This window comes from Coregonus lavaretus, assembly GCF_964263955.1.
Source record: "Coregonus lavaretus genome assembly, chromosome: 10".
Classification (NCBI taxonomy): Eukaryota; Metazoa; Chordata; class Actinopteri; order Salmoniformes; family Salmonidae; genus Coregonus; species Coregonus lavaretus.
In genome coordinates this window covers 28,720,627-28,864,805 of record NC_139997.1, presented here as the reverse complement: position 1 = coordinate 28,864,805, position 144,179 = coordinate 28,720,627, and the positions used below count along the sequence as shown (strand labels likewise).

The following is a 144,179-nucleotide window of genomic DNA, read 5'->3' as shown; positions in this document are numbered from 1 at the left end:
GATGATGCCGTACGCCGTAATGAAATATGTCACGATGTGTACGTGGCATTAGGTGGATGAGCAAAATTAGTGGTCAATCTTCGTGTAAAGATAATAATAATTTTAAGACAATCATGGTACCAATAATTGCTTCTCAAACACCAGATGTATGTCCTTGAAACGATTATTTAAAATATGTATATATATATTTTTTTTTAAACGCACACAAAGTTAAGTCCCCTGTAGCTCAGTTGGTAGAGCATGGCGCTTGCAACACCAGGGTTGTGGGTTCGTTTCCCACATGAAAATGTATGCACCAGTATGAAAATGTATGCACTCACTAACTGTAAGTCGCTCTGGATAAGAGCGTCTGCTAAATGACGTAAATGTAAATAATTGAGTTGCTAATGGCACCTGCAGTACCCCCCTGTTGGCCTTTAACTTCAGTTACTCAATGAGAGGAGGCAGCACTGAGCTAGCCTGCAACGCCACTTCTTGTAGCTCAAACTGCGCATGTTATGTCTCCATGAGAAGCCATCTGAACCAACTTAATTTGGCTTCAATGCGCTATTGAGTCTTTACATAGGCATGAATGGCGTTATGTGATCGATGGCTTTGTCCATTCATATATACAGTCATTGATTGAGACAATGTTCACTTTAATATAGATAGATAGGGGTGTTAATGAAGCACTATCTTTTCTTACTATCAGTGACGGGTCAGACTCCAGTGTAAAGAACACCTCTCCTCCAGGTGACCCAGTGGCTACTACAGTACCCACCTCTCCGAGGGCTCGTACACCCCGCTGTCACCCGCCACCGACTCATCAGACACTGCTGACGTCACACCCATCTTCTTAGACCCAGCCCCTGCCGTCCCTCGGACCTGCGCTACGCCATCTATGTGAAAATGGGGTTGGAAAGAGGAGGATAGGAAAAGAGGAGTGTAGAGAAAGACAACACCTTGTCACAACCTTTCCCCCGTTGCAGCCATGGGAACCGGTGTTGAGTTGCATAGCTGGAGTAGGTTCACTTTACAACACCACCACACAGGTAACGGTGGGCCAGAAAGTATTTGATCCCCTGCTGATTTTGTACGTTTGCCCACTGACAAAGACATGATCAGTCTATAATTTTAATGGTAGGTTTATTTGAACAGTGAGAGACAGAATAACAACCAAAAAATCCAGAAAAACGCATGTCATAAATGTTATAAATTGATTTGCATTTTAATGAGGGAAATACGTATTTGACCCCTCTGCAAAACATGACTTAGTACTTGGTGGCAAAACCCTTGTTGGCAATCACAGAGGTCAGACGTTTCTTGTAGTTGGCCACCAGGTTTGCACACATCTCAGGAGGGATTTTGTTCCACTCCTCTTTGCAGATCTTCTCCAAGTCATTAAGGTTTCGAGCCTGACGTTTGGCAACTCGAACCTTCAGCTCCCTCCACAGATTGTCAATGGGATTAAGGTCTGGAGACTGGCTAGGCCACTCCAGGACCTTAATGTGCTTCTTCTTGAGCCACTCCTTTGTTGCCTTGGCCGTGTGTTTTGGGTCATTGTCATGCTGGAATACCCATCCACGACCCATTTTCAATGCCCTGGCTGAGGGAAAGAGGTTCTCACCCAAGATTTGACGGTACATGGCCCCGTCCATCGTCCCTTTGATGCGGTGAAGTTGTCCTGTCCCCTTAGCAGAAAAACACCCCCAAAGCATAATGTTTCCACCTCCATGTTTGACGGTGGGGATGGTGTTCTTGGGGGTCATAGGCAGCATTCCTCCTCCTCCAAACACGGCGAGTTGAGTTGATGCCAAAGAGCTCGATTTTGGTCTCATCTGACCACAACACTTTCACCCAGTTCTCCTCTGAATCATTCAGATGTTCATTGGCAAACTTTAGACGGCCCTGTATATGTGCTTTCTTGAGCAGGGGGACCTTGCGGGCGCTGCAGGATTTCAGTCCTTCACGGCGTAGTGTGTTACCAATTGTTTTCTTGGTGACTAAGGTCCCAGCTGCCTTGAGATCATTGACAAGATCCTCCCGTGTATTTCTGGGGTGATTCCTCACCGTTCTCATGATCATTGCAACTCCACGAGGTGAGATCTTGCATGGAGCCCCAGGCCGAGGGAGATTGACAGTCCTTTGTGTTTCTTCCATTTGCAAATAATCGCACCAACTGTTGTCACCTTCTCACCAAGCTGCTTGGCGATGGTCTTGTAGCCCATTCCAGCCTTGTGTAGGTCTACAATCTTGTCCCTGACATCCTTGGAGAGCTCTTTGGTCTTGGCCATGGTGGAGAGTTTGGAATCTGATTGATTGATTGCTTCTGTGGACAGGTGTCTTTTATACAGGTAACAAACTGAGATTAGGAGCACTCCTTTTAAGAGTGTGCTCCTAATCTCAGCTCGTTACCTGTTAAAAGACACCTGGGAGCCAGAAATCTTTCTGATTGAGAGGGGGTCAAATACTTATTTCCCCTATTAAAATGCAAATCAATTTATAACATTTTTGACTAGCGTTTTTTTTCTGGATTTTTTTGTTGTTATTCTGTCTCTCACTGTTCAAATAAACCTACCATTAAAATTATAGACTGATCATTTCTTTGTCAGTGGGCAAATGTACAAAATCAGCAGGGGATCAAATACTTTTTTCCCTCACTGTGTGTGTGTGTGTGTGTGTGTGTGTGTGTGTGTGTATATATATTCACATTAATATTTTTCTTAATGTGTTGCTGACACTGCCATTGCTCTGATTTGTAATGTGTTGTGTGGATCTCAAACTGTTGCAAATTATTTAAATAATTCAAACATTCATTCTTTATGGATCACAATGGAGATTACTATATACTCCACTACACCCCACCTCATAGTAACACAAGTGGTGGTGTAAAGTACTCAAGTAAAACACTTGAAAGTACTACTTAAGTAGTTTTTTGGGGTATCTGTACTTTACTTTAATATTTATATTTTTGACAACTTACTTCACTACATTCCTAAAGAAAAGTATGTACTTTTTACTCCATAAATTTTCCCTGACAACCAAAAGTACTCATAACATTTTAAATGCTTAGCAGGACAGGAAATTTGTCTAATTCACACACATATCAAGAGAAGATCCCTAGTCATCCCTACTGCCTCTTATCTGGGGGACTCACTAAACACATGCTTCGTTTGTAAATGCTGTCTGAGTGTTGAAACATGCCCCTGGCTATCCGTAAATAAAAAATAGTAAATGATGCCGTAAGGAATTTGAAATTATTTATACTTTTACTTTTGATACTTAAGTATATTTAAATCCAAATACTTTTACTCAAGTGGTATTTTACTGGGTGACTTTCACTTGAGTCATTTTCTATTAAGGTATCTTTACTTTTTCTCAAGTATGAAAATTGGGTACTTTTTCCACCACTGCACAGTCGCAGTTCATACAATGACTCTTCTGACAATGCTGTACCAATGTCAGATAATAGACAGTGACTGTACCTTTAAGCACCTCTCCAGTCATGGCCTGCTTGGTGTCCATCTCCACCCCTCCACCTTCACGGTGCTGCTGCTCCTCCCTGTCCAACCCCAGCTCTGTCAGCCTGCTATGCAGCTCCACGTCCAGCCCCCCCAGGCCCCCCCCCACTGCAAACCCCTCCCCTGAGAGGAATGTGGAGTCCGTGACCAGGGGCGAGCAGGGTGGCGAGAGCGACGACAACGAAGACCTCGGCGACAGCGAGCTCATGGACCTCGGCGTCTCTGAAAGTCTCAGCGCCTGTAGCCTGGTGCCGGCCTCCGCTCCCCCGCCGACAACACCCCCCGTGTCCCCCCAGGTCCCGGCATCGACTACGGGGACCACCTCGTGCTCGTGGATGGTGGTGATGGAGCTGGAGGGCCGGTAGCTGATCCCCGGGCCGCCCTCCTGCAGTAGGGTTTCCAGTTTGTTCTGGAAGTCGAGGTCTCCCAGCTCGGGCTGCTCCAGGTAGATGTCGGTAAAGCTCAGGGAGGAGGTGGAGCCCAGGGAGGATGTGGTGGCCAAAGAGCCCCGGCTGGAGGTCAACGAGCCACGGCTGCTGCCTGACGAACACGACAGCGTGCTGGCCGACAGACTGTAGGGAGAGAGGGAAGAGAGGGTTGGATGGGGATAAGGAGGGAAGAGAGAATGAGACAGAAAGAAGGCATAGAGAAGAGAAGAGAGAGGGGATGGGTGTAGATGGGGAGAAAGAGAGAGGCAGAGAGGAGAGGATTGGAGGGGGAGAAGGAAGGAGGGACATAATGAGACAGAAAGAGGGCAGAGAGGAGGGAGAGAGAGAGAGAGAAAATTGGGGCCAGAAAGAAAAGGAGAGCGGGAGAGAGAAAAACAGAGGGAATGGGTGATAAAGCGAACGAGGGACCAAGCGACAGAGATAAAGAGAGGGAGAGAAGACCACAGTGTTAGAAGCGCTAGGAGCACACTCCAGGCAGACCTATGCCTTCCGTAGCCATTCCCCTGTCTTTGTGGGCACTGGAAACCCTATTTTCCTCCCCTCTTTTAGCCCTCCGTGACTTCAAATGCAGTTTCTGCTCTACAGCAAACACCCTAATTATGGCTTGGCAAGCGCATAAGGAATGACACAGGGGAGTTTCTCTGCATTTCAGCCCTTTGATGTACTGTATATCAGCCAGAAACAGAGGATGAATTAGGCATGATAGGAGAACAAAAACACAGAGACAGACACAGAGAGAGAGAATCGCTATTATTACAGTTTGTGCCGTGAAAAAGTATTTGCCCCCTTTCTGATTTTCTTTATTTTTGCATATTTTTGATACTGAATGTTATCTGATCTTCAACCTAAACCTAATACAGCGCATTCGGAAAGTATTCAGACCCCTTGACTTTTTCCACATTGTTACGTTACAGCCTTATTCTAAAATGGATTATATTCATTTTTTTCCTCATCAATCTCCACACAGTAACCCATAATGACAAATCAAAAACAAGTTAAGAATGTTTGCAAATGTATTAAAAATAAAACAGAAATACCTTATTTACATAAGTATTCAGACCCTTTGCTATGACACTCGAAATTGAGCTCAGATGCATCCTGTTTCCATTGATCATCCTTCAGATGTTTCTACAACTTGATTGGAGTCCACCTGTGGTAAATTCAATTGATTGGACATGATTTGGAAAGGCACACACCTGTCTATATAAGGTCCCACAGTTGAAAGTGCATGTCGATCAAAAACTAAGCCATGAGGTCGAAGGAACTGTCCATAGAGCTCCGATACAGGATTGTGTCAAGGCACAGATCTGGGGAAGGGTACCAAAAACATTCTGCAGCATTGAAGGTCCCCAAGAACACAGTGGCTTCCATCAATTTGAAATGGAAGAAGTTTGGAACCACCAAGACTCTTCCTAGTGCTGGCCGCCCGGCCAAACTGAGCAATCGGGGGAGAAGGGCCTTGGTCAGGGAGGTGACCAAGAGCTCCAGAGTTCCTCTGTGGAGATGGGAGAACCTTCCAGAAGGACAACAATCTCTGCAGCACTCCACCAATAAGGCCTTTATGGTAGAGTAGCTAGACAGAAGCCACTCCTCAGTAAAAGGCACATGACAGCCCGCTTGGACCTTGCCAAAAGGCACCTAAAGGACTCTCAGACCATGAGAAACAAGATTCTCTGGTCTAATGAAACCAAGATTGAACTCTTTGGCCTGAATTCCAAGCGTCACGTCTGGAGGAAACCTGGCATCCTCCCTACGGTGAAGCATGGTGGTTGCAGCATCATGCTGGGGGGGATGTTTTTCAGCGGCAGGGACTGGGAGACTAGTCAGGATCGAGGGAAAGATGAACGGAGCAAAGTACAGAGAGATCTTTGATGAAAACCTGCTCCAGAACACTCAGGACCTCAGACTGGGGCGAAGGTTCACCTTCCAACAGGACAACAACCCTAAGCACACAGCCAAGACAACGCAGGAGTGGCTTCGGGACAAGTCTCTGAATGTCCTTGAGTGGCCCAGCCAGAGCCCGGACTTGAACCCGATTAAACATCTCCTGGAGAGACCTGAAAATAGCTGTGCAGTGACGCTCCCCATCCAACCTGACAGAGCTTGAGAGGATCTGCAGAGAAGAATGGGAGAAACTCCCCAAATACAGGTGTGCCAAGCTTGTAGAGTCATACCCAAGAAGACTCAAGGCTGTAATCCCTGCCAAAGGTGCTTCAACAAAATACTGAGTAAAGGGTCTGAATACTTATGTAAATGTCATATTTCTGTTTTCTATTTGTAATACTTTTGCACAAATTTCAAAAACCTGTTTTTGCTTTGTCATTATGGGGTATTGTGTGTAGATTGAGGATGAAAATAAACAATTTCATCCATTTTAGAATAAGGCTGTAACGTAACAAAATGTGGAAAAAGTCAAGGGGTCTGAATATTTTCCAAATGCACTGTATTAGATAAAGGGAATCTGAGTTTACAAATAACAACAAAAATTTATACTTATTTTATTTATTTAATTAACAAAGTTATGTAACACCCAATCCCCCTGTGTGAAAAAGTAATTGCCCCCTTACACTCAATAACTGGTTGTGCCACCTTTAACTACAATGACCGCAACCAAATGCTTCCTGTAGTTGTTGATCAGTCTTTCACATCGCTGTGGAGGAATTTTGGCCCAGTCTTGCATGCAGAACTGTTTTAGCTTAGCGACATTTGTGGGTTTTCAAGTATGAACTGTTCCTTCTATTAAGGCAAGTCGTCCAGATACTGAGGCCGCAAAGCATCCCCAAACCATCACACTACCACCACCATGCTTGACTGTTGATTTGAGGGTCTGACTATGGAACGCAGTGTTTGGTTTTCGCCAGGCATAATGGGACCCATCTCGTCCAAAAAGCTGACTCAAGTTTGGCAAAAAGCACCTGGAAGCACCTGGATGAGCATCAAGACAGATGGACAGATGAGTCAAAAGTATAACGTTTTGGATGACATGGGTCCCATTATGCCTGGCTAAAACCAAACACTGCATTCCACAGTAAGAACCTCATACCAACGGTCAAGCATGGTGGTAGCAATGTGATGGTTTGGGGATGCTTTGCTGCCTCAGGACCCAGACAACTTGCCTTAATAGAAGGAACCATGAATTCTGCTCTGTATCAGATAATTATACAGGAAAATGTCAGGCCATCCGTCTGTGAGCTGAAGCTGAAGCACAGCTGGGTGATGCAGCAAGACAATGATCCAAAACACACAATCAAGTCTACATGAAAATGGCACAAAAAAAAAGAACAAATCTGAAGTTTTGTGAAGTTTTGGAAAGTCCAGACCTAATCCCAATTGAGATGTTGTGGCAGGACTTGAAACGAGCAGAGCATGCTCGAAAAGCCACAAATGTCACTGAGTTAAAGTAGTTCTGCATGGAAGTGGGCCAAAATTCCTCCACAGCGATGTGAAAGACTGATCAACAACTACATTAAGCATTTGGTTGCAGTCATTGCAGCTAAAGGTGGCACAACCAGTTGAGTGTTAGGGGGCAATTACTTTTTCACACAAGGGCATTGGGTGTTGCAGAACTTTGTTTATGAAATAAATGAACTGTCATTGTTGTGTTATTTGTTCACTCAGGTTCCCTTTATCTAATATTAGGTTTTGGTTGAAAATCTGCTAACATTCAGTATAAAAAATATGCAAAAGTAGCAAAAATTAGAAAGGGGGCAAATACTTTTTCACAGCACTGTACTTGTTTGATTATCACTGTTTACCTATTAAAAGAGCTTGAATACAGTATAGGGCGTTCCTTCACTGCTCTAGAATGTAGTGAAATACGGGTAAATTCAAGAGGGTGCTACTAAATTAACGTCTAAACCTAGTTTTCATTATGAATCACATACTATGAATCATTAGATTGTTCTCTACAATATTACAACCTTAATATGCTTGTACTTAACAGTGTTGATTAAATAAGAACGTTAGTTTGTTGTGAACGTTGCTAATTTAGACCGCGCAGCTCTTGGTATCTTTTCCATATTTCTGCGTTGGGAGGTGGTAACATTAGGAGGCGTTTCAGCGCTTTGGACCAATCAAAATGAACTTGATACCCTCGTCATTTTAATCTACAGATCTGTGGCTCTCTATTCCTCTAACCCCGGTCAATCAATGTTAAGAGGGGCCGTTTCTATGGCAATTTAAAAGGGGGAGACTCAGAAATCCATCATGAAAATTGGAACAGATTTTTTTTCAGGGAGTGATTTCATTTAGAAAAAGCCCATGTTATCACACACGAACCTGCAGCCACTACCTACCTTATCAGTTGATGATTGAAGTTAGCACCGTTCTGCCCATGGAGCACTGACAGTTCTATTGAGCAGCGACCACTTTTTGGCCATAGCCATAATGACATTCTATTCACTCTAATCACGCTAAATTCTCAGAGTAAATAGTCTGTAACTTTTGAACTATATATGGTAGAGACATGTTGTTTTTCTGATGAAATTCTATTGAATTAATATTTTCATAAACATTGAATTAAATAATAATTGTATGTGTGAACACCCTATACAGTATACGGCTCTTACAGAGACTTTGCATCATCTTATAAAACACAGCTTCAGTTTCACAGTGAACACATTTCTGAACTGCTAATTTGTGTTTGCGAGCTTAAATTCAAATTGACAAGACTATGTGACTGAAGTGAGGAGGAACCACTAGCGGTTGAAGATAACAGGAGAGCTACCCTCTGAGGCACCTTTCATCTTGAGCTTTTAGAGAACATTTTAAATACTCTTTGTCCTATCCCTCCCTCATACTCTTTTAAGACCAACACTCCCTCATAGAACTGAATGAACCATACAAGCCACTCAGAAGATAAAATACCGTAGTCTAGAACAGACCTCGTGAATTTACGGGGTTCAAGAAATGAAAGATAAAATCCTTTCAGGTGAATGAGGGGAATGTGATCTTCACCATTCCCCAGCTCCCCTGTAGACCTTGGATTAAAGTTTCACTCTTTCCCATCAAAGGGTAGCGAGTAGGCTTAGGGGACCAGGCAAGGCCGGGTTGTGATGTTTATTAAAATACCTGATGAAACAGCTTGCAACTCTACAGTTGCCTCAGAGGGAAAATGGGTTTGTTGGATGAAAGTGTTGAATGTTCAGAAGCACTAAGCCCATTTTGAGATGTGAGAGGTTAGATAGGAGAAGAGACTGTGCTCAGAAGTGTGTAGTGATTAGTGAACAACTTTAGAGCAGAGAGTACAGTAGTAGTGTACCATTACACCTTGGTGACTGTAACCTCACCTGACCAAGACCTCCATGGTTAAAAGGTTGCCATGTCTCCATGTAGACAATAAAATGATGTCTTAATCGGTTTTCATTTTGAATGTGCACATTGAGTTGTGCAATAGGAGTTTAAATGCTTAGTAGATACATTTAAGTGAGTGTGCCTCCTGAACTGACAGTGTGGTAGTGTTGGGAGACAGTAGCTGAATGTGTTGTATAGACGGGTGAGTGTGTGTACCTCTTGAGCTGAGTGTGTAGTGATGAGGCCAGGCGAACCATCTCCTCCAGCTCTCTCACCAGCTTGTTTCTCTTACAGTGCAATCTCAATCTGATAGAAAACAAAACATGTTAGGTCACAGCCTGATTGAAAAGATATACAGCATTATAGACACAGTTATAAGAACAAAAGACAGACACTTCTGTCTCATAAAATACATCTTATTATCCAGTTCTTTATTTATTGGGGGAGTGTGTCAGTGTGATGAGGCTTTAATGGAAACAGGCCATAACATCGTAACTGAGTCTTTTGATCATCTTCCAGGCCGCGGTTACAGAACCAGCAGTTAGAAAAAGGCATCTTTTGTGTCCAACCTACATCCCCGGTTTGTGCCGCTCAGGTTACAGGAAGGGAGAAAGCAGAGAGGGAACTCAATGCAGTTACAGTATTGAGCACAGAGAACAAGGTAGCTGTTTAGGAAGGCTAGAGGGGGAATATGAATATGAGAGAGAGAGAGAGAGAGAGAGAGAGAAGGGAATGTGTGTGTGTGTGTGAGAGAGAGAGAGAGAGAGAGAGAGGAATACGAGAGAGTGTGCCGCAGCCACAAGGCCCAATTGTTGTAGTCCCCTTGGTTACTTGATCCAGTGCAGGTGTCCAATCACTAAAGGGTAAAAATGCACCTTACAGAGGGCCAGTGATGGGTAAAAGGCTAGGGGGGAGGGGGGAAGGGGTTCTACACTACAGTACATACACTATCCACGTCTACAGTCTGTGATCCAATTACAACCATGAGCCATGAATGTCATGAAAAAAGGTTATGCGGATCGAAGCATCCAACACAACAAAAGGTGCACAGGTGTGTTGTGTGTCTGGGAGTAACTCTTACAGGGTCAACATACACAATGTTAGGTTAACATAGAGAGCACAGTGTTGATGCTTTTCAACCTGTTTGACAGTGTTTTCTTGAACCCAGTTGGAGACGTCGGTCTGTTTTCCAAAGCTAGTGTTCAGTCTAGTTTCTATTTGTTACAGAGCCACGGGCCCAGTCCATCACCAGGTCCACATCAGGGAGTAGACCTTTTGTGTTTATGTAACAGTCATATCAGGTGCTGCACCTGAGGCACTTGCACAATGTCTTTTCACTACCTATCTATTCCCCATCTGTGAGTATACTGCAGCCTAGTTCCAGTGGGATTCCAATGGCCCCCTCTCTCCTTCACACATCAGACGCGCCGACCCGTTGTCTGGCTAGCTTTGAAATGTGATGTATAAATGAATAAAAAATGCACTCTTTTGGTGAGGTGCTGACTAAAGGAAATATAACTAACGCCAAAAAGTGGCAATAAAAGTTTCCTGCGAAGACAGAAGAGTGGATTACTTTAATTTAAATCTCCTGTATCATTGTATGTGACCATGATGCTTTCCTGGTGTGCAGCTCTAGTCCCCCTCTGTTATCCCTCCTTCCCTGACCGTGACCTTACCCAGGGATGGAGTGATGGCCATCCCTCAATATGTCTGTGAGCCGTAGGCTGACCAATGTTTCCCCCACCATTACTTAGTTGGAGATAAACGAAAGAGGGCACATCACTCCCATCACCTCCCCTGCTCACCTCTCAGTCAGGGCCTTGCTCTGGTTGTCCCTGGCAGCCTGCAGGTCTCTCTCAAGCATCTTCTTCTCAGTCTCAATCTTCTGCTGGTCATTGGGCGCTCTCTTGCAGGGCTTGATGTACTGCAGCTCCTTGAGTAGCTCCTCCTTCTCATTGATGAGGATCAGGCGGTCGCGCTCTGGGTCTAGAAGCCCCGGCCAAGCCTCACTGTCCAGTTTGGCTATCTGCACCTCGATGGTGGCAATCCTGGGGGTGGAGGGAGGAGAGCATAGATATCATATAATTCATGTTATTTTATGTTGTATTTAATTGTGTGAAGGAGAGAAGGTTTAGAAGAGATATAATATGGCTTTCAATATGTTATATAAGTCATTATAAGGGCTCATGAATGCTCATAGCAAGTTATAAAGTCACTAGACTGAAACTTGATGATGGGTTGTGTTGGGAATGAGTAATCTGGGTCAGGGGTTTTCTTTTTTGGGAATAATATTTTAAAGGTTGTTTTTATGTGAAAAATAATTATTTTATAAATATAGCTGCTGCAACAGAATACCATCATGGATACCATTTTAATGTCTCTGTGTCCAGTATGAAGGAAGTAAGAGGTAGTTTCACCAGCCAATGCTAACTAGCGTTAGCGCAATGACGAAGTCTACATGAACAGTTAGCAGGCTAGCTGTTCCTGTTCATCCGACTCTGGGGAAGTAGATAAATGGCTTCATTGCCAGTCATCGGAGCTAATTAAATGGGGGGTTTTATGTATAGAAAATTCTTAGGCGGGCCATCTGTTTCAATATAGAAAAACTGTTTCTGTGTCAACTTAAAATGACTAGAACCAGATAGAAAGCATGCCAAAAAGATATTGAACTAACTATCTACAGTGAGGGAAAAAAGTATTTGATCCCCTGCTGATTTTGTACATTTGCCCACTGACAAAGACATGATCAGTCTATAATTTTAATGGTAGGTTTATTTGAACAATGAGAGACAGAATAACACAAAAACGCATGTCAAAAATGTTATAAATTGATTTGCATTTTAATGAGGGAAATAAGTATTTGACCCCTCTGCAAAACATGACTTAGTACTTGGTGCCAAACCCTTGTTGGCAATCACAGAGGTCAGACGTTTCTTGTAGTTGGCCACTAGGTTTGCACACATCTAAGGAGGGATTTTGTCCCACTCCTCTTTGCAGATCTTCTCCAAGTCATTAAGGTTTCAAGCCTGACGTTTGGCAACTCGAACCTTCAGCTCCCTCCACAGATTTTCTATGGGATTAAGGTCTGGAGACTGGCTAGGCCACTCCAGGACCTTAATGTGCTTCTTCTTGAGCCACTCCTTTGTTGCCTTGGCCGTGTGTTTTGGGTCATTGTCATGCTGGAATACCCATCCACGACCCATTTTCAATGCCCTGGCTGAGGGATTCCTCACCGTTCTCATGATCATTGCAACTCCACGAGGTGAGATCTTGCATGGAGCCCCAGGCCGAGGGAGATTGACAGTTCTTTTGTGTTTCTTCCATTTGCAAATAATCGCACCAACTGTTGTCACCTTCTTACCAAGCTGCTTGGCGATGGTCTTGTAGCCCATTCCAGCCTTGTGTAGGTCTACAATCTTGTCCCTAACATCCTTGGAGAGCTCTTTGGTCTTGGCCATGGTGGAGAGTTTGGAATCTGATTGATTGATTGCTTCTGTGGACAGGTGTCTTTTATACAGGTAACAAGCTGAGATTAGGAGCACTCCCTTTAAGAGTGTGCTCCTAATCTCAGCTCGTTACCTGTATAAAAGACACCTGGGAGCCAGAAATCTTTCTGATTGAGAGGGGGTCAAATACTTATTTCCCTCATTAAAATGCAAATCAATTTATAACATTTTTGACATGCGTTTTTATACCATCTTTGAGAACTAACAATCAAATAAAAGCTAGAAAGTCAAGGAGAATTACATTCCAAATACCGGGCATTCAGGGCACATGTCCATTGATTTTGTTATTATGTTTGAGCAGAGGAACACAGCATTATCCATGGCAAAATGCATAGAATTGCATTGGAGGAAGCGCTTCCTAAGGTTACGTTTTTAATATGCTAGGTAGGCTACACCGGTTGTAAAGCGGATTAATGTGCTTAATTTTAAGAATTGAGCAATAGCAGCACAATAAAGCTGGCATCCTCTTTTAAATAGTGGCCTGTCAAAACTCTGTTTTCACACGCGACTGCGCAATTACTGGGCTTATAAGAACGTTTCACTAGGCTCTGTAGGCCATGGGCTCTCCAACCCTGTTCCAGGCATCCTAGGCCTATATGCTACGCTTGGAGTGATTTGGCCATTTTAGTTGTGATACGAACCATATGGGAAAAAGTAGCACCAAAAAAATGTATACGCTCTTTCTTGCCTTAGACTGCATCATTCACATGTGATAATATTCTCACCCATCAGACTATTCTCAATTTAATCTGGTCTTTACATGTACTAAATATTATGTGTGAAATTAGTTTTGATTTAGAAATGGGCCATTATCATGCACCTGTCGGAACAGGGGCGGGGTAAAATGACTTCATCCGTATGCTCTTGAATAGGGAATGGTGTACGCTCTTCCTCAGTTCATTTTCATGCCAGCCTGGTAGGCTACTCCGGTTGTAAAGCGAAGCAATGTACTTAATATTAGGAAAGTTGATGAATAAATATAGTAGACCTAGCCTATAGAAAGTTAATGGGATCTTCCTCTTTTTAATAGAGGCCATCAAAAGTCTGTTTTCCCACGCAATTGCATATCCTATGGAAATGTTGCGCAACATGGGCTTATAGGAACACATTTCATTCCATGCATCAACCAGCTATGAGGAGCTGGCTCTCACTGCGCAACAGGTGATCCTATTCCGCTCAAACTCTGAATGTCAGGGCTCTCATGAGCACTAACAATGAGCACACAGCCACACAATCTCCATTGACAAACATTGGCAGTAGAATGGCCTTACTAAAGAGCTCAGTGACTTTCAACGTGGCACGGTCATAGGATGCCACCTTTCCAACAAGTCAGTTCGTCAAATTTCTGCCCTGCTAGAGCTGCCCCAGTCAACTGTAAGTGCTGTTATTGTGAAGTGAAAAAGTATAGGCGCAACAACGGTTCAGCCGCGAAGTGGTAGGCCACACAAGCTCACAGAACGGGACAGGCGGGTGCTGAAGCGCGTAAAAATAATCTGTACTCGGTTGCAACACTCACTACCGAGTTCCAAATTGCCTCTGGTAGCAACGTCAGCACAATAACTATACGTCGGGAGCTTAATGAAATGGGTTTCCATGGCCGAGCAGCCGCACACAAGCCTAAAATCACCATGCGCAATGCCAAGCATCGACTGGAGTGGTGTAAAGCTCGCCGCCATTGGACTCTGGAGCAGTGGAAACACATTCTCTGTAGTGATGAATCACGCTTCAACATCTGGCAGTACGACGGGCGAATCTGGGTATGGTGGATGCCAGGAGAACGCTACCTGCCCCAATGCATAGTGCCAACTGTAAAGTTTGGTGGAGGAGGAATAATGGTCTGGGGCGGTTTTTCATGCTTCGGGCTAGGCCCCTTAGTTCCAGTGAAGGGAAATCTTAACACTACAGCATACAATGACATTCTAGATGATTCTGTGCTTCCAACTTTGTGACAACAGTTTGGGGAAGGCCTTTTCCTGTTTCAGCATGACAATGCCCCCGTGCACAAAGCGAGGTCCATACAGAAATGGTTTGTCGAGATCGGTGTGGAATGACTGGCCTGCACAGAGTCCTGACCTCAACCCCATCGAACACCTTTGGGATGAATTGGAACGGCGACTGCGAGCCAGGCCTAATTGCCCAACATCAGTGCCCGACCTCACTAATGCTTGTGGCTGAAAGGAAGCAAGTCCCCACAGCAATGTTCCAACATCTAGTGGAAAGCCTTCCCAGAAGAGTGGAGGCTGTTATAGCAGCAAAAGGGGGACCAACTCCATATTAATACCCATGATTTTGGAATGAGATGTTCGACGAGCAGTTGTCCACATACTTTTGGTCATGTAGTGTCCCTTTCTAGCTAATAGACTATTATTAGAGTTTACACTTCCTCTTCCAATGAACTGTGGGGCAGTCAAAACAATGAAACTGTCTACCAATTCTATTCATTTTAAAATGTTAATTACTTCTACTTGCAAATATCATTCACCTGATGAGAAGACAAAATGTTTCTTCTTTTTTTTTATGTGCTAACATATGATGGGGTTCCCTGGGTCGCCGGTTGGCCTGGTCAAGAAAAGTTTGAAAACCCCTGATCTGGGTTACACAAGTTACCTTCTTTTTGCTTCTTCATACTTCAGGCTCAGTCGAACCTTCTCTGCCAACTTGTTGGTGTTGGTCCCAAACTGGATCAAACAAAAGAATAACAGAAATGAAGGCGTGGTGTGACAAAGCTACATTCTGATCAATTAGTGATGCAACCAGTATTTGTGTATCATTCCATGGCACGCTTCCAAAGGTTACACCTGGGTCCTGCTCATTAGGGCACACCAAAGCAAAACATTTTAAAACAGAAAACAAAAACAAGTGTTTCTTATTGGACAAGTCCAGGTAGTGCCTCCCAATTTCAGTAAATTTTCTTCCATTTGGTGCCAACTGAACACAACCCCCTCTCACCTCAGCAGGTATGTCTGTCTGGGAGCTGGTGTCGGAGTAGAGGCGAGGGATGGACAGCTCAGAGTTGGCTAGGGAGGGGCTGCTGCCCCACAGGTCAGACTGAGAACCCACTGAGTCCAGCTGGAAGCCATCCTTAAGCACCGCTAGTTTCTACAGGGAGAGGAGACAGACACATACAGGCTTGACAAATCAGAGAGGAGTCACGGATAGTATTTTTTAAATATATTTTGCTGTGTGTCTTGCATTCACAAAGCTCCTGTCCTATGGTTTAAATCTATAACACAGACCATAGTCGTGTTCATATAGATAGAGGAGTCCAGTACATTGCATAAAGATGTGTTTTTGCAACAGTGGACAAACATGGTAACCTACTTAAATCAATGATAAAATCAGTGCAGTCAGTGATAAAATCAGTCCTGATCTTCAAGGTTGTTGATAAATATACATGGCTCAGCACTGAAGCCCAGAGTGGAATTAACCTTATCTTTAATATTGAAGTACACAATTCAAGTAAAAACAGCAAAGAGAAGACTGGCAACCGAGGCTCTCGCTGGACACAATGCTGATGGAGTAGGACAGGCTTCATACACTGCAGTCAGACAGACACTACAAATCCCACACACATACAACTGAACTGTCAGCTGCAGAAGGCTGGGGAGGGGAGGCAGCCCGGTAGAGAGAGAGAGAGAGAGAGAGAGAGAGAGAGAGAGAGGGAGGCTCTGCATTATTAAACACAACCCAGCCCCTACTAACAAAAACACAGTGTTTGTTGTTTTCTACTGCTGCTGCCACCAAGATTGAAACTGGGGCACTTTTGATGTGCGTGCGTGTGTGCATGTGTGCGTGCATGAGCGCACGTGTGTGTCCCAATCCCTCAGTCAGAGCAGAGGAAGCCTGAAGAAGGTAGGCGACTACCAACCCCTCCTCCGTCTCAGCTTCTAAAAGACTTAGCCTGCTGATGAATCATTGATTGAGCAGCAATGTCATGGCAGGAATATGCATGAGTCTGCAGTACCATGCTGTCTTGTCTGTCTGTCTGCTACTCAGCCCAGAGGCGCTGGGACAGGAGAAGGGAGACGGAGTGGTTGCAGGGGACAGAGGTAGCGAGGGAGACGCACCAGCAGAGAGAAAACACTGTGCCGTGTGAGACGAAGAGGAACACGAGACCGAGACGACTCTGCAGTGCCTGTCTACCACCTTCCTTTCCTCTTTCCCTTTCTTCTTCGCTCTCTCTTCCCCTGCCTGACCATCAGCCCATCTCTTACCATCTCCCTCCCTCTCTGCTCCTTTCCCTCCTTCCCTCTCTCCTGCCTTTCCCTGACAGTCGGCCCAGACCAAAACAGCCACCCTTCCCCCCCCCCACTCCCGCATCCCCTGATCGTCTCATGTGAAGCTGACAGGCTGTCATCTACCCATAGCACTACAACAACACCTGACCCCCATCCCATTCCACCCCTCCACCACCCTCTCCCGCTTACCTGCATGAGCTCCTGTTTCTCCTTCTCCCCGGAGCTGATGGCGTCCCTGATGGACTTGACCTCGTTCAGGATGGCCTGCGCCTCGTGGAGCTTGAAGCCGTACGGCGCGCTGGACACCTTGTGGTCGATCCTGGAGGGAGGGGAGGAAGAGGGAGAAGGTGAGAGAGGGATAAGGTGGGAGAGGGATAAGGTGGGAGAGGGATAAGGTGGGAGGGGGATAAGGTGGGAGGGGGATAAGGTGGGAGGGGGATAAGGTGGGAGGGGGATAAGGTGGGAGAGGGATAAGGTGGGAGAGGGATAAGGTGGGAGAGGGATAAGGTGGGAGAGGGATAAGGTGGGAGGGGGATAAGGTGGGAGGGGGATAAGGTGGGAGGGGGATAAGGTGGGAGGGGGATAAGGTGGGAGAGGGAGAGAAAGTGAGGGAGAAAGAGTGAAAGAGAGATGTTGGAAACAGATCAGACAGTGATATAGGTTATGAAACTGTGAATCAGTGATTAGGGCTAAATACTACATAGATAGCACTATCAGACGTACATTTTTGCTCTCAGATTATTAATCTTTAGTTTGGTGTTTGTTAAAGATGTATGTTGTTTAAAAAAAACATGTTTCATTTTCACTACGATAATACTACAGTGACACTTTTAAACCATCCAGATCTAATCTAGACAGGGGTGAACAATAACAAAACTAAGGATCCAGGATGGGAACCAAACTGGATTTTAAGGGCCACAGGTGTCGAGAGAGGAAAGAGCCTGAAGCCCAGACAGTCAGCTACACAGAGAGAGACCGTCCGTGGCAGCAGCATCAAATATGTAAAGTCAGTCATCAACAAGTCATGCATGCAGTGGAATAACAGGTCTTTCCACATTCTTCAGAGAGCAAAGGAGGGAGGGAGGGAGGGAGGAAAGGAGGGAGGGGGCAACACTCCTCCACTGCAGGCCAAGGAGAACTAGAACAAGTGAAGCATATCCAAGCCTTTTCCACCTCAGTATAAATGGATGCCGTTAGAATAGATACTCTCCTTCTAGTTCGGTCTTTTGTTATAAAGACCCTGAAGTATTTTCTCTGGGAATGGAGAGCTTAGGACAGACAGAGGATGTTGCTGTGTTCGATTATTAGTACGGTTTCATGATTGTTGGTAAATGTTTGATAGCAAATGAAGGTTTGAAATTTGATAGCAAAATGAAGGTCACGGAAGAACGGTTGGAATCCAGTCGAACAACTATGTAGCTTGTTATTCGTAAAAAAAATAAAAAAAACTCACTGAACTGAGCCAGGGCCCATCTGTCTTTTTCCACAACACAGATTCAAGAGGCGGCACTCCAGGCACTCAAAGAGAAATGTGTATCACAGACAAAAATAGTGATATTTGACCATTTTGAAGGTCATCATCAAATTCACTGTCAGTAAGTGAATGTCAGCGAGCTGCCTTTTCGACTATAGTGAGAGATGAGGGCCTCGAGTGTGTTGATGTGTTGACAATGGGAATCTTTTTTACGGCTGTATCGAAAAAAAGCAGAAGCATATTACTACTAGTAAGTGTAATTGTGATTGTGTAACGAGGTCGGGTTGCACTTACTCTTTCAGCGTTTCAAAACCCTGCTCTTTGTGCTGCAACTCCTGTTTCATGCAGGCTAGGTCCCTCTTCAGCTTATTCACCTGAGAGAAAACACACAGGAAGAGTTATTTCACTGAAATTAAAATTCCCCAGTTGTAATACTATTGATTACGGAAGATATGATTATCCGGCTATATTTGGGAACAGCTGATCCAAGTAGAACCGATTGTGTTTGTTTCGTGCAGAAAAATAATTTGGACATGCAGTACCAGTCAAAAGTTTTAGAACACCTACTCATTCAAGGGTCTTTCATTATTTTGACTATTTTCTACATTGTAGAATAATAGTGAAGACATCAAAACTATTAAATAACACATATGGAATCACCCTTTGCCTTGATGACAGCTTTGCACACTATTGGCATTCTATCAACCAGCTTCATGAGGTAGTCATCTGGAATGCATTTCAATTAACTGGTGTGCCTTGTTAAAAGTTAATTTGTGGAATTTATTTCCTGCTTAATGCATTTGAGCCAATAAGTTGTGTTGTGACAAGGTAGTGGGGTATACAGAAGATAGCCCTTTTGGTAAAAGACCAAGTCCATATTATGGCAAGAACAGCTCAAATAAGCAAAGAGAAACAACAGTCTATCATTACTTTAAGACATGAAGGTCAGTCAATACAGAACATTTCAAGAACTTTTAAAGTTTCTTTAAGTGCAGTCGCAAAAACCATCAAGCGCTATGATGAAACTGGCTCTCATGAGGATCGCCACAGGAATGGAAGACCCAGAGTTACCTCTGCTGCAGAGGATAAGTCCATTTGAGTTACCAGCCTCAGAAATTGCAGCCCAAATAAATGCTTCAGAGAGTTCAAGTAACAGACACATCAACATCAACTGTTCAGAGGAGACTGTGTGAATCAGGCCATCATGGTCGAATTGCTGCAAAGAAACCACTACTAAAGGACACCAATAAGAAGAAGAGACTTGCTTGGGCCAAGAAACACGAGCAATGGACATTAGGCCCCTGGAAATTTCTCCTTTGGTCTGGAGTCCAAATTTGAGATTTTTTGGTTCCAACCGCCGTGTCTTTGTGAGACGCGGTGTGGGTGAACGGATGATCTCCGCATGTGTACTTCCCACCGTAAAGCATGGAGGAGGTGGTGTTATGGTGTGGGGGTGCTTTGCTGGTGACACTGTCTGTGATTTATTTAGAATTCAAGGCACACTTAACCAGCATGGCTACCACAGCACTCTGCAGCGATACGCCATCCCATCTGGTTTGGGCTTAGTGGGACTATCATTTGTTTTTCAACAGGACAATGACCCAACACACCTCCAGGCTGTGTAAGGGCTATTTTACCAAGGAGAGTGATGGAGTGCTGCATCAGATGACCTGGCCTCCACAATCACCCGACCTCAACTAAATTGAGATGGTTTGGGATGAGTCGGACCGCAGAGTGAAGGAAAAGCAGCCAACAAGTGCTCAGCATATGTGGGAACACCTTCAAGACTGTTGGAAAAGCATTCCAGGTGAAGCTGGCTGAGAGAATGCCAAGAGTGTGCAAAGCTGTCATCAAGGCAAAGGGTGGCTATTTGAAGAATCTCAAATATATTTTGATTTGTTTAACACTTTTTTGGTTACTACATGTTTCCATATGTGTTATTTCATAGTTTTGATGTCTTCACTATTATTCTACAATGTAGAAAATAGTAAAAATAAAGAAAATAACTCTTGAATGAGTAGGTGTTCTAAAACTTTTGACCGGTAGTGTAACTCACTATTGCCTGATCGCAAATATGATTACATATTATTAAAGCAAAACATTTGCTTATTGTTTTTTTAATGAAATGTGAAGTAAAGAGGGGGGAAACATCCACAAATAATCCAACAGAATGTGTTACTGTTGCACAACACCAACCGGCAGCTCTGGGATTTGTCCCAAATGGCACCCTATGTAGAACACTATATAGGGAATGAGGTGCAATTTGGGACCCAGCCCTGGGTGCAGGTCTCAGACAAAGATGTCACTTACACACATTCCTCCTTTACAATGAGAAAGAGAGTTGGACACTCAGTCACTTAGCAACAGTCCATTGGACTAAGCCTTTTTTATGCACTAATGTCTGCAAATCTTAGGGATGAGAATTAAGCCAAAACAGGAGACTTAAGGACACATATGGGTATACACATCCATTCCTAATGATTACTGAACACAAGTAATGCAGGCCATAGATGGAGTACGGAGATGGTGTAAAAAATAGCGGTTTCTTACCCTACTTTTGGAAGTGACTATCTCGGCTTTGAGGATTTCTGGGTCATATTTACTGCTGGAGGACGATCTGGAATTCACTGTGGGAGATAAGAGCCAGGGTGTTATCTAATCATCTACATCGCGCTATTCAACTTCAAGGCCCTTCTCATCAATCCCCTGTGTGTTATCAAACTACTGTAAATCACCACTTCAAGTCTGAGCAACGGCAGAGGATTCCTCTTAGGAATGAAGTCAAGTTAAATTAGTAGGGAGTAGCTTTACTTCCCCAAAAAGTTTAATAACTGACAACTTGAGTGAACTATGATGTGCTGTAATCCTGTGATCAAATTGATGTGCACCTCCCCAACAGAGGTGTCAAAAGTGTTGCATCAGTCAGAAGAATAATAAAAGATTACCAATCATTCTAGTTCTCTCCTCCTTTGCCGCCTAGTCTCTTTGGTTCCTTGCCCCCCGTTTACGTACAGCCCTTCAAGCTTCCTGGCTTCTCTGCCCCATTTTGACCCTCATCACCCTGGCTACCTGCACACCTGTTCCTTCTGCCACCCCCCCCTCCTTCCCGGCTGGTCCTTACAGCTGGTCTGAGAGGTGGACTTGTCCCTCCAGGCGTCGTTGAGCTGGCGGTACTCCTGCTGGGCCAGGCGAAGCCGCTGCTCCTTCACCTGGTAGATCTCTTTCTGGGCGCTCAGCGAGTCCTTGGCCACGTCCAGGTACTCCCGCAGCATGACCTCCTGCTCCCGCTGCCACTGGGCCCGCGGGTCCTCCAGCTGAGTGCTCTCTGATGGGGGAGAGGGGGATGAGGAAAGAGAGAGATCAAGGGGAGAGGAAAGGGAGACAGAACATAAGAAACAAGAAAGAACGAGAGAAGAAATGTTGAAATAATTTTGGATCTTGATTTTAACATGTGTTTCTTCACAAATGTGTGATGAATATTGGTGCCGGAAGTTAACGTTATGGAGAATTGGACTCACTTGTGTTATGGTCCACATAGTAGGCCCCGACATTGGGGTCGTAGGCCTCCTCCCAACCCACTGGCAGTTCATCTCCAATGCAGTCAGCAAAAGTCAGAGGTTTAGTCTGCCTGAAAATCACACACACGAAACAGTCAACTGATGGTAAGAATTAGCAGTGTCACAGCAAGAGTAAATCAGGATGACCATGACAAGATAGTGGGCCATCCAGGGTCCATGCAAAGATAGATCATTTGGTTGTCACAGAGACTTTTGCTCAGAGTGAAACTGAACGGGTTCCTTTTTCACTTTATGAATAATGAAAAAGGCCTGTTCTAAATGTATCTCTCAGAGGAAAAGGCTTTGTGGAGAAAAAACACAAATTCCCAAAAAGCTGGCAGCTGGTGCCGGGTCCTTTGAGCGACAGTGTGCGCATTATCCCATTATTTGATTCATTCCACTGTCGCTGTCCTCTCACCCCTGCAAATCCAGTTCCCTAATCACTCGGAGCTGAAGGCCGAACTCATCATTACCCTCCGAATAGCGCGGACTCGCTGTCTCACTAGGCCAATCAGAGGGCTTTAAATAGGCCCAGAGCTTAGCATGAGGCACTCACTGGCTGTGCATTGGCATGCAAGACGTCTTCCAGTCTGTCTGGAGTGGACACCAGGCTAGACATCTCTTAACCTCTTCAGACAGTGATGAGTCTTCAATAACTCATTTGGGTAGTGCGTGAGTGATCCCCCCTAAGGCTTCTATAATTGTATTTTGTGAACCGCATGATAAAACAAATCCTGTTTCTTTCCAGCCTTTTCCATAAGCTGTGTGATCCAGGAAATACCAGGCATGACCCACCCTTAGGAAAGCACTTCCCTGGAGGATAGAGTTTTTTCAAGATTCTGTTTCTGTTGAATCTATGTAAACCCATAAACTACTAGACCTACTGTATGGGCAGTATGTGTGAGTTGCTTACAAATACAAGCATTAGTTGGTTTCGCCTAACTAATGCTTCACTGTCATCAAGAAGCTTAGCTAGCTAACTTGCTATCAAACAAGCTAGCTATGTTTTGACTCAAAGTAAGGGGATGGTGTTTGGAGTTGGCAGGCTCGTTGAAGTTGTTGAAGTTTTTAGCCGTTTTCTCCAGTGGTTAGCGTCAATGTGGACTATTCTGGACAGACTTGCAGTGTGCTTTTCTGGTGCCTTCGCAGCTGTCGTGGCTTTACCCAGGTGGGTGCTACACATCGGTAGTGGGGAAGTCTGACTTCAGAGATTACTACTGAGAAGCGCTGCTTCAGAAACGGCAAGGGCCACGGTGCCCTGATGAAAGGCTCTGGACCAGTCTGAAACCTCCTGATGTGCCCCCCTCAGCTTCATCTCCGAACTGCTTCTACTCTACTTTTCCTCCTGGCGTTGACTGCTCAAGCCATGAATGAACTACCCTGCCTGCCCCTGCCATGATCATTCACCCATTGACTTTGGGGGGGGGGGTTTCTTCAAAATTGAATTTATTTTTTTGTTTTTTTTGCTTAAAGTGCTTTGGATTGTAATGAAAAGCGCTATAAAAGTTGTATAAATTATTCTCATTATTAATACTCCATGCAAACCGAGTAGGCCTTTATAGCGAGAGTGGCTTTCTGAGTCCCTAGTTTTTGATTTTACAGGTTTAACATTTAGCTAGGTGTTTCACACAAAGACAGGGGGTCTGGCATTTCCTGGGGCCTCATTTATCAAAAAGGTGCGTGCGCACAAAAAAAACAACCTTGCAGTTTTCCCTCAAATGTTGGTATTTATCCATTTTGAACTTGACGGGAAAGTGTGTGCGCATCTCCACGCAAATCTCAGACCATGAATACGCACAACTTCTAGTGGTTGATCAACTGTATTGCAAGCAAATAGTTATTTTTGGGGAAATAGAGGTGTTTGATTCACAGAAATTCTAATAATGGTAAACTAATAAAAAACATTAAAACGTAGGCCTAATGATAAAACAGATGCATTTGCAGTTGGTGAGAAGATTGCATAGCAGCATGTCGCTTAAGATAGTGTATTTATCTTACCTTTATTAAATAGACCCAAATCAATCATATTGCAGGGCATTCCTTTTCTGACGACTGGTTTATTTCCGCTAAACAACAATAATAGGCTACCATTTATCCATCACTCATTCAATAGCCAACCATGCTCGAAAGTAAATAGACGTGTAGCCTATGACAGTATGGGTAGGCTACAGTATTGCTGTGCAATAGCCAGGAGTGCAACATAGTAGCCTATTTAATCTCAGAACCTATACTTAGGCAGGAGATAAAAACACAATCATGTATTGATAAACAAAATATTGAACAACTCATCTTTTGTGGGCTATATGCAGCATTTACTTTTAAATTGTTCAATAGACAATCAATCTTACAGAATGTGCAGCCAGTGTTTGGCACTCGCTATAGCCGGCATGCATTTTTTGTTTTAAAAAGTCACTGCAAAAGATAAAACATACTGCCCACACCTCTACAGAAAAATGATCAAATTTGCCATTGCACTTTAGAAACTGTCATGATCCAGTTCCAACATCTCCAAATCATACAGCAAATGAGGGCGTTTTTGTACCATCATCAAAAAGAGACCATCGCACTCTCACAGAAGTTTGGTTGGTGCGTAAAACCCATGAATTCAGATAAATAAAAAGTAATAATGGGTCCGCATCCAAAAATGTCACATCCAAAAATGTTGCATAAAGCTTTCCTCATTATTATTTTTTTCTCACTACATCAGGGACAGGGTACACAGACGTTTCGGCTTTGCAGCCTTGTTCAATGTGTAGGTGCAAATCTTTTACATTCAAAACAGCATTTGTAGGGAACACAGGTGAACATCTGATGAGTAGCAGGTGCTTCTAATCAGTTTTTGTTACCATAAACAGTGAATGGAGGGCATTTTCCAGGCTGGGTTGTAATGCTCGTTCGCGAGCGCAGAAATATAGTATGGCTCTGATTTATCAATGAAAAGATGCGTATATGTTGCGTGTGACAGTTTGAAATCCCAATAGTTTGTTACGTACGCAAATCCTAGAATCTCCACGTACGCCAACATTTTTATTTAGGCATGGGTTGATAAATGAGGCCCTAGGTGAGCTGCAGCATTACTAGTTAGTCGAGTGTCAGTGTAAAAAACACTAGGCAGGTTTGCATACAAAGTCAAACACAGGTGATAATGCTCTAATGCAACGCGACAAAGCATGCAGCGGAGTGCAAACATGGGCAGCATAACTGAATGATGAGTCAGACTTTCATTCATCGCACTATAAATTCCTCAAGTCAGATTTATGAGGCTCCAACCTACATTTCATAGCACTCAAGGTCCAACAATAAAATAGAGCTGCTAGCTGCTTCAGCTCCCCTCCTGCAACGGCTCGGTATCTGGGAGATAACATTCCATTCAACTGACAGAATGCGTTGGGTCCGTGCGTCACCATGAGGGTGGATAAACAATATGTCTGGCTGAGGTATGCGAATGCAGCCCAGATACATACTGACAGGGCAGGGGCCCACAAGATGTATGCATGGTATGAATGTTGGGCTGAGTCCTCCAGTTACCATCTCCATTAAGCCTAACAGGCTTCATTCTTGAGCTTAAAGGATAACATTCCTCAGGTATGATTGGCTAAGGGGACCAAAGAGCAAAAGTTTTCATGATTACATGGTCAGATTGCCATGCTACAATACCTTTGGGATATCTTGTAGTATTTTAAAATGTTATAGGCCTGTAATAGCTGTAGAATGTATAATACCTGTATAATAGAACTTTGGTCACACTTAGCTGGTACGTTCTTTGGTTCCACAGTGAGAGGTGTTTGTGGAAGCACATTTTCCACCAATAGGAGACCAGTCTAATGGGAATTCATTATCATCATCAGTAGGCCTCCTAATCATAACTCATTTACATTTTTACATTTTTAGTCATTTAGCAGACGCTCTTATCCAGAGCGACTTACAGTTAGTGAATACATTTTTTATTTTTTTATACTGGCCCCCCGTGGGAAACGAACCCACAACCCTGTCATTGCAAACGCCATGCTCTATCAACTGAGCTACATCCCTGCCGGCCATTCCCTCCCCTACCCTGGACGACGCTGGGCCAATTGTGCGCCGCCCATGAGTCTCCCGGTCGCGGCCGGCTGCGACAGAGCCTGGATTCGAACCAGGATCTCTAGTGGCACAGTTAGCGCTGCGATGCAGTGCCTTAGACCACTGCGCCACTCCTCATCTGCTGTTGCTCAGCACGGCCAAATAAATGTCCCAGTGCTAAACAGCTATAGAAAGATATGTAAAAGTCCAACAACAGTTTTGGGCCAGTCTGGTCTGGTTATTTCAGTCTGAGTTCACTACTTTGAGAATGGCTGCGTCTCATCTCAGACTTAGTACTCTGGGCTGGCTTCATGTTCTACTGTGCCCCCCAACAGATCAGTGAACAGCATAGGAGACATGGTCCTGTATGGCACAGTTGGTAGAGCATGGCACTATTGATGCCAGGGTTGTGAGTTTGATTCCCATGCCCACCCATATATAAAATGTATGCACGCGTGACTAGTCGCTGTGGATAAAAGTGTCTGCTAAATGGCCTATATCATATATTAGGAGACTGGCCTATGATTTACGGAAGGCAGACCCTTTACAGTAGGCTATGTTCCTCACTTGGCTCAACCCCTCTCCTCTTGACCGCAACTCTTTCCCAAGTTGTGATGTTGTACTTTGACCCTGTGCACATTGGCAAGCAGTGAAAATGATTTTAAATGAATCAGTCTTTATTTTACAGCCTCTGTGCTCAGCCCTCCTCAGCTGTGCATTTTAGGAATGTGTGTTGAGGTCTTTGTTTACAAAGTTCTGCCATCTTGGTCTTGCTGCTACCAAGCCAACTAGTGGCAATTCACCAGGGAGGTGGGGAGGTCTGTGGCGTTGCTTCTGTCATGTTATTGGGCTTTTAATGATGGTTCTGTGTGCTGACTGCAACAATGACAGCCACCAAGGGAAACAGGACTGACTTTTGACACAAAGCCTATTTTCAAAATCTTGCAATATGAAGGCCTATCCTTATCCAAAACCAAGGCTGAATTTTAAAAAAATCTCCCATAATCTCAAACATTCCAGAACTAAGCTATTAAAGAGTTTTTGTGTCAAAGTCTGAGGGGATTTAAGTAACTGGTAAAACGAAATTAGTTCCACAGTATGGTTGACAGTGAGTTTCTGTACAAATGAGATCCTGGCTGTCCTGACCGCGTTCTAAGTATTGTAAGCCTATTACACTAAAAGTTTACAAGGGGAAAAAACTAACTCAAACCTCGAGGGATAATTTCTAATTAGAGGAATGCAAATGAATGACGCGTTGACCATGAGCAACATTCCAGAGGAAAATCTTCATGTTTTTTTCCATCAACACCCACTAGCCCGGGCAGCCGCTATGGATCTCCACTATTATCTGGGCTTAATGTGCCAAGCCAGTAATAATACACTTGTCCTCCGGCGATCGGTTCGTACATTTACATTTTAGTCATTTAGCAGACGCTCTTATCCAGAGCGATTTACAGTTAGTGAGTGCATACATTTTTCATACTAACACATCCTCCTTAATTACCTTTAATGGCGTGCCGCCTGGAAAAAACGGGGAAAGTATGCATACTGTAATTAAACACCATTTACCACCACCATTTTCGGACTTCATGCGGGGCGCAACATCAGGAAGTAGCATTAGCCACTCTAGCATGATGATGGAAAATTTTGTTTTATTAAGACAATACGCGAAATGTCTTTAAAGCTAGTTAGCGGAAACCGATGCCCGTGCAGCCTGAATGGAGATTGTTTTATGTACGAACCGGTCATCGGGGTAAACTAGTTTATTACCGGCTGGGCACATCAAACTCAGACGATAGTGGAGATCCATAGCGCCCACTCGCTGCTGTCCAGGCTAGATTTATAGCATACTTTGTTACATTGTGTGTGACACCTAAGAAAATGTGATGTAAACTCACAAAGATTGCATTTGAGTCCATTCATGAAGTGCCAAGTGAATCATTAGATTATGATGGATGCTGTCTGTTGTTGATAGCACATATCATCAATCTATCAGCAAGACTGAACTGCTTTTAGGGTCACTGCAATGTCATACCATACCTGTCTCTTGGATCAATCCAACTAGTGGCGTGGTTGATGTGGTCGATGTAGTAGACTTTCCCGTCAAAATCCCGGGATTCTTCCCAACCCTCTGGTAGTGGTAACTCCTTCCTTGGCATGTCAGACGAGTCTCCATGTAATATGCTCTGCAAGTCCTCTAAATTCTATCGAAGGTAAACCATGTCTTGTTGTGTGAGGTATTTTAAAATCCCAAATGTGAAAACCATCACTCGTTTCCATCAATTCAAAATTCTGGCCTGTGTTGGATTACGTTTTAATCCATAACGTCTCGCCGTGAATGTTCCCAGAGTACGAGTAGAAAAGGTTAGCCAAACAGTGGGTGTTTTCACAACGAAGCAATGTGATACAATTTCCTCAATTAAACAATGTTTCCAGCACTGATGCGTAAATGATTTCTCTAAGGAATACAAGTTATTTTGTAGCCGTTTAGCTCAGCAGTAGGCTAGCAATATTACAACCATGCTCACATTGGAATTGAGAGTGAGTGATGTTCCACGAGATAAATCCCTAATGCGCATTTGAAATCCTCGTTGTTCAATGCTAATTTGTTCGTCTATGTACAATACATTGTAGAACATAACGAAAATGAACAACTTAATTATAACTTTTCAAGCGGGTTGTCCAGGGATTGTGTCGGGACAGCTCGACTCCTTTCTGGCTATTCAGATGAACCGAAAAGTGTATTTGAAGTCTGCAAAGCCAGCCAAGGTTTGGCGTACGAGTAGAAAGGTTACAACAATGTCTCACCATCCAACAAGAAGCTTTTCTTAAATATTTTAGAGCCCTTTTCGCTCACTGGCCACCATGTTTAGCTAGCGAGAACTATGCTAACCAGTCAGCTAGCAAGTAACCCTCTCGTGCTCTATCAAATCTTCCCTTATTCCACAGAATTAAGCGGCATTTATCTCCACATTCACGGTAAATGTTCCTACAAAATTCCGGTAAATCCACATTGAAGTTGTCTACTTAGCTATCTATCTATAATCGTTAGTTAAAATGTTTCATTTTCTCCTTAAAGGGGCAGTAGCAAGTCGCCTTCCAGAGGACTGTTTCTGTTGGTCGCTATTCGCACCCGTGTGAAGCTAGCCACAATAAGGATTAGCCACAATAGTGGCGTTTGCGGTTTTCCTTCAGAATAAAAGTCCCAATTGAAAGTGATTCAAACGAATACAAATAGTGGAATCGTGCCATATTTGGACCATGTTAAACAAGGTCGGAATGTTGTTATATAAATTCAGCAAAAGACAATAATGAGTTTATGTGGCTCATTTTGCACTGGTTTTTAGAGTCCCACAATAAGAGCTAAGATGCTAATATTTGTGTAAACTTTACATAGTTGTGTTCTGTGGGTGTCACCGAGTAGGCTGATACCCCCATTTCATGGGTGCACAATCCATAGGTTAGGCTGTACAGTACTATATGAATGTCCAATACACACAATAGACTGACTGACTGGAAAGGTGATTTCCCACAGTCAAAGTCCTGCAATAAGAGCGAAGACGCTAATATTTGTTTAAACTCTACACAGTTGTGGTCTGTGAGTGTCACTGAGTAGGCTGATACCCCATTTCATGGGTGCAACATTCATAGGTTAGGCTGTAAGTATGCCCCCAATGCAATTATAAAGTCTAATACATAGGCTACACAAAATTAAATCAAATCAAATATTATTGGTCACATACACGTGTTTAGCAGATGTTATTGCGGGTGTAGCGAAATGCTTGTGTTTCTAGCTCCGACAGTGCAGTAATATCTAACAAGTAATATCTAACAATTTCACAACATATACCCAATACACACAAATCTAAGTAAAGCAATGGAATTAAGAACATTTAAATTAATATATGGACGAGCGGCATAGACTAAGATACAGTATATACAATTTAGTCATTTAGCAGACGCTCTTATCCAGAGCGACTTACAGTTAGTGAGTGCATACATTTTCATACTGGCCCCCCTGGTCCCCTGTGGAAATCGAACCCACAACCCTGGTGTTGCAAGCGCCATGCTCTACCAACTGAGCTACACGGGGCCACGAGATGAGTAAACATTATTAAAGTGACTAGTGTTCCATTTATTAAAGTGGCCAGTGATTTCTAATCTATGTAAATAGGCAGCAGCCTCTAATGTGCTACTGAAGGCTATTTAACAGTCTGACGGCCTTGAGATAGAAGCTGTTTTTCAGTCTCTCGGTCCCAGCTTTGATGCACCTGTACTGACCTCACCTTCTGGATGACAGTGCGATTTCAACAGATTTGTACTATTTGGTGTAAAATTAACTAATTATTGTCTTTTGTTGAATTTATATAACAACGTCGTTCAGCATTATCTAGGCCAAATTTGGCATGATTCCACTTTTTGTGTTTCAATCTTTCAATTGAGGACTTTTATTTTGAAGGCAAACAGTAAATCCTCTATTGTGGCTAATCCTTATTGTGGCTAGCTTCACACAGGTGTGATTCGCCACCGCTCAAGGCTCGCGATGCTGTTGAATGACGTCATACAGGTGCTTCTCTGCACTGGGGGCTAATTTATATTTCTAATTTTTGCCTAAATTTCACATAAAATATATGCATGTGCCATTTCTGAAAAGACTGCGTACGTCATTTTTTTTTTTAGATTCATACACTTGGCGCACACCACTTAAGGGCACATCGACAGATTTTTCACCTAGTCGGCTCGGGGATTAGAACCAGCGACCTTTCAGTTACTGGAACAACGCTCTTACCCACTAAGCTACCTCCCGTTATAAAATCAGACCTGTTGTAAACTGTGCGTATCATGAACAAGCGTTATAATTCTGCCGGAAATCACCCACAGCCATAAAGTCAAAATTGGCTATATCGTAAAAATTTTAGGACGTTAACAGGGCACACTTCATCTTAACTTCTCCACATTTACTGGATTGGTTGAACAATGCAGAAGAGAACGTCCCACGACAGTTTTTTTTCTTCTTCTTGTCAAGACCAGTGTGCAGGGAATCTAGTTTCAGGCGTTTGTTTTATGACTGTTCTGTTAGGTTATGGTGACAATATCGCCCTTATTAGATGTGCGCTTGCTGAAGGCAAAGCACAACTCTAGATTTCTTACATACTCTTATTAATGAGACTTGTGACAGCAAAAGTCCCAGTTTAAATCTTCATCATACTGTACTTCTGACTTTTTAATGTCCACACTTTAGCAACTGCACAAATTATTTCTGACATACTTATTGTGTGGCTTGCGAAAGCAGCCACAATTCAATATTGTAACAATTATTTCCAACTTATTATTGTTATTTTGAACACTTCTCATCTTACAACGTTTAAGGTAGAAACGCCATTCAAACTTTAAAACGTGTAGATTAGGTTGCTTGCATACAACCTTTTGACCTTTTTTCCCTCCATCCACTTGCATGGGATTTCCTCAACATTCTAAAGCTCCCCAGTGTGACATCATCACTTCCATCTTCCATTAACTGTAAATGCAACTTTTGACACAAATTAGCTACTTTGACCACTTTTACTTACCAAAAGTAATGCCCACTACTGGCTACAACTACTCACCACAACTACTGAAGCACACAACTACTGACCACAATCACACAATTACTGATCACACAACTACTGACCACAATCACTGCTCACACAACTACTGACCACAACCACACAACTACTGAACCACAAAACTAATGACCACAATCACACAACTACTGAGCAAAACCACAAAATTACTGACCACAAGTACTGACCACTACAGACCACAACTACTGACCACAACCACACAACTCCTGACCACAACCACACAACTCCTGAACACAACTCCTGACCACAACTAATGACCACCAGTGGTGTAAAGTACTTAATTCGTTTTTTGGGGTATCTGTACTTTATTTTACTATTTATATTTTTTACAACTTTTAATTTTACTCCACTACATTCCTAAAGAAAAGTATGTACTTTTTACTCCATACATTTTCCCTGACACCCCAAGGTACTCGTTACATTTTTAATGCTTAGCAGGACAGAACAATTGTCCAATTCACGCACATATCAAGAGAATATCCCTGGTCATCCCTACTGCATCTGATCTGGCGGACTCACTAAACACAAATGCTTCGTTTGTAAATTATGTGTTGGAGTGTGCCCCTGGCTATCCGTAAATAAATAAAAAACAAGAAAACTGTTCAGTCTGGTTACTTAATATAGGCATTTGAAATGATTTACCACACAGCTACTGACCACAACTACTGACCACAACCACACAACTACTGACCACAACCACACAACTACTGAACCATACAATTGCTGACCACAACCAAACAGCTACTGACCACAACTACTGACCACAACCACACAACTACTGACAACAACTACTGACAAAAACCACACAACTACTGACCACAGGCACACAATTAATGACCACACAACTACTGACCACTAATGACCACAACTGACCACTACTGACCACAACCACACAATTACTGGCTAAAAGTAATGACCACAATCACTGACCACAATCACTGACCAAAACCACACAACTACTTATGACAACCACACAGCGAGTGACCACACAACTACTGAACCATACAACTACTGACCACAACCTCACAACTACTGACCACAACTACTGACCACAGTTACTGACCACAACCACACAAATACTGACCACAACTACTGACCACAGCTACTGCACACAACTCCTGACCACAACAACTGACCACAACCACACAACTACTGACCTCAACTACTGACCACAACCACAAAACTACTGACCAGATCCAAACAACTACTGACCACAACACAACTACAGACCACAACTCCTGACCACAACCACACAACTCCTGACCACAAGTACTGACCACAACCACACAACTACTGACCACAACCACTAAACTACTGACTACAACTACTGAACCACACAACTACTGACAACAACCATTGACCACAACCACACAATTACTGACCACATAACTACTGACCACAACAACTGACCACTGCTGACCACAACTACACAATTACTGGCCAATCAACTACTGACCACAACTGCTGACCACAACCACTAACCAAAACTACTGACCACAGAACTACTGAACCACACAACTACTGACAACAACTACTGACAACAACCACACAACTACTGACCACAACCACACAATTACTGACCAAACAACTACTGACCACAACCACAGAAGTACTGACCACAACTACTGACCACACAATTACTGAACCACACAACTAATGACCACAACCACACAATTACTGACCACAAATACTGACCACTACAGACCACACCTATTGACCACAGCTACTGACCACAACCACTGACCACAGCTACTGAACTACACACCTACTGACCACAACTACTGACCACACAACTACTGAACCATGCATCGAATGACCACAACCACACAACTACAGACGACAACCACAAAACTACTGACCACTACAGACTACAACTACTGACCACAACCGCGAAACTACTGACTACAACTACTGACCACTACTACATACCACAACTACTGAACCACACAACTACTGATCAAAGCTTCTGACCACAACTACTGATCACAACCACTCAACTAGTGACCACAACAACATAACTCCTGACCACAACTACTGACCACAACCCCACAACTACTGCGAGCTGTTTTATTAACCCATCAACTGCTCTCTTTCTAGATGCAGTAAGTCATGTCAGAAGCTAGCAGATTCATTACTTACCAACAGCAGCTGCAAATTCCAATAAAACTAGATCACGTTTTGAAGTTCACTTTCTTTGCTTTGTCTAACAACACTATCATGAATCTAGAAAATACGTTTTGTGGGTTAGCGTGCAGTATTTCTTTAGTTTTATAGAAAAACATTTGTGGTTAGCATGTTTCTCAAACTGGCTTTAGCCATAAGGGAGCAGTGTTGCCAAGGCTACTTTTGCCTAGCAAAGCTTGATTCGGATGGAGAGAACATCTTTTTTTTTTTTTTTTTATTATTGTTTATCTATTTATTTATTTATTATTATTTATTTTTTATTTTTATTATTATTATTTATTTTTTTCATCTTCATAGCTCGACAAATTCCCATGATTTGCAAATCTGTTTTGGACCAACAGCTAGCTCTAAGATTTCAAATGCTTCCCCGGTCTGGACTACCTGGAATGATAAAGAGAATATTTCTAATGCTCACTAGCTTCATCCTCTTTCTCAGGATCACGCTCCCTGCTCTAAATAACTCAACTGGCTAGTTTGCCTGTCTGTGAAGAGAAGGGTGGGCTGTACCCCTCTGATTGGATAGAACGGATTACGAAAAGCTTCTACCAATAAAAAGTTACAGCTGTTTGATGGAGTTTAGAGTGACAAAAAGTGGCTAGCTAATGTCAGCTAACAGCTCTAGGTGCAACCATTGAGCAGCCCAAACGAAGCCGTTGCTATGGATACTCACAGACTCAGAGGGCAGAAATGATGACGAGGGTGAAGAGAGTGACCACAATTACTGACCACAACCACAACGAATGACCACAACCACACAACTACTGACAACAACTAATGACCACAGCTAATGACCAAAACTACTAACCACAATTAATGACCACAACCACACAACTACTGGTCACACAACTACTAACCAAATAATTACTGACCAATGTTCTCTCTAAGCTAGGCGCAACACCCCCGGGACTGCTGTGCAGAAGAAATATCAGCCCGTGCAGAGTAGCACGAGATTGAGCTTCACTCTAGTTTTCCCCATTAGTTAACACTATCAATGTTTTCCTTTACTGTGGGAATTGTGATCAAATCAACGCAATATTAGCCACTTTCAATGCAACATACCAAAACAAAACAAACTATGCAAGAGATTTTGTTGTAGGCAGAATTCTATTGCATTGACACGCACGACTCTGCCCATACTCTACACAGACTGGTGTGGCATAACCAATCAGTGCTGCAGTAGGCCTATATGCAAATAGACCATTGCGATATACAGTGGGGAAAAAAAGTATTTAGTCAGCCACCAATTGTGCAAATTCTCCCACTTAAAAAGATGAGAGAGGCCTGTAATTTTCATCATAGGTACACGTCAACTATGACAGACAAAATGAGAGAAAAAATTTCCAGAAAATCACATTGTAGGATTTCTAATGAATTTATTTGCAAATTATGGTGGAAAATAAGTATTTGGTCAATAACAAAAGTTTCTCAATACTTTGTTATATACCCTTTGTTGGCAATGACACAGGTCAAACGTTTTCTGTAAGTCTTCACAAGGTTTTCACACACTGTTGCTGGTATTTTGGCCCATTCCTCCATGCATATCTCCTCTAGAGCAGTGATGTTTTGGGGCTGTCGCTGGGCAACACGGACTTTCAACTCCCTCCAAAGATTTTCTATGGGGTTGAGATCTGGAGACTGGCTAGGCCACTCCAGGACCTTGAAATGCTTCTTACGAAGCCACTCCTTCGTTGCCCGTGCGGTGTGTTTGGGATCATTGTCATGCTGAAAGACCCAGCCACGTTTCATCTTCAATGCCCTTGCTGATGGAAGGAGGTTTTCACTCAAAATCTCACGATACATGGCCCCATTCATTCTTTCCTTTACACGGATCAGTCGTCCTGGTCCCTTTGCAGAAAAACAGCCCCAAAGCATGATGTTTCCACCCCCATGCTTCACAGTAGGTATGGTGTTCTTTGGATGCAACTCAGCATTCTTTGTCCTCCAAACACGACGAGTTGAGTTTTTACCAAAAAGTTATATTTTGGTTTCATCTGACCATATGACATTCTCCCAATCCTCTTCTGGATCATCCAAATGCACTCTAGCAAACTTCAGACGGGCCTGGACATGTACTGGCTTAAGCAAGGGGACACGTCTGGCACTGCAGGATTTGAGTCCCTGGTGGCGTAGTGTGTTACTGATGGTAGGCTTTGTTACTTTTGTCCCAGCTCTCTGCAGGTCATTCACTAGGTCCCCCCGTGTGGTTCTGGAATTTTTGCTCACCGTTCTTGTGATCATTTTGACCCCGCGGGGTGAGATCTTGCGTGGAGCCCCAGATCGAGGGAGATTATCAGTGGTCTTGTATGTCTTCCATTTCCTAATAATTGCTCCCACAGTTGATTTCTTCAAACCAAGCTGCTTACCTATTGCAGATTCAGTCTTCCCAGCCTGGTGCAGGTCTACAATTTTGTTTCTGGTGTCCTTTGACAGCTCTTTGGTCTTGGCCATAGTGGAGTTTGGAGTGTGACTGTTTGAGGTTGTGGACAGGTGTCTTTTATACTGATAACAAGTTCAAACAGGTGCCATTAATACAGGTAACGAGTGGAGGGCAGAGGAGCCTCTTAAAGAAGAAGTTACAGGTCTGTGAGAGCCAGAAATCTTGCTTGTTTGTAGGTGACCAAATACTTGTTTTCCACCATCATTTGCAAATAAATTCATTAAAAATCCTACAATGTGATTTTCTGGAGAGAAAAAAATCTCAATTTGTCTGTCATAGTTGACGTGTACCCATGATGAAAATTACAGGCCTCTCTCATCTTTTTAAGTGGGAGAACTTGCACAATTGGTGGCTGACTAAATACTTTTTTTCCCCACTGTATGGATCTGTGCCATTCACTTTGAACTGGACTGGGTTTTTACAGCATGAGCGGTCTTGAGTAGATGCACTTGTTTTGAGATCAAAGCGTGTGCACATTTGTTCAAATCCTTTGCTAGTTAGTGAGTTATTAGCCCAGTTATAGATCATTTGTAGTCAGCAATGGGGGAGTGATTGCTTCCTACAAGAGCACAAAACATGTACATTTATAGACATCTTTTTTTTCATAAAGGGGCAGTGTTGTATTTTGAGAGGGTCTTGAATAAGCTAAGTAGCCAATAGGCAGAGGGTAGCATGATTGTCTGATTCTCTGTAATAATGGTATGGGAATAATAATGCCTTTGTGACCCCTTTCAAGAAACGAGGTGTATGTCGCACGTCACTACTTCACAGGAGAGGCATTTAAAAAAGTGTTTTATTTTTATTTTTATCAAAATACGTTTTTTGGCAGAAATGCCTTCTGGAACATGAGAACATTCATGTGCCTTAATAACAAACTTGTATGCCATCTGAAAATACGAATAAAAATGTTCAATAACGAGCCTAGTTGGTTTAGCCACAGAAAAATACAGGAACCTTCCCGCTAGCCATGATTGGCTGAGATAATGGATGGGCTGGACATGCCGAGAGATGAGTTCGGATTGGTCTGCCATGTAGTATGCTTCTGTCTATAACATGAGCTGCTAATTATGTGTGGATAATCCTGTCTACCATTGCTTTAAAAAAAAAGATATCATGAAGAACTGAACAAGTTTTCCTACTGCTCTCAATATTGCTGCCCTGAAGTTAATAGCGCTATTGATGGACAACTTTCTGGAGAATGATCTTGCCATGCTGACTCTCTCTGGCTCTGAAAATTAATCAGACAATGAGGAAATCCCTGATTTAGGTAAAAGCACTTTCATTGAACTAGACATTGTAGAGTCTTCTGATGACAATGGTGGGGAAGAAATGGTGTCGTTGTCATGGAAGAAGTTGACAGGGTTTTGAAATCAGTGGAATGCCCGGTGGAAGCAGAGAGATGATTGCCAAATAAGGAGAGAGTCCAAAAAGAGAACACAGAAATAAGGCTGTTGTATAAAACACCTGTCCCCGGATTACATCTTCAAACTAAGGGCATCCATGCCATTCATGACAGAAGGAGAAGCGTTCATCCATGTATACGGGTAAGAGTCTAGCTACACTTTCAGATATTATGCATTTCTAATTTTGTCAGAAAGTCATTTTCATTGCGAGTTAAAGTGTACTGTTTGCTAGCTAACATTAGCTGGCTGGCTCGCTAGCTAACATTACGTGTATGATCTGTGTAGGAGCTCTGGAAAGAGGCCCGAGTTCCCGAGTTGGAATTCCGAGTTGAATGACAATTCAAATCAATTTTTCCCAGTCAAAGTTATTTTTTTTCAGAGTTCCCAATTGTTTTGAACGCGCCATTAGAGTTGGGGTTATGGTTCATTGTTTAGCTAGCTAGCTACATGTCTAAACAAAAAACTCAACTATGCAAGTAACCATTTCACTGTACCGTTTATACCTTCTGTATCCTGTGCATGTGACAAATAAACTTAGATTTTATTTGATATAGTGTGTGTTTAACAGAGACGGTAATGTGAAGAACAACATGACCTGCACCAAAGTCAGATTAGGATATAGGCCAAGGACTAGATAAAGTTTAGTTTTACTATTACTTTTTGCTACTACTTTCACCACTTTTCGTCTTGAAATCTTTGGTTGTTTACTACACTGTGGGTCCTTAAAGAGATGGGTGGGGCTAAGGCTTAAGAGGGTGTGAACGATGCTTAATGGGTGTAGACAAAGAAGAGCTTGTAGGTGTACCAAAACATTCAAGGACTATTTTCTCAAAATTTGGGTTACAAGTTTATCAACTTTTAAAGCAGAATTACTTTCTCATTGTTCCTCAACTGCAGTGTATGATATACAATTTTCTAGCTCGGAGTCTCTACATTTATCCAACTAAAAACATTTCAGATTTTTCTACATAAGACCAAATCGAGCTGGTCAGTGACATTTTTGTTTTGTAAAGTGGTTTCTTGCATCAAACACAACAACATGTTCAGTCATCTCCTTGCCTGATGAACAAGTGGATAAACAGGTTAATGTCAAGCCATGCATGTTTTTATAAAAGTCCCATGGAATGTACACCTACATTGAACACCACACATTGGCTGCTACTGGGCTGAATGATATAACAGCTATTTCCATGTTATAATGTTATGGGATGCATTTTCTCCATTGTTTTCGATGGAAGGCCACTCTGGTAGGCCTACATTATGATCAAATAGCCACAGTAGCCTACTTGACCACTGTCTGAAACTGTAACTTAAAGCAGATACAGCCTCAGTGTTCACAGTAAATGCGCGCTGGAAGTTGCACAGAATTTTCACAATATTCAAGTTTGCGCTCAGCAGACCTGAAATTTGCTAAGTGCCGAAAAACATTAGAGGGAACATTGCTACTGACCACAACCACACAACTACTGACCACACAACTACTGACCACACAACTCCTAACCACAACCACACAACTACTGACCTCAACTTCTGACTTCAACCACTGACCACAACCACACAAATATTGACCACAACCACTGACCACACAATTACTGACCACCCAACTACTGACCATAACCACACAACATCTGACTACAACCACACAACTACTGACCACAACCACACAACTACTGACCACAACTACTAACCACAACCACACAACTTCTGAACACAACCGCACAACTGCTGACCACATCTAGTGACCACAACCACACAACTTCTGACCACACAACTACTGACCACACATCTAATCACCATAACTACTGACCACGACAACTACTGACCACACCACACAACTACCAACCTCAACCACAAAACTACTGACCACATCTACTGACTACTACTGAAGACAACTACTGACCACAACTACTGGCCACAAATACTGAACCACACAACTACTGTCCACAACCACTGACCACACAACTACTAACCACAGATACTGATCACAACCACACAACTACTGACCACAACTACAAAACTACAACTACTGGACGCAACCATACAACTACTGACCACAACTACTGAACCACACAACTACTTACCAAAACGACTAACCATAATTACTGACCACAACCACAACTAATGAACCACAAAACGACTTACCAAAACGACTAACCACCACTACTGACTACAACCACACTACTACTGATCACAAAACTACTGAACCACACAACTAATGAGCACAACAACACAACTGCTGACCACAATTACTGACCACAACTACACAACTACTGACCACAAGTACTGGCCATGTCCATACTGTAGGGCCCAAAGGACCTGCAACACAACTACACATCTACTGACCACAACTACTGCTCGGGTCTGTACTAGCTCTGGTCCTGGGCGTAGCTAGCTAGCTCTGGTTCGCACTAGCTCTGGTCTGCACTATAAATTACAGCGACTTAAATAAGCAATAATTAACATATAATACCCACCAACAATAATTGTAACAAAAGATAGACGTGTAACTTTTGAACCGTTCAAGTTAGATACACCAACTTTCATATGTTCAGGCTATCCTATCATATCAACCAACCAATCAGTCAATCTTTTGATTTTCCTACTTTTTCCACTATAACCAGTAACCACCATTACTACTTCAGACACTCTCATCAACATTCACATGTTCAGGCTATCCTAACTTCAAATTCGTTCAAACTTTTATTAACTATAAATATATCCATTTGCATACAGTTCCATAAAATAACCCACCAACAGTAACTTTTGAACCGTTCAAGCTAGATACACCAAACTAACTTTCATATGTTCAGGCTATCCTAACTTTTCATCTACCTACTTTTTAAACTATAACCAGTCACCACCATTACTATTGCAGACACTACCACTACTATAACCACCCGAGTGGCGCAGTGGTCTAAGGCACTGCATCGCAGTGCTAGCTGTGCCACTAGAGATCCTGGTTCGAATCCAGCTCGCCAATGGGGCGGCGCACAATTGGCCCAGCGTCGTCCAGGGTAGGGGAGGGAATGGCCGGCATGGATGTAGAGCATGGCGTCTGCTAAATGACGTAAATGTATTTCAAAACCATACATACTTTAAAACAAGCTAGAAAACACACCACATTTTCTTCAGGAAATGTACTTTTAGCCTAAAGAGTTGTTATATTAGATAGAACTACAGCTAGCTATCAGTAGGGCTACATACAAACCTATTCTACATAGTTCTTCAACTACCACAAAAATAATTTTAAAGAGCTGTCATTACTTCTCTCCCCAAATAATTGCCAACAACTTTCTAATAATTACATAATCATTCAACTCCAATCAAACTTCATTCACACTGAACATTTTACAAATGTAAATCGTGCATCTATTTATCTGAAACCCACAGCATGATTGATTCAGAGTTGCTTTGCTTTCTTAAGAGTGTTGTCCACATGATCCTGCTTTTTATTCCCATCTTCTGATAGATCGCTTTCTTCTTTTAGTTTTCACACGCAACTGTAGTCGTGGAAATTCAACACCAGGGACACCTGAAGTCAATATTAAATCAACCATTCTTTATTATCAGCAAACTGGAGAGGTTCCAACAAACTTAATGCACCATAGTACACGTCGGTTGTGAGCTCCGTCGGGGCAGTCCTGTAAGTTCTCTAAAATACTGCTTCCACAGACAAGTTATATTTGCATGATTTAGCTTATTAATTATTCATCATTAATGTTTGGTTCATGCATGTGACCGACCAATACCTGTTCTCTCCAGGCAATATGGGTATATGTCCACTGCACACTTCTTAGGTCTGTAATTGACATGAGCAAGGAGCTATTGAAATTCAAAACTATGAGAAATGTACGTAATACAGTGTGAGATTACAGTACACAAACAAGAGTGTGCAATATATAAGGCTAGTCCGTAGACAATCTGAAGTTTGTTTGAGGTCAGTAGGTCACATGACCAGAGGTATTGAAATTTAAAATTGTGAAATTCTTGTAAAATCACCTGAGATGAAAATGGACAAACAAAAGGGTGTGCAATATATACGTCTTGTCAGTGGATATTCTGACAGCAGTTTGAGGGTTGTAAGTCACATGACCAGAGAGCTATTGAAAAACATAGAACAATTCATGTAAAATCACCTGAGATGAAAATGGACAAACAAAAGGGTGTGCAATATATAACGCTAGTGAGTGGATGTTCTGAAAGTGTTTTGAGGGTTGTAGGTCACATGACCATGGAGGTATTGACATTTAAAATGTTGAAAAATTCAAGTAAAATCACCTGAGATGAAAATGGACAAACAAAATAGTGTGCAATGTATAAGGCTACTCAGTGGATATTCTGAAAGTAGTTTGAGGATTGTAGGTCATATGACTAAGGAGGTATTGAAATTTGAAACTCTCATGAGATGCAAATGGCCAAACAAAAGGGTGTGCAATGTGTAGGCCCACTGAGTGTACATTATGAATCTTGTTTGAGGTGTGTGGGTGACATGACCAAGGCGCTATTGAATTTCAAAAATAAATAATTTAAAATAGTGCAAGATGTAAATCGACAAAAGAAAGTGTGTGCAATATGTGTGTCTCTGCCATCGGGTTAGCTAGAACTGTCACACCCTGATCTGTTTCACCTGTCTTTGTGATTGCCTCTACCCCCCTCCAGGTGTCGCCCATCTTCCCCATTATCCCCAGTGTATTTATACCTGTGTTCTCTGTTTGTCTGTTGCCAGTTCGTTTTGTTCTTCAAGCTTACCAGCGTTTTCCCCTTGCTCCTGTCTTTTCTAAAGTTCCTGTTCTCTAGTTTTCCCGGTTTTGACCATTCTGCCAGCCCTGACCCTGAGCCTGTCTGCCGTCCTGTACCTTGTCCCACCACACTGGATTATTGACCTCTGCCTGCCCTTGACCTGTCGTTTTGCCTGCCCCCTGTTCTAGTAATAAACTTTTGTTACTTCGACACTGTCTGCATCTGGGTCTTCCATAAAACGTGATAAGAACCAGTTTTGAACGTTTTAGGAGTAATGGTTAAAGAGCTATTGAAATGTGAAAAATTAGTCACTATGTTGATGGTCCCTAACTGCTGTTGGTGGATGTAAGGAAAACTACAGGCGAATACTTTACCTCGGTTGGAAATAAAATAGTCAGGAAATAGATTTTTAAAATGTTTTATTGCATAGATCAAATATATATATATATATAGTTTTGCTCTTCCCACTAAGGGCAAATGATTAAATCTTGTTGTATTTTCCTATGTTGGGTTTTTTATGAATAAGCGTGTATCCCCTATTTGCACAAAATACCACTGCAATTAAATACTTCAAACAACCAGAAATAGTATGCTCACATGGTCTAACGTTTGCTAGAATTTAAGCACATTCTCTGGTCAAGTATTTTTTTAAATAAATGCTAACTTTTGCGTGAAGACTGGCGCATGTATGTTTTGGGGTATATTTTGTACTTATGTGTGTATAAATGAGGACCCTGTGCCCTAAATTTTATTCCACCATATTTTTCCTAGAATATTAATGTTTGGTTTGGTTTTAAATGTGGAACTCTTACGTTATAACATGACCGACACACATGAGCCAATTAAATAATTGGCTTGGTGAAAAATCCATGTTGCTCTGTGTTGTGTGAGAAGTGCATGACGCCCTTCAATGGTCAGTTTTTATTGAAGGTGTTCCTCATTTTATTGACCATGATTTCACTGTTCACTCTAGGTTACTTTAGTGTGGTTTACAAATGTTTTCAATATTTACAAATTTCACAACTGGAAGTGACCTAATTATCGCCCATAATGATGAGGTTATAAACTCCAGTCCCCCAAAAAACAGGACATCTGTGATAGTAAATTGCACTGTAGGGTAAATATTTAGGCCCTATTATATAGCAAATCTTGTTTATTTCAAGGGAACTGACATGCCCTTTTTAAATTACGTTCAAAGTTAACTCAGAGGCTTCTTCCACATAAGTACAGTCAGTGGCTGTTGTTGCGCAGCCCATACCTTCTGCTGTCGTCACGAATCGAACCGACTGAAGGGTACAAGGAGGATGCTGGCGGGGCTCTTTTCAACACAAACAAAGCGGAGAGATCAGGTGCATTGTCCACAGTGGAAATCATTAGATAATTTCATCGTTGGCTCTTAGCTGTTGTGTCCTGGAACGCAACGTTCTCCGGGGTTCCAGAAGTGCCACATGGTTCTGCTTCGGCACATATCCATCGCCCTAACTGCAGCGGTGGCTGCCTTCGGGTCCGCGCTGTTTATCGCCTTAAATTATTTCTACAGAAGGCGAATATGGTCCCCCGAAGCGGATTATTACATGATAGAAGAGGTAAGCTCTTATCTTTGCCATGTAGGACAGTCGGCATAAGTTTATGGCTCTGTAACTGTTGCAATCGGGGGACAGACGCACAGTTTTCACGGTTTATCCCTGGATTCTTTACGTGCCAGAGCAGTGAAAGTTCTGTAGGGGCGCCAGTGGCATCGAACGCATGCAGGCATAGACGAATTAACGAATCACTTATGTCTCGACATGGGGCCTTCCAGCCCAGACAATGCATATGACATGAATGATAAGCGTTCATCTCAGACCATGTTGATAACAAACTGATCATCTGACTTCATGATGATAATGATGAAGGGTTTTGACAAAGATTGATGCACATAATGAGAATCATACAGGTTTACGGTCCAAGAAAGCTACAAGAAAATACAAACTAATAGTCTAATGTTAAAGGAGAAAATGCAAATAATTCCCAGTCATAATAATAATTGCCTGTAGAATTATTTTTCTTTGACTATAGCCTATATGGACATAGGCCTATTACCTGAAATGAACTAATATGATTTTCAGGAGCTCAAATGGTCTTGATTCAAACAAAGAGGCCAGATTAGGCTATAGTTAATGTAATCAAGGGAGAATTTCACATATTAACTCCTCAAATTTGTCATTTGCCTATAGTGTGCCACTCACAAACCAATGAGATGGTATAGAGCTGATGTAACTAACATCCGTGCCATAACAACATTACATAGTGGTCAAAGTGCAAATGCAGTTATTGTAGACCAAGTAAACAGCTATTGGTGGTTCAGTTAAATGCAGCAGCTACTCCTCCTGTGGTCCACATAAAACATACAAATACATGACCAAGTACAGAACAGTAAAAGACAAGAACAACATAATATATTACATTAAATTCAAAATAAAAATAAGAGTTATATATAGGAAAGACACAGAGAGACAACAAAAATGCTATTTACACACTATTCACATACACATTTATTCTTATTTTCAGTACAGTTAAATGAGATCTTTAGAAAGAGGAGATGCGCTTTGATACAATATGTTTTTCATCTGTTTTTTAAAGCTAAACTTGCTTTTTGCCTGAGTAACCTCTGGTGGCAGAGCATTCCACAATGACATGGCTCTATACATAAGTGAGCGATGCATTAAATCTGTTTTTGGTTTGGGTACCGTGGGGTCACAACAACAGAGGCTGCTGCCTGCTTTGCACACAAAAATGCAAGTGATTGTGAAATACTGCAGCATTATCTATACTTTACTGGTAATCATACAGGGACAGATAGTGAAAAATGCTGATGTATGTAAGCAAATCATATTGCTGGTCTGCACTTTACAGGAATAACAATGATCTATATATCTGTATCTTTGAGAAGAAAGGAAATGGGATAAGATAACTTAATCTTACTGTTGTGAGAGAACAGGTGTTCTGATGGCTGTGTGTGTGTTGAGCAGGAGCAGGAGGAGGGTGTACAGCGCCAGGTGCTAGTCCTTGGCCTAGACGGAGCTGGGAAGAGCAGTATGCTGCAGGGGCTGACAGCCACAGATGGAGACAAGAGAGGGCACTGCCGTCCCACCAGGGGCTTCAACTTTATGAGCCTCAGTGCCCCTGCCTGTCAGCTGAATTTCCTAGAAAGTAAGCTATGCAGTTTACACCAGATTTCAGCATATGCTTGCAGGGCAATTCAACCGGCCTGTAAGACTCCATGCAAGAGTGCTTTAAGCCTTCTCTATGACCTTTAAATTTGTCACATGGATTTTAAACTATCAGTTTGGCCCTGAAAATGCCAGTGGCTTTACCAAAAGCATTATAATCATGTGCCTTTGCTTAGACTCACTCATACGTTTGGACAACAACATGCATCATTTACCTTTTCTTGAGTGGAATAATTCATTTAGCCTTCTTGTAATGTGTCAAACAAATAAGAAAGTAAAAAACAAGTTCATACATCTTCCTTATTGCCTATCAACACTTCTCAAGTAACCCACCTACTCTGTCTACTGTCTTACAGTTGGAGGGGGTGAGGATTTGCGGATGTACTGGGCAGAGTACCTGGGGAAGACACATGTCCTGGTGTACGTGGTTGACTCCTCTGACAGAAGACGTCTCCCACAGGCCAAGGCTGAGCTGCATCGCCTCCTCAGACTGCACTCACAACTTCCTGTGGTGGTCCTGGGGAACAAACAGGTGACCTTGACTATTATACTGTCTTATACTATCCGTGGGTGGATTTCCATTGGAGATAGAAACACCTATAGAATGGAAACTTTTTCAATTTCTATAGAAACACATTTGTTGATCTTACTGTGGGCAATATGAGTGTCTCGGATATGGATACACGTATACTGGATACATGTATGCTCTCCAGTGAGTACATACTGTTAGTAACCCTTCACTTGAGCAGTGTTATAAAGAATTTGTAATACTGTTATAAGCATGATGTTACACCTGTCATGACCAGTGTTGTGATACATCCATGCATTGCTGTTTAGATTGTCAAACTGTTTTAAATACAATCTAGTCATTTTAACAGATGCTCATCATACCCAGTGTGACTTGACAGTAAACTTCACTGTCCGTCTTGTGTGTCCTCTCCCCTCTAGGACAAGCCCAACGCCTTGAGTGTGTCGGAGCTCCATGAGGCCCTGTCTCTGGGGGCGGTGGCAGACGAGAGGAGGCTGTTCCTACTGGCTGCCCAGCTAGGCTCAGATGGCCTGATTTGCTCCCGTAATCTGCAGGCCTTCCAGGACTTGCTCCTACAGCTCGTCTGATGCCCCAGGACAGGAGTAGTGAGCGGGGGGTTGACCAGGAAGGTGGGATGGGGAGAGAGGTCCATGGATGTGCCCGTGTGGTAAGGACGAGTGGCAAATGGCCATTACTGTGTGTGAATACTTTTGAACCCTTCAGTGGCAGGGACCAAAAATAGTCAGGGTTCGATATACAGTCAGGTCCATAATTATTGGCACCCTTGATAAAGATGAGCAAAAAATACTGTATAAAATAAATACAAATAATGTATATTTTATACAAATACAATTGCTCAGAGAAAGAGATTGTTTAACAAGTAATACAAAAAATCTAGAAAAGATAGGGGACAAAATGATTGGCACCCCTGTTTTTAGTACCCATGTGAAGATAACGACATTGAGCCTCTTTAAAAGTATTTTATGAGATTGGAGAACACATTAGGAGGGATCTTAGACCATTCCTCTTTACATAATCTTTCCAGATCCTTGATATCCTTAGTCTGCGTTTATGGACTACCCTCTTCAATTAAAATAATGCTTCCGTATGCTTCCATTTTTCAACGCCAAACTCACCACTGGTGTGCGTGGCCAAAGAGCTCTATTTTCATGTCATCTGACCATAGCACCGCCTGGAGTTTGATAAACTGGATTGGCATTTGGATTGGAACCGGTGCTATGGTCAGATGACATGAAAATATAGCTCTTTGGCCACGCAGACCAGTGGTGGGTTTGGCATTTAAAAACAGAAGCATATGCAGAAAAGTACCTCATACCTAAGGTAAAATATGGTGGTGGATCATTGATATTATGGGGCTATTTTGCTTCCACTGGTCCTGGGTCTCTTGTTAAAGGGATACTTCAGGATTTTGGCAATGAGGCACTTTATCTACTTCCCCAGAGTCAGATGAACTCGTGGATAAAAATGTTATATGTCTGCGTGCAGTTTGAAGGAAGTTGCTAATTAGCGCTAGCGCAATTGCTAACTAGCATTAACGCAGTGCTAGCAGATACCCATAGACTTCCAGTCATTGCGCTAGCGCCAGTTAGCATTGTCTCGCGAAACTACCTCTTAACTGCCTTCATACTGGACACAGAGACATAAATCCATGAGTTCGGAAAGTTGCACTCACAGGTCCAAACCAAAAGTGGTCCCCGAAAATTGCATACATATACTATATATATACAAAAGTATGCGGACACCCCTTCGGCTATTTCAGCCACACCCGTTGCTGACAGGTGTATAAAATCAAGCATACAGCCATGCAATCTCCATAGACAAACATTGGCACCAGAATGGCCCGTACTGAGGAGCTCAGTGACTTTCAACACGGCACGGTCATAGGATGCCACCTTTCCAACGAGTCAGTTCATCAAATTTCTGCCTTGTTAAAGCTGCCCCGGTCAACTGTAAATGCTGTTATTGTGAAGTGGAAATGTCTAGTAGCAACAATGGCTCAGCTGCGAAGTGGTAGGCCACACAAGCTCACAGAACGGGACCGCCGAGTGCTGAAGCGCGTAGCGCGTAAAAATCGCCTATCCTCGGTTCCAAACTGCCTCTGGAAACAAATTAAGCACAATAACTGTTCGTCGGGAGCTTCATGAAATGGGTTTACATGACCGAGCAGCCGCACACAAGCCAAAGATCACCATGCGCAATGCCAAGTGTCGGCTGGAGTGGTGTAAAGCTCGCCGCCATTGGACTCTGGAGCAGTGGAAACACATTCTCTGGAGTGATGAATTATGCTTCACCATCTAGCAGTCCGACAGACAAACCTGGGTTTGGCGGATGCCAGAAGAACGCTACCTGCCCCAATGCATAGTGCCAACTGGAAAGTTTGGTGGAGGAGGAATAATGTTCTGGGGCGGTTTTTCATGGTTCGGGCTAGGCCCCTTAGTTCCAGTGAAGGGAAATCTTAACGCTACAGCATACAATGACATTCTAGACGATTCTGTGCTTCCAACTTGGTGGCAGCAGTTTGGGGAAGGCCCTTTCCTGTTTCAGCATAAAAATGCCCCCGTGCACAAAGCGAGGTCCATACCGAAATGGTTTGTCGAGATCGGTGTGGAAGAACTTGACTGGCCTGCACAAGTCCTAACCTCAACCCCATCGAACACCTTTGGGATGAATTGGAATGCTGACTGCGAGCCAGGCCTAATCGCCCAACATCCGTGCCCGACCTCACTAATGCTCGTGGCTGAATGGAAGCAAGTCCCCTCAGCAATGTTCCAACATCTAGTGGAAAGCCTTTCTAGAAGAGTGGAGGCTGTTATAGCAGGAAATGGGGGACCAACTCCATATTAATACCCATGATTTTGGAATGAGGAGATGTTCGACGAGCAGGTGTTCACATACTTTTGGTCATGTAGTGCACCACGTCATTGCTCTCTCTCTCACTCTGCTGTGGGTGCATCATGTGCATCTTGCTAGCTGTCATTCATATGGCGAGGGGCTGAAGCTCATTGGTTTAACTCAAATTGCTAGGGGGCTGGCCCACTTGGGGGGAAATGGCGCTGCACAGCTTCCAGAAAAATAGTCGCTTTCAAACTAGGGATTTCGTGGCTAATTGAGGTAAGACAGTAATTCTGCATGTATGAACTACATTTTGACACATCCAGCCCATAGCGGAAGGATTAAAAAATAGTCATCAACTTTTGACTAAATGTAATACACTACAAGTAGTCCCCTGTAGCTCAGTTGGTAGAGCATGGCGCTTGCAACGCCAGGGTTGTGGGTTCGTTTCCCACGGGGGCCCAGTACGAAAAATGTATGCACTCACTAACTGTAAGTCGCTCTGGATAAGAGCGTCTGCTAAATGACTAACAATGTTTTAAAAAATGTGAATTTGGCCAAATACTAATGACACCTTCAAATGGAGAGTGGGGGAGTAGATACATAAAGTGCTTTCATTTCTAAACGGTATAACAAATATGTATGAACATACCCTCAAATAGGTGGTGACATTCTGTACTGTCGCCTCATAAAACATTTGATCTCAAATCCCAAATGCTGGAGTAATAGAGCCAAATTAAAAGTTTTAGCTTCACTGTCCAAATAAATACATAGGGGAGTGTCGTTACCAAGCATGAAGCTTGTTACATTTCAATTGTAGCAAAAGTATCTGGCTTCAATGCTCATCATTGTGACAATGTCATGTATCAGCTTGGTTCAATGCAGTCGTTAATAACATCATGCATTTTATAATCTCAAAAGGAGACATTTGATTGTGAGTGTTACGTTTTATTCTCTTAAATATAGTTGATGTAAGTTAAGTACATGTAAATGGATGTAAGGTTAAGTAAGATTAATATAAATAGGTGTATTAACTTTTTGTTGTTGAGAAATTCATGCTCTGTTTGAATTGTTATTAAATATTTGCATGTTTTAACTTTTAGGAGGCAGTTGTTTTGCAGCCAGCTTTTATTCAAACATAAACTACCGTTCAAAAGTTTGGAGTCACTTAGAAATGTCCTTGTTTTCGAAAGAAAAGCAATTTTTTTGTCAATTAAAATAACATCAAATTGATCAGAAATACAGTGTAGACATTGTTAATGTTGTAAATGGCTATTGTAGCTGGAAACAGCTGATTTTTTTATGGAATATCTACATAGGCGTACAGAGGCCCATTATCAGCAACCATCAGTCCTGTGTTCCAATGGCATGTTGTGTTTGCTAATCCAAGTGTATCATTTTAAAAGGCAAATTGATCATTAGAAAACCCTTTTGCAATTATGTTAGCACAGCTGAAAACTGTTGTGCTGATTAAAGAAGCAATAAAACTGGCCTTCTTGAGACTAGTTAAGTATCTGGAGCATCAGCAATTGTGGGTTCGATTACAGGCTCAAAATGGCCAGAAACAAAGAATGCTCTTCTGAAACTCGTCAGTCTATTCTTGTTCTGAGAAATTAAGGCTATTCCATGCGAGAAATTGCCAAGAAACTGAAGATATTGTACAACGCTGTGTACTACTCCCTTCACAGAACAGCGCAAACTGGCTCTAACCAGAATAGAAAGAGGAGTGGGAGGCCCCGGTGAACAACTGAGCAAGAGGACAAATACATTAGAGTGTCTAGTTTGAGAAACAGATGCCTCACAGGTCCTCAACTGGCAGCTTCATTAAATAGTACCCACAAAACACCAGTCTCAACGTCAACAGTGAAGAGGCGACTCCGGGATACTGACCTTCTAGGCAGAGTTGCAAAGAAAAATACATATCTCAGACTGGCCAATAAAAAGAAAAGATTAAGATGGGCAAAAGAACACAGACACTGGACAGAGGATAATTGGAAAAAGGTGTTATGGACAGACGAATCGAAGTTTGAGGTGTTCGGATCACATAGAAGAACATTTGTGAGACACAGACCAAATGAAACGATGCTGGAGGAGTGCTTGATGCCATCTGTCAAGCATGGTGGAAGCAATGTGATGGTCTGGGGGTGCTTTGGTGGTGGTAAAGTCAGAGATTTGTACAGGGTAAAAGGGACCTTGAAGAAGGGACCTTGAAGAAGGCTGTCACTCCATTATTCAACGCCATGCCATACCCTGTGGACGGCGCGTGACAATTGGCAATTTCCTCCTTCAACAGGACAATGACCCAAAGCACAGCTCCAAACTATCCAAGAACTATTTAGGGAAGAAGCAGTAAGTTGGTATTCTGTCTATAATGGAATGGCCAGCACAGTCACCGGATCTCAACCATATTGAGCTGTTGTGGGAGCAGCTTGACCGTATGGTATGTAAGAAGTGCCCATCAAGCCAATCCAACTTGTGGGAGGTGCTTCAGGAAGCATGGGGTGAAATCTCTTCAGATTACCTCAACAAATTGACAACTAGAATGCCAAAGGTCTGCAAGGCTGTAATTGCTGCAAATGGAGGATTCTTTGACGAAAGCAAAGTTTGAAGGACACAATTATTATTTAAATTAAAAATCATTATTTCTAACCTTGTCAATGACTACATTTCCTATTCATTTTGCTATATTTCCTATTCAAACTAATTTCATGTATGTTTTCATGGAAAACAAGGACATTTCGAAGTGACCCCAAACTTTTGAACGGTAGTGTACCTTTCAATCTTCGTATCTTCAACCTTCTTATCAATGACAATTAATTCCTAAAGCATGTATGAATTGTAATGCCATGTTTCTACTGCAGTAGCACCTCTGGGTGTTTTGTTTGACTGCTAAAGTGAAGTGTGGTTGTTAAAGTGATAATCTAAGATTTATACAAATAAGGCCAATTGAGGACACAGTGGGAAAATAGAGGACCACTTCATTTTTTATTTTATTTTATGGGGGTAGATCAGCTTTAATATTGCAGATAGATTGTGGGTTGTATCAATTTAAATGTTTGCATAATTTCTAATCCACCTTATTATTTTTCTTTATACTGTTTTTCACCCAACCCTACCATCCTTACCCTGGTTGGAGTAAACTAGTGGACAACAATACTTCATGTACACGGTACATGTAGTTAAATAATTATACATCATATTCCTAATTTCCTGTTTCTGCAAGTGCTGGATTTTCACCCACAGCAGCCAATCCACCATTCATTGTGATTTTAACTCCAATCCTCTGATGTCCACAGATTAACCCATCTTTCCCAGTATAATGCCATTTTTCAATTTCTTTGCAATACATCCCTCCACTTTACTGTGATATAAATACGAGGGTCATGAACCTCCCTATTTGTAACATTTCTACTGATATTGTCTTACAAATAAATACTTTACTCAAGAGTATAATGATATTTCACATTGACTGATCGTGGTTTTCAGATCCCCTAACAATACAGTTTGCAGGTCCATCTGAACCCTGATATTATGACATAGCTAACCATTCCTGGACCTGACTCCAAAAGCGAGCCACCGATGGACAGTACCAGAAAATATTCTCTATTGATTCTGTTTCCTCATGGCAGAGTCTGTTCAATGCCCCATATATTGAGTATTCTTTTTGTAGTAAGTATTTTATATAATAGCTTAAATTGAAACGGACAGATGTTTTATGTATCAGTTCATAGACCTGATGACAAGGACATTTAGGACATCAAATAAATGTTCCCGACTAACTTGACTTTTATACGGCATTGCAGCGATGTCAGACCAAACACTACAAAAACAACAGAGGGAAACAAATATCTAGGTTGACTTATATAACATTGTATTGACATTTTGTACTAAAGGACAAAGTTCTGTGGTCAAATGGGAAGATGTTTTGCTGAGCAGTCATTATCTGGCATGTAAAATGATTGACTTTGCCGACTTGTTTTTTCCAACACAGACAAATCAAATCAATGTTTATTGGTCGCGTACACATATCTGCAGATGTTATCGCAGGTTCAGCAAAATGCTTGTTTGCCAATGTAGGTTAGCTCGAACACCAAAACCTGCCCTGTCCAAATAGTTTAGTGGATACTATTGCCAATTATGGCTGGCACACTTACCGTATAACCGACGGTTATGGATGAAGATATTCATGAAAATAAAATAACAATTGAAATCATTATTTAAACATTTTTGTGGAACGAACAGCTGACCGAAGACGGGACGGCCGTGAATTCGTGCAGTTGAGTCCGTTTCTGAAGTAACATGGACTCTTTACAACGTGACGAAACTTTGTTGCTCCTTCGTAAACAAGCAAGGTGTTGTAGCAAACAAGTCTTCCGCGTAGGCAACGCCACCCTCCCTGCAGCAGCAGCAGCACACATAGAAATATAATGAATAGAACAGCCTTGAACCCTCTAAAGGCCAGTATATACTTGGTCTAACGACATGTCTGTAGACAATTAGAATGCTACAAGTGTCGCTTGTCAAAACATTTAATTTATACCCGGGTGGAATGTCTGTAGACCATCGCGGTGACTGTCAGTTTCCTTGTCGCAGACATGACAAAAAGTTTAAGTCTCTGCGACTGTTGCAACGTCTGTTATCATGGTTACCGGACTGCCACAGCAAACTGACCAAATCCTCCTGTGACAAGATGCAGGAGTTATTATTAATTAATTATCAGATTACCTACTTTTATTTCGTCCCACAGTGGCAGTACGCCATTTTCTGTAAACTCGCCATTACCTTGTAAATAATGTTGTGGGTTTCTTTTCCTGTAATATAATGAATAAAAAGTAGCTAAAGTTAAGACGTTGTCAGCTATACGCGGGTCATTATTTGAACTGGCTAGCTAGCTAACGAGCAACGAACCAAAACATTGTTTAGAAAATTGCATTTAGTTGCCTGGCTTGCTAGGTTAACATTTACTGAATTAATTTGTAAACTGATGTGATTATTGGTGTTAAAATAGAGAAGGTATGCCATTTGGATGTCATGCAGAGGCTTTCGTTTTATGTTTATACTTTTTCATAACAACAAGTTTGATGTCTGACGATAATGCAATATAAATTATGTCGCTACGACAATTGTCTACAAACATGTTGCTAGACGGACCCGCCTTAACCCTGGCAATTTGACTGGTAAACTCATTGGTACATTCGCAATGGCTGTCTGGTATTGTGATGCAAACATATCTATGGAAATGTAGAATGTTCATTCAAATGATGTTAACGGATGTGGCACATGCAATGGAATGTATTTTTTGTAATATCAGTTGAGTTGAATCAACAAATCACAGCACATATTGATGGGTACACTTCTTGCTTTGCTCCTATGGGTCTAGGTTGAAGATGCAAAAATCCGAGTTCTCACTATATAAAATGGCCTTAAATTGCAAAATGTTATGAATGCAATATTTCCAACATGCGTATTCAAACCTGATGCGCACATACACATCTTTCGTTAAGTACAAACCCTTCTATGATATGTTTCTTGATAATCCCCTTTTTTTGTGTGTGTTCAGTTGTAATACTTTAAATACTTTTATTATATGCTGCTGTAAGGTTCTCACTCAGATGTCTTAAATGTCTCATTTTATTTTTTTACACAGTGACATGTTACAACCTTTTGCACAAGCTTGACAAATGATTCTATGCTTATACATCTTCAAAAAAAAAAATCCAAAAAGGAAATGCATTAATGAAGACAAACATATGTTGACTTCATTACAAAAGCAGTCTTAAATGTTCTTACTGTATATAATTTGTGTAACTATTTTTGGGAAACATACTGGAAATATGAAAAAATAACAATAAAGTATTTGATTTTATGCATGTTGAAAATCATGTCTGGTCTTTTTCTCATATGTTTACAGTTCTTTAAAATCCCAACTCACAGTCCGTGTTCTAAATTAAGAAAGCTTGTGTTTCTGGGTGCACTTTGACCCCCTCTACTGTTCATCTTTGCCAGTCAGTGCTCCCAGACTGCCCCCCACCGATAAAGAGGAAGAATGGTTACTCTCCCCCTTCACATTGAAAGTCTTTGACCACCAAAGACAGCCACAGTTATGTGGAAACTGCTTTGCCACCTTTGAGAGACTCCATGAAGGTGGTGTATTCCTCTGGATGGCAGCGTTTATACTGGTCCACTTTCCTCCTGATCTGTGAGGGCGTGTCCTGGTAATAGTTCTTCTCATCTCTGGCCATAGCCTACAGAAGTAGAAAAAAATTTGGTCTCACAATGCCCATAACAACGTACAGTACTTATTGCTATGACCCAAAAGACAATATACTGCAACTACAGGAATACCAGAGCAACCTTTGAAACACTACTGTACATAGATGTCAAGTAAGGTGAGGTGAAACTCATCAGCTGTTCTCACCTTGTAGTTCTCGCTGTGTTCCCTCACCATGTACTGCACGTACTCGATCAAGTCTGTGGATAAGGTCTTTGTGTCTTTCTCTGGGAGACTGGCCTCTGCCACCAGTTCTGTTGAAAACAAGATATACATGAGTCCACATGAACAGATCTTCTGATCAAATGTAATAGGTGAAGCGTTGCATATGTTAATAACTAGTCATATTACTGTCACAGGGAATGTGTATACAGTGGGTGTATTGGTCCTCTGTAGCTCAGTTGGTAGAGCATGCATGGCGCTTGCAACGGCAGGATAGTTGGCGGGACCACCCGTACGTAAAATGTATGTACGCATGACTAAGTCATTTTGGATAAAAGTGTCTGCTAAATGGCATATTAACATCCTGCTGGGTGAAGAACACAAACATTATGTCTAACAAGAAATTATGATCGGTTCCTTACCATTGAGTACGTATGGCTTCCTTACAAATTTGGGGGCAGGAGTGTCTTCAGTTCTCTCCACAGCAGCAATCTGTAGACATATCAATTATAAGTGACTCATAATTCAATTCACTAAAAGATTAGGCCATAATTATTGAATGCATAGCATATCACCATGATGGACAGGATATACTCACGGTTGGTGTCTTAATTGGGAGGGCGCGGTTTGGGTCAAATGCCAGACCCATGTCTCGCAAGTTTCTTGCCACAGACTTCTTATCACTCCAGGCATTTCGGATCTGAGGACTTGGAATGAACATTAATTCGTTACACTACTATAGCCATCTACCCATACGTTTCTGATAAGTGGGTGAAGTATTGTATGTCTTGATAGATATATATAAACTCAGCAAAAAAAGAAACATCCTCTCACTGTCAACTGCGTTTATTTTCAGCAAACTTAACATGTGTAAATATTTGTATGAACATAAGATTCAACAACTGAGACATAAACTGAACAAGTTCCACAGACATGTGACTAACAGAAATTGAATAATGTGTCCCTGAACAAAGGGGGGGGGGGTCAAAATCAAAAGTAACTGTCAGTATCTGGTGTGGCCACCAGCTGCATTAAGTACTGCAGTGCATCTCCTCATGGCCTGCACCAGATTTGCCAGTTCTTGCTGTGAGATGTTACCCCACTCTTCCACCAAGGCACCTGCAAGTTCCCAGACATTTCTGGGGGGAGTGGCCCTAGCCCTCACCCTCTGATCCAACAGATCCCAGACGTGCTCAATGGGATTGAGATCCGGGCTCTTCGCTGGCCATGGCAGAACACTGACATTCCTGTCTTGCAGGAAATCACGCGCAGAACGAGCAGTATGTCTGGTGGCATTGTCATGCTGGAGGGTCATGTCAGGATGAGCCTGCAGGAAGGGTACCACATGAGGAAGGAGGATGTCTTCCCTGTAACGCACAGCGTTGAGATTGCCTGCAAGATGATGTTGCGACACACTGCCCCAGACCATGACGGACCCTCCACATCGATCCCGCTCCAGAGTACAGGCCTCGGTGTAATGCTCATTCCTTCGACAATAAACACGAATCCGACCATCACCCCTGGTGAGACAAAACCGCGACTCGTCAGTGAAGAGCTCTTTTTGCCAGTCCTGTCTGGTCCAGCGACGGTGGGTTTGTGCCCATAGGCGATGTTGTTGCCGGTGATGTCTGGTGAGGACCTGCCTTACAAACAGGCCTACAAGCCCTCAGTCCAGCCTATTGCAGACAGTCTGAGCACTGATGGAGGGATTGTGCGTTCCTGGTGTAACTCGGGCAGTTGTTATTGCCATCCTATACCTGTCCCGCAGGTGTGATGTTCGGATGTACCGATCCTGTGCAGGTGTTGTTACACGTGGTCTGCCACTGCGAGGACGATCAGCTGTCCGTCCTGTCTCCCTGTAGCGCTGTCTTAGGCGTCTCACAGTACGGGCATTGCAATTTATTGCACTGGCCACAGCTGCAGTCCTCATGCCTGCTTGCAGCATGCCTAAGGCACGTTCACGCAGATGAGCAGGGACCCTGGGCATCTTTCTTTTGGTGTTTTTCAGAGTCAGTTGAAAGGCCTCTTTAGTGTCCTAAGTTTTCATAACTGTGACCTTAATTGCCTACCATCTGTAAGCTGTTAGTGTCTTAACGACCGTTCCACAGGTGCATGTTCATTCATTGTTTATGGTTAATTGAACAAGCATGGGAAACAGTGTTTAAACCCTTTACAATGAAGATCTGTGAAGTTATTGATTTTTACAAATTATCTTTGAAAGACAGGGTCCTGAAAAAGGGACGTTTCTTTTTCTGCTGAGTTTATATATATATATATATATATATATTTTTTTTTAGGGGGTAGATCAGCTTTAATATTGCAGATAGATGCATCTTCCATCAATGTAATTGTCTGCATCATTTACAATCCCCCATTCAAGGGTTTTTCTTTATTTTTACTATTTTATACATTTTAGAATAATAGTGAAGACATCAAAACTATGAAATAACACATATGGAATCATGTAGTAACCAAAAAAGTGTTAAACAAATCAAAATATATTTTATATTTGAGATTTTTCTAATAGCCACCCTTTGCCTTGACAGCTTTGCACTCTCTTGGCATTCTCTCAACCAGATTCACCTGGAATGCTTTTCCAAAAGTCTTGAAGGAGTTCCCACATTTACTGAGCACTTGTTTGCTGCTTTTCCTTCACTCTGCCGTCCATCCCAAACCATCTCAATTGGGTTGAGGTCGGGGGTTGTGGAGGCCAGGTGATCTGATGCAGCACTCCATCACTCTCCTTCTTGGTAAAATAGCCCTTACACAGCCAGGAGGTGTGTTGGGTCATTGTCCTGTTGAAAAACAAATGATAGTCCCACTAAGCCCAAACCAGGTGGGATGGCGTATCGATGTAGAATGCTGTGGTAGCCATGCTGGTTAAGTGTGCCTTTAATTCTAAATAAATCAGTCACCGTCAGTGTCACCAGCAAAGCACCCCCACACCATAACACCTCCTCCTCCATGCTTTACGGTGGGAACTACACATACGGAGATCATCCGTTCACCCACACTGTGTCTCACAAAGACATGGCGGTTGGAACCAAAATCTTCTTATTGGTGTCCTTTAGTACTGGTTTCTTTGCAGCAATTCGACCATAATGGCCTGATTCACACAGTCCCATTTTTGTAAAAAAAAAAATAACATCCCCTCTGAACAGTTGAAGTTGAGATGTGTCTGTGACTTGAACTCTTGTGAAGCATTTATTAGGCTGCAATTTCTGAGGATGGTAACTCTAATGAACTTATCCTCTGCAGCAGAGGTCACTCTGGGTCTTCCATTCCTGTGGCGGTCCTCATGAGAGCCAGTTTCATCATAGCACTTGACGGTTTTTGCGACTGCACTTGAAGAAACTTTCAAAGTTCTTGACATTTTCCGTGAATATACTAGATACAATAATCATAGTTATAACGTTTTGCTAGCTAGTAAAGTTAGCTGGCTAGATTGCTTTCATTGCTAGCAAACCTAACTAGCTAGCTAACGTTAGTTACGTTAGTAGAAACAACCACACAGACACAGCATGGGATGAGTTAACGTTAGCATTGCTAGCATCGTTTGTTTTTCATCAGCAATATTCGACTTACCACTCTATTCTCGGGGCTTCCCTTTTCTTAAACTGCTTTTTCAGTTTCTTTCTGTCTTTACTGTAGTCAAACGTGTTTCTTTTACTTTTCTTTTTGGCTTTCGGCATTGTTACTTTGCTTTAACACGAGCTACCTTTTAATTCTGAACAACAACGCGTGGAACTGAGCAAGCGAGGACGCGTGTGTTGGTGTCACGTGGGTGGAATAATCGCCCCTTTACCTTTGACCTTCTGTAGTAAAAGAAATAAGAAACACATATTATTACAATAGTAGCGGATTAAATAATAGTATCAATATAATATTACTATCAAAAACTAATTGAAAGTCATTCAATTATGGGCCATAATTTGATAACAGGGAAGGTGTAACAATTACCTATTCTGGTTCTAGTGGTGCTGATCATGCTGCTACTGGTGATGATGATGATGATTATGATGAAGGATGAGGGATTCATTATGAAATACAATTATGGATTTGTTTGCAAGTAATATAACCCAAGAGTAGTCATTCTTCATCCGTGCCAACCTATTGGTTCCAACCAACTAGCCTACTTGGGAATCAGGGATCCCTGACTGCAAACATCAGAAAGATGTATGTTTCCATCTGGGTTCATTTCAATTGATTGACAATGACAAACATGGCAAGGACTTTTAGCAACGATTGGGTTGAAATTGGTTGTCTTTGTTATTTTCAGAATATATTTCTCAACAAATTAGAAAGGAAAATGTATGCAAGCATGGGAGAAAGAGAGAGGAAGAGGAGAGAGAGAGAGTTTGCCACCTCTGTGCAAAATCTATTCCAGGTGACAATATCCTCAAAGACATGAACATCCAAGAGGATTTCTACATTTCATTCTGACCACAAAAAGAAAATAAGGAGGCTTGTAGTGGTATCATAATGTATTCTCCCTTGTCTTCTGGGGACCATGGTAACCAGGTTGACAGTATCAAACCTCATTCGGGGGTGTAAGGGAACACATATTGTACTGAGAAGGAGAGAGCTCACTTTTTTGAACCATTGGGTTAGTGTGTTTTCTCAGGAGCGTTGATTAGATTTCATACTCTCCAAATGGACTTTGGTATATGACTTTCCATTTCCTTCACCTTAATGGAGGAGGATGCTGCTACTCTCAGAGGAGATGTCTTATGTCCAGCATAACAACCCACACTCACTGATAAGGCCTGCCGCCTGCACATGGCCATAATGGACTGTAACAACTAGGTTACCAGAAGAGAGCTTTCCTTTGTTGGACGTGAAAGAAAATGACTTTCAATTCCTTTTTCCGTTCTATCCATTCATCCATTCACACTTTTTTCTAGCATAGACTACGATATCTAGTTTTATAAAGCATCTCAACCCGAGAGCCAATATGAGAAACAAGACCCAATACTATTACACATCTATACAATTTATGTTATTACACATCTATACATAGTTTATGCTATTACATGTGTTTCTCTTTTTTTCTTTCACTTTCCATTTTTTTGGCAATCATATTTTAATCTCAGAGAGACAAATTGTCTCTCTCGCCAGACTCTGTGCATGAGAAAAGAAGAGACAAGCAATGCTCAAGGGGAAGCTACACTGGAGGTTCATGTTAGTATATTGCCATGCCTCTAGATGTCCCTGTAACCAAGCAAAATATCAGTTTACTGTAGAATCCATTCTTCATGCTCATTTTCTCTTTTCAGACATTGCATTCAACTGAATGGTCATCAGGCAAAAAGTATTATATTGCCTCCCCAAAAATGTGAATGGCAATATTTTGTTACTTGTTGGCAGTCATTTGAGACTATGCTGCATTCATAACCAAGTGGGAAGGTGGTAATTACCAGTTGTGAAGTCGTAAATACCAATTGGATGCTTTCAAGTGATTTGAACTTGAAACGCTGATTGGCTAATGGCCAACAAGCTGCAACAACCCTAAACCTAAAGTATAGCTATCATGCTATTAAACAAATTATAGTGTTAAAAAAACATTATTGGCCTCCCAAGTGGTATGAAAAAAAATAAAAAAATAAATGTATGCACTCACTAACTGTAAGTCGCTCTGGATAAGAGTGTCTGCTAAATGACTAAAATGTAAATGTAAAATGAGTGGCGCAGTGGTCTAAGGCACTGCATCGCAGTGCTAGAGGCGTCACTACAGACCCGGGTTCGATCCTTGGCTGTGTCGCAGCCGGCCGTGACTGGGAGAACCATGAGGCGGCGTACAATTGGCCCAGCTTTGTCTGGGTTAGGGAAGGTTTGGCCGGCTGGGATGTCCTTGGCCCATCGCGCTATAGTGACTCCTTGTGGTGGGCCAGGCGCATGCACGCTGACTTCGGTCGCCAGCTGTGCGGTGTTTCCTCTGACACATTGGTACGGCTGGCTTCCGGGTTAAGCCAGCAGTGCAGCTTGGCGGGGTTGTGTTTCGGGGGACGCACGGCTCTCGACCTTCACCTCTCCCGAGTCCGTACGGGAGTTGCAGCGATGGGACAAGACTGTAACTACCAATTGAATATCATGAAAAAGGATTATAAAAACCATGTTATTGGATTGCTTTTCATAAATAATGTAACTGCCGAAAATTGTGTAATCTAGGTCATTTCCTTAGTAGGTGACGTCAGAGGTCAGCATGTGGGAGAATTCAAAGCACAGGAATGATAGAGGAGTTTCCCACTAGTAATTACGATTTGGAGGGGGGTTCATGTGGATTTTTCCCAGGCGTATGTGGTAAATACCACCGTCCCACTTGGTTATGAATGCAGCATTGGTTTGCCCCTCACTGTGCTGCGTGCCTCATGTGTTGAATAACTGAATATGAATATTCATGTATTATCTACATTTGGTATTAAATGGGCGTGGTTATGTCAGAAGAGCCCAATTATAAAAATAAAACTATTTACAATGTCAGAATACACCAATAGTTCACGAGTGGGCGGGGTCCAGTGGTAAACACAGGATAGTCCAAGTTGGAATCGACGCAGTTCGACGCTTCGGGGTAGAGGTACTAGGGGGAGCGAACGACGGAACGGAGAGTTATTCAGGGTTAAAATATTCCGCTTTGGGGGGTGGGGGAGGACGTACTTCACTGCCAACCCCGCGACGAGGTTGGGCCTGCGGTGCCTGCAACCCAGGAAAACATGGAGCTCGAGAATATCGTGGCCAACACCGTCCTGTTGAAAGCAAGAGAAGGTAAGAGACGTCGAAGGGCAGGGACGGATGACAAGCTTGACAGCTCCTCTCTCTGCACCGCCAGAACCAACTTAGAACCCGGGGATTCCCCCAGGAAGCACAGGCCATAGAGATAGGCGCTGGATGATTGCTGCCCGTCTTTATTATTTGCAAATCCTCTGAAGCGTTAAGATAAATATTAACATCCCATATGCTCGCTGTGGCCTTCGTCACACAATATTTATCCGATCTTAACCTTGGACAGTGGTAGGCTACAGAAAAGATGCGACTGTCAATCTGACTGCGCGAGACGTTTGATTTCTCTTATTCGGCTTTATACACTACAGCATCCTTCGGTATTTTTTAAAAACAGGATGTTGAACAGAATCCCATATTCAATGTGAATAAAAAGAGCAACACTCATCACTCATGCCAGTACACATGCATTTGTGGACCTCTTGTTGGCAATGACAGCGTATGTCAGTGCGCTCCATGGTTGCAAGAATATTGTAGTGGTGTTGACAAGGGTGTCAACATTGTCAATTTGTGAAATGTTGGTGTAGGCTATCTGTTGCAGGTACTGTAACAGGCAGGATATACATTTTTTCTAATGACCGTATAATGTGTCCATCTGAAACACAAATGGCAACAATGTATATCAATTTACCCCCCAATCACAGATTATCTGCCAAAGTAAGACATTGATGTATCTATTTGTTGTACCTCTTTCCTACTAAATCAATTAGTGTAAACACAATAAACAAATATCTTGTTTTAGAACTCAGGAATGTTTTCCTTCAAACTATTTACAGAATCATTCCATTCACAGGTTGGTTGACCCCAATCTCATGAACCTCACTCTGGCCGTATCAGTCTCATTGCATGCACAGCCTTCTAGCAGATCTGACAGTAGTGGATATGTAAAGTAGAATAGAAAATAATATAATAACTTTTATTTTCCCCAGATGGAACATCGGTATCATCATTGAATAACGTCATACTGATCTGTAAATGTGTATATTTCCAATCAATCAATCCGTTTTTCATTTGTGAAATGTTTTATAATGGGAAGAAAAAAAACGATTGTACTGTATGTCGGAGTGGTAGTCTATAGCAAAACACAGGGTTCAAAATGTTATTGTCCTCTGGTAGGATCAATAATGAACTACTGTGCTGGCTCTGTTTGTTTGAGAGAGGAGAAGTATTGAATCTGCCATAGACATTACACAGACTTCTGTTGTCACGTCGCCTCTGTCTGGACAGGTTGTATGCCATTGAAATCTACATTCAATACCACTGTGTAGTGTTATTATATTTGGGTATAGGACACCTCAACCCTAAGTTCTACTTGAGATCTCTTCAGTGCACGTCTTACTTAATTCATGAGGGACTAAAGAGGGTGTGTTTTGCAGGAGAATGTCAAAAGATGAATCAATTAATTATAAATGATAAAAGTAGTTATCTGAGAGACCGAGCCCTACTCAGTAGCCAGGTGAAGTGGTATGATTAAATCCACAAGGAGAATAACACTAGTTATTACTGCAAACCAGTCATATTGTATCTGCTACACCCCAATAGGGTGTTCTAATAGAAGCACCTCTACTTTATTTCCACTCTTGTTGTTTATGGTGGTGGTAATAACACTGTAAATATCTTATTATTATCAAATATTAATAAAGTAGTTAATAATACCTTAATACTTTCTGTCACAAACAACAGTTGAAGGTGGAAAAGGGCGGCATAGTGGAAGAATAAGAGTCTCTCTGATTTGCAATATTATTTCCATACTGTTTGTCTGTCTTTGCATTTGCACTAATGCAGGATGTGAATAGGTCTGATCTCATTCTTTCAACACCAGTTAGTATATCTCCATCAAACAATACTGGGTTAGTGATAACATACTGTACACTGTCATTTGTCATTCTTGTACATCTCTTTGCCAGGCATAAACAGTGCGCTGAGTGTGTTATTTGCATCCTGTCCACTTCCCATTGTGATAAAACATTGTTAGCCACACATACTGTCAATATGTTCTCTGCCAACCACTATTTGAATAGCAAATGTTACTGGGCATGGCATCCAGTTCCTCCTCGTGCCACTTATAGATTTGGTTTCACCACCCAACCAAGATGGGCAACTTTACATCATAGGCAGCAGGCATATTCTGTGTGCCAGTTTGTTTGTTGTCATACTGTAGCTACCCTTGACAAATGTCAGATTGGGCAAAGATGTTTGGATGGTTGGTGTCCTTTATTGCACTGGTGAAAGTTAAAGCAGGATAATGGTCAGCTGTGCAAAGCCTTGTTTTGAATCTGGGTTCTGTTGATATTTTGAAGGTCCACTACTATTAACATAGGGCAACAAGTTAACCCCTTGCTTTTTAACTGGCACTTAGTTGAAACGAAGATGAGGAACTTACTTCATTTTGTCTGTGGGACAGACGTTAACAAGTTCCTCATTGCTGCCCTGAATCCATGTATGCTAGCTAGGCTACAAATCGCTACACTAGAACCTTCCCTCCCCATTCCCTTCCGCTGCCTTCCTCTACCACTCTAAAGACAAAGGGCCTCAACCCTCCTGCCTCAGTGTGTACTGTAGGCTCTGGTTTACACACACACACACAGTCAGCCGTGACCTTTCCCTGGACGGCATGTTGACAAGCCAGCTTTTCTAATAAGGAGGGCGCAGCAGGGCCTCCCACCTGGACCAGTCATTCTGCCTGCTCGCTGTGTGTGAATGCTGCAGCGTGTGACGTGGGTCTCACAGACGTCAGGCCAGCGGGGCATTCTCATGGCATTGACATGATTCATTTCCTGAAGCCACTCCAGGACACCTGCAGCCCACAGGCCTGGGGGAGGGAAGGTGGTGGGAGGGAAGGGAATAGTGGAGCCTCAGGCTGGGCTGGACCCCTGGAGGAAAACAGAAATGGAGGAAAACAGAAAAAAAAAAGTTTTCTCTCCTAATAACCTTTGTGGAGTTGATTAAAGTTGTACTTTTATGTTGTACTGCTTTCTATCATGTATTGGAAGATTGGCATCTGGTTTTTGGAGTCCCCTTGGCTGTTTCAGACCCCATGACCTTGGCATGGGTCAGGGTCTCACCAGTCGCCATTCAAGGTCATTGTCTGTGTCAAGACCTTAAAGAAATGAAAAAGCTGTAGGCTATTTGTTAGCATTGTGGTTGGGTACTACTAACCCTTTCTCGTAGATAGTAATAAAGTAAGTATGCTTTTTCTATGTCAACAATGGAAAGCACTGTCTTCTTGACACACACTCCAGGACAGCCATTATTTTAATCACCCTGACCCTCTTCTTTATCTTGACCAATGTACAACAGCACTTTTGTTCTGAGTGTTTCTAAGAGAGCTTTATGTATTTTAGGGGCCCCTCAAGTCTTAGGCTACTTACTGTATGTATCAGGCGGTATTTTAGTGTTTCCCAATGTGTTAAATGTTCCCTTTATTTTATTAATCAACCACTGTTCTTTTGCAGGAGGTGGTGGAAACAGAAAAGGAAAAAGCAAGAAATGGAAACAGATGCTTCAGTTCCCCCATATCAGCCTGTGTGAGGAGCTCCGGCAAACGACAGGTACGCTACCTCTCCTCTGCCCGCTAGCCCATGGCTAGATACACTACATGACCAAAAGTATGTGGACACCTGCTCGTCGAACATCTCATTCCAAAATCCTGGGCATTAATATGGAGTTGGTTCTATAACAGCCTCCACTCTTCTGGGAAGGCTTTCCACTAGATGTTGGAAGATTGCTGCGAGGACTTGCTTCCATTCAGCCAAAAGAGCATTCCAAAGTTGGAAGCACAGAATCATCTAGAATGTCATTGTATGCTGTAGCGTTAAGATTTCCCTTCACTGAAACTAACGGGCCTAGCCCGAACCATGAAAAACTGCCCCAGACCATTATTACTCCTCCACCAAACTTTACAGTTGGCACTATGTATTGGGGCAGGTAGCGTTCTCCTGGCATCCGCCAAACCCAGATTTGTCAGTCAGACTGCCAGATGTTGAAGCGTGATTCGTCACTCCAGAGAACGTGTTTCCACTGCTCCAGAGTCCAATGGCGGCAAGCTTTACACCACTCCAGCCGACGCTTGGCATTGCGCATGGTGATCTTAGGCTTGTGTGCAGCTGCTCGGCCATGGAAACCCATTTCATGAAGCTCCCGACGAACAGTTATTGTGCTGACGTTGCTTCCGGAGGCAGTTTGGAACTGTGAGCTTGTGTGGTCTACCACTTCGCGAATGAGCCGTTGATGCTCCTAGACGTTTCCACTTCACAATAACAGCAGTTACAGTTGACCAGGGCAGAAATGTGACTAACTGACTTGTTGGAAAGGTGGCATCCTATGACGGTGTCACGTTGAAAGTCACTGAGCTCTTCAGTAAGGCCATTCTACTGCAAATGTTTGTCTATGGAGATTGCATGGCTCTGCGTTCGATTTTATACACCTGTCAGCAACGGGTGTGGCTGAAATAGCCAAATCCACTAATTTGAAGGGGTGTCCACATACGTTTGTGTATATAGTGTACCATGGTGTAAAAGTCTAAACAAAAACACAAGAGGGGAAAACCTGCACTCCACACTCAAATAAGAGGTGAAAATTCCAACAAAACAATAACTAGACACTGAGATTATTTATAAAATGCAATTCAATGTGAAGTTCACTGTGGTGTGGTCTGACAGACATCAAGGTGGGGTTGGTGATGACAGACTGTGTTACGTTATGAAGTAGTCTGATGGCAGTTGACCATACCGTGCTTTCAATGGTGGAGGAAATCCCCACCCCATCCTCTCAAGACAAGAAGCATATACAATTTAGTACAGTTGGAATGCAGGTCTGTGTAATATGCATCAGTTATCTTATTGTCTAATCAGGAGTCATTATTCTATCATCCCATTATTTCCTTAGGAAGTACATTAGTTATTGGAAATTTTGTGCACAAAGCAACGTGTATTGGCTTTGTGTTTATGGCAATTGTGTCTGGTGATGCTGGTGGTAGTCAGGAGTTGTTGTGCATGGAGTCACACCAATGCGGATCAGCTCACTGCATGTTCTTTCATAATCATGGGGCTTGCATTGCATCCTGTGGAACACGTGAATTATGAAGATAGGCTGCTGTGGTAACTTCTGTTTTTCTCAACCTTTCCCAATGATTTAGAGGCATTGTCGGCTGTTTCGCTACAGCGGCACAGAGAGGGTTTATAAATCCCTCTCATCCATCACTCCCATCATGAGTTTGGGATTAGGGCTGTGACAGTCATGGAATTTTGGATGACGGTTATTGGCCAGCCAAATGACCGCGGTCACCATAATTAAAGACGTACATTTTCTCCTCTCCTCTGCTCCTGACTTCATGTGCTGCCATAGAAATAGAATGAATAAAACAGGTGTCCCCATTCAAGTCAATGAGGGCATAATTGGTGGACTGTACACATTGGAGCAAAGCAGGAAGTAAAAGCAGGAAGTGTACCCTTCAATGTGTGCTGTGATTTGTTGATTCAACTCAACTGACATTACAGAAATATATTCCATTGCATGAGCCACATCAGTTAAAGCTGTAATATGTAAGTTTTTGCGCAACCCGACCAAATTCACACAGAAATATGTGTTATAGATCTAAGTCTAAGAAGCGGTAGATCTGTTCTATGTGCACAATTTCTATGCTTCCCTTAAGTTTTGTTTTTGAGTCTTTTACTTTCGGTTTTGTACACCAGCTTCAACCAGCTGGAAAAGGTATTTCACAGCGGTTTAGATGGTACAATGATTCTCTATACTATACTTGCTTGTTTTGTCACATAAACTGAAATTAAGCAAACAATTAGAATTTTAGCAACCAGGAAATAGTGCATCTTTAACATAATTTGAATGAACATTCTATATTACCATGAACATTATTGCATCACAATACCAGGAAGCCATTGCAAGTGTACCCATGAGTTTACCAGTCAAATTGCCAGGGTTAGAGGTTCCAAGTCCGTTCTACTCATTCTATGTGACTCAACCACATGAATGCCCTGCCATCCCGTATTCAGTCAGCTGTTCGTGACAGTTATTTTATTTTCATGACCGTCTTCATCCATAACCAACGGTTACACGGTAATTGTACCAGCCCTATTTGGGACGTTTATGAAATTAATCCTGTTTATGCTGTAAGTGCTGAGTGCATTTTATCATTGACTTCAGCCATGAAGCAGAGGCAGACATAATGTATCCGTGCTTCAGTTGTACCACAGAGGAAACTGTGGCCTGGGCAGAAAGAGGAAGCTGACTTGCATGTTTGCTTGAATTCGCTCTGCCGTTTAAAAAGAAAATGGTGACACAAATGTTTATAGGTCACTGGTTTGGAACACAAAGTAGGCACAGAACACACACACAGTTTTACTGTGAGATTTCACTAACGATAATTGAAGTTTCGTACAATAAGTAGACGGTAGAAAAGCTTTCTGTCAAAATAGCTTTGTGTTGCATATTTTAGTGTTTGTTCTGCAGCAGTTTGAAGAGATTGCATTAGTTTAATACAAAACACAATCTTAACTAAGGAAACAAAGGTGGGTCGTTCCTCTAAATGAGTGCCTCAATTATAAATTCTCCACCAATATTGAATTTTAAAAGTGTTATGTTATATTCAACGAAGTGCCATTTATTATAGACCACATGGGCTGCATTTACACAGGCAGCCCAATTCTGATCTTTTGCCCAATTAGTGGCAAAACATCTGATCTGATTGGTCAAAAAACCAGTTAGAGGCAAAATATCAGAATTGGGTTGCCTGTAGGGGTGTGAACGTTAAAACGTTAAAATGTTTAAACAAAATTGTGAACCTTAAAGCTGCAATACAGTGGGGAAAAAAAGTATTTAGTCAGCCACCAATTGTGCAAGTTCTCCCACTTAAAAAGATGAGAGAGGCCTGTAATTTTCATCATAGGTACACGTCAACTATGACAGACAAAATGAGAAATAAAATTCCAGAAAATCACATTGTAGGATTTTTAATGAATTTATTTGCAAATTATGGTGGAAAATAAGTATTTGGTCAATAACAAAAGTTTCTCAATACTTTGTTATATACCCTTTGTTGGCAATGACACAGGTCAAACGTTTTCTGTAAGGTTTTCACACACTGTTGCTGGTATTTTGGCCCATTCCTCCATGCAGATCTCCTCTAGAGCAGTGATGTTTTGGGGCTGTCGCTGGGCAACACGGACTTTCAACTCCCTCCAAAGATTTTCTATGGGGTTGAGATCTGGAGACTGGCTAGGCCACTCCAGGACCTTGAAATGCTTCTTACGAAGCCACTCCTTCGTTGCCCGGGCGGTGTGTTTGGGATCATTGTCATGCTGAAAGACCCAGCCACGTTTCATCTTCAATGCCCTTGCTGATGGAAGGAGGTTTTCACTCCAAATCTCACGATACATGGCCCCATTCATTCTTTCCTTTACACGGATCCGTCGTCCTGGTCCCTTTGCAGAAAAACAGCCCCAAAGCATGATGTTTCCACACCCATGCTTCACAGTAGGTATGGTGCAACTCAGCATTCTTTGTCCTCCAATCACGACGAGTTGAGTTTTTACCTAAAAGTTCTATTTTGGTTTCATCTGACCATATGACATTCTCCCAATCCTCTTCTGGATCATCCAAATGCACTCTAGCAAACTTCAGACGGGCCTGGACTTGTACTGGCTTAAGCAGGGGGACACGTCTTGCACTGCAGGATTTGAGTCCCTGGCGGCGTAGTGTGTTACTGATGGTAGGCTTTGTTACTTTGGTCCCAGCTCTCTGCAGGTCATTCACTAGGTCCCCCCGTGTGGTTCTGGGATTTTTGCTCACCATTCTTGTGATCATTTTGACCCCACGGGGTGAGAACTTGCGTGGAGCCCCAGATCGAGGGAGATTATCAGTGGTCTTGTATGTCTTCCATTTCCTAATAATTGCTCCCACAGTTGATTTCTTCAAACCAAGCTGCTTACCTATTGCAGATTCAGTCTTCCCAGCCTGGTGCAGGTCTACAATTTTGTTTCTGGTGTCCTTTGACAGCTCTTTGGTCTTGGCCATAGTGGAGTTTGGAGTGTGACTGTTTGAGGTTGTGGACAGGTGTCTTTTATACTGATAACAAGTTCAAGCAGGTGCCATTAATACAGGTAACGAGTGGAGGACAGAGGAGCCTCTTAAAGAAGAAGTTACAGGTCTGTGAGAGCCAGAAATCTTGCTTGTTTGTAGGTGACCAAATACTTATTTTCCACCATCATTTGCAAATAAATTCATTAAAAATCCTACAATGTGATTTTCTGGAATTTTTTTTCTCAATTTGTCTGTCATAGTTGACGTGTACCTATGATGAAAATTACAGGCCTCTCTCATCTTTTTAAGTGGGAGAACTTGCACAATTGGTGGCTGACTAAATACTTTTTTTCCCCACTGTATGTAACTTTTTGGGCGACCCGACCAAATTCACATAGAAATGTAAGTTATAGATCTGTCATTCTCGTTGAAAGCAAGTCTAAGAAATGGTAGATATGTTCTATGTGCGCTATTTCTATTCTTCCCGGTCTTAAGTTTTGTTTTTGCGTCTTTTACTTTCGGTTTTGTACACCAGCTTCCAACAGCTGAAAATACAATATTTTTGGTTATGGAAAATATATCTCACAGCGGTTTAGATGGTACAATGATTTTCTACACTATACTTGCTTGTTTTGTCACAAACTGGCGAACTATTCGAATTTTAGCAACAAGGAAATGGCGGAGTGATTTCTGTATAGGTAGCTAACTAGCTTGTTAATTGTTTACAAACAAATTGGTGAATGTGCTAGAAAGCTAAACAGCTACCTAGCTAGCTAGGTGACTGCTGAGCCTAGCCAAAAAGGACTTGTTTTGAAAGTTGGATCATGTTATCCTTTGAGGCTTTAAAAGTGTTCTTACCCTATGATTTTGAACATTCAAAGCAACTGGGAATAGTCCATGGCAGGCATTGTTGTCTCACCTTAGCTTGCTACATAACTTCTGAGTGGTAGTCCCGTGTAGTCCCGTGTAGCTCAGTTGGTAGAGCATGGCGCTTGCAACGCCAGGGTTGTGGGTTCGTTTCCCACGGGGGGCCAGTATGAAAAAAAATATGTATGCACTCACTAACTGTAAGTCGCTCTGGATAAGAGCGTCTGCTAAATGACAAAAAATGTTTAAAAAAATGATAGAAAGCACAAGCTCCACCACCAATCAGCTCCACCACCAATCAATCAATCAATCAATTTTATTTTATATAGCCCTTCTTACATCAGCTAATATCTCGAAGTGCTGTACAGAAACCCAGCCTAAAACCCCAAACAGCTAGTAATGCAGGTGTAGAAGCACCAATCAGCCTACACCAGGGTTCCCCAACTGGCAGGCCGAATTTGGCACGTGGGTGGTCTCATTTGGCCCCCTAAGTTCTGTTCCCAGGTATTCCCACGCATAATAGAGAGACACGTGATCGTATACAAATGTAAGCAAGGTTTGAAATGATTATATTTTAGTCAAACATATCTTTTTGGGCTTCTTGTGGTCAATTTGCGGTCTACAAATTATTTGTAATTATGTTCCGGCCCCCCAACCATCCGCTCAACAAAAAAATCGGCCCGCGGCTGAATCTAGTTGATGGTCCCTGGCCTACACCACTGCGCACACACCTGCCGTTACTATGACAACTAGCGTAGCCCTGTTGGCAAATGACTGCTGTCTGAACACACACAAATCCGATTAGGTCACTTGTAACTTGCTGTTTGGACAGTCAGTAGTCCAAAACGGATTTGAAAAACAAAACTGATTTGAGCATTAAGGCCTGCAGTGTGAACAAGGCTTTAGAGCGTTAAAGCGCTAAGCTCAAATTCTTTCCTGTTTTGTTGACCTGGCTTCCACGCTGACTGTGTGTGATTGTGTGAGAGCGAAGTGTTGCATCTCGCTCATCTTAATATCCCAGCCTATTCATTGATGATAGGCCCTGCGTTACTGAAGTTGCGAGACATTGGAAGCCAAGAAATTGCGAGATACAGCATTCCATTGCGAGAGACAGCTTTTGATTGCCGATAGATAGGCTTAGAGCATGGTTCTGATTCTGTCTGCCTGGTGGCCGACCTGCACATTGTGCCCCTCTCCTCTCTCTACGTCCCTGGTTAGCTCACTACGAAAGATGCAAGTGTGTTTGTGTTCTCGGAAGTACGGCAACTAATCAGTTTCCTCCATTCCAAAAATAAAGAATCCTCTGAGTCGATTCCTTGCGGAATCGAATCTTGACACTCAGAAATGGGAGTTGGGGCCTCCCGAGTGGCACAGGGGTCTAAGGCACTGTATCGCAGTTTGAGGCGTCACTACAGACCCGGGTTCGATCCCAGGCTGTGTCACAGCCGGCCGTTACCGGGAGACACATGAGGCGGCGCACAATTGGCCCAGCGTCGTCTGGGTTAGGGGAGGGTTTGGCCGGCCGGGATTTCCTTGTCCCATTGAGCTCTAGCGACTCCTTGTGGCGGGCCGGGCGCCTGCAAGCTGACTTCGGTCGCCAGCTGGACGGTGTTTCCTCCGACACATTGGTGCGGCTGGCTTCCGGGTTAAGCGAGCAGTGTGTCAAGAAGCAGTGCGGCTTGGCAGGGTCGTGTTTTGGAGGACGCATGGCTCTCGACCTTCGCCTCTCCCGAATCTGTAGGGGAGTTGCAGCGATGGGACAAGACTGGAACTACCAATTTGGATATCATGAAATTGGGGAGAAAAAGGGGTACAAAATGTTTTTACAAAAATATTCCAATGGGAGCCGACACCGGGAGTCGACGTGCAAGGAGTCAAGGAATCAATTCCTTTGGCGTCGACTCTCCACCACAACGTCATTGTTGTTGGAAAAATGGCAGAGAAAGGCAAGCGACAGCAGCAATGTCCTGTATGGCAAAGAAGTTAAATGAGAAGGAAATGCAAACTTTGCGAGGTGGACTTGAGGTACAGTAATGGTAGTACAGGTGCAATGCTTAACCATCTGAAAGGGATGCACTGTGAGACCCAAACTACTGCTGGCAGCAGCTCGGCTACATTGTGAATTAATGTGGAATTGTATGCATTTTTCTTATCGTTTTAACGTAAAACTGTGAAGAAATAGACGTTTAATTTGTCACATCCCTAGTTGCCTGTGGAAACACAGCCATGGATAATTCAGTAAATGTTTTTTTATTTTTTATGTATGTATATAAACTACCGGTCAAAAGTTTTAGAACACCTACTCATTCAAGGGTTTTTCTGTATTTTTACTATTTTCTACATTGTAGAATAATAGTGAAGACATCAAAACTATGAAATAACACATATGGAATCATGTAGTAACCAAAAAAGTGTTAAACAAATCAAAATATATTTTAGATTTTAAATTCTTCAAATAGCCACCCTTTGCCCTGATGACAGATTTGCATTCTCTCAACCAGCTTCATGAGGTAGTCACCTGGAATGCATTTCAATTAACAGGTGTGCCTTCTTAAAAGTTAATGCGTTTGAGCCAATCAGTTGTGTTGTGACAAGGTATACAGAAGATCGCCCTATTTGGTAAAAGACCAAGTCCATATTATGGCAACAACAGCTCAAATAAGCAAACAGAAATGACAGTCCATCATTACTTTAAGACACAAGTAACAGACACATCTCAACATCAATTGTTCAGAGGAGACTGTGTGAATCAGGCCTTCATGGTCGAATTGCTGCAAAGAAACCACTACTAAAGGACACCAATAATAAGAAGAGACCTGCTTGGGCCAAGAAACACGAGCAATGGACATTAGACCGGTGGAAATTTGTCCTTGGTCTGGAGTCCAAATTTGAGATTTTTGGTTCCAATCCTTCACTCTGCGGTCCAACTCATCCCAAACCATCTCAATTGGGTTGAGGTCGGGTGATTGTGGAGGCAAGGTCATCTGATGCAGCACTCCATCACTGTCCTTCTTGGTCAAATAGCCCTTACACAGCCTGGAGGTGTGTTTTGGGTCATTGTCCTGTTGAAAAACAAATGATAGTCCCACTAAGCGCAAACCAGATGGGATTGCGTATCGCTGCAGAATGCTGTGGTAGCCATGCTGGTTAAGTGTGCCTTGAATTCTAAATAAATCACAGACAGTTTCACCAGCAAAGCACCAACACACCTCCGCCTCCATGCTTCACGGTGGGAACCACACATGCGTTCACCTACTCTGCGTCTCACAAAGACACAGCGGTTGGAACCAAAAATCTCCAATTTGGACTCATCAGACCAAAGGACAGATTTCCACCCGTCTAAGTTCCATTGCTCTTGTTTCTTGGCCCAAGTCTCCTATTCTTATTGGTGTCCTTTAGTAGTGGTTTCTTTGCAGCAATTCGACCATGAAGGCCTGATTCACACAGTCTCCTCTGAACAGTTGATGTTGAGATGTGTCTGTTACTTGAACTCTGTGAAGCATTTATTTAGGCTGCAATTTCTGAGGCTGGTAACTCTAATGAACTTATCCTCTGCAGCAGAGGTAACTCTGGGTCTTCCTTTCCTGTGGCGGTCCTCATGAGAGCCAGTTTCATCATAGCACTTGATGGTTTTTGCGACTGCACTTGAAGAATCTTTCAAAGTTCTTCAAATGTTCCGTATTGACTGACCTTCATGTCTTAATGGAATGCTGGATTGTTGTTTCTCTTTGCTTATTTGAGCTGTTCTTGTCATAATCTGGACTTTTACCAAATAGGGCTATCATCTGTACACCACCCCTACCTTGTCACAACACAACTGATTGGCTCAAATGCATTAAGAAGGAAATAAATTCCACAAATTAACTTTTAAGAAGGCACACCTGTTAATTGAAATGCATTCCAGGTGACTACCTCATAAAGCTGGTTGATAGAATGCCAAGAGTGTGCAAAGCTGTTATCAAGGCAAAGGGTGGCTACTTTGAAGAGACATGTCAATATGCTATTCATATATATATATATATATATATATATATATATATATATATATATATATATATATATATATATATATATATGAATATGAATATGAATAGCATATTGACATGTCTCTTCATGCACCCTCTGTGACTTACAGGAAGATTTTAACCCACTTAACCCCCAAAGTTTTTGCCATAGTTTTAAAGCCCTAGGTATTTTGTTGCTTTGACAGTCATTTCTGAAGATTATTATTTATTTCATGTGATTAGTGATTCATTTTAAGGTTAAAAAAAAACCTGTCCCTCATTTTAAAGTCAACGCTGTTACGTAAACTTAACTCTCTTTTAAATATGGTGAAACTATTCCTTTTTAAATATGTTTTTCAAAAGAAACATTGAACATCTAATAATCAAATCATAGTGTAAAAACAGGTGAACTGGTTCTACTCTTTTTGGCAATTTTCAGGTGTTTTGTGGTGGAACACTTAGTCGGTTGAGCATAACACGTTAACCCTGTTACCCATAGATGGACACGCTAGAAATGTTTTTTAACAATTTCATAATTTGTTTTGTGATTCTTTCATTAAATTGCCCCTCACTGTTGCACACATTTACATTTTAGTCATTTAGCAGACACTCTTATCCAGAGCGACTTACAGTAGTGAGTGCATACATTTTTGTACTGGGCCCCCATGGGAATCGAACCCACAACCCTGGTGTTGCAAGCGCCATGCTCTACCAACAGCCAAACGGGACCCCAGGACCCCACACAACAAGCTTTCATTCACCCTGTCACAAGGGGATTTATGGTTGATTTAAGATGAAATCGTCAACCCTGTTACTTTATTTGGCACTTAATAGGCACTTACTCTAGTCGTTTTTTAAATATAACCTCTTGAGATGGGAAAACATGTTTTTTATTAAGTTGAACATGTGCTCTTTATGACAATGTTAAAGTTAAGTAAAATCCAACGTTTTCTTCCCACCAAGTTCCACATCTCAAATGGCACTGAATTGGTGGAACGACCCAGGAAACACCATGAAATATAAGTGGAAGATCAAAGCCCAACTTTTAGGATGAGATGGCTGTTTTCAAGGGTATCGATACAGTAGATGGCCTACACCCAGTTTGGAGCAGTTTGTTACAACACCACGTTGACACCATTGACTCATTGCAAAATCTCACTATGCTTCCTGTCCATCAGCGTCATCAAACTAGGGGCAAACAGTTGTATTTTGGCTCCTGTTCCTAGTTCTTACCCATCTTGTTCGTAAGGGCAGCACGACTTTATGGATTTGAGCCCAATTTCTGAGAATATGCTACTTTCCTCCATTGGTCAGGGTCACACAGTAAGTTGCTGGGGGGTGGTGGACAAAAAAGAACAAATCCCTTATTAAGGTTAAATGAAATCATATGATTTCCTAATCGTCGTGATTTATCTCCATAATCCATTAAATTAGGTTGAGATGCATACACTGGGCTGAGGCTCCTTCTGGCCAAGGGCCTTTTGGGATATGACTCCAGCTCCCATGGTGGCCTTCCATACATACAATAGACACATTTATTGTTCCCAGATCATTCAAATGTTTTATTTTCCCCTGAGGTTATGAACGAATGTATTCAGTTTTTTCCTTACTGTGCTTTCTGTACAGCTAGCTCTATAGACTGGCTGCTGGGCCTACATCTCAGCGTTGTCAGACAGTGTTGCCGTGCTGAAACGTGGGAATGGTGGTGGTAGAAAGATGCGGGTGAAGTAGTCTTGAATCTGTAGTGGTGCATTGTTCACTTAGGCTCTTGGTGCTCCACAGGAGTCTAACGGTACAGTGCTTTCCACTTCAGCTGAGGCTCAACTTGCTTCAACCAGGAAGTGAAAACAGCACTTCATGCAAGTGGTGCATTTAGGGGTGGGGGAAACAAGGACACGCTAAAACGGTTCTGAATTGTTAGTTTGTTCATATGTCGAGATCATAGTCATGGGTCCTCAGACAGTCAAAATGGCAATCATTACTCTCTCACAATTCTCTCACAATGTCCCGTTTGAAGAAATGAACGATAATGGTTGTCAAGAGCCAAACAATGTAAACATTGTGAGCCGGAATAGACTGTTAAGATGAGCTTAGAAGATAACTGGACTGCCCTAAGGCCTCTGGTTTAATTTTAACTTCACCCCAATGGCTAGGCCTATTCCTAGACCTAATTTTCCCTCTAGTACACACATTTACATACACACGAGCAGTGCGCATGCACAAGTGCATGTGTGCACACACACGCTCAGTAAAGTCTTCTTAATCATCTTGTTTTGTACATTTTGTCAAAGGACTCTGAATAATAACCACAGTGTTATGACCTGGTGAATTGCTGACGTGAATTGCAAATATACATTTGATTAGCTTCTCATCAACGCTGAAGCCGACTCCTAAGGCTTCGGAGCGTTCCTTTAAGTGTTTGTTTCTGAAGCGCAGCTTGATATCCACTTTGTCGTATACATGTTGCCCCAAACTATAACGACCCATGTAGTGGGAGGTGGTTACAGGCGACGCAATCTTCTTTTTGTCCTCAAAGCTTGACAGTGTTGCAAAGAGGTCTTGTTTGTGTCATATTTTCACCATAATGTTCATGCTTTAAGCTACAAAATCAGACCAGGCTGTCACATAGAGGTTGTTGTTGGAAAGACATCCGGAGGTTGAACCATTAACTGACGATGACCCGGGAGGGAGCAGATAGCTAGTGCCACTTCTCTGGCGAGGCTGGGCGCTGGGTATACATACAGTACAGCATAGGGCGTCATTACAGGCCTGAGCGGCTGACATTTGGATGTCTCATTGTTCACTGGTTGTTACCTTCACCAGATGCTGTCTGATACACAGCGACAGAGAGAGAGCCAACCTCCCACTGAGATTGTGCAGGATAAAAACAGACAAGTAGCTGAGCACCAACTCAAACAAGCTTTTCTTCTGCCTGCAGTTTGCACAGTCTAGAGAGAGGGAGAGAGCGTGGGGTTCAGGAAACCCTCAACTTCCGTGTTTACCGGTGATGCCCGACAGACAAGAATTGTCTGCTACCCTCTGTTAAAGTAGGGCAGGAGAAAACCCATGCACACCCCCAGTTTTCTTTTGTTTCCTTCCAGTCTCCCAGGGAGCTAACGCCACAGTGCCACCCAATGGGGTAGAGAGAGATGGGAATGTCACTGACTGAATGACTTTTGTCATCTCCTGAATAACTTGGTAATTTAGAAAGGCCCAGGCCGCCCCTCTTCCTCTCCCCCACTGCCCTCCTCCTCCCAGGCTTCAACCCTAATGAGGGACCCTCTGGTCTCCATGCTCAGTCTGGAGTGGCTGTCCAATCCTCCGGCAGTCAATAAAGCTTTGTGCACTCTCTGTGTCTGCTAATGAGCACTGGCTTCAGGTTTACCACACAGCACCTGCGCTCGCTGCCTCCCTCCCCTCTCCATACATTTGACACTGTTATCTGAGAATTGCCCCCATTGACAGTCAGAGCAACGATGAGAGGGAGAGGAGATGGAACAGGACAGGGTGCAGTATCAGGCTATCAGCCCCAATGCAATATGGCACAGATTCGCTGAATGTGATCTTGTGGGATGAATTTCACAATTGGAACATCACTACACGGTTTTTAAGAGCCCATGGAATCAAGTTTATATTTGTATGTATTAAATTACACCAAATGCAGTGCTACATTCTTTTGGCTGACTTAAATTCTCCTCTCAATCTTCTGACTCACATTTTGGTCGAGTCAGGTGGTCTTGTAGTGGGGCCAAAAACCATACATCCAATGGAAGCAACGATAGATGTGAAAAGGCCAGGGCTCAAAGGGGGGGCTGCATGATCTCTTCCGACTGTGTCTTCCTGTCAATAGAGCCTCTGTCAGGGACTAAATGAAATTGCATTGTAACTAATGCGATTATCTCTATGAAACGGCCATTAGTGGGTCAAATCTTGTTTGTCCTCCTCATCGTTTCATTGAACAACCCAATCAGAGACCACCTAGCATAGGCCACTGGCAGAGCACATAGGGCCCTATAGATACAAAACAGAACCACAACAACCGACAGCTCATGAGCATCTATCAAAATGATTTATTGGAAAGAAATGGGTAGTACTGTTTTAGTGACATTAAAGGGCAAATCTGCAATTTTATCATAGAAAAATAAGACATTATAGACACAAATAAGACAAGCATGTTGCTAAATTAGGCTATAACCTGTAACTGGAAATCTCTACAGTATTATCGCGTAACAGAATTCACTTCTAACAACTAATTGAATTTAGTTAAGGCCAGTGGCGATTTTAGCATGTAAATCTTGGTGGGGCAAACCCCCCCAAAAAATTCAGGGTGCATGCCAGCAAAGCCACTACACAACACAACACTAAACAATACATTTATTGCACTATAACGGTGGCAAACGGTGCCCACAAACTGTTAGGGCCTACATAAAGCTGTTCCAACAGCAGAGCTTTCTTTTCAGCACCATGGAGTGAATCCTTACCACCGCTACACCTGGCTATCAGCATAGCCTTGTCTGGCAGCGAAACAGTTCATTCAGCCTCATTTACTGCCTTTCTTAAAACATAGCCGATATGGCTGACTTGCTTAAACAAATGTGGTTTCTACTGACAATTGAGATGTACAAACTATGTCATAAGGCAACGATGAGCGGATAAGAGGCAATCCATAATTTCGATTAAGACATTAATGAGCGAGCTAAGATGGACGTAGTCAATATAACTATTTGTTCAGCACTTTTGAAATGTACGGCGACAGAATTCAGAACATGGGCCGTTCTTACAGTATTCTCCCTGTACACCAAGTCATAACCGTAGGATAAATAAAAGGGGTATAAGCAGACAATGAAAGATCTTACAATATTCGATGATGACAGTTCTCTAAAACAGGCTATAGGCTACATGTGCACCACCAAGTCAGAACAGTAGGCTAAGTTATGAGGGGGAAAGGGACCAAATTATTAGGGTGAGGCACACATGGGCGATGACCGTTCAAAATGTATTTTCCCAGTCGGAGCTCGTTTTCTTCAGAGTTCCCAGTTGTCTTGAACTCACTGAAGTCTGAGATTTCCCAGTTCCGAGTTTCCAGTTGTTTTGAACGTGGAAGACGTCATGCTAGTATAATAGAAAAGTATAATAAATCAATTCCATGCCATAGGCTGTAGGCTTGTTCATTTAGCTGACAAGATCGGCTTATAAGTCCCGTGCCATTATTTTATTTTATAGGATTTTATAGTAAGAAGAATATAATTGAACTTAGCTGAATAAAATGGAAATGATATTTTTCCTATTACAGTGCGCATATGAAGTAATTATGTTGAGTGTAAAAGTGATCATTTGAAACAGGTCCTATATGCTAGATTTTGAGTTATTTGGCAACTTTAGTTGTGAATGATACAAACCTTAGAATGTCTTAGAAATCAAAACATATATGGGCTGCATGGTGCGACTATGATTTGAGAAAGTAGCAAAAAACTATTGCGCTCTATTCCTTGCCCCAGGCTGCACAGCTGTTCTCTCATCAGGTGATCATATTTTCACCCATCAGACTATTCTCAATTGAATCTTGTCTTTCGATTTAGAATGGCCCATTATTAAATGGGCAGGAACAGCGGCAGGGGAAAAAAGACATGTAATCTGTATGCGCTCGAATAGCGAATGGAGACCTCGTGTTTTCCCGCCGGTCCATTTTGTAGGCAACTTCGGTTTTACATCGGAGCATGTGCTTAATATGAGTAGCTGAGAAATAAATATAAGAACACTTATTTCACTACTGTCACGATCGTCATTTGAAGAAACGGGCCAATGCGCAGCGTGGAATGCGAACATCTTTTATTTATATTTCACCACCCGAACAAAAACAACAAAACGATACGTGAAGTCCTTGGGTACATACACAAACCAACACGGAACAAGATCCCACATTACACTGTGCCAAATAGGCTGCCTAAGTATGGTTCCCAATCAGAGACAACAAGCAACAGCTGATTCTCGTTGCCTCTGATTGAGAACCACCCCAGCCAACATAGATACACATGAACTAGATCCTAACATAGAAACACAAACACATAGAATCTACACACCCTGGCTCAACATATAAGAGTCCCAGAGCCAGGGCGTGACAGTACCCCCCCCCCCCAAAGGTGCGGACTGCGACCGCGCAAAACATAAACCGAACAGGGGAGGGCCGGGTGGGCATTCCTCCTCGGAGGCGGATCCGGCTCCGGGCGTGACCACCACTCTCTCGCTACCCCCCCGTAGCGCCCCTGGTCTGGTCTGGTCTGGCACCGCTGGCCGGAGCTGGACTGGACACCGGTGGAGCGGATTGCTCTGGCTCCGCAGTGGAGCAGCTGACCAGGCACCGGTGAAACGGGCACGGGCTGTGCCGGACTGACGACGCGCACCACAGGCTTGGTGCGGGGAGCAGGAACGGGCCGGACCGGGCTGACGATGCGCACCACAGGCTTGGTGCGGGGAGCAGGAATGGGCCGGACCGGGCTGACGACGCGCACCCCTGGCTTGGTGCGGGGAGCAGGAACGGGCCGGGCCGGGCTGGCGACGCGCACCATAGGCTTGGTGCGGGGAGCAGAAACAGGCCGGGCCGGGCTGACGACGCGCACCATAGGCTTGGTGCTGGGTGCAGGAACAGGCCGGGCCGGGCTGGCGACGCGCACCATTGGCTTGGTGCGGGGAGCAGGAACGGGCCGGGCCGGGCTGGCAACGTGCACCATTGGCTTGGTGCGAGGGGCAGGAACAGGCCGGGCCAGGCTGGCGACGCGCACCATAGGCTTGGTGCGGGGAGCAGGAACAGGCCGGGCCGGGCTGACGACGCGCACCATAGGCTTGGTGCGGGGAGCAGGAACAGGCCGGGCTGGCGACGCGCACCATAGGCTTGGTGCGGGGAGCAGGAATAGGCCGGGCCGGGCTGACGACGCGCACCATAGGCTTGGTGCGGGGTGCAGGAACGGGCCGGGCCGGGCTGGCGACGCGCACCATTGGCTTGGTGCGGGGGGCAGGAACGGGCCGGGCCGGGCTGGCAACGCGCACCATTGGCTTGATGCGAGGGGCAGGAACTGGCCGGGCCGGGCTGGCGACGCGCACCATTGGCTTGGTGCGAGGGACAGGAACAGGCCGGACCGGGCTGACGACGCGCACCATTGGCTTGGTGCGAGGGGCAGGAACCGGCCGGGCCGGGCTGGCGACGCGCATCACAGGCTTGGTGCGAGGGACAGGAACAGGCCGGACCGCACTGGGAACACACACCACTGGCCTTATACGGGGATCAGGAACGGGCCGGACCGGACTGGCAACACACTTCAGTACCTCTCGCCGTGCCTCTACACTTTCCCTCCCTCTAATCACCAATGGCTCCCGTAACCCGGTGGCCTTCTCTCCTCGTCCACCAACTCGCCCTTTATCTGCCTCCAGCAGCCCCGTCGCCCATGCCATGTGCCCCCCCCAAAAAATGTATTGGGGGTGCCTCTCCCCCGTGGATATGGCCTCCATGGCTCTCGCCAGACTCTCCATCCTCTGCTCCCAAGTCCAACCTCTCTCCTCTTCACGCTGCTTGACCCAGTCGAGGTGGTATCTTCTATCACGATCGTCATTTGAAGAAACGGGCCAATGCGCAGCGTGGAATGCGAACATCTTTTATTTATATTTCACCACCCGAACAAAAACAACAAAACGATACGTGAAGTCCTTGGGTACATACACAAACCAACACGGAACAAGATCCCACATTACACTGTGCCAAATAGGCTGCCTAAGTAGGGTTCCCAATCAGAGACAACAAGCAACAGCTGATTCTCGTTGCCTCTGATTGAGAACCACCCCGGCCAACATAGATACACATGAACTAGATCCTAACATAGAAACACAAACACATAGAATCTACACACCCTGGCTCAACATATAAGAGTCCCAGAGCCAGGGCGTGACAACTACACACATCAACAACTGTTTGAGGAGCATGTTCTCGCTGCCTGACAAGTGATATAACGCCCAAACGCTGGATGCCATGGGCTCTCCAACCTTGTTCCTGTAGCTACCCAGTGCTTCATTTGGGAAACCAAGTTAAATCTGTTAGGGAACATCAATAGTAAAAATAGCAACTAAACATATTTCACTGAACTGTTGACAGCCCGTCTGCGCGCTCGAGAAAGGAATAAAGGAGCGAGAGGAGGAGATGGAAATGCAGGGTAGTGAGATATTCTGTATAGCTAAAGGTAATGTGTCACCCAATTTAATTATGAAAATATAAAACATTCCCTATGTTATTTTCATTTTATTGAACCTTTATTTAACTAGGCAAGTCAGTTAAGAACAAATTGTTATTTACAATGAAGGCCTGCCAAAAGGCAAAAGACCTCCTGCGGGGACGGGGGCTGGGATTTGAAAAATTAGTATATATACAGTGGTGTGAAAAAGTGTTTGCCCCCTTCCTGATTTCTTATTTATTTGTCACACTTAAATGTTTCAGATCAAACATATTTAAATATTAGTCAAAGATAACACAAGTAAGCACAAAATGCAGTTTTGAAATGAAGGTTGTTATTATTAAGGGAAGACAAAATCCAAACCCACATGGCCCTGTGTGAAAAAGTGATTGCCCCCTACAACCTAATAACTGGTTGGGCCACCCGTAGCAGCAACAACTGCAATCAAGCGTTTGCGATAACTTGCAATGAGTCTTTTACAGTGCTGTGGAGGAATTTTGGCCCACTCATCTTTGCAGAATTGTTGTAATTCAGCCACATTGGAGGGTTTTTGTGAGCATGAACTGCCTTTTTAAGGTCATGCCACAGCATCTCAATAGGATTCAGGTCAGGACTTTGACTAGGCCACTCCACATTCTCCTTCAGGATTTTTTGGTAGACAGCAGAATTCATGGTTCCATTAATCACAGCAAGTCTTCCAGGTCCTGAAGCAGCAAAACAGGCCCAGACCATCACACTACCACCACCATATTTTACTGTTGGTATGATGTTCTTTTTCTGAAATGCGGTGTTACTTTTACGCCAGATGTAATGGGACACACACCTTCCAAAAAGTTCAACTTTTGTCTCGTCAGTCCACAGAGTATTTTCCCAAAGGTCTTGGGGATCATCAAGATGTTTTCTGGCAAAAATAAGACGAGCCTTAATGTTATTTTTGCTCAGCAGTGGTTTTCGTCTTGGAACTCTGCCATGCAGGCCATTTTTGCCCAGTCTCTTTCTTATGGTGGAGTCATGAACACTGACCTTAACTGAGGCAAGTGAGGCCTGCAGCTCTTTGGATGTTGTTGTGGGGTCTTTTGTGACCTCTTGGATGAGTCGTCGCTGCGCTCTTGGGGTAATTTTGGTCGGCTGGCCACTCCTGGGAAGGTTCACCACTGTTCCATGTTTTCGCCATTTGTGGATAATGGCTCTCACTGTGGTTCGCTGGAGTCCCAAAGCTTTAGAAATGGCTTTATAACCTTTTCCAGACTGATGGATCTCAATTACTTTCTTTCTCATTTGTTCCTGAATTTCTTTGGATCTCGGCATGATGTGTAGCTTTTGAGGATTTTTTGGTCTACTTCACTTTGTCAGGCAGGTCCTATTTAAGTGATTCCTTGATTGAGAACAGGTGTGGCAGTAATCAGGCCTGGGTGTGGCTAGAGGAATTGAACTCAGGTGTGATTAACCACAGTTGAGTTGTGTTATAACAGGGGGGGCAAACACTTTTTCACACAGGGCCATGTAGGTTTGGATTTAGTTTTCCCTTAATAATAACAACCTTCATTTCAAAACTGCATTTTGTGTTTACTTGTGTTATCTTTGACTAATATTTAAATTTGTTTGATGATCTGAAACATTTAAGTGTGACAAACATACAAACAAATAACAAATCAGGAAGGGGGCAAACACTTTTTCACAAATAAATATAGGACCAAACACACAACACAACAAGAGAGACAACACAACACTACATAAAGAGAGACCTAAGACAACAACATAGCATGGCAGCAACACACGACAACACAGCAAGGTAGCAACCCAACATGAAAACAACATGGTAGCAACACAACATGGCAGCAGCACAACATGGTAGCAGCACAAGACATGGTACAAACATTATTGGGCACAGACAACAGCACAAAGGGCAAGAAGGTAGAGACAACAATACATCACGCGAAGCAGCTACAACTGTCAGTAAGAGTGTCCATGATTGAGTCTTTGAATGAAGAGATGGAGATAAAACTGTCCAGTTTGAGTGTTTTTTGCAGCTCGTTCCAGTCGCTAGCTGCAGCGAACTGGAAAGAGGAGCGACCCAGGGATGGTTGTGCTTTGGGGACCTTTAACAGAATGTGACTGGCAGAACGGGTGTACGTGGTGGATGAGGGCTGCAGTAGGTATCTCAGATAGGGGGGAGTGAGGCCTAAGAGGGTTTTGTAAATAAGCATCAACCAGTGGGTCTTGCGACGGGTATACAGAGATGACCAGTTTACAGAGTATAGAGCGCAGTGATGTGTCCTATAAGGAGCATAAAGAACATCTAGCCGCTCGAGAGCACCCTTACCTGCCAATCTATAAATTACGTCTCCGTAATCTAGCATGGGTAGGATGGTCATCTGAATCAGGGTTAGTTTGGCAGCTGGGGTGAAAGAGGAGCGATTACGATAGAGGAAACCAAGTCTAGATTTAACCTTAGCCTACAGCTTTGATATGTGCTTAGAGAAGGACAGTGTACCGTCTAGCGATACTCCCAAGTACTTGTATGAGGTAACTACCTCAAGCTCTAAACCGTCAGAGGTAGTAATCACACCGGTGGGGAGAGGGGCATTCTTCTTACCAAACCACATTACCTTTGTTTTGGAGATGTTCAGAACAAGGTTAAGGGCAGAGAAAGCTTGTTGGACACTAAGAAAGCTTTGTTGTAGAGCGTTTAACACAAAATCCGGGGAGGGGCCAGCTGAGTATAAGACTGTATCATCTGCATATAAATGGATGAGAGAGCTTCCTACTGCCTGAGCTATATTGTTGATGTAAATTGAGAAGAGCGTGGGGCCTAGGATTGAGCCTTGGGGTACTCCCTTGGTGACAGGCAGTGGCTGAGACAGCAGATGTTCTGACTTTATACACTGCACTCTTTGAGAGCGGTAGTTAGCAAACCAGGCCAAAGACCCCTCAGAGACACATTTACATTTACATTTTAGTCATTTAGCAGACGCTCTTATCCAGAGCGACTTACAGTTAGTGAATACATATTTTTATTTTTTTATTTTTTTTATACTGGCCCCCCGTGGAAATCGAACCCACAACCCTGGCATTGCAAGCGCCATGCTCTATCAACTGAGCTACATCCCTGCCGGCCATTCCCTCCCCTACCCTGGACGACGCTGGGCCAATTGTGCGCCGCCCATGAGTCTCCCGGTCGCGGCCGGCTGCGACAGAGCCTGGATTCGAACCAGGATCTTTAGTGGCACAGTTAGCACTGCGATGCAGTGCCTTAGACCACTGCGCCACTCAGGAGTAGACACCAATACTTCTTAGCCAGCTGACAAGGATGGAATGGTCTACCGTATCAAAAGCTTTGGCCAAGTCAATAAAAATAGCAGCTCAACATTGCTTAAAATCAAGGGTAATGGTGACATCATTTAGGACCTTTAAGGTTGCGGTGACACATCCATAACCTGAGCGGAAACCAGATTACATACCAGAGAGTATACTATAGACATCAAGAAAGCCAGTCAGCTGAATATTGACAAGTTTTTCCAACACTTTTGATAAACAGGATCAGCTTGATCTACCCCTTTAAATAAAGGATGCCTTCCAAGCAATGGGAACCTCCCCAGAGAGGAGAGACAGGTTAAAAAGGTCAGAGACAGGCTAGGCGATGATAGGGGCTGCAACCTTAAAGAAGAAAGGGTCTAAACCATCTGACCCAGATGTTTTTTTGGAGTCAAGTTTAAGGAGCTCCTTTAGCACCTCGGACTCTGTGACCGCAGGGAGAAACTTTGTAGCGGGCAGGGGAAAAAGAGGGAGGAGCATCAGGGCTGGTCGCATTAGAAGGACTGGGAGATAAGGAAATGTTGGACGGGCAAGAAGGCATGGCTGAGTCAAATAGGAATCCTGACTTAATGAAGTGGTGATTTAAAGAGCTCAGCCATGTGCTCTTTGTCAGTAACAACCACATCATCAACATTAAGGGACATGGGCAGCTGTGTGGAGGAGGGTTTATTCTCCTGGTCTTTAACTGTTTTCCAGAACTTCTTGGGGTTAGACCCACAGAGAGAGAACTGCTCCTTAAAGTAACTAACTTTGGCCTTCCGGATAGCCTGAGTGCACGTATTTCTCATTTGCCTGAACGAGAGCCAGTCAGCCTGAGTAAGCGTGTGCCGAGCCTTTCGCCAAATGGAATTCTTGAGGTGGAGTAACTCTGCCAGATCACGGTCGAACCAGGGGCTGAACCTGTTTTTTAATTCTCATTTTCTTTATAGGGGTGTGCTTGTTAACAATACCACTGAAAATATCAAAAAAGAAGGTCCAATCGTCTTCGACAGAAGGGATCAAGCTGATTCTATACCAATTTACAGAGGCCAGGTCATGAAGTAAGGCTTTTCACTGAGTAGCCATTACGAACACAGGCTGTAAAACAGTGATCACTAAGGTAATTACAGAAAACACCAGACTGATACCTATCAGGATTATTTGTGAGGATAACATCAAGGAGAGTAGCCTTTTCTGGGTGTTTGGAGTCATACCTTGTGGGATTGGTAATAATCTGAGAAAGATTTAGGGAGTCCCATTGCTTTAGGACTTGGTCAGGTGGTTTAAGCATGTCCCAGTTTAGGTCACCTAGCAGGACAAATTCAGACTTAGTGTAAGGGGCCAGGAGAGAGCTTAGGGCAGGTAGGGTACAGGCCGGTGCTGATGGTGGACGATAACATCCAGCAACAGTCAACAAAGAGCTATTTGAAAGTTTAATGCTTAAAACCAGCAAATCAAATTTTTTGGGGACAGACTTGGTGGAGACAACCGAGCACTGAAGGTGTTCCTTGGTAAAGATTGCTACTCCACCACCTTTGGAAGATCTGTCTTGCCGAAAAAGGTTATAACCAGAAAGGTTAACATCAGTGTTCAAAACACTCTTTCTTAACCACGTCTCAGTAATGACCAACACATCTGGATTGGAGCTGTGAACCCACACTTTCAATTGATCAATTTTGGGTAATACGCTTCTTGTGTTAACGTGCAGAAAGCCCAGGCTTTTACGAGAGCAGAAATCAGTGAAGCAGATATCAGAATTGGGGCTAGCAACAGTAGATGGGCCAGGGTGTACATGCACATTTCCAGATATCATCAGCATTAGCCAGCATTACTAGGCTATTCAAAATCAAATACAAATTCACTAATTGTAGGCTAACTGTAAGCCGCACTGCGCAATCAATGAACCAACAGCATCACCTAGGGCTGGCTATACGTTCTCTCCCAGACTCATGGATTGACATTTTGGAGCGTAGCATAAGGTAACCAGTCCATCCAGTATCCATAATAATACAGTCCACACTCAAAGGCTAGACCAATTATGTACCAAAGACCTCTTAAATCTGTTTTTCTGCCATGCATAATATGCGGTAGGCTATGTATTGTATAATGGCACAATCATAATTTGAATTGTTTTGATAAGTGTTTGATGTGATTTTCGATTGCATTTGCATCGATGTTAGAATAGTTAGAGGGACAATTGACCCCTGAGTACCAGGCCATTAGGACCTGATGGTAGTTAGCAAGTTGGGTACTACCAAAGCATGTCCGGAGTGCATAAAAGGAGATTACTGGGACTCAACGGTCATGTGGAATTTTACTGCGGTCATGTCATGACTCATGACTGCCGGTGTGGCCGTAATAAGGTCACCGCAACAGCCCTAGTAGATAGCATGTAAGGTACCATACGGCACATGCATAGGCCTAACACTTCCAAAATGATGTCTGCTCCTGAATGTAACAGCTAGCTATAGCTGTGTGTGCATTGGTGTGTGTCTACAGCTGCTCTCTGGTTACTGAGAGGAGCTCGCAGCAGCTCTCAATGTATTTACTCAATAACGGCCACCTACACATCTCCTCCTTAGGCTCGGCTGGATCCTCACATTGGTTTTTGAGTCATACAGTCACCTGTGTCCTCTTTTGCATCTACCTGAGCCACAGATGCAAATCACAGTTTCCCCTCTGTCAATTTGTTGTTCACCACACAGACACACACACACACACAGGCAGGCAGACATACAAGGAAATAGTGCCTAATAACTTGGATACATAAACGTAGAATACCTCTTCATAGCTATTTACAAATGTGGAGAGACGATGGACCATTTCTGATTAATTAGTTGAAGGTGAGATTGTGCTGTGTGTAGGGTACGTCTAGACCTCATTCATAACCATTTCTCTGTCTACAAAGGGTGGTTAGGCAGAGGTGTGTGGGAATAGTTTGATACTCATAGTACTCACACAGTACATTTGCTAATGTGCCCTATGTCTTTACAAGATGTTTAAGTGCACACGCCTTTGAGTGGGCGTGAGCACGTGCGTTATGCACAGTACAGTATATATTTGTTTACTTCTAACGTGTTTTTGGGCTTGAGTGTTTTCATTCTATCCCGAGAGAGGCCCTCATTGACTCCCTCTCTGTCGTGTGTTCTTCCACAGAGAAATACTACAACAGCCTTTGTGAGCGGCAGCCAATCGGACGAATGCTCTTTCGGCAGTTCTGCGAAACCCGGGCTGAGCTGAAGCGCTGTGTCAAATTCCTGGACGCTGTGGTAAGTAAGAAAGACCGACAGGCAGGCAGGATTAAAACGCTTGTGTTTGTTTTTCCTCGAGATGCACATCTTCTGAAGGACTCTGAATGAGCTTGTTCAAATGTATCTCAAGTTCTCATTTATTAGGGGAAGGGAAGGTGGGGAGGGTAGGACAGGACAGGAGGTTAGTAGCTAATGAAATACAGGATCTCTTGACTTCTGGGAGCAAAGGGTTGCAATCTGCATCAGTTTACCACCCTCCACCGCCCCCTCCACCTCCCCCCTCCTCTTCTTTCTCAGTGAATGCGCCCCGCACTACGCTCTTGTGGAATTTTCTTTTGGTTCTACCCACCCAGTCCCGGGAGGGAGGGGGCAGTGTTAGAGGGTGAGGACGAGGTGGAGGTGCAGGGGGGACAGCAGGGTAGCTAGCCTACCAGGGTGTTGTTCAGAGCCCCCACCTGATGACTCAATGATAAACCTGAACTTCCTCTCTCCACCCTGGCTGACCCCCATGGCATTGTGCGGCATTCTTCTAAAATAAAGTTCTGGAGCACACACATACACACAGACGCGCACACACATACTCACTCGTGCGTATATGCATGCTCGCTAGAGGTCTTAACGGGTCCAACAGGCCCGAAATTCTGAGATCTGACCCGGATCCCGAGCAGTCCTAAATTCGGACTTTTGTCTTTGATCTGGGTTGGGTCTGATATAATTGCCACGGGTCTTGGGTATGTGCAATTAAAATGTATTTACTGACTGGACCCGATTGGACCCATCCTCTGTTAAAGAAGCCAACAAGGGGAATGTCTTCAGGGACATGTTTTAGTGGACAAAGATGAGAAGAACGTTGGCGCGGTCAAATGGACGGTGTGTGCAACTTGCTATTCAGGTTTGATGCAATTTTCTAACATTGATTTATTTTCATATTTATTATAATTTGTTTTAGTATTTATTATTATTATTGTAGACCTATTTAATCAATCTAAACCAGTTCTTTAAATATGCAAAAAGTGTTTTGTTTAGATATTTTTGTTGGCTAAATGAAGTTCGAACTGTCTTTTTAAGTTTGTGATACGTATTTAGTTAAAGATAGGTTAAAAGTTGGCCTGTTGTAAAAGAAATAGGATTAGCCTATTGCTGTCATTTATTGGGTGGGCCTATGGCAGGCACTCGTTTTTGTTAGTAATTTCTGCAATATAAGCCTGTTGAAAACTTTTGTGAAGGTTTAAACCAGTTCTTTAAATAGATGTCTTGTTTCATTCTGTTGAGACATTTTCTTTGGCCAAATTAAGTTAATGTTGTGTTTGCCGCAATATGATAGAATTACCGGTAGGCCTACTATAGTGCTACTCACACTCGAACCATGAAAAGGAAAAACCAAAGAGGGCAAGATGCAAAACTTAATTTAATGCCACAATATAATAACCTGTTCGTATTTTCCTTATAAACAATGACTTGAATTACTTTTGATATTACCCTAATAAAGTAAAACTTTTGTGAAGGTATGGTGGGGTATGGCTATTATTAGGCTTAGCTATGCAGGCCTATGAAGGCAGTGAGTTCCAACTGACTCCTACAGTTGAACTTGAGGTGAGGAAGAATGTTTTAGGCCTACCAGAGTTACTAGCCTGTCGACTCACAATAAATTCTACCTCTGCTCTGTCGTTCTCTACATACTTTAGTCTGAGACTGACATCATTTAAGTCGTTTGTGATGATGAGGGACACGAGGGGCGTTGTACAAAAAGTAATCAGCGGTTGGATCATCTCTAACCAATCTGAATATCAAAACCAATGACACATTTTCAAACTGCCGCTTTACCTGTGCCGCTTTACCTTCACCTGTGTTCTGGCTCTGGCCCAACCCATCGGTTTCTGGACTAATCAGACGGCCCCGAATGTGTTCGCATTCTGTGAATGTTGGGGGAGGTACTCAGGTCCAGACTCATTGCGGAACATAAACTAATGTCCGTGGGTGTGGCGTAGCGTTCAGCCAGAGCTAGGAGTCTGGGTATCCACACAACAGAGTTACTCCTTTAATCTAACAATATAATGCTTATCTTTATAAAAATCTAACAAATTAGCCTCTTTCTGTACGCCTATAGAGTACCACAGTATGAGTTATAATACCCATAAAACCTAGCGGTCAAACAAGAAAATGGTTCCAATCGTTTTTCCACCATTTCTTTTTCCCATAGGGGATTTTAGAAACACTTAAAATAAGGGCTGTGTTTCATGTAGGCTTACCCATTTACATTTACATTTACGTCATTTAGCAGACGCTCTTATCCAGAGCGACTTACAAATTGGTGCATTCACCCTATAGCCAGTGGGATAACCACTTTACAATTGTATTATTATTATTATTTTTATTAATAAAAAAAAAAAAAAATATTATTATATATTTTTTTTTGGGGGGGGGGGGAGGGGGGGGGGGGTAGAAGGATTACTTTATCCTATCCCAGGTATTCCTTAAAGAGGTGGGGTTTCAAATGTCTCCGGAAGGTGGTGAGTGACTCCGCTGTCCTGGCGTCGTGAGGGAGCTTGTTCCACCATTGGGGTGCCAGAGCAGCGAACAGTTTTGACTGGGCTGAGCGGGAACTATGCTTCCGCAGAGGAAGGGGAGCCAGCAGACCAGAGGTGGATGAACGCAATGCCCTCGTTTGGGTGTAGGGACTGATCAGAGCCTGAAGGTACGGAGGTGCCGTTCCCCTCACAGCTCCATAGGCAAGCACCATGGTCTTGTAACGGATGCAAGCTTCAACTGGAAGCCAGTGGAGTGTGCGGAGGAGGGGGGTGACGTGAGAGAACTTGGGAAGGTTGAACACCAGACGGGCTGCGGCATTCTGGATGAGTTGTAGGGGTTTAATGGCACAGGCAGGGAGCCCAGCCAACAGCGAGTTGCAGTAATCCAGACGGGAGATGACAAGTGCCTGGATTAGGACCTGTGCCGCTTCCTGTGTAAGGCAGGGTCGTACTCTCCGAATGTTGTAGAGCATGAACCTGCAGGATCGGGTCACCGCCTTGATGTTAGCGGAGAACGACAGGGTGTTGTCCAGGGTCACGCCAAGGCTCTTCGCACTCTGGGAGGAGGACACAACGGAGTTGTCAACCGTGATGGCGAGATCATGGAACGGGCAGTCCTTCCCCGGGAGGAAGAGCAGCTCCGTCTTGCCAGGGTTCAGCTTGAGGTGGTGATCCGTCATCCATACTGATATGTCTGCCAGACATGCAGAGATGCGATTCGCCACCTGGTTATCAGAAGGGGGAAAGGAGAAGATTAGTTGTGTATCGTCAGCGTAGCAATGATAGGAGAGGCCATGTGAGGATATGACAGAGCCAAGTGACTTGGTGTATAGGGAGAAAAGGAGAGGGCCTAGAACTGAGCCCTGGGGGACACCAGTGGTGAGAGCACGTGGTGCGGAGACAGCTTCTCGCCACGCCACTTGGTAGGAGCGACCGGTCAGGTAGGACGCAATCCAGGAGTGAGCCGCGCCGGAGATGCCCAGCTCGGAGAGGGTGGAGAGGAGGATCTGATGGTTCACAGTATCAAAGGCAGCAGACAGGTCTAGAAGGACAAGAGAGAGTTAGCTTTAGCAGTGCGGAGAGCCTCCGTGACACAGAGAAGAGCAGTCTCAGTTGAATGACCAGTCCTGAAACCTGACTGGTTTGGATCAAGAAGGTCATACTGAGAGAGATAGCAAGAGAGTTGGCTAAAGACGGCACGCTCAATAGTTTTGGAAAGAAAAGAAAGAAGGGATATTGGTCTGTAGTTGTTGACATCAGTGGGATCGAGTGTTGGTTTTTTGAGAAGGGGTGCAACTCTCGCTCTCTTGAAGACGGAAGGGACATAGCCAGCGGTCAAGGATGAGTTGATCAGCGAGGTGAGGTAGGGGAGAAGGTCACCGGAGATGGTCTGGAGAAGAGAGGAGGGGATGGGGTCAAGCGGGCAGGTTGTTGGGCGGCCTGCAGTCACAAGTCGCAAGATTTTATCTGGAGAGAGAGGGGAGAAAGAAGTCAAAGCATAGGGTAGGGCAGTGTGAGCAGGACCAGCAGTGTCATTAGACTTAACAAACGAGGATCGGCTGTCGTCAACCTTCTTTTCAAAGTGGTTGACGAAGTCATCCACAGAGAGGGAGGAGGGGGGAGGAGGGGGAGGGGGAGGAGGATTCAGCAGGGAGGAGAAGGTGGCAAAGAGCTTCCTAGGGTTAGAGGCAGATGCTTGGAATTTAGAGTGGTAGAAAGTGGCCTTAGCAGCAGAAACAGATGAAGAAAATGTAGAGAGGAGGGAGTGAAAAGATGCCAGGTCGGCAGGGAGTTTACTTTTCTTCCATTTCCGCTCAGCTGCCCGGAGCTCTGTTCTGTGAGCTCGCAATGAGTCATCAAGCCACGGAGCTGGAGGGGAGGACCGAGCCGGCCGGGAGGATAGGGGACACAGGGAGTCAAAGGATGCAGAAAGGGAGGAGAGGAGGGTTGAGGAGGCAGAATCAGGAGATTGGAGGGAGAAGGATTGAGCAGAGGGAAGAGATGATAGGATGGAAGAGGAGAGAGTAGTGGGAGAGAGAGAGCGAAGGTTGCGGCGGCGCGTTACCATCTGTGTAGGGGCAGAGTGAGTAGTGTTGGAGGAGAGCGAGAGAGAAAAGGATACAAAGTAGTGGTCGGAGACTTGGAGGGGAGTTGCAGTGAGATTAGTAGAAGAACAGCATCTAGTAAAGATGAGGTCAAGCGTATTGCCTGCCTTGTGAGTAGGGGGGGACGGTGAGAGGGTGAGGTCAAAAGAGGAGAGGAGTGGAAAGAAGGAGGCAGAGAGAAATGAGTCAAATGTAGACGTAGGGAGGTTGAAATCCCCCAAAACTGTGAGGGGTGAGCCATCCTCAGGAAAGGAACTTATCAAGGCGTCAAGCTCATTGATGAACTCTCCAAGGGAACCTGGAGGGCGATAGATGACAAGGATATTAAGCTTAAATGGGCTAGTGACTGTGACAGCGTGGAATTCAAATGAGGAGATAGACAGATGGGTTAGGGGAAAATTGAGAATGACCACTTGGGAGAGATGAGGATTCCTGTGCCACCACCCCTCTGACCAGATGCTCTCGGGGTATGCGAGAACACATGGTCAGACGAGGAGAGAGCAGTAGGAGTAGCAGTGTTTTCAGTGGTAATCCATGTTTCCGTCAGCGCCAGGAAGTCGAGGGACTGGAGGGTAGCATAGGCTGGGATGAAGTCAGCCTTGTTGGCAGCAGAACGGCAGTTCCAGAGGCTGCCTGAGACCTGGAACTCCAGGTGTGTGGTGCGTGCAGGGACCACCAGGTTAGAGAGGCAGCAGCCACGCGGTGTGAGGCGTTTGTGTAGCCTGTGCGGAGAGGAGAGAACAGGGATAGGCAGAGGCATAGTTGACAGGCTGTAGCAGATGGCTACAATAATGCAGAGGAGATCGGAATGAAATGAACTAAACATCTGGGAAAGGAGAGAGCAGGGCCTCCCTCACCAAAAAAAAATATAACTCTCCCAACTTCCACCTCAGAAACTATAATTGTTTCACTGAACCACCCGAATAAAACTCTCCCAACTTCCACTTTAGAAATTAGAATTGTTGTAAACTACAGCGGTTCAATGTTTCAAGGAATAGACTCAACTTACTTTATTCAGCTAACTAGCATGCTAGCATCCAATAACACACAGTTTAGCACCAATACTTGGTTACAACAAACTACCAATAGTGTGTTAACACACTAAACAGATAATTCGTGTCCGTGTGTCTAGTTCTTTCATAACGCAGCAATAAATAAATGTTGGCTAGCTAGCACAAAGATATTGTATTTAGCTACTACAGTACAGCTAGCTGGCAGTGTTGGCTAGCTAGCAATGGCCGCTGTGCTGACCCTGCTTGAAAAACGGCGTCGCTGCGAACGAACGTAGCTGGCCAAAAGGACACCGTACCTAGTTGCTACCGTTGCTAATAGCTACTCGCCAGCCAGTCAGGAGGTGAGTTAGCCAGCTAGCTTCGTGCCACACCCGGCACCGCCGAATACAGAAGTAACCTACAATAACTACATACAACAACTACCCACAACAACCCACGATGCCCAGCTACAATACCCAACTACAATCCAAATACATAGTTTAAGCCCTACTCGACAAAGCCCAAGCTATGCATAAAGCCAAACTTACCCGACGCCAGCTGTCTGGGTGGTTTTCTGCAATCAGTAGCTGTAATTAAGTACACTAGCTACTAACTACCTAACGTTAATGCTTCAGATAATGAGGTTAGAAAAACAGCTGAATGGTAGGTAGCTAGCTGGCTTAATTACAGGTACTCTTAAGCGTGAAATAACATTGGAAACAACTATCCACCGTTGCTAAAAGTTACCAGTAGCTACCCGCTAGGTTAGCTAGCCTCGTGCTTCACCGGGCTAACTCGAATACAATACTTACCTACAATAATTACCTATAATTACCTACAATAACTACCTAAATAAACTACCTACAATATCTAACTACAATACCTACCTACAATCTAAATACATGGTTTAAGCTTAACTCAACACCATATAAGAAGCCAAGCTTACCTCCTGCTAGAGAAAACACAACCTCACCCGACGTAGTCCCCTGGCGTGACGTTTTGATAACCATGTAAATCTCGCCTGTATTTACCCCCCAATATGAAATGCTAATGTGGCTATCATAAATACTACAAATGCCATGATGATCTGGACGAGACTGCCGAATCGAGGCAAAGGTAAGAATCTCTGGATTAACTATCTAATGTTAGCTACATTTAGTAATGAATAAATTGGCTACATTTCTTTAAATTGACAATTCTGTGAGCTATCTTGTGCAAGTTTTAAATTGACACAATACCTGTTAGCAAAGGTGTCAGCTAGAGATGACGTGCAAGAGCTTGCAGGGATTTGTAGCCTTGCATGATGTCTACTTTGATGCTAATTAGCATTTTAGAATCTGAGAGTAAATAGAGCCGAATATATTGATAAAAGTAACTTTGTCCGAGAGATATTTACACGGTTATCAAAACGTCACATCAGGGTAAGCCTACATGAAACAAAGCCCTTATTTTAAGTGTTTATAAAATTCGCTATGGGAAAAATGAATGGTGGAAAAACAATTGGAACCATTTCACTGTTTGACTGCTAGGTTTGATGGTTAATTTGTATTTTGGTATAAATTAGGATCCCCATTAGCCGCTGCAAAAGCATCAGCTACTATTCCTGGGGTCCACATGAAACATGACATAATGTGTAGTACAAAACATTATTAGTCAAGGACTGAAATACATAAATTTAAAACACCACACATAGCCTACATATCAGAACATACACACAATATCTAGGTCTAATACATAGTACAGTGCAAATTACAATACAATATACTTATATGAAATGGCTGTGTCTCTTCACAGTCCCCTTTGTGCAGTAAGGTGTTCTTTTATCTGTTTTTTTAAACTGGTTTTATTGCTAGCTTGAGTTACCTGGGGTGGCAGAGAGTTCCATGTAGTCATGGCTCTATTTAATACTGTGCGTTTCCCAGCCTCTGTTCAATATTAGGCCGTTTTTAAGGACATGTACTGTAACTGTGGATCATTTGGCCAATATTGCTTGTTTATTGATGGCGCTGCCCAGTCGGGGGTTTCTTGATCTCTCTCTTTCTACTTTCGGATCTGAACGGGTCTCTCGTATCCTAACCGGCACGGTCTGTTTGGGTCCGTTTTTCCACTGACCTTTTCAAAACGGGTCTGATTGTCCTCGGGTCCATTCGGAACAGGTCTCCGTTTTTTGTTATTTTGTTATTTATGCATATCTGGTCAGGTGGGAAAGCCATGTATCCATTTCGGACGGATTCAACTAACGCACACACACACTCAGTCATGAGCCACCCACTTTATCTCCTTCCCTCTAACACATTATAACTCACACACACTAATGTTGATATGAGGATGTGTTCTTGTAGCTAGATCCTCTCTGGTTAATTTAACAAATGCAAAAGCCAAGTAGAAAAAGGCTCAATGGGATGATAGCTAGTAGCATAACAAAGATAGTCAATGGCAGTAAAATGATGAATAGGTGGCTGACTTTGTGAATTAAGAGATAGCAGACAGTCATAACAGCTTTTATCAGGCAGTCTTCTCCAACTTCATAAGTAGTGATCATGTCCTTTTACTGCACTGTCTCCTTCCTGCCTCGCACAGAGCCTGGGCTACATGAGAAGGAGCAAATGAGATTTGAACCGTCTCAACTGTCATTAACCATTATGTTGTGCTGAGAGTCCATCGGAAGCACTTTAGAGTGAGGCTCTTAGCTTACTGTAAGTCATGCTGCTGGATGGCTGGAGGATGGCATGACACAAGGGCTTGATGCTTTTGTACTTAGCAGGATTCAGGAATCAACAACACAGAGAGAACTATTAAACAAAATGGTGTTGGGAGTGGGACATAGGCGAGTGGCTCTGTAGAACTGTGCTGTAGTGAAGGGAGGTACTGGGTTGTGTTCAGTAGGCATATATAACTTTTTTTATTGAACATACTCAGGTAGTATCTCTTCTGTTTCAAAAAGCGTTCTCCCGCTGCGTGCCTACTGAACACGACCCTGTGGTTGCAGTGATGTGGTATTTTGGTTCTAGTACCATCAGAGGTCGTATAGAAAGTACTAGATTGTAGGCTACTAGTTATAGTGGAAATGGTAGAACTGACCTGTTAGAGCAGATGTCACTATACAGGGGTGCGTGCGTTTGAATTATGTATGTTACTGTTTCTTCCCCCGACAGGCAGAGTATGAGGTCAGTCCAGATGAGAAGAGGAGGGAGTGTGCTCAGGAGCTCCTAGACAAGTACTTCAACCCAGAGGTACAGTAGAAAAACCCCTATTTTCAGCCAATGAGTGAATTGATGTCAAATATTCAATAATGGTGAAGTGTGGTTTCCCGGACCCAGATTAAACCTATTCATTGACAAAAAATCTATTTCAATTAAGATACTCCATCGAGCATGCTTTTTAATTCAGGAGAGGGCTTAATCTGGGCCTATTATGTAATATATATACAGTGGGGAGAACAAGTATTTGATACACTGCCGATTTTGCAGGTTTTCCTACTTACAAAGCATGTAGAGGTCTGTAATTTTTATCATAGGTACACTTCAACTGTGAGAGACGGATTCTAAAACAAAAATCCAGAAAATCACATTGTATGATTTTTAAGTAATTAATGTGCATTCTATTGCATGACATAAGTATTTGATACATCAGAAAAGCAGAACTTAATATTTGGTACAGAATCCTTTGTTTGCAATTACAGAGATCATACATTTCCTGTAGGTCTTGCACACACTGCAGCAGGGATTTTGGCCCACTCCTCCATACAGACCTTCTCCAGATCCTTCAGGTTTCGGGGCTGTCGCTAGGCAATACGGACTTTCAGCTCCCTCCAAAGATTTTCTATTGGGTTCAGGTCTGGAGACTGGCTAGGCCACTCCAGGACCTTGAGATGCTTCTTACGGAGCCACTCCTTAGTTGCCCTGGCTGTGTGTTTCGGGTCGTTGTCATGCTGGAAGACCCAGCCACGACCCATCTTCAATGCTCTTACTGAGGGAAGGAGGTTGTTGGCCAAGATCTTGCGATACATGGCCCCATCCATCCTCCCCTCAATACGGTGCAGTCGTCCTGTCCCCTTTACAGAAGAGCATCCCCAAAGAATGATGTTTCCACCTCCATGCTTCACGGTTGGGATGGTGTTCTTGGGGTTGTACTCATCCTTCTTCTTCCTCCAAACACGGCGAGTGGAGTTTAGACCAAAAAGCTCCACATGACCTTCTCCCATTCCTCCTCTGGATCATCCAGATGGTCATTGGCAAACTTCAGACGGGCCTGGACATGCGCTGGCTTGAGCAGGGGGACCTTGCGTGCGCTGCAGGATTTTAATCCATGATGGCGTAGTGTTACTAATGGTTTTCTTTGAGACTGTGGTCCCAGCTCTCTTCAGGTCATTGACCAAGTCCTGCCGTGTAGTTCTGGGCTGATCCCTCACCTTCCTCCTCATGATCATTGATGCCCCACGAGGTGAGATCTTGCATGGAGCCCCAGACCGAGGGAGATTGACCGTCATCTTGAAATTCTTCAATTTTCTAATAATTGCGCCAACAGTTGTTGCCTTCTCACCAAGCTGCTTGCCTATTGTCCTGTAGCCCATCCCAGCCTTGTGCAGGTCTACAATTTTATCCCTGATGTCCTTACACAGCTCTCTGGTCTTGGCCATTGTGGAGAGGTTGGAGTCTGTTTGATTGAGTGTGTGGACAGGTGTCTTTTATACAGGTAACGAGTTCAAACAGGTGCAGTTAATAAAGGTAATGAGTAGAGAACAGGAGGGCTTCTTAAAGAAAAACGAACAGGTCTGTGAGAGCCGGAATTCTTACTGGTTGGTAGGTGATCAAATACTTATGTCATGCAATAAAATGCAAATGAATTACTTAAAAATCATACGATGTGATTTTCTGGATTTTTGTTGAAATCACAGTTGAAATGTACCTATGATAAAAATTACAGACCTCTACATGCTTTGTAAGTAGGAAAACATGCAAAATCGGCAGTGTATCAAATACTTGTTCCCCCCACTGTATATATATATACAGTGAGGGAAAAAAAGTATTTGATCCCCTGCTGATTTTGTACGTTTGCCCACTGACAAAGACATGATCAGTCTATAATTTTAATGGTAGGTTTATTTGAACAGTGAGAGACAGAATAACAAGAACAAAATCCAGAAAAGCGCATGTCAAAATTGTTATAAATTGATTTGCATTTTAATGAGTGAAATAAGTATTTGACCCCCTCTCAATCAGAAAGATTTCTGGCTCCCAGGTGTCTTTTATACAGGTAACGAGCTGAGATTAGGAGCACGCGCTTAGGAGTGCTCCTAATCTCAGCTTTTTACCTGTATAAAAGACACCTGTCCACAGAAGCAATCAATCAATCAGATTACAAACTCTCCACCATGGCCAAGACCAAAGAGCTCTCCAAGGATGTCAGGGACAAGATTGTAGACCTACACAAGGCTGGAATGGGCTACAAGACCATCGCCAAGCAGCTTGGTGAGAAGGTGACAACAGTTGGTGCGATTATTCGCAAATGGAAGAAACACAAAATAACTGTCAATCTCCCTCGGCCTGGGGCTCCATGCAAGATCTCACCTCGTGGAGTTGCAATGATCATGAGAACGGTGAGGAATCAGCCCAGAACTACACGGGAGGATCTTGTCAATGATCTCAAGGCAGCTGGGACCATAGTCACCAAGAAAACAATTGGTAACACACTACGCCGTGAAGGACTGAAATCCTGCAGCGCCCGCAAATTTTCCCCCTGCTCAAGAAAGCACATATACAGGGCCATCTGAAGTTTGCCAATGAACATCTGAATGATTCAGAGGAGAACTGGGTGAAAGTGTTGTGGTCAGATGAGACCAAAATCGAGCTCTTTGGCATCAACTCAACTCGCCGTGTTTGGAGGAGGAGGAATGCTGCCTATGACCCCAAGAACACCATCCCCACCGTCAAACATGGAGGTGGAAACATTATGCTTTGGGGGTGTTTTTCTGCTAAGGGGACAGGACAACTTCACTGCATCAAAGGGACGATGGACGGGCCCATGTACCATCAAATATTGGGTGAGAACCTCCTTCCCTCAGCCAGGGCATTGAAAATGGGTCGTAAATGGGTATTCCAGCATGACAATGACCCAAAACACACGGCCAAGGCAACAAAGGAGTGGCTCAAGAAGTAGCACATTAAGGTCCTGGAGTGGCCTAGCCAGTCTCCAGACCTTAATCCCATAGACAATCTGTGGAGGGAGCTGAAGGTTTGAGTTGCCAAACGTCAGGCTCAAAACCTTAATGACTTGGAGAAGATCTGCAAAGAGGAGTGGAACAAAATCCCTCCTGAGATGTGTGCAAACCTGGTGGCCAACTACAAGAAACCTCTGTGATTGCCAACAAGGGTTTTGCCACCAAGTACTAAGTCATGTTTTGCAGAGGGGTCAAATACTTATTTTCCTAATTAAAATGAAAATCTATTTATAACATTTTTGACATGCGTTTTTCTGGATTTTGTTGTTGTTATTCTGTCTCTCACTGTTCAAATAAACCTACCATTAAAATTATAGACTGATCATGTCTTTGTCAGTGGGCAAACGTACAAAATCAGCAGGGGATCAAATACTTTTATCCCTCACTGTGTGTATATATATATATATGTATATGTATATGTGTGTGTGTGAAATTAGCGTTGTATTGTGTTCCATCCCCCTCTAGTCAGAGGATCATGTCCCGGAGTTGGGGGAGGAAATGATGGGTCAGTTTACAGAGAGGCTGGAGCAGGAGCAGGAGCCCTGTAAAGAACTCTTCAACGAGTGCACCAAGTGAGTCTGTTAACACAGAAACCCAGTCACAGAGAATACACTAACATCAGTACTTACTTAGCATATGGGAGATATTCAAGATTGGAAAATGTAGATTTTATATGATCATTACACCATTATTCAACAAAGGAAGTCAGTTTAAGAATAAAGGGTCATTTTCAGCGATGAAATGTGCCCAGAGGCAGAATTTCAGAGTTTTCCTTTAAATTGTCTCCTGCATTATGCAACATCCTGTGAACAGTTGTTCACACTTGTTGTATGGGCGTGTCAACAGCATTGAGGGTATGTGGCTGCTGATGACATTTTTTCAAATCAATCACCCCTAGCCACTTCAATCACCCGCCATTCCGTTCAGCAACATTTATATTCTAGAACTTTCTCACAACTGTTCCAACAACATTACAGCCCTGAACAGACTCTTTCTGTCATTCCTCCTTCTGGTTGGGGTTAATTAATGTTTAGCTGTGAACTGATGTTTGGGGAATAGTAGACAGAGAGATGGGCCCATGGCATAGCAGCAACACCCACCCGTAGTATGCGCTCCAGCAGGTATATCTCACTGGTCATCCCCAAAGCCAACACCTCCTTTGGCCGCCATTCCTTCCAGTTCTCTGCTGCCAATGACTGGAACAAATTGCAAAAATCTCTGTTCTGTCCTCTGTTGCAGACTGATCCATGACTACCTGAGTGTGGCTCCCTTCGCAGACTACCTCGACAGCATGTACTATAACCGATTCCTGCAGTGGAAGTGGCTGGAGAGGTATGGTAGCCTACTAGTTTAACTTTAAATCAAAAAGCGAAAATGGCAAATACTCACACACCCTTTTGCTGCTTCCCACACTTATGAGCACACAGACACATACACACGCACACACACACACACACACACACACACACACACACGCACAAAACCCCACCACAGCACAAGTGATTACATGTTACAGAAACTTCACACCGCCTCCAAAGTATCCTCCTAGTCACCTGTACTCCACTACTCTCAGTGGGGCTGTGTCTTTGATATGCTCTGCTGTTAATTCTCCTATTGATGTGGTTTATATATATATTACCGGCTCTCAAGGTTTCCTCTTATCTAGAAAGTTATTCGTATCAACTGTTCCTCTATTTGGTCTCATGGGTTTTTAGGCCGGGTTACCGTTAAGCGCTTTGTGACAAAGGTTTTTGTTAAAAGCTCTAAACAACGCACATACAATGTTATGAAGCTATTGATAGTGTTCAGGATAGTATCATGGTGATGTATTGTAAAACCTACACTTTTGGTTTTGTTCACATCCATACTCATGCTTCAAATCAAATCAAGCTTTATTTATACAGCACATCTCAGACATGGAATGCAACACAATGTGCTTAAATTTTTTTTTAAATGTCATACACAATTAACATAAGAGGATAAAAAAGCGAAAGAATAACAATAGAAACTGAAAGACTAAAAAGCACCCTAAGCAAAAATAAAAGGTGTGTTTTAAGATCTCATTTAAATATGTCCACAGTTTCAGCCCCCCTCAGGTTCTCTGGCAGGCTATTCCAGAGGCTGGGGGCATAATAACTAAAGGCTGCCTCTCCATACCTCTTGGTCCTCGGCTTTGGGATAGTTAAAAGGCCAGTGCCAGAGGACCTGAGGGACCTACTGGGTACATAACTTAAAAGCATCTCTGACATGTATTGCGGTGCACAATCGTGGATTGATTTAAAAACCAATAGCAGAATCTTGAAATTAATTCTAAAACTCACAGGCAGCCAGTGCATAGAACTTAAAACCGGTGTAATGTGTGCTCTCTGTCTGGTCCTACAGTGGCTTGTGAAAATATTCACCCCCTTGGCATTTTTCCTATTTTGTTGCCTTACAACCTGGAATTTTGGGGGGGTTTATATAATTTGATTTACACAACATGCCTACCACTTTGAAGATGCAAAAACAAGAAATAAGACAAAAAAAACAGAACTTGAGCGTGCATAACTCTTCACACCCCATCCCCCCCCCGCCCGCCCCCCACCCAAAGTCAATACTTTGTAGAGCCACCTTTTGCTGCAATTACAGCTGCACGTCTCTTGGGGTATGTCTCTATAAGCTTGGCACATCTAGCCACTGGGATTTTTGCCCATTCTTCAAGGCAAAATTGCTCCAGCTCCTTCAAGTTGGATGGGTTCCGCTGGTGTACAGCAATCTTTAAGTCATACCACAGATTCTCAATTGGATTGAGGTCTGGGGTTTGACTAGGCCATTCCAAGACATTTAAATGTTTCCCCTTAAACCACTCGAGTGTTGCTTTAGCAGTATGCTTAGGGTCATTGTCCTGCTGGAAGGTGAACCTCCGTCCCAGTCTCAAATCTCTGGAAGACTGAAACAGGTTTCCCTCAAGAATTTCCCTGTATTTAGCGCCTTCCAGTCCCTGCCGATGGGAAAAACATCCCCACAGCATGATGCTGCCACCACCATGCTTCACTGTGGGGATGGTGTTCTCGGGGTGATGAGAGGTGTTGGGTTTGCGCCAGACATAGCATTTTCCTTGATGGCCAAAAAGCTCAATTTTAGTCTCATCTGACCAGAGTACCTTCTTCCATATTTTTGGGGAGTCTCCCACATGCCTTTTGGCGGACACCAAACGTGTTTGCTTATTTTTTTCTTTAAGCAATGGTTTTTTTCTGGCCACTCTTCCGTAAAGCCCAGCTCTGTGGAGTGTACGGCTTAAAGTGGTCCTATGGACAGATACTCCAATCTCCGTTGTGGAACTTTGCAGCTCCTTCAGGGTTATCTTTGGTATTTTTGTTGCCTCTCTGATTAATGCCCTCCTTGCCTGGTCCGTGAGTTTTGGTTTGTTGTGGTGCCATATTCTTTAAATTTTTTAATAATGGTGCTCCATGGGATGTTCAAAGTTTCTGATATTTTTTTATAACCCAACCCTGATCTGTACTTCTCCACAACTTTGTCCCTGACCTGTTTGGAGAGCTCCTTGGTCTTCATGGTGCCACTTGCTTGGTGGTGCCCCTTGCTTAGTGGTGTTGCAGACTCTGGGGCCTTTCAGAACAGGTGTGTATATATACAGTGGGGAGAACAAGTATTTGATACACTGCCGATTTTGCAGGTTTTCCTACTTACAAAGCATGTAGAGGTCTGTAATTGTTATCATAGGTACACTTCAACTGTGAGAGACTGAATCTAAAACAAAAATCCAGAAAATCACATTGTATGATTTTTAAGTAATTAATTTGCATTTTATTGCATGACATAAGTATTTGATACATCAGAAAAGCAGAACTTTATATTTGGTACAGACACCTTTGTTTGCTATTACAGAGATCATACGTTTCCTGTAGGTCTTGACCAGGTTTGCACACACTGCAGCAGGGATTTTGGCCCACTCCTCCATACAGACCTTCTCCAGATCCTTCAGGTTTCGTGGCTGTCGCTGGGCAATATGGACTTTCAGCTCCCTCCAAAGATGTTCTATTGGGTTCAGGTCTGGAGACTGGCTAGGCCACTCCAGGACCTTGAGATGCTTCTTACAGAGCCACTCCTTAGTTGCCCTGGCTGTGTGTTTCGGGTCGTTGTCATGCTGGAAGACCCAGCCACGACCCATCTTCAATGCTCTTACTGAGGGAAGGAGGTTGTTGGCCAAGATCTCGCGATACATGGCCCCATCCATCCTCCCCTCAATACGGTGCAGTCGTCCTGTCCCCTTTGCAGAAAAGCATCCCCAAAGAATGATGTTTCCACCTCCATGCTTCACGGTTGGGATGGTGTTCTTGGGGTTGTACTCATCCTTCTTCTTCCTCCAAACACGGCGAGTGGAGTTTAGACCAAAAAGCTCTATTTTTGTCTCATCAGACCACATGACCTTCTCCCATTCCTCCTCTGGATCATCCAGATGGTCATTGGCAAACTTCAGACGGGCCTGGACATGCGCTGGCTTGAGCAGGGGGACCTTGCATTCGCTGCAGGATTTTAATCCATGACGGCGTAGTGTGTTACTAATGGTTTTCTTTGAGACTGTGGTCCCAGCTCTCTTCAGGTCATTGACCAGGTCCTGCCATGTAGTTCTGGGCTGATCCCTCACCTTCCTCATGATCATTGATGCCACACGAGGGGAGATCTTGCATGGAGCCCCAGACCGAGGGTGATTGACTGTCATCTTGAACTTCTTCCATTTTCTAATAATTGTGCCAACAGTTGTTGCCTTCTCACCAAGCTGCTTGCCTATTGTCCTGTAGCCCATCCCAGCCTTGTGCAGGTCTACAATTTTATCACTGATGTCCTTACACAGCTCTCTGGTCTTGGCCACTGTGGAGAGGTTGGAGTCTGTTTGATTGAGTGTGTGGACAGGTGTCTTTTATACAGGTAAAGAGTTCAAACAGGTGCAGTTAATACAGGTAATGAGTGGAGAACAGGAGGGCTTCTTAAAGAAAAACTAACAGGTCTGTGAGAGCCGGAATTCTTACTGGTTGGGAGGTGATCAAATACTTATGTCATGCAATAAAATGCAAATTAATTACTTAAAGAACATACAGTGTGATTTTCCGGATTTTTGTTTTAGATTCCGTCTCTCACAGTTGAAGTGTACCTAGGATAAAAATTACAGACCTCTACATGCTTTGTAAGTAGGAAAACCTGCAAAATCGGCAGTGTATCAAATACTTGTTCTCCCCACTGTATACTGAGATCATGTGGCACTTAGATTGCACACAGGTGGACTTAACTAATTATGTGACTTCTGAAGGTAATTGGTTGCACCAGATCTTATTTAGGCGCTTCATAGCAAAGGGGGTGAATACATATGCACGCCCCACTATTTATTTATTTTATAGAATTTTTTGAAACAAGTTTTTTTTTTTCATTTCACTTCACCAATTTGAACTATTTTGTGTATGTCCATTACATGAAATCCAAATAAAAATCCATTTAAATTACAGGTTGTAATGCAACAAAATAGGAAAAAAACGCCAAGGGGGATGACAACATTTAAAGACCTTTAGCCCAGAAGGCCTATCATACATGGAATGCAAATGAGTACTTTGGGGAACAAATGTATTTATTTAAATACGTGAGCCCCGGTCTCTATATTTATTTACATTAGGAAACAGAACATGTCTCCACTCACCAGCCTAGCAGAGAGGCAAGGCTTGTGCAATGCCCTTCCCATAATAGTCATAGATTTAAGAGAAGTTTACCCACACTCTTTCATCACTTTGGTTGTTTCCCAAATGGCACCTTTAGTGCACTACTTTTGACCAGGGCCCATAGAGTTCTGGTCAAAAGTAGTGCACTATGTAGGGAATAGAGTGTCATTTGGGACGCATCCTTTGACTCACAGTAAATATGCCAACACTTGTTAAAGGCCTTAAGAATGTTGTCTCATCTTGTCTTTGGTGCTGGGCCAAACTCAAGTATATACATAATAGACAAGGGTTTTATTCCCCCTATTGCTTTCATTTGACCGGATAGTGTTTTTAAAGCAAACACTTTGTAAAAGTGCAATGGTCAAGCCGTTTACTTACAAAGTCAGATGTGTATGTTCCTGTGCATTGCTGCTGTACAGTCAGTGTATGTCCATAAAGTTGAGCAAATTTCCCCACGTTGGACAATTAAAGTTGTGGTGTTTTTTATTGTATTGACCCTCTTCTCTGTGTCCTCATAGGCAGCCAGTCACCAAGAACACATTCCGACAGTACAGGGTATTAGGAAAGGGAGGCTTTGGTGAGGTAAAGACTCTCTCTGTTTCTCTCTTTAACTAAAGCATCCTTTCATTTAGAATGAGATTTTAGAAGTGGATAATGAGAAATAAAGTGGAGTCTCTTATAATCTTCATCAACTTGTAAATGATCAACGAGGTCCAACAAGGATCTCAGTCTGGATGTAATTTGATGGGCCTATAAAATGATAAACTGTGTGTTTGGGAAATAACTGCCATTAACTGGTGTCCTCTTGTGCTCTCCTCTCCTCGCTCTGTCCCTCTCTCTCTCTCTCTCTCTCTCTCTCACATCCACTCTTCTCGTCAGGTGTGTGCTTGCCAGGTGCGAGCCACAGGAAAGATGTACGCGTGTAAGAAGTTGGAGAAGAAGAGGATTAAGAAGAGGAAAGGAGAGTCTATGGCCTTGAACGAGAAGCAGATTCTAGAGAAAGTCAACAGTAGGTTTGTAGTAAGTATTCGAGCTACCTACTTACCGCCTACTATGTGTCACGTATGTATAAGATATGCACTGTATGTAGGGCTGTGCGATATATCAAATTATTTTGATTCATTCAAATGTATGTTTTAGCGCATTGTTCCGAATGCCTTTATCGCAACATGTAAAGATCATGCTGTTTAATCAGCTTCTTGATATGCCACACCTGTCAGGTGGATGGATTATCTTGGCAAAGGAGAAATGCTCACTAACAGGGATGTAAACAAATTTGTGCACAAAATTGGAGATAAATACTTTTTTGGTGTGGATGGAACATTTCTGTGATCTTTTATTTCAGCTCATAAAACATGGGACCAACACTTTACATGTTGTGTTTATATTTTTGTTCAGTATATTTTGATAAAATAATGTAGTTATTAGTAGGTCTTGTGGTTGTGGAAGGCTTATATTTAGCCTAGGTATAATTTTACAAGCCCTGATTAGATTACATTATGTTATTCCTGACTGTTTGAAATGCAGTGTATTGTCCTTTAATTTTGCAACAAAGCTTATTTAGAGAAAACGTGAAAATATATATATATCGAGATAGGATTTTTAGGCCATATCGCCCAGCCCTACCGGTATGAACAGTATATGTAATATATTTAATGTATACAGTATATGAACTACATTCATATATTGTGATGCACCACTTACTCATATTTCCACCAAAGATGTCAAGATGTCTGAACTCAACGAATTCAACTGTTGACCGCAACTCAACTGTTGACCACAACTCAACTGTTGACCGCAGCATAAACACTTTTGACCAGTTGAGTCTAGATGGCTCTTCCAGACGACTGTGTGATAGCTCAGATCAGATCGTAATAATAATAACACTAGTAATTAAAAGATAACATTAGGGTTTGGTTCAGTGGGGTTTGTTTTAATTTCAAGTGACCCCACACAACCCAGTTTAGACTTATTTTATTTGGACATCCATCAGTCGGTGATCCAATGTTCGGGCCAAAAGTGGTCTTAGATGTTCATTCTGTTTCCCGCTCCTCTCCTTCTCCTACCTCATAGCTTTCTATCTTGTGTATAAAGTAGTAGGAGTATGATTTTCAAAGCGGTCTCTAAGCCCAGGGTCGTATTCATGTTGTGAAGTGATTTGCAACAAAAGAAGAAAACAAGCGCTTCTTATTGGACAAGTTCAGGTAGTCCCTCCCTGTTTTAAGTCTGTTTTGTTTTATTTAGTTTGGTACCTAATGAATATGACCGTGTTGTCTATGTCTCATGGAGGTGAGTCTAGCGTACGCCTATGAGACGAAGGACGCTCTGTGTCTGGTGCTCACCCTGATGAATGGGGGAGACCTCAAGTTCCACATCTACCACATGGGAGAGGCTGGCTTCGAGGAGAAGAGGGCTGTGTTCTACTCTGCAGAGCTGGCCTGTGGCCTGGAGGACCTGCACCGAGAGAGGATCGTCTACAGGTGAGTATGCACACATAGTCTTTCACACACACACACACAAACACACACACACACACAAAGGCACGCACACACACACAAAGGCACGCATGTATACAGATGGAGAGCTTATCAAAGTTTTGTAAATCTGTCTCTCAGCTGCTCACAAGGCTGTTGGAGACGATAGAAGTTAGTTCTTGGTTTCATTTCTCTCTTCTTTCAGGGACCTGAAGCCTGAAAATATACTATTGGACGACCATGGTGAGTAGAGAGAGCAATAATGTGAATGCCCACTTGTATGCAAGTAAATGCATGTTTTAATGGACCAGCCCTGGTCTTGGAGACCAACCATGGTCCTGGAACAATAGCCTGCACACATTGTTGTTCCAGCTGAGCACTACTTTAAAACACTTGATTCAACTAATCAAGGTCTTGATGATTAATTGATTAATAGATCTGATGTGTTAGTGATGGGCTGGAACAAAAGCCTGCACATACTCTGTAGCTCTCCGTAGCCAGACTTTACTGCTTGTGTGAACCAAGGCTGTCATTCTGTTATTCACCAATAGAGGGAGCAGATTGTCTATGAAAAGACTTGTCTCAAAGACGGGTGCTCCTGCTTTCTCAAGGTTGTCAGTGAAGCCTGCGACCACTGAATGGTGCTCTTTAGCAAAACAACATAGATAAGGTTTCCACAGTACATGGCTTTCATGAACTCTGCTTTGACCAAAGGAAGCCCTCTATTGATATACATAGTCTCTTGTCCAGACTCCAGACTGGAGATAGCCTGTCAAATGACATCGGATTGAGGGGTATTCTATGTAATACTGTATGTGTCTTGTTGTGTTGCATCGTGATTGGCCGTATCCGGCGATCTCATATGACATAAGGTTAAATGTTCCAGCATTAAGTGGTTTAGGCTATTAGTCTACTGTATCTGATGTGTTCTGTCGTGCTATAGGCCATATCCGGATATCTCACATCGTCTGTGGGGATAGCATGTCAAATGACATAAGGTTAACTGTTCCAGCATTAGGCGGTGTACTGTAACACAGTTTGTGTTGTGTTCCTTTAGGCCATATCCGGATATCAGACCTGGGCTTGGCTGTCCACGTGCCCGAGGGAGAGACCATCAAGGGTCGGGTGGGCACCGTTGGGTACATGGGTAAGCACATTCAACAAAAGATATTCCACAAAAAAATTTCAGATACTGTTCCTGTACTGTATAATGAACAGTACCAATATACACTGAACAAAAAATATAAACACAACATGTAAAGTGTTGGTCCCATGTTTCATGAGCTGAAATAAAAAATCCCTGACATTTTCCATACGCACAAAAACCTTATTTCGCTCAAATGTTGTGCACAAATTTGTTTACATCCCTGTTAGTGAGCATTTCTCCATTGCCAAGATAATCCATCCACCTGACAGGTGTGGCATATCAAGAAGCTGATCAAACAGCATGATCATTACACAGGTGCACCTTGTGCTGGGGACAATAAAAGGCCACTTTAAAATGTGCAGTTTTGTGGCACAACACAATGCCACAGATGTCTCAAGTTTTGAGGGAGTGTGCAATTGGCATGCTGACTGCAGGAATGTCCGCTGTTGCCAGAGAATTGAATGTTCATTTCTCTACCATAAGCTGCCTCCAATGTCGTTTTAGAGAATTTGGCAGTACGTCCAACCAGCCTCATGTTGCCATGCCAGCCCTTGATCTCCACATCCGGCTTCTTAACCTGTAATAAGCCCTTCTGTGGGGAAAAACTAATTCTGATTGGCTGGGCCTGGCTCCACAGTGGTAGGGCCTGGCTGCCAAGTGGGTGGGCATTTGCCCTCCCATGGCTGCACCCCTGCCCAGTCATGTGAAATCCATAGATTAGGGCCTAATGAATTTATTTCAATTGACTGATTTCCTTATATGAACTGTAACTCAGTAAAATCTTTGAAATTGTTGCATGTTGCAGTTATATTTTTGTTCAGTATAAATGAACAACAAAATTCATAAAGTCCTCATAAGTACTACGTAAATGGTTCTAAAATTATTTGTAGTCATGTGTCTGTGTGCATGTCATCCTAATGTGTGTGTCAGCTCCTGAGGTGGTTAAGAATGAGCGCTACACATTCAGCCCAGACTGGTGGGCGCTGGGCTGTCTGCTGTATGAGATGATCGAGGGACAGTCTCCCTTCCAGCAGCGCAAGAAGAAGATCAAACGTGAGGACGTGGAGAGGCTGGTCAGAGACGTGGAAGAGGAGTACTCAGACAAGTTCTCAGAGGACACCAAGTCCCTCTGCAAAAGGGTAACTGACTACAGTACCTCTTCATATTATCAACAACATAAGATCATGCTTTATCTGTTGGCACAGGCATTTGCATATCAAAATATATCTTTATAGTAGTGACTTATTTGTGAAGGCAGCGTCGTGTTTTCAAAAGATTTGCATTGATGACGTACGTGCATGAAGGACGCCTTTATTCAGGTTTTTTATTACTTCTAACATAAGCACCGACGTTTGTCTTTGATGATTTGAAAACTAACTCCAAACACATAGTCCCAGTCAGTATCCACGTAATAATAAGGAATTCCCCTCGACCACACCCATAAATTGGGGAAAACCAACATTCTTTCCTGACCCCCATTGTAAAAGAGGCAACTTCGTTGTCGATGTTATACAGAAACAACAAAACATGCCGACAAGCTGCTGTGTTGTTCAATGTACATGTAGCCAGGTCAAAAATCCCGACCCACCGTTCGCAATGCTCCCACGTAGGGAAATAGAGCCTGCGAGAAGAGCCCTGTGGCTTGAGGCTATTCGGTGTGGGGATGCGTTGGCTACACGTAGCTATGTATGTGGAAAACATTTCATCACAGGTAAGACATTTAACTTGTTTAGTACAGTCCGTTTGTAACTCCACTCACTACATGTAGCAGTATAGTCTGTTTGTTTGTGCTATTGGTCTTGGCTAGCTTAATGTTCCGGTCGGTAGCTAACTAGCATTCACTCACCCAAGTGGCTGCTAGCGTCGTCGTGAAATGGGGCATGAGGGAAGCCCTACAATATTATGTTTTTCTAAGTAGTGAGAACGCTAGGGAGCAGGCAATGTTGAAAAGCAATCTTTAGACATGTACTTTTCTTAAATGTAGTTTTGTAATGAACTAAAACAAGCAGACAACAAGAAAATTGCGTTTGAAAAGGTCAAGTTTTTGCTGTGAGCCAATGGGGTAACCTAGGTAACCACAGGTTGTTTTCCCCACAGGCGGGCAGGGTAGCAACTTTCTATCTAATACCGACTGGGTCTATACAGCAGATCAGTGCATCATTCAACAGTTTAAAGTATAAAATATTTGCTTTTTTTACTTAGTAACACTGCTGTCACTCACTCTTGTCTCCGCCCAGCTGCTGGCCAAAGAGCCCAGAGAGAGGCTGGGCTGCCAGGGGGAGGGTGCTACGGAGGTGAAGGCCCACCCCATCTTCCGATCCATCAACTTTAAAAGGCTGAAGGCTGGCAGGCTGAAGGCCCCGTTCACCCCTGATGTAAGGAAACACACTGTGTGGTCCAATCTGTTAACTGTACAGACCTCATCATCCATAATGCATTGTTTAGATACAGTACCAGTCAAAAGTTTGGACACACCTACTCATTTAAGGGTTTTTATTTATTTGTAATATTTTCTACATTGTAGAAAGTAGTAAAGACTTCAAAACTATGAAATAACACATGGAATCATGTAGTAACCAAAAAAGTATTAAACAAATCAAAATATATTTTATATTTGAGATTCTTCGAAGTAGCCACCCTTTGCCTCGATGACAGCTTTGCACACTCGGCATTCTCTCACCTTCATGAGGTAATCACCTGGAATCCATTTCAATTAACAGATGTGCCTTGTTAAAAGTTAATTTGTGGAATTTCTTTCCTTCTTAATGCGTTTGAGCCAATCAGTTGTGTTGTGACAGACAAGGTAGGGGTGGTATACAGAAGATAGCCCTATTTGGTAAAAGACCAAGTCCATATTATGGCAACAACAGCTCAAATAAGCAAAGAGAAACAACAGTCCATCATTACTTTAAGACATGAAGGTCAGTCAATCCGGAAAATGTAAAGAACTCTGAACGTTTCTTAAAGTGCAGTCGCAAAAACCATCAAGCGCTATGATGAAACTGGCTCTCATGAGGACCGCCACAGTAATGGAAGATCCAGAGTTACCTCTGCTGCAGAGGATACGTTCATTAGAGTTAACTGCACCTCAGATTGCAGCCCAAATAAATGCTTCACAGAGTTCAAGTAACAGACACATCTCAACATCAACTGTTCAGAGGAGACTGTGTGAATCAAGCCTTCATGGTCGAATTTCTGCAAAGAAACCACTACTAAAGGACACTAATAAAAAGAAGAGACTTGCTTGGGCCAAGAAACATGAGCAATGGACATTAGACCGGTGGAAATATGTCCTTTGGTCTGATGAGTCCAAATTTGAGATTTTTGGTTCCAACCGCCGTGTCTTTGTGAGACGCAGAGTAGGTGAAAGGATGATCTCCACATGTGTGGTTCCCACCGTGAAGCATGGAGGAGGAGGTGTGGTGGTGTGGGGGTGCTTTGCTGGTGACATTCAAGGCACACTTAACCAGCATGGCTACCACAGCCTTCTGCAGCGATACGCAATCCCATCTGGTTTGCGCTTAGTGGGACTATCATTTGTTTTTCAACAGGACAATGATCCAAAACACACCTCCAGGCTGTGTAAGGGCTATTTGACCAAGGAGAGTGATGGTGCTGCATCAGATGACCTGGCCTCCACAATCACCTGACCTCAACCCAATTGAGATGGTTTGGGATGAGTTGGACCGCAGAGTGAAGGAAAAGCAGCCAACAAGTGCTAAGCATATGTGGGAACTCCTTCAAGACTGTTGGAAAAGCATTCCTCATTAAGCTGGTTGAGAGAATGCCAAGAGTGTGCAAAGCTGTCATCAAGGCAAAGGGTGGCTACTTTGAAGAATCTCAAGTATAAAATATATTTTGATTTGTTTAACACTGTTTTGGTTACTACATGATTCAATGTGTTATTTCACAGTTTGGATGTCTTCACTATTATTTTACAATGTAGAAAATAGTGAAAATAAAGAAAAACCTGAGTAGGTGTGTCCAAACGTTTGACTGGTAGTGTATATACAGTGCATTCGGAAAGTATTCAGACCGCTTCCCTTTTTTCACATTTTGTACGTTACAGCCCTATTCTAAAATTGATAAAATATATATTTTTCTCATCAATCTACACACAATAACCCATAGCAAAAACAGGTTTGTATTATTGCAAATGTAAAAAAAAATATATATATATATTTTTTTAAATACCTTATTTACATAAGTATTCAGACCCTTTGCTATGAGACTCTGGTGCATCCTGTTTCCATTGATCATCCTTGAGATGTTTCTACAACTTGATTGGAGTCCACCTGTGGTAAATTCAATTGATTGGACATGATTTGGAAAGGCACACACCTGTCTATATAAGGTCCCATAGTTGACAGTGCATGTCAGAGCAAAAACCAATCCATGAGGTCGAAGGAATTGTCCGTAGAGCTCCGAGACAGGATTGTGTCGAAGCACAGATCTGGGGAAGGGTACCAAAACAAATCTGCAGTATCGAAGGTCCCCAAGAACACAGTGGCCTCCATCATTCTTAAATGGAAGAAGTTTGGAACCACCAAGACTCTTCCTAGAGCTGGCCTAACTGAGCAATTGGTGGAGAAGGGCCTTGGTCAGGGAGGTGACCAAGAACCAGATGGTCACTCTGACAGAGCTCCAGAGATCCTCTTTGGAGATAGGAGATCCTTCCAGAAGGACAACCATCTCTGCAGCACTCCACCAATCAGGCCTGTATGGTAGTGTGGCCAGACAGAAGCCACTCAGTAAAAGGCACATGACAGCACACTTGGAGTTTGCCAAAAGGCACCTAAAGGACTCTCAGACCATGAGAAACAAGATTGTCTGGTCTGATGAAACAAAGATTGAACTCTTTGGCCTGCATGCCAAGTGTCACGTCTGGAGGAAACCTGGCACCATCCCTACGGTGAAGCATTGTGGTGGCAGCATCATGCTGTGGGGATGTTTTTCAGTGGCAGGGACTGGGAGACTAGTCAGGATCGAGGGAAATATGAACGGAGCAAGGTACGGAGAGATCCTTGATGGAAACCTGCTCCAGAGCACTCAGGACCTCAGACTGGGGCGAAGGTTCACCTTCCACCAGGACAATGACCCTAAGCACACAGCCAAGACAACGCAGGAGAGGCTTCGGGACAAGTCTCTGAATGTCCTTGAGTGGCCCAGCCAGAGCCCAGACTTGAACCCTATTGAACATCTCTGGAGAGACTTGAAAATAGCTGTGCATCGACGCCCCCCCATCCAACCTGACAGAGCTTGAGAGGATCTGCAGAGAAGAATGGGAGAAACTCCCCAAATACAGGTGTGCCAAGCTTGTAGTGTCATACCCAAGAAGACTCGAGACTGTAATCGCTTCCAAAGGTGCTTCAACAAAGTACTGAGTGAAGGGTCTGAATACCTACAGTGGGGAGAACAAGTATTTGATACACTGCCGATTTTGCAGGTTTTCCTACTTACAAAGCATGTAGAGGTCTGTCATTTTTATCATAGGTACACTTCAACTGTGAGAGAAGGAATCTAAAACAAAAATCCAGAAAATCACATTGTATGATTTTTAAGTAATTAATTTGCATTTTATTGCATGACATAAGTATTTGATCACCTACCAACCAGTAAGAATTCCGGCTCTCACAGACCTGTTCGTTTTTCTTTAAGAAGCCCTCCTGTTCTCCACTCATTGCCTGTATTAACTGCACCTGTTTGAACTCGTTACCTGTATACAAGACACCTGTCCACACACTCAATCAAACAGACTCCAACCTCTCCACAATGGCCAAGACCAGAGAGCTGTGTAAGGACATCAGGGATAAAATTGTAGACCTGCACAAGGCTGGGATGGGCTACAGGACAATAGGCAAGCAGCTTGGTGAGAAGGCAACAACTGTTGGCGCAATTATTAGAAAATGGAAGAAGTTCAAGATGACGGTCAATCAACCTCGGTCTGGGGCTCCATGCAAGATCTCACCTCGTGGGGCATCAATGATCATAAGGAATGTGAGGGATCAGCCCAGAACTACACGGCAGGACCTGGTCAATGACCTGAAGAGAGCTGGGACCACAGTCTCAAAGAAAACCATTAGTAACACACTACGCCGTCATGGATTAAAATCCTGCAGCGCACGCAAGGTCCCCCTGCTCAAGCCAGCGCATGTCCAGGCCCGTCTGAAGTTTGCCAATGACCATCTGGATGATCCAGAGGAGGAATGGGAGAAGGTCATGTGGTGTGATGAGACAAAAATAGAGCTTTTTGGTCTAAACTCCACTCGCCGTATTTGGAGGAAGAAGAAGAATGAGTACAACCCCAAGAACACCATCCCAACCGTGAAGCATGGTGGTGGAAACATCATTCTTTGGGGATGCTTTTCTGCAAAGGGGACAGGACGACTGCACCGTATTGAGGGGAGGATGGATGGGGCTATGTATCGTGAGATCTTGGCCAACAACCTCCTTCCCTCAGTAAGAGCATTGAAGATGGGTCGTGGCTGGGTCTTCCAGCATGACAACGACCCGAAACACACAGCCAGGGCAACTAAGGAGTGGCTCCGTAAGAAGCATCTCAAGGTTCTGGAGTGGCCTAGCCAGTCTCCAGACCTGAACCCAATAGAAAATCTTTGGAAGGAGCTGAAAGTCCGTATTGCCCAGCGACAGCCCCGAAACCTGAAGGATCTGGAGAAGGTCTGTATGGAGGAGTGGGCCAAAATCCCTGCTGCAGTGTGTGCAAACCTGGTCAAGACCTACAGGAAACGTATGATCTCAGTAATTGCAAACAAAGGTTTCTGTACCAAATATTAAGTTCTGCTTTTCTGATGTATCAAATACTTATGTCATGCAATAAAATGCAAATGAATTACTTAAAAATCATACAATGTGATTTTCTGGATTTTTGTTTTAGATTCCGTCTCTCACAGTTGAAGTGTACCTATGATAAAAAATACAGACCTCTACATGCTTTGTAAGTAGGAAAAACAGCAAAATCATCGGTGTATCAAATACTTGTTCTCCCCACTGTATGTAAATGTGATATTTTATTATTCGCAAAAATGTCTAAAAACCTGTTTTTGCTTCGTCATTATTGGGTATTGTGTGTAGATCAATGAGAAAAAAAGTACAATTTAATCAATTTTTTAATAAGGCTGGAACTTAACAAAATGTGGAAAACAGCGAGGGGTCTGAAGACTTTCCGAATGCACTGTATATTGAATTTCAAACACAGATTCAACTTTAAAGACCAGAGAGCTTTTCGAAAGCCTCATAAAGAAGGGCAGTGATTGGTAGATGGGTAACAATAACAAATCCGACATTGAATATCTCTTTTAAAGGCCAAATGCAGCTGTTTTTATCTCAGTATCAAATCATTTCTGGGTAACAATTAAGTACCTTACTGTTATTTTTTAAAATTGAAATGGTTAAAATAAACAAAAATAGCTTCTTAGCAAAGAGCAATTTCTCAAGCAAGAATTTTGCTAGGACTGGCTGGGAGTGGCCTGAGTGAGGGGCCTAATTGGACAAGATTATGGCCGGGATATGTAATCTGAAAACAAGCTGTTATTGGCAAAGGTTTGAAACTCTTTGTTATTGGTCTATTAAATTATACGACATCACCAGGCAGGCCAAAACTCCATCCCACCAAAACAGGATGAAATTTCAGGTGGTCTTTTCAAACCGCTTTTACACTAAAACACTATTATTATTTTCACAATTTCATAAAGAAACTGCTCAGGGCTGTCACCATGAGGCCCTTGGTGATTTTAAAACGGCTCCGGAATTCAATGGCTATGATGTGAGGAAACTGAGGATGGATCAAATCAAATCAAATGTTATTTGTCACATACACGTGTTTAGCAGATGTTATAGCGGGTGTAGCGAAATGCTTGTGCTTCTAGCTCCGACAGTGGATCAACAACATTGTAGTGACTCCAATAATGACCTAAATGACAGAGTGAAAATAAGATGTACATTTTTTAAATATTTTTTTTACTTGCATCCTGTATGCGACAAGGCACCAAAGCAGTGGAATTCAAAATCGGGACCCCTAGTGGGGTCGCGGGAGAACTGCTTTGGGGTCAGCAAAATATCAACAACAACAAAATATTTCAATACCGATTATTATATGGAACAATATACAAACGTTACAAACGTTTTTGAGAAAGCTAATTTAAAATATACAATTTTATTGAGTAAATGTATTTATTGGATTATTTTCATTTTGATAAGAAATACAAATGATATGAACTTTAATCTTATTTGTTTATATAAAATCTAAATGTACATCTTGACAGAGCTTGCTTGAAGAATTTTGAAAAGAATGATGGGCAAATACTGCACAATGCAGGTGTGCAAAGCTCTTAGACTTACCCAATAAGACTCACAGCTGTAATCACTGCCAAAGGTGTTTCTAACGTTACTCAGGGGGGTGAATACTTATCTAATCACGGTACACTACATGACACCTGCTCGTCGAACATCTCATTCCAAAATCATGGGCATTAATATGGAGTTGGTCCCCCCCTTTGCTGCTATAGCAGCCTCCACTCTTCTGGGAAGGCTTTCCACTAGATGTTGGAACATTGCTGCGGGGACTTGCTTCCATTCAGCCACAAGCATTAGTGAGGTTGGGCACTGATGTTGGGCGATTAGGCCTGGCTCGCAGTCGGCGTTCCAATTCATCCCAAAGGTGTACGATGGGTTGAGGTCAGGGCTCTGTGCAGGCCAGTCAAGTTCTTCCACACCGGTCTTGACAAACTATTTCTGTATGGACCTCGCTTTGTGCATGGGGGAATTGTCATGATGAAACAGGAAAGGGCCTTCCCCAAACTGTTGCCACAAAGTTGGAAGCACAGAATTGTCTAGAATGTCATTGTATGCTGTAGTGTTAAGATTTCCGTTCACTGGAACTAAGGGGCCTAGCCTGAACCATGAAAAACAGCCCCAGACCATTATTCCTCCTCCACCAAACTTTCCAGTTGGCACTATGCATTGGGGCAGGTAGCGTTCTCCTGGCATCCCCCCAAACCCAGATTCTTCCGTCGGACTGCCAGATGGTGAAGCGTGATTCATCACTCCAGGGAACGCGTTTCCACTGCTCCAGAGTCCAATGGCGGCGAGCTTTACACCACCCCAGCCGACGCTTGGCATCTCGCATGGTGATTTCAGCCTTGTGTGCGGCTGCTCGGCCATGGAAACCAATTTCATGAAGCTCCAGACGAACAGTTATTGTGCTGATGTTGCTTCCAGAGGCAGTTTGGAACTCGGTAGTGAGTGTTGCAACTGAAGACAAATTATCTTTACGCGCTTCAGCACTCGGCGGTCCCGTTCTGTGAGCTTGTGTGGCCTACCACTTCGCGGCTGAGCTGGTGTTGCTCCTAGACGTTTCCACTTTACAATAACAGCACTTGCAGTTAACCGGGGCAGCTTTAGCAGGGCAGAAATTTGACGAACTGACTAGTTGGAAAGGTGGCATCCTATGACGGTGCCACATTGAAAGTAACTGAGCTCTTCAGTAAGGCCATTGTACTGTCAATGTTTGTCTTTGGAGATGGCTGTGTGCTCGATTTGTATACGTCTCTCAGCAACGGGTGTGGCTGAAATAGCCGAATCCACTACTTTTGTATATTAGTGTTGTATTTTTCATTCATATAAAAAAAAAAATCTTCCACTTTGACATTACAGAGTATTTTGTGTAGATCGTTGACAACTAAATCAGTTTTAATCGCACTTTGTAACACAATAAAATGTGAAGAAATCCAAGGGAGATGAATACTTAAGATACCCACTGTATATACCATATGACCTTATTAATACCCTCAAGAGTAATTAAGAAGGCATTGTCAGAGCACATGATTACATTAATGTACAGTGCATGCAACACATGATGTACAGTAGACATACAATGTTGTTTGCTTCCCCAGCCCCAGGCCATTTACTGTAAGGACGTGCTGGACATCGAGCAGTTCTCCACGGTCAAGGGGGTGGAGTTGGAGCCCAAAGATGACTCCTTCTACTGTAAAGTGTCCACAGGCAGCGTGTCCATCCCCTGGCAGATGGAGGTCAGAGGTCACACACACACACACCAAAAGGAATCAACCTGCACAAAAAATGACTGCCGTGGTTTGAGTTGTCATCAGCCTGTTTTAAAACACCACACACACTTTTAATCATTTCGAAGACGAAGAGTGTCAGTCAATTATTTTCCTATCAGCTATGTCCGACAAAGACACTATGGGCAAATGAGCTCTATTTTTAGATGCTTTCACTTCCCCGTCCTATCAAGATGGCGTTAACTTTTATCATACTGATGTGCTGGTCAGTAGCCTGTCAAAAAACACTTGGGGTCTGCCCCAAACAGCACCCTATTCCATATGTAGTCCACTACTTTTGACCAGGGCTCATAGTGCTCTGGTCAAAAGTAGTGCACTGTGTAGGGAATAGGGTGCCATTTGGTACGTATCTCAAAGTCCCCTTTTACCTTGATATGCCCCTTTATCAAAGAAGCTGTGTAACGATGGATTTGAGGTTTGATGTTGTGATCAATGTTGTTTCTTCTGTTTCCAGATGATCGAGTCTGAGTGCTTTCAGGAGCTCAATGTGTTTCACACGGACGGGACAGTTCCCCCGGACCTGGACTGGAGAGGGCAGCCCTCGCCACCACCTAAACAGGGGCTGCTGCAGAGGCTCTTTGGGAGACAGGTGAGCTCCTCAACCTTATTAAACCGAAAGCCTCAGTGTTGTTTGTGTCATTGACTCTACATTGTATCTTATGATTGATAGGGCTATGTATGTTATTTGGCTGTAGGTGTATGTATTCTTATTGACTACAGGGATTTTTTGATAAACCAGAATACACCTATTGTAGCATAATGTTATGTACTACATCACCCACCATGCTCTGTGTAAGATCTCACACCGAGCAGTATGGGTACTGTAGTACATCATGCTCCTGAAGCTTACATATTGGTGTCCTGTCTCCTTATCAATGCTCCAATGTTTTCCTCATCAACTTCTCATTGGGCCTCCTGATAAATGTCTGCTCTGTATCGCCCCATGTCAGGACTGTTGTGGGAACTGCAGCGACAGTGACGAGGAGCCCACCAGGCTGTGACTGAGCACCCTCCTACCAACTACACCAAGGATCTCATTTGTTTACAAATTTTGCACATTTGTATCTTTAAGATAGTTCTATATAAATATTGGAATGTATATTTTCAGTATATAGCCATAAAGTCCATGTCATTTTAAATGTAATCATTATTCAGAACCCATCATGGGAGGCAACAACAGGTAAGCCTAACACTGCTATGTGGTCATACTCCCCCCACCTCATCTGTTGATAGTGTTGTCAGCTAAAACCGCAAGCCTCTTTTCTTGTTAGTTCTCGTTTTCTTTTAGTCTTTTAAAATGTGTTGACTGTGCTCCGATTGGTAAGTGTTTCTGAATGGGGGATAAATGAAAAGCGTACGTCCACAACTATTTTTATATTGAAATTGTATTTGTATTTACTTAATGTAGTTTTAGGCAATCAAATTAGGAATGTTGTGTGAAGTGTAAGCGCTTAAAAGGAAATTGAAGACTAAGGTGAACTCTTGGTATGAGGTGATACATTATGTACATTTTAGGGTTCTATCTAGAGACACTTGATATGAACCAAATAGATATGACTAAACAATGCATATGTAAGTGCAAACAAGTGCATCTTTATGTGACACTCCTCTAAAGTCCTAAGTGTGTCTTCCTAAGAATCTTGAGTTTAGGTAGAAAGCATGTTAGTTCCCAACCATATTAGGAGCTAGAGAAGTGAATTTACAATAAAAAACGGTATTGTAGTACAGTAATTCAGTTGCAAAAAATGACCTTTTCATAAGACATGGATAGCCTAGAATGGCCATGGAGTTTCCTCTACCATGACATCCTCTAGATGGCTACACGTTTGTCACAGAGCTCTTGAGTTTAATTAAGTGATGCACTTATGACCAAACCGGTTTGTTTTATTTTTTTATGATTAAGTCCTTCCCATTCAAGGTTCCTTTGATGGTTTGTGGTACTCTATGTAATTGCCATATTTTATATAAATGTGACAAAAATCTAACAAAGCGGTCTGTCAAGTAGGTTCAGACCATGCTGCGTCTCTCTCTCTCCCTCTGCCACTGTTGTACCTCGTGTTCCTTTGCCATGCTGATGTGTGTCGGTGCATCGTGTAACTCAGTGGGATTCTCCTTGTAAATGTGGGACTATAATAGGACTGAGGGACTGAGCTCCCTGACAGACTATGGGACTATGGTATCGCCCTCTGAACCCTCCTTACCAGAGACTATCAGACTGAGGAAGAGGAGGATTCATCTAAATGGATTCCTCAGCACTCTGATGGAAGTGGAAGAAACTCCCAAAACTCCTCCTACCATCTCTCATTATCAAATCATGTTTTATCGTATGTGATTCTCAAATGAACTTGCCTACATTCCAGTCTATACTGTGCTGTACAGTGTAAAGTTATGCTACTTTTGTTTATTTTGCGATAATGATTTTTTTACCAGTGTAAAATTACAACAACAACAACAACAGTTCCACCATGAAACTAGAGTAGGACTGAAAGTAAGATTAGTATGATTTCTCTTTACGATGTTTTGTTGAGCCAGGCTTACACACTGTGAGAGGAGGGAGGGTGTCTGTCTGTCTCTCTCTGCATCCATGTAATACCTCTGACACCTTCTTGCAATGCACTGATGTTTTGTGTGTGTGGGCACGCACGTGTGTATGCATGTGTCCATATGTTACCATAACCACTAGACTCTGTACCCACTTGGCACAAACTGGTTAAGTCAACGTTGTTTCAATGTAATTTGTCAACTTATTGTGACGTGGAAAATACATTGGATTTGAAAAAAGTAATCAACTTTTATGAGGGTGAAATTTCAACCAATATGTTGAATTTGTACCTTTTATCTGCTATAAGAAAAAAACAATAGGCTGGGCAGCACCTCCTACTGGGGTTCTACTAAGCTAACATATGGAATTGTTTTAAGATGGTCATACCATGGATCATTTAGCTATTTGATTTTGAAATGTAGGACCCCTGTAGGTATCCCCCAAAAACTATTGTAAAATGATTTAATAGATATTGAATTTGGTCTTCACTAATATAGCCCATAGAAACGCATTGAATAACACATTCATAAATGGGAAAACAGACAGACAAAAAATAAACATAAGGAATAAGGTTTTGATGTGTCTGTCCTATTTCTAGGAGATAGAAGAAAGCTTAGGAAATATTTGTGTTTTTTGAAAACACATTTAACCCCTATTTTTGTTGGCACAAAACTACCTCCATACATCCATTAATTTTTTTTTACTTCTACCGGGTTACCTTTAGACGGTCCTGTGACACTTGTGGGGATCGTAGAGCAAAACCATTGTGTTCGTGAGAGTCTCATCTTTCCATAGAGTGGTTATATTACTTACTAGGCCAAACCGTTCAGACGTTTTTGTGAGAAGACTGATTTTCGGGATGTGTCCTGGTCTGACAGCCATTTTCTACTGCAGAGGCGGAAGGCCGACATAGGCGGATGCAGTGGATTGAGATGCAGAAAAACAGATATCTAACTTAAACTGATGGATTTTGATAGGGATTTTTGTTTTGTTCATTAGATTGACGCACGGGTGCGTCAATAGACTCTTAAGGATTTTTAACCAAGCCCGGACCTGCTAAATATTTGTCACCAACTGTTACTACTGGTGAGAATGATTGTTAAGAAATCGACACTTAATAGATTCACTGTTGCTATCAAAGTCATTCCAAAGGGTAGGTTTAACAGAGCAAATTAAATGTAGCTATACTTTAGGATTCATATATCATCACTATTTAGGCCTATATAGCATTTGGAAAGTCATCAACAGCTATTGTTTAAATTCAACACAGGATTCAAGCTTTGATTGATTTCAAATGGAATCTACAAGTTAGTAAAAAAACTATTTAAAGTGCATTTAAAGTTTGATTTGATTTAGTCCCTTTTAACTTTAAAATGAGTGTCATCCCTGGCCACATTTTGAGGGTACTGTAACAGTAAATGTTTTCTTATGTAATCATAGAAAGTGTGCGCGTTCAAGATAGCATGCAAATGTTGCAGGTCTGTGGAGATTTTGTTTCCTGGCTACCCAGACTCCTTGCTCCAGCCAAACACTACGCCACGCCCACTAACGTTAGTTTCTTCTCCGCAATTAGTCTGGATCTGAGTACCTCCCTGACGATTTCTAGAATTCTCCACGTTGAGATTACGTGATGTGCCCAGTGGGTACCCACTGGGCAAGGACTGGTTGAATCGATGTTGTTTCCACATCATTTCAACCAAAAAATGCAATGTGATGATGTTGAATCAACGTGGAAAACTAATTAGATTTTTCACCCAACTTTTAACCTAAATCCAATGACATGGTGACATTTTGTGTTGAATTCATGTTAGTTGACAACCAAATGTAACTCAAAACTATATGTTGAACTGACGTCTGTGCTCAGTGGGTAAGGTACTGCTCATGATGTGTGAACATGCTACTGTACTAGTAGCATGAATACAACAGAAGTCAGGAGGTTGTCTATATCTCTGATAGTTTCCCAAGCTCAACAGGAAAGCACTAAACAACAGGTTTTGACAGTCGGTATGAGAACAGTTACATTTTATCAAACACATACTTAATTTTTTACCTCAGTAAGGAATGGCGTAGTTAGTACAGTAGAGTACCAACAATTAAAGCACTGAAAGGGATGAATACAACAGAAGTCAATCTACATGGTCAAAAGTATGTGGACACCCCTTCAAATTAGTGGGTTCGGCTATTTTAGCCACACCCGTTGCTGACAGGTGTATAAAATCGAGCACACAGCCATGCAATCTCCATAGACAAACATTGGTGGTGGAATGGCCCGTACTGAAGAGCTCAGTGAAATCAACGTGTCACGGTCATAGGATGCCACCTTTCCAACAATACAGTTCGTCAAATTTCTGCCATGCTAGAGCTGCCCCAGTCAACTGTAAGTGCTGTTATTGTGAAGTGGAAAGGTGCGAAGTGGTAGGCCTCACAAGCTCAAAGAATGGGACTGCCGAGTGCTGAAGCACATAGCGCGCAAAAAATAATCTGTCCTCGGTTGCAACACTCACTACTGAGTTCCAAACTGCCTCTGGAAGCAACATCAGCACAAGAACTGTTCGTCTGGAGCTTCATGAAATGGGTTTCCATAGCCTAAGATCACCATGCGCAATGCCAAGCGTCACCGCCATTGGACTCTGGAGCAGTGGAAACGCGTTCTCTAGAGTGATGAATCACGCTTCACCATCTGGCAGTCCGATGGACGAATTTGGGTTTGGCGGATGCCAGGAGAACGCTACCTGCCCCAATGCATAGTGCCAACGGGAAAGTTTGGTGGAGGAGGAATAATGATCTGGGGCGGTTTTTCATGGTTCGGGCTAGGCCCTTTAGTTCCAGTGAAGGGACATCTTAACACTACAATGACATTCTAAATGATTCTGTGCTTCCAACTTTGTGGCAACAGTTTGGGGAAGGTCCTTTCCTGTTTCAGCATGACAATGCCACTGTGCACAAACCGAGGTCCATACAGAAATGGTTTGTCGAGATCCGTGTGGAAGAACTTGACTGGCCTGCACAGAGCCCTGACCTCAACCCCATCGAACACCTTTGGGATGAATTGGAACGGCGATTGCGAGCCAGGCCTAATCGCCCAACATCAGTGCCTGACCTCACTAATGCTCTTGTGGCTGATTGGAAGCAAGTCCCCTCTGCAATGTTCCAACATCTAGTGGAAAGCCTTCCCAGAAGAATGGAGGCTGTTATAGCAGCAAAAGGGGGACCAACTCCATATTAATGCCCATGATTTTGGAATGAGATGTTCGACGAGCCTGTGTCCACATACTTCTGGTCATGTAATGTATGTGCACAATAATGGGTCAAAACTAATGATGTGCTTGTCTTGTATTGAGTCATGGACTGAGCTGTTTCCTATGTGAAAAGGCTCTATCTGTGAAGCGGAAATGGCGGTTAGCGTCTGCTAGCGCTGGACAATGAAGTCATGTCCTTGTCAGGTTCATGTGTCACACATGTCACAGTACATTGACTTTAAAGGGTTCAGGGACGTTTGCTTACGCTTTAAATATTTATCTGTTGAATTTCACTGCTTTTATGTTATTTTATGTTGCGCGCTTAACTGTTGTTTTTATAGCCTGCTGTGAGTCTAAACTGTAATGCTAGGCTATGCTAATGCTAGGCAGTCAAACTGGTCATGTCCTTATTAAGGTGCTTCCTTACATTATCCTGCCACATTATCTACCTGTACAATACTTCCACATTTTATTTCAGTTATTATAATTTTTTACCATGTGCTCAATGTTTTTACCTTACACTGTTAGCTCCAAACTGGTTTCAGTTAAAATATTCTGTAATTTTTTGGTGTTGCCATACTCTTGACATTTTGCCAACTATGTTCAGACTGCACTAAGCCCTCACACCTAGGAGGCACGCTTTGTGTTACACTTCACGGGGAGAGAATTGACAAGTGTATGAGGTGAAGAAAATGTCTTTGAAATTATATTGTGTCCAATGTCCATATATCCTTTAATACCATATTAAACCAAGCACTAGTCTTCTTTGTCTGATTAATTGTAACTGAATCCATGTCACAACATCTGTTTCAACGTTACAAAGCTCTGCTTTGGCATCCCGTGCCATATTGTGTGATATCTCCCTGAGCTCTGGAAGGTTGGAGACTTCATTCATGTAACCAGCCTCTGTTACTCCATTGCCTTCCCACCCTGTCCTCTGTTAGGCCCCATGTCATACTATGTGTCTCTAGATGTAATGGTCTCTGTGTCTCTAGAGACCATTACATCTGTTGTCCTACTATGTTAACATGTCAAATGGAAGCTACCGAGATGATAATGATGATCAAATAAAAATGTATTGATCGTGTACACAGATTTGTAGGTGTTATAGCAGGTGTAGCAAAATGCTTATGTTACTAGCTCCAACAGTGCAGTAGAATGTCTAGCAAATACAATACAAATACACTCAATAATGAAAAAAGTATTTAAAAAACAACTAAGAATTCAAGAAATGTCTGAACGAGTCCAATTAACAATCCAAAGTAGATATATTAGAGTGAGCAGTGTCAGAATCCAGAATATAAATACTAATACGTGGTGTGTATAGACAGTATATAATTTAGAAAATATGGTATGTACAGTATTAGGTATATTAGGATGAGCTATGTTGAGAATACAGTATATACATACACAGTGAGTAAACGGAAAGTATTCATACCACTTGACTTTTTCCACATTTTGTTAGGTTACAGCCTTATTTTAAAATTGTTTTTTTCCCTCATCACAATACTCCATAATAACAAAGCAAAAAACGATTTTTAGAAATGTTTGCTAATTTTTATTTAATTTTTTACCCGGAAATATTACATTTACATAAGTATTCAGACCCTTTACTCAGTACGTTGTTGAAGCACCTTTGGCAGCGATTACAGCCTTGAGTCTCGTTAGGTATGACGCTAAAAGCTTGGCACACCTGTATTTGGGGAGTTTCTCCCATTCTTCTCTGCAGATCCTCTCAAGCTCTGTCAGGTTGGATGGGGAGCGTTCCCGCACAGCTATTTTCAGGTCTCTCCAGAGATGTTCGATCAGGTTCAAATCCGGGCTCTGGCTGGGCCACTCAAGGATATTCAGAGACTTGTCCCGAAGCCACTCCTGCGTTGTCTTGGCTGTGTGCTTAGGGTCATTGTCCTGTTGGAAGGTGAAACTTCGCCCCAGTCTGAGGTCCTGAGCGCTCTGGAGCAGGTTTTCATTAAGGATCTCTCTGTACTTTGCTCTGTTCCTCTTTGCCTCGATCCTGACTAGTCTCCCAGTCCCTGCCGCTGAAAAACATCCCCACAGCATGATGCTGCCACCACCATGCTTCACCATAGGGATGGTGCCAGGTTTCCTCCAGACGTGACGCTTGGCATTCAGAACAGAGAATCTTGTTTATCATGGTCTGAGAGTCCTTTAGGTGCCTTTTGGCAAACTCCAAGCGGGAAGTCATGTGCCTTTTACTGAGGAGTGGCTTCCGTCTGGCCACTCTACCATAAAGGCCTGATTGGTGGTGTGCTGGTTGTCCTTCTGGAAGGTTCTCCCATCTCCACAGAGGAACTCTGGAGCTCTGTCAGAGTGACCATCGGGTTCTTGGTCATCTCCCTGACCAAGGCCCTTCTCCCCCGATTGCTCAGTTTGGCCGGGTGGCCAGCTCTAGGAAGAGTCTTGGTGGTTCCAAACATCTTCCATTTAAGAATGATGGAGGCCACTGTGTTCTTGAGGACCTTCAATGCTTCCCCAAATCTGTGCCTCGACACAATCCTGTCTTGGAGCTCTACGCACGATTCCTTCGACCTCATGGTTTGGTGTTTGCTCTGACATGCACTGTCAACTGTGGGACCTTATATAGACAGGTGTGTGCCTTTCCAAATCATGTCCAATCAATTGAATTTACCACAGGTGGACTCCAATCAAGTTGTAGAAACATCTCAAGGATGATCAATGGAAACAGGATGCACCAGAGCTCAATTTCAAGTTTTGACCAGTGTTCAATGTCTCTCTATACATGGGGCATTAGTCTCATCGTGCAGGGCAGAGTACCTGGCAGGTAGCCGGCTAGTGATGGCTGTTCAACAGTCTGATGGCCTTGTGATAGAAGCTGTTTCTCAGTCTCTCAGTCCCGGCTCTGATCCAGCTGTACCTTCTTTGTCTGCTGGATGGTAGCAGAGTGAACAGACCGTGTCTTGGGTGGCTGAGGTCCCTAATGATCTTCTTGGCCTTCCTTTGACACCAAGTGCCGTAAATATCCTGGAGGTGATGATCATGAGGATATGTAAATGTGCCATGTACATGCTACTGTATGTATCACTCTGATGTGATGTGTTTGTTTGAGCTCTTTTGGTTCTCTCTCTCTCCTCTGAAATCAACTCGTACTGTCTGACTCTGACCCGCCTCCATAGGTGCCTGTGAAATTGTACATTAGTCATGGCCAGTCAAACTGGACCTCCATGTAACATTTGAGTTGGAATATTCTTCTTTTTTTGCATAAGTATTTTACTTCAATAAAACATTTTGTTTGTTTAGCTTCGGCTTGTCTTGTGTAATTCTTGCAAACAGAGATTTATGACAGTTTGAAATGTCATGCAGATAGGAGGAGCCAGGATAATGTAGATGACAGTAGCCTGTGTAACAGGTGGGATTCATACCCGGTATCCCTTTTTTTTCTTTTTCTTTTTTTTGGGGGGGGGGTAGATCAGCTTAATATTGCAGATAGATTGTAACTTCCATCAATGTAATTGTCTGCATCACTTCCAATCCCCCATGTTTTTTATATACAGTGGGGGAAAAAAGTATTTACTCAGCCACCAATTGTGCAGTTCTCCCACTTAAAAAGATGAGAGAGGCCTGTAATTTTCATCATAGGTACACGTCAACTATGACAGACAAAATGAGATTTTTTTTCTCCAGAAAATCACATTGTAGGATATTTCATTTATTTATTTGCAAATTATGGTGGAAAATAAGTATTTGGTCAATAACAAAAGTTTCTCAATACTTTGTTATATACCCTTTGTTGGCAATGACACAGGTCAAACGTTTTCTGTAAGTCTTCACAAGGTTTTCACACACTGTTGCTGGTATTTTGGCCTATTCCTCCATGCAGATCTCCTCTAGAGCAGTGATGTTTTGGGGCTGTCGCTGGGCAACACGGACTTTCAACTCCCTCCAAAGATGTTCTATGGGGTTGAGATCTGGAGACTGGCTAGGCCACTCCAGGACCTTGAAATGCTTCTTACGAAGCCACTCCTTCATTGCCCGGGCGGTGTGTTTGGGATCATTGTCATGCTGAAAGACCCAGCCACGTTTCATCTTCAATGCCCTTGCTGATGGAAGGAGGTTTTCACTCAAAATCTCACGATACATGGCCCCATTCATTCTTTCCTTTACACGGATCAGTCGTCCTGGTCCTTTTCAGAAAAACAGCCCCAAAGCATGATGTTTCCACCCCCATGCTTCACAGTAGGTATGGTGTTCTTTGGATGCAACTCAGCATTCTTTGTCCTCCAAACACGACGAGTTGAGTTTTTACCAAAAAGTTATATTTTGGTTTCATCTGACCATATGACATTCTCCCAATCCTCTTCTGGATCATCCAAATGCACTCTAGCAAACTTCAGACGGGCCTGGACATGTACTGGCTTAAGCAGGGGGACACGTCTGGCACTGCAGGATTTGAGTCCCTGGCGGCGTAGTGTGTTACTGATGGTAGGCTTTGTTACTTTGGTCCCAGCTCTCTGCAGGTCATTCACTAGGTCCCCCCGTGTGGTTCTGGGATTTTTGCTCACCGTTCTTGTGATCATTTTGACCCCACGGGGTGAGATCTTGCGTGGAGCCCCAGATCGAGGGAGATTATCAGTGGTCTTGTATGTCTTCCATTTCCTAATAATTGCTCCCACAGTTGATTTCTTCAAACCAAGCTGCTTACCTATTGCAGATTCAGTCTTCCCAGCCTGGTGCAGGTCTACAATTTTGTTTCTGGTGTCTTTTGACAGCTCTTTGGTCTTGGCCATAGTGGAGTTTGGAGTGTGACTGTTTGAGGTTGTGGACAGGTGTCTTTTATACTGATAACAAGTTCAAACAGGTGCCATTAATACAGGTAACGAGTGGAGGACAGAGTAGCCTCTTAAAGAAGAAGTTACAGGTCTGTGAGAGCCAGAAATCTTGCTTGTTTGTAGGTGACAGAAATACTTATTTTCCACCATAATTTGCAAATAAATTCATTAAAAATCCTACAATGTGATTTTCTGGAAAAAAAAATCTCAATTTGTCTGTCATAGTTGACGTGTACCTATGATGAAAATTACAGGCCTCTCTCATCTTTTTAAGTGGGAGAACTTGCACAATTGGTGGCTGACTAAATACTTTTTCCCCCCACTGTATATACTCCCCTTTATTACTTTTCAACCCTGCCATCCTTTCCCTACTTGGGGTAAATTAGTGAACAACAATGCTTAGGCCTCTACTTCCAGCTTTTTATGGACACAGTCAATTTTACAATAATTATATTTTATTTGTTTTTGCTCCTGAACTTCTTCTACTCTCAACCTCTCCGATCATTTTCATGATGTCCATCCGGTTTGCTTCTATATGCCATATCTTTCTAACTGTGCTCTTTCCCAAAAGCTCCCAACATACAACCTATATACTTATTATGGATACAGTATGCTTACATTATTAGTTATCTTGTTATTATTTGTTGTTATTTCTTATTAGTCCCATCCTTCAACTCCATTCAACACCTCCCATCTATCTCTTAACACCATCCATATAGGATTTCTATTTGCCATATATTTCAACCGTACTGTGATGTTTTACAAAAGTTCTGAACCTTTCTATTCTCATTGCTTCTACAGATTGTGAATTAAAAATAAACATTTTTGCTAAAAGTATTATTATATTATTGATCGATTGACTATGACTTTTCAGATCACCCAGTAATGCTATCTGCAAGGTTAGCTCCAGGTAAATATTGCAATACTTTAGCCATTGTCACGACTGTCGGTGAGATGCGGTTGAAGAAGTCAGGCGCAGGACACAGAACTCTCGGACACGTACTTTAATCCGATACTGAACAATAGAACACAGAAATAACTCCACGCAGGGAGGAAATAACCCGCTCACTAATGACATACGTGAAGGGAAAACAATCACACACAATATCCCGATGAGAGACAGTGGTAATATAAGGGCAACAATCAAACATAATGACGAACCGGTGGTAACAATACAGACAAAACTAAACAGACACCGATAACATCGAACGGCAGCAGCTAGTACTCCGGGGACGACGAACGCCGAAGCCTGCCCGAGCAAGGAGGAGGAGCAGCCTCGGCAGAATCCGTGACAGCCATTCCTGGACCTGTGTCCAAAAACAAGCTACAAATGGACAGAACCAAAACAAATGATCTAATGATTCTGTCTCTTCACAGCAAAATCTGCAGAGCTGGGAAGATTGTATCCCCCATATAAATAACATTCTATTGGTAGCAAGAATTTTATATAATCATTTAAATTGAAAGATTCTAATTTTTGAATCCGGTGTCGTTTTGCGTGTCAGTTCATAAACACTATGCCATGGGATCGGTACGTCAAAAATCTCTTCCCAACTATTTTGCAATTTATATGGGACGGCTGTCAATCCTCTGGTCCTTAAGTGAAACTGATATACTTTTTTATTTATCACAGTTTTCCTTAACCAATTATGTTCTTTAATGCAAGGCCGACAGACAAGTTCCTTACTTTCTCCCCCTTCCACTTTCCTCTTCCATTTTTGCGGTAAGGCTGCAATTATTTGGTTGTAATTTTGGGTATAGCAGACATTTCCATATGTTTTTGTTAGCTGCATGTGCGACATAACTCCACCAGTCCTACCGATGATATCATTTACGAAGATTATACCTTTTTTAAACATTCTGTCAAAAAATAAAGGTTTTTTGTCAATTAGTATATTTGAATTTAACCACAATATTTGTTGCATTATTTGTTCTGTCGTTTCTGGAGGATTAAATTGAAATTGCAACCAACTTTCTATGGCTTGTTTTAGAAATAGTGATATTTGGGAGATGATTTCCTTTTCAAATAACTGAAAATGAGTGGTTGTAATCTGAATAAAGGGAAAAAGGCCATTCTTGAACATTGGGTGAGACAATCTTACTAATTTGCTTGAGAACCAGTTCGGATTTAAGTATAACTTTTGTATGACTGAAGCTTTTAGTGTTAGGGCTAATGCTTTAATATTTAATAATTTCTGTCCTCCGAATTCATATTCATTATATAAATAGGCCCTTTTAATTTTGTCTGGCTTGCCGTTCCAAATAAAATTGATTTTTTTTTTCTCATATAATTTAAAAAATGGTTCACTAGGCGTAGGCAAGACCATAAGCAAATAGGTAAACTGGGATAATACTAAAGAGTTAATCAGGGTGATTTTTCCACAAATTGACAGGTATTTACCTTTCCATGGTAGCAAGATCTTATCTATTTTTGCTAACTTTCTATAAAAATGTATTGAAGTGAGATCATTTATTTCCTTTGGGATATGTATTCCGAGTATATCCACATCACCATCAGACCATTTTATTGGTAAACTACATGGTAATGTAAAATTTTTATTTTTTAGTGATCCAATACGTAATATAGTACATTTGTCAAAATTTGGTTGTAATCCAGAGAGGTTAGAAAATGTATCTAGATCCTCTATGAGGCTGTGGAGGGATTCTAGTTGTGGATTTAAAAGAAAACATGAATCATCAGCGTACCTTTGTTTTTAAGCCCTGGATTTCTAATCCTCTGATATTATTATTGGATCTGATTTTAATAGCTAACATCTCGATGGCCACAATAAATAGATATGCCGATAGTGGACAACCTTGTTTCACTCCTCTTGACAGTTTGACATTTTCTGAGAAATAGCCATTATTTACTATTTTACACCTAGGGTTACTATACATGATTTTGACCCATTTTATAAGAGATTCTCCAAAATTGAAATGCTCCAGGCATTTATATATAAACCCCAGTCGTACTTTATCAAATGCCTTTTCGAAGTCTGCTATGAATAGCAGGCCTGGTTTCCCATATTTTCCATAGTGTTCTATTGTTTCCAATACTTGCCTTATATTATCTCCAATGTATCTTCCATGTAAAAAACCTGTCTGATTAGAATGAATAATATCCGACAATACCTTTTTAATTCTATGCGCTATACATTTTGCTAGAATTTTTGCATCACAACACTGAAGTGTAAGGGGCCTCCAATTTTTTTAATGGACTGGATCTTTATATTTTCCACTTGTATCCTGTTTCAGTAATAATGAGATCAGACCTACTTCTTGAGTGTCAGATAATCTACCATTTACATAGGAGTGGTTAAAATATGCTAATAACGGTCCTCTTAGTATATCAAAAAAGGTTTGGTATACCTCGACTGGTATGCCATCCAACCCTGGAGTTTTCCCGGACTTGAAGTCTTTAATTGCATCCAGAAGTTCCTCCTCTGTAATTTAACCTTCACATGAGTCTTTCTGTATGGCTGTTCATTTTACATTATCAATAGAAGAAAACAAATCTACAATTAGCTTCAGTTAGAGGAGATGGAGGCGACTGAAAAGAAAACATATGCTTAAAGTACTTTGTTTCCTCCTTCAAAATATAATTTAGTGAATCATGGGTGACTCCGTCAATATGTTGAAGATTAAAAAAGAATTTTGTGAATTTTTCCCCATATTCCATCCAGTTTGCTTTATTTTTATAATATATTACACTTGATCTTTCTTGAATAAGTTTCTCCATTTCTTTTTGTTTTTCCTCTAATTTATTCTGAGCCTCTATGTTACCGTTTTTATTGCCATCTATCTGTTCTGTTAGACTTTCTATTTCCTTTGTTAGTATAAACTCTTTTGACCTAAATTGCTTTTGTTTTCGAGATGAGTACTGAATTGCATGGCCTCTGAAGGCACATTTAAAGGTGTCCCATACAATAAGGGGATTTGCTGTACCTATGTTATGTCGGAAAAAGTAAGTTATAAATAAATGATCATCCAATAGGCTTTAATTAAATTTCCAATATCCTCGCCCACGTGGAAATTCAGTAAGAGTAATGTATATGCCAATTATATGATAGTCCGACTTCATTCTGTCCCCTATCAACACTTTTTAAACTTTTGGTGCCAACGAGAATGAGATAAGAAAGAAGTCAAGACGACTAGCTTGATTGAGTCTCCGCCATGTATATCTCACTAGATCAGTATATTTAAGCCTCCATATATCTACTAGTTCTAATGTATCCATGACATTCACAATTTCCTTAAGAGCATGTGGGTGATTGTTTGTGGTGTGATTTCCTTTACGGTCCATTGAGCTATTTAAAACAGTATTATAATCCCCCACCATAATAATATTGTCTTGAATTTCTTGCAGGGTTGATAATTTATTATATATTGTCAAAGAAGTGTGGATCATCATTATTTGGTCCGTAAAGGCCATATCTGTTTATGGTCCAATAACATGTTTAAAATAATCCATCTACCTTGCGTATCTATTTGGACAATTTGCACATTCAGATCGAAATTACTATTAATTAATATCATCACCCCTTTTGAATTTCTTTGCCCATGGGAGAAGTATATTTCCCCTGCTGCGAGCGCTGCAGGATTTCAGTCCTTCACGGCGTAGTGTGTTACCAATTGTTTTCTTGGTGACTATGGTCCCAGCTGCCTTGAGATCATTGACAAGATCCTCCCGTGTAGTTCTGGGCTGATTCCTCACCGTTCTCATGATCATTGCAACTCCACGAGGTGAGATCTTGCATGGAGCCCCAGGCCGAGGGAGATTGACAGTTATTTTGTGTTTCTTCCATTTGCGAATAATCGCACCAACTGTTGTCACCTTCTCACCAAGCTGCTTGCCGATGGTCTTGTAGCCCATTCCAGCCTTGTGTAGGTCTACAATCTTGTCCCTGACATCCTTGGGTAGCTCTTTGGTCTTGGCCATGGTGGAGAGTTTGGAATCTGATTGATTGATTGCTTCTGTGGACAGGTGTCTTTTATACAGGTAACAAACTGAGATTAGGAGCACTCCCTTTAAGAGTGTGCTCCTAATCTCAGCTCGTTACCTGTATAAAAGACACCTGGGAGCCAGATATCTTTCTGATTGAGAGGGGGTCAAATACTTATTTCCCTAATTAAAATGCTCTCACTGTTCAAATAAACCTACCATTAAAATTATAGACTGATCATTTCTTTGTCAGTGGGCAAACGTACAAAATCAGCAGGGGATGAAATACTTTTTTCCCTCACTGTGTATATATATATATATATATATAAAATAATGCATATCCTATTTTCCATCATTATCAATTAATATCCGTAATAATGTCGGCAGTTCATGCGTAGGATTTTAACATATAACCCGGATTGCCATTGTATTACATTTAATTTATTGACAAGCAATTATTATCCTAGCAAATAATTCCCGTGGTCCTTCCCATACCCCCCCCCCCCCCCCCCACAACAGATGCCGGACAAACACACACGCACATACTCACATACTCTAACACACTCAACCCCCTTCCTCCACAATCCACCATAAAATCAGATACTCAACGGTATCTCTTGCTTGAGAACCGAAATTAAGTCTTAACCATTAGACTAAAGAGAAATCCCCTGGTCCAAAGGGAACTATTGGGCTTATGAGTCTCAAGCAGAGCTAGCAATCACAGAGTGTGATTCCAAATGACCTCTGCTACACCTGCATTCCTTTGGGTATTTGATTTTCCAGAAGAGATTAAATTGAGGAATAATAATTTAGAGGAAATCTGCCTGCACTCAGTGGGTGCAGCAGGTGCATCACCTGACATAACAGTCTGACTGCTCACGTGTTGGTACCCACCATCCATTTGAACTCTTCCCCCCATAGGATCATGATGTGTAGCTCCCACAGCGCTGCATATCCCCTGTCCTCTCTGTTCTACCAGCGAGCCTCTCTGTCCTCACACTTATTTTCACCATACAGGGCTGATAGAGCCTTCATCTGTCTAAGTCTCTCCTACTCTCCAAACAATCATCTATGCCTCTACCTCCCTCACATCTCTCTTTCCTCTATCTCTCTCTCACTCCTCACCAGCCTCCCCTCTGTTGCCAGGCAACTCTCTTTAATAGGAATTTAAAAAAATAATGCTGCAAATAGACTCTTGTTTTTTAATATTGAAAGGAGGCACGGAGTGCCCAGTGCAGACTGTCTTTATGGCATGAATGTATGCCTAGACAACACAACGGTTTCCTATTTTTCTCTCCCTGGTCGTGGATCACCTAGATGTTGATGTATTGTTCTTAAGTGTACATTAGCTGATTGGGAGTGTGTTATTTGGCGCCCCTCTATCATTCACAGAAAAACACGTTTAGGCTTAGCTGCTGTCCCTTCAGGTATAGAGAGTGTTGCTACCTTAACGATTTTACAGCATTTGAACAATGCTGGTAGAAGACAAAAACTGAACTTTTACAAAAAAGTATAGCTTTAATCACGTAGATCTGTATCACCTGTGTCTGGCTTAGCACCTTTAATTTAATTTCTCAGGTACCTTTAATCGTCATACAAGAGTGCAGTATGTGGATCTTAGAACTGTCTTCAAACTAGGAAGTTCACTGGGTGAGAAAGACAGCTGTTTCTCTGTTTCCCTCCTCTGTGTCTATTTGTATTGGCCAGAAATGACGCTATGCTGCCAACTCTCAGCTGCCTTATCAGCAAGGGCCATGGAGGAATTATAGCTTTATCTCCTCTCACATCCTTCATGTGTCCCTGAGTGGCTACAGGCACCACCTCTCTCTCTCTCTCTCTCTCTCTCTCTCTCTCATTTTCTCTCTCTCTCATTCTCTCTCTCTCTCTCTCGCTCTCTCTCTCTCTCTCTCTCTCTCATTTTCTCTCTCTCTCATTCTCTCTCTCTCTCTCGCGCGCTCTCTCTCTCTCTCTCTCATTTTCTCTCTCTCATTCTCTCGCTCTCCCTCTCTCTCTCGCTCTCTCATTTTCTCTCTCTCGCTCTCTCTCTCTTTCTCTCTGTCCCTCTCTCTCCCATTGGGGCGATAAGGGAGCTGGTTATGGCTCACACTGATTTGATGTCTGTGCACTATCCAAGGCTTTGTAAGGCTGTGAAAACCAACAGTGTTCCAACATGTGGATGGAGCAAGGCTAGCGATTGTCTCTAAGGCTGCGTTCACACAGGCAGCCCAATTCTGATATTTTCGTACTAATTGGTATTTTGTCCAATCACGTCAGATATTTTTAAGATCTGATTGGTCAAAAGACCAAGTAGTGAAAAATAGATCAGAATTGGGCTGCCTGTCTAAACGCAGCCAGATATCTAGGTGGTGGCCTCCCGAGTGGCGCAGCAGTCTAAGGCACTGCATTGCAGTGCTAGAGGCGGCACTACAGACCCGGGTTCAATCCCAGTCTGTGTCGCAGCCGGCCGTGACCGGGAGACCCATGAGGCGGCGCACAATTGGCCCAGCGTTGTCCGGGTTAGGGGAGGGTTTGGCCGGCCGGGATGTCCTTGTCCCATTTCGCTCTAGCGACTCCTTGTGGCTGGCCGGGTGCCTGCATGCTGACTTCGGTTGCCAGTTGTACAGTGTTTCCTCCGACACATTGGTGCGGCTGGCTTCCGGGTTAAGCGAGCTGTGTGGCTTGGGAGGGTCATGTTTTGGAGTACGCATGGCTCTCGACCTTCACCTCTCCCAAGTCCGTACAGGAGTTGCAGCGATTGGACAAGACTGTAACTACCATTTGGATATCACGAATTTTGGGGAGAAAAAGTGGTTAAAAAAAATAGATACCTATGTGGTGACTGTTCTTCAGGCTATATCGCATGTGATTTACTTAGTGTGCATCTGTCAAAATCACTTTGCAACTGATAAAAATAGGAGAATAAAACCACTGAGCATCATTTGTAGGGAAGAGACACCACATTTTATTAGCCTTCTGAGTGACAGTCTAAGACTATGTCCGAAATAGCCCTTACCCTATGGGCCCTGGTCAAATATAGTGCACTAAATAGGAAATAGGGTACAATTGGGAAGCAGCAAAAGACAGTTGAGAGAATAATAGAACAGAGAGGAGTCTGTGTCGTTGACAGGAAGTCAGCTAAATATACTCTGAACTCAAAATAGTTCCCTTTTAGCTCGGAGGGTGACCGCATGTCTGTGTCCCTGAGGTATTCTCCAATTACTGGGAAATTAGGACCTCACTTGAGTCCACTTCCAGAGAATACCTAAGAAGGCCTAGAGGAGAGAGAGTGAGCGGGACCCGACGTAACGACACAATGTTTTCCATTGTGCCCCGGCCTGGCCTCCCTGATGCTGCTGTGTCACTGATGCTATCAATCTGAATTACACCTCCGTGTGCCACGTGTCACAGTCACACTGAGTCACAACAACCAATCACAATGGACAGAGTGACTTTAATGTCACTCCAGTGAGCACATGATCAGCTCACGTCTCTGACTGGGAAAAGTGACTGTTTAGGTGTTTTCAATGCTCTCACTCACTAGGTCACATTTTCCTGAGTCACACACATAATTATGACCAAGCCACATTCTCCTATTCCCTATAGGACGACACTGGACATATCCAGTCAGGCTTAGGTCACATAGGACTGTGATTTCCCACACACAGAACGGTTAACCCTTGCTGTGAAATTAAAGTATCACTCTTCAATATGTAGGAAATGGGTTTCCTTCATCTCAGCCTGACACTGCATCTGACCACTGAGCCCACGGTGTAAGTCAATCTATCAAAACACAATCCACAGGGAGAGAGAGAGAGAGTTGACAAATGTGTTTTTTGATAAATGAGATTGGACTGATAAAGATGTAGTCAGGACTGAGTGTTGGGCCAGAAGATGTGTAGCTCCAGTACATAATGTTCCCATGTACACTCCTCCCTCCATAGAAGAAACTGAAAACACGAGAAAAGGATTGCTCCGATAATAGCTCAAGGTTGATCACTCTGTGCTGTTGCCTTGTACAGTCTCTCAATAATATACCACAGAGTTCTCCTCTTGATTACACCACTGGGAATGATGAGGGGACAAATGATAGCTTCCAAATATTTTTTTCTAGTAATTCCACATGAGATAGAAACGATCATTATTTTTGATTAAATGTGATTGTTTATTTCCTTGGTTGTACTGTACCCATGGGAATAAAGATACAAATTATAGCTCTCAATGGCTGATGGTCGTGATTCCTCGTGAACGTGCTGTACTGAATGTGTCATGATTTAGATGTTTGTGTTTTCAAAATACTGGGTAACACTTTACTTAAGGAGTACAGGTACAGTATAATGCATGATTATGCTTTCATAATGCATTAAGGGGCCGATTCAGACTCTAGTTAAGTGCGTGTAAATGGAACTAATAAATGAAAGTGTGGTGGAGGTGTGTCTACAGATACACCATATTCTGACCTTGACTTTATTCCCTCATAATTCCACCCCCTTTACAAGCAAGGAAACCATTAATAAGGTTGAGCCAGTTCCAAGTGGAAAAGGCATCTACTTTATTTTTTTCCCTGATAGAAACAACAGCATTCTCCATGCACTGTTATTTATAAATTGATAAGAGCTATTGATAAAAGCTAGGTAAATGAGTAATCCATTTGGAGAAAGGGATTGTAAATACACATAGCAATAAATAAATATACAAAAATCTGTATGATCCCTGGAAACCTGTCATATGGAAGCAAACTAAAAATCAACAAGACATGTATTGTGGCCCCTTTTCCACATTGAAGTAGGCTATAAATAGCTGTGCCCTTATTCAAAATGTGCATTGTGCTCCCTCATAATTTGCGTGGATGAAATTTGGAGACCCAAGCTATAGGCTTCTGTAGGGCTGAACCTGCCAAGTTGATGTATATATACCTAGGCTTTTCTCAATTTTATTTTACAATTTGTATCATGTTAAATATTAGCCACTATTGGGAGCCACCGTCAGTAATACCCACATACATTTTTAACTGTCACTTTCGTGTTCGTTTTCTTCAATTTGTAGCTTACATTTTGCATCATTCCATTTAATTCTGTTTACATTTCTTTCCCCTGTGGTTTCCTCTGTCATGTCCTGAGGGTCGCTGGCATTAGTGGATCGTATTAGGCTAACGTTGTGCAATAATTTGGGGAATGTAGCCTATTTGAATCATTTTGGAACTCAGACCACATGAAGCAGGTTAAACCTGGAGCATGGAGCACGGTTCACTACGACTGGACCGTTGTCATACATTTCCATGATTAGTGAGGATTAGGGTAGATTTATAGGATAACTGTTCAACCCATCTTGTACACTTTTTTCCACCTTCAAATATTTCATGAATTTAACTTGAATATGAAAACTTTCGATGAATCAAACCACTGTATTTTTGATTAATCAATATATTTTTTGCGTAAAGGCTCTCCAAACTCTTGCCTTTCTTTCTTAAATGATTCATACATACTTTCCTAACCCAAACATTTGCCTAAATAATCAGCAAGATCAGAGTATTTAGAAATCTACCAGTTGGTGCTGAAACAGGGATGAATATGCATGTATTTTGATGGCTTTCTTTCATTGATTCCTATATTCTGAACCTGTTCTCTCGATGTATTCTAGTGAGCCTGTCGCCAAAATTATAATGAAAGGTACACCATATTTAGAGTGATGGTTTAAGATAAATGTACTGAAAACCATATTGAATGAAAACTCCACGAGAAAATCTGTTGGCCAGCAAGTGGGAGGGTTTTCAGCGGCTGAATTAAATGTATTCAGCGCACTCAAGGGAACCACGCCTGCAAAGTTCATTACGCACCTGCATAAGGTATGTCTGAATACCAACTACTGAGAAGTGCGTAGGAAAGGCATGGGTAGGAAAAGCATACATTTCCTAAGTTGGAATCTGTCCCTAGATGCCTTGTCAAAAGTATCTATGAACTGTTTATAATGTGTTAGTATCCTCTTATAATGAGGCCTCTATTAGAACAAGTGTCAAGTCTCTCCTCTGAACTCTGGTTTCCCTCAGCAAAGCGAAGGTCAGAGCCGACAAGAAGAATGCATATTTTCAGCTCAGAACAAAGAGACGATTTCAAGGAGCTTTTCGCCCAGGGTCCTAAAAACCAAGAGGGCACTGGTGTACGCCAAGCACAGTGCGCCTCACAAGTGAACAACAGAGGAACTACGTAAGAGCTGGTGTGTGTACATGCGTGTATTTGTGTGTGTGTGCGTACGGCCGTGTGCGTGCACGTGTGTGTGTGTTCACTGTGCGTGTGAGTGTGTGTGTGTGTTCAAATAAGGCACGGGATGATGTAAACTAATTCAGCTCTCAGGCATATGGAACAAATTGTCCGAAGAAACTGTTAGAAACCAGATGTCTCTCTTGGCTTTCTTCACTTCTTGGAACAGAGACATAACAACATAACAAAAGTACAGTGCTTTCCCCCCCAGACGAACGCTGTTATACTCTGTAACACAGAGTGTGCCAGGGGTTTTATTTAGCTACCCCTGTAGTGAAGCGATTAATCAATCCAAATGCAGGCCAAAACCTAGACAGAGAACTACATTACTGTTGTATACTGTTGCTATTACATCGCTAACTCACCATGAGGCAACGTACAGCGTCTTTACGATGCCACTGCTCCAGTGATCTTTCCTCTTGGCACTGCATGCTCTCTGGTATGTTTGTTATCTCTTATTGCACACAAAAAAGTGAAGTGAGAGAGATAATTCACAGCCTTTAGTACTGTAATATCCCTCGGCTGTGAGTGTTGTCATAGCAATGTGATACTCAGGTCCAGTGGCGGCTCCTGAAAAAATTCTCAGGAGGGGCAATTTTTCTGATGATTTAGGTGACCTACACACATTTTAAAAAAGATATGTCCAGCAACAACATGAAGACAGGGGCAGCATATAAGTCAATACCAGAAGCATTTATTGACTGATCTCAAAAGTGTTGGCTTACCAGGGTTGGTGGAGCCCTCAGTTTCATCTTTGCCTCGCAAAGCTAACTCAAACACTCCGCAAAACTTCACACACTGGATTAGCCGGCTGAGGATGTGGCGGTTCTTGCTAATGTCGTAGTAAATATATTTGTTATAGTGAATATGGAATATGATATGTTGAGTAAAATGTTGTGCTAAGATCTATTTAGGTCAGGAGCTGGTTATAAGTTCTGTTCCTATCCAATAACAATGGACAAAAGGGTCCTATCTTGTCAGCCTTGTCAGCAGGTGGCCAAGGACAACACCCACGCCATAGGCCTCTCAGTTCTTCCAACTCACGAGTTCTTGCTCTGAGGACACACACACACACAAACACACACACACACACACATCATCACTGTTAAACACACACACACACACATCATCACTGTTAAACACACACACACACACACACACACAAAAATCCCCTCTCTTAGGCTGAA

General features: G+C 42.9%; 4 protein-coding genes across 4 annotated transcripts in view; 2 read left to right on the top strand and 2 right to left on the bottom strand.

Annotated features, from left to right (window-relative positions):
• The window catches only part of wwc1 (WW and C2 domain containing 1), a 46,488-nt gene extending 17,278 nt beyond the window's left edge, over positions 1–29,210 (bottom strand). The window contains exons 1-12 of the mRNA XM_084170653.1: positions 28,116–29,210; positions 21,978–22,087; positions 21,581–21,784; positions 21,010–21,086; positions 18,754–18,833; positions 17,175–17,304; positions 15,697–15,846; positions 15,355–15,425; positions 11,047–11,289; positions 9,458–9,547; positions 3,465–4,072; positions 761–878 (exon numbers count right to left, since the gene is read on the bottom strand). Of these exons, the coding sequence (XP_084026779.1) occupies positions 761–878; positions 3,465–4,072; positions 9,458–9,547; positions 11,047–11,289; positions 15,355–15,425; positions 15,697–15,846; positions 17,175–17,304; positions 18,754–18,833; positions 21,010–21,086; positions 21,581–21,784; positions 21,978–22,087; positions 28,116–28,234 (2,000 nt within the window). The 5' untranslated portion in view covers positions 28,235–29,210. The remainder of the gene's footprint in view (positions 1–760; positions 879–3,464; positions 4,073–9,457; positions 9,548–11,046; positions 11,290–15,354; positions 15,426–15,696; positions 15,847–17,174; positions 17,305–18,753; positions 18,834–21,009; positions 21,087–21,580; positions 21,785–21,977; positions 22,088–28,115) is intronic.
• A 14,435-nt stretch (positions 29,211–43,645) lies between these two features.
• On the top strand, positions 43,646–51,593 carry LOC311136673 (ADP-ribosylation factor-like protein 9). The gene is made up of 4 exons (XM_084170889.1): positions 43,646–44,049; positions 45,475–45,655; positions 46,032–46,207; positions 46,624–51,593. The coding sequence occupies exons 1-4, from the start codon at positions 43,912–43,914 to the stop codon at positions 46,789–46,791; spliced, it is 663 nt and encodes a 220-aa protein (XP_084027015.1). The 5' UTR covers positions 43,646–43,911; the 3' UTR covers positions 46,792–51,593.
• Positions 51,594–54,672: 3,079 nt separating this feature from the next.
• nop16 (NOP16 nucleolar protein homolog (yeast)) lies at positions 54,673–59,272 on the bottom strand. Its single transcript, XM_084170890.1, has 5 exons — positions 59,076–59,272; positions 56,089–56,197; positions 55,913–55,982; positions 55,476–55,582; positions 54,673–55,302 (listed from the first exon to the last, which is right to left on the bottom strand). The coding sequence occupies exons 1-5, from the start codon at positions 59,180–59,182 to the stop codon at positions 55,159–55,161; spliced, it is 537 nt and encodes a 178-aa protein (XP_084027016.1). The 5' UTR covers positions 59,183–59,272; the 3' UTR covers positions 54,673–55,158.
• A 2,765-nt stretch (positions 59,273–62,037) lies between these two features.
• Positions 62,038–124,323, top strand: LOC311135995 (G protein-coupled receptor kinase 6-like). The gene is made up of 16 exons (XM_084170045.1): positions 62,038–62,252; positions 65,723–65,818; positions 89,842–89,954; positions 98,717–98,794; positions 102,247–102,353; positions 103,021–103,113; positions 108,005–108,068; positions 108,366–108,506; positions 109,776–109,966; positions 110,166–110,203; positions 111,018–111,107; positions 112,038–112,246; positions 113,345–113,482; positions 121,019–121,156; positions 121,662–121,796; positions 122,158–124,323. Exons 1-16 carry the CDS (start codon positions 62,201–62,203, stop codon positions 122,206–122,208), a joined length of 1,734 nt encoding a protein of 577 aa, XP_084026171.1. The 5' UTR covers positions 62,038–62,200; the 3' UTR covers positions 122,209–124,323.
• The last annotated feature ends 19,856 nt before the right edge of the window (positions 124,324–144,179 follow it).

Coding starts and splice junctions, on each gene's coding strand:
- LOC311136673 (XM_084170889.1), top strand. CDS start 43,912: ATGGTTCTGCTTCGGCACATATCCATCGCCCTAACTGCAGCGGTGGCT. Junction 44,050..45,474: donor ATTATTACATGATAGAAGAG/GTAAGCTCTTAT, acceptor TGTGTTGAGCAG/GAGCAGGAGGAGGGTGTACA. Junction 45,656..46,031: donor TCAGCTGAATTTCCTAGAAA/GTAAGCTATGCA, acceptor ACTGTCTTACAG/TTGGAGGGGGTGAGGATTTG.
- nop16 (XM_084170890.1), bottom strand. CDS start 59,182: ATGCCGAAAGCCAAAAAGAAAAGTAAAAGAAACACGTTTGACTACAGT. Junction 56,198..59,075: donor GAAGCCCCGAGAATAGAGTG/GTAAGTCGAATA, acceptor GTTCATTCCAAG/TCCTCAGATCCGAAATGCCT. Junction 55,983..56,088: donor TCCCAATTAAGACACCAACC/GTGAGTATATCC, acceptor ATATGTCTACAG/ATTGCTGCTGTGGAGAGAAC.
- LOC311135995 (XM_084170045.1), top strand. CDS start 62,201: ATGGAGCTCGAGAATATCGTGGCCAACACCGTCCTGTTGAAAGCAAGA. Junction 89,955..98,716: donor TCAAATTCCTGGACGCTGTG/GTAAGTAAGAAA, acceptor TTCCCCCGACAG/GCAGAGTATGAGGTCAGTCC. Junction 121,797..122,157: donor AGAGGCTCTTTGGGAGACAG/GTGAGCTCCTCA, acceptor GCCCCATGTCAG/GACTGTTGTGGGAACTGCAG.